Source organism: Tenrec ecaudatus, chromosome 1 (assembly GCF_050624435.1).
Source record: "Tenrec ecaudatus isolate mTenEca1 chromosome 1, mTenEca1.hap1, whole genome shotgun sequence".
Lineage (NCBI taxonomy): Eukaryota > Metazoa > Chordata > Mammalia > Afrosoricida > Tenrecidae > Tenrec > Tenrec ecaudatus.
Window position 1 is genome coordinate 196,753,942 of NC_134530.1, and position 122,716 is coordinate 196,876,657.

The 122,716-nt window shown below is 44.6% G+C and overlaps 2 protein-coding genes and 1 pseudogene across 3 annotated transcripts; all 3 read left to right on the forward strand.

The window, feature by feature from the left end:
• Positions 1-12,641: 12,641 nt before the first annotated feature.
• NPL (N-acetylneuraminate pyruvate lyase) lies at positions 12,642-62,792 on the forward strand. The gene is made up of 12 exons (XM_075528165.1): positions 12,642-12,769; positions 18,930-19,104; positions 37,969-38,042; positions 41,486-41,573; positions 42,944-43,001; positions 45,986-46,061; positions 47,070-47,162; positions 47,853-48,001; positions 48,353-48,399; positions 50,926-51,010; positions 54,429-54,464; positions 58,527-62,792. Exons 2-12 carry the CDS (start codon positions 19,037-19,039, stop codon positions 58,713-58,715), a joined length of 963 nt encoding a protein of 320 aa, XP_075384280.1. The 5' UTR covers positions 12,642-12,769; positions 18,930-19,036; the 3' UTR covers positions 58,716-62,792.
• Positions 62,793-75,557: 12,765 nt separating this feature from the next.
• Positions 75,558-117,213, forward strand: DHX9 (DExH-box helicase 9). 2 transcript variants are annotated; one of them, XM_075528176.1, is made up of 28 exons: positions 75,558-75,695; positions 78,674-78,806; positions 79,194-79,334; positions 84,552-84,666; positions 85,714-85,826; positions 87,205-87,353; positions 89,660-89,706; positions 91,401-91,537; positions 91,906-91,995; positions 92,084-92,245; positions 92,389-92,466; positions 93,549-93,740; positions 97,638-97,779; positions 98,353-98,435; positions 99,444-99,600; positions 101,668-101,765; positions 104,662-104,875; positions 105,021-105,115; positions 105,835-105,908; positions 106,885-107,037; positions 110,075-110,235; positions 111,582-111,693; positions 112,265-112,426; positions 112,523-112,650; positions 114,640-114,869; positions 115,023-115,138; positions 115,689-115,889; positions 116,480-117,213. In XM_075528176.1, exons 2-28 carry the CDS (start codon positions 78,696-78,698, stop codon positions 116,892-116,894), a joined length of 3,876 nt encoding a protein of 1,291 aa, XP_075384291.1. In that variant the 5' UTR covers positions 75,558-75,695; positions 78,674-78,695; the 3' UTR covers positions 116,895-117,213. The 2 variants fall into 2 exon arrangements, with proteins under 2 accessions (XP_075384291.1, XP_075384297.1); XM_075528182.1 differs by lacking the exons at positions 75,558-75,695; positions 78,674-78,806; positions 79,194-79,334; ... (1 more) ...; positions 85,714-85,826; positions 87,205-87,353 and adding an exon at positions 88,720-88,843.
• Positions 83,552-84,050, forward strand: LOC142429464 (eukaryotic translation initiation factor 5A-2 pseudogene; annotated as a pseudogene).
• Positions 117,214-122,716: the final 5,503 nt, after the last annotated feature.

Here is a 122,716-nt window from a genome sequence, read left to right on the forward strand (position 1 = left end):
CCCCTGATATCCAGTGGAAACAAATCCATGCCTCTGTCTGTCACTTTCACCTCCGTTGTCAGCATTCAGGTGAACCAGGCACTGAGTCAGCCACGTGTCTCTGAGTTCAGAATCATACAAATAAAACGTTCCATCCCTAAGTGTCATCTGCTCCCCCCCTCCTTCCTGGTCCATATGTCTGTCATCCTGCACCTGTTCCTGTTTGTGTGCTGTGTTTTCAGCGGGCTGGTCCATGACCACATGTAAGTAGACAAACAGTAGTTCCAATTGTGTTCCCCAAAGGAGGCCACATGGCACCTCTCCAAATGAGGTGCTGCCCCAACCCAGAGTCTCTTCCACCCCCCGAGGAGCCAAGGAGTCTGGGGAGCCTCGAATGGCTTCTCCGTGGGGTTGTTTCCTGTTGCATGTTTTTGCTAAATCTCAGAGTCGCTCGGACATCTTTATCTCGGCCAGCCACGTAACAGTCAAGAGAGTAGGTGCTGGCAATACAAAGATAAAAGCCGCCCAGCGTGGGCCCTGAAGGCACTCAGCCTGGCAGGGAGGAAGCAGAGGTGTCACAGGCGATTACCTCGGGCTGACCACGTCTCGATGGAAGACGTGTGGGCAGGTGACAGTTGAAGCTCCCCACAAAAAGTCAACTTTGTCCCGATGAGTCGAGGGGACTGTTGGCCTCGTTGTAGCAGCTGATGGGGAGGGGACGGTGTGGAGATGATTTGGGGGCAACCTTGGGGGCAGCCTTGGGGAAGGAGGGCACAGGGAGAAGGAAAAGGTGTTGAGTTTGCAGCTCTGACCCCGTGTCTGCGCTCCAGGGATTCGTGTCCACGCCCCGTGGAGCGAGGGAAGCCGTATGACACACACCCAGTCTTTAGGCCCGTGATGGATGGCCCGGGAGCACTGGGAGCCAGGGACCAGGGCTGAGTGGCTGTGAGTGAGATGCTGCCACCCAGTGGCTTCGTGACTGTACAACCAGGGAGAAAGGGAAGAGAGGAAGAACTTTCTGGCACAGGAAGCACCTGCTCCCCTGAAATAATGGGGGCACTTAGTGAGAAGGGTGGCTCTCCAGGAGGCGGGTGAAGGGGAGCCAGTGAAATGGACGTTATGGCCACTCATTTAATATCTACTGTTACCAGTGCCAAAGCGTTGGGAAAGCCCAAGGAACACCGGGTTCTAGGCACACAGAGCTGGTGCTGTTGGGGAAAGGTTGGGCTGCTAACCACAAGGTGGCTGGTTCAAACCCACCGGCCACTCACAGGAGGATAGGGCTGTCTTCCTCCCCCACCCCACCCCAAAGTTTACAGCCTCAGAAAACCTTGATGGGGCAACGAGGTGTCAGAATCGACTTGATGGCTGTGGGCTTGGGCAGTGAGGTTGGAACACCAAAAAAGTACATATTCTCTCATCACGAGCTTCCTTGGGATGAGGGAGCCCTGGCGGCACAGCGATTGTACATTGGGCTGCAGTTGACAAAGATTCCATGGGATGGTGGCTTTTGGTCAGTGAATGTGCCCGACTTGTGGTAGGTGGAAAGAAAAGTAGACTAAGACGAGTCACCAAAAGAGATTCAGACACCAGCTCGGGTGGGTGGACACAGTCCATTGAAAGATGGCCTGGCGAGGGTGGGGGGAGCGGGGGAGGGAGGGGGGAAAAAAAGAGGACCTGATGCAAAGGGCTTAAGTGGAGAGCAAATGCTTTGAGAATGATTGGGGCAGGGAATGTATGGATGTGCTCTATATAATTGATGTATGTATATGTATGGATTGTGATAAGAGTTGTATGAGTCCCTAATAAAATGTAAAAAAAGAAAAGAGGAGGGAAAAAAAGAAAATGATTAGGGCAAAGAATGTACAGATGTGCTTTATACAATTGATGTATGTATATGTATGGACTGTGATAAGAGTTGTATGAGCCCCTAATAAATTGTTTAAAAAAAAAAAAAAGATGGCCTGGCTTTAAACATGTGACCAAACAGAGATTGTATGTTTTCCTTCCCATGTTAACATAATGTGGGCGATAGCTATGCCATCTACCCTGAAATGAAGAGCACAGGAGCAGAATGGGGGCTCTGGGAGGGCTGACGGAAGATTTCCAGGAAGCTCCAGAAGAGGCTGACCAGTAAGAGCCGTTGGAAAGCAGTCCCACTGCTGTCCCGCCCGTGGTTCAATTCTGACGCACGGCGACAGTACAGGGAAACTGCAGGCGCTCCGTGGAGTTTCTGAGGCTGAAAGTCTTTGCAGAAGCATACAGCTTATCCTTCTCCACGGAGCGATGGCTGGCTTGAAACCACTAGCCTTAGGGTTAGCAGCCCAGCTGGCACTTAAGTGCCTGGGCCACCGGTGCTCCGGAGAGCCAGTGTAGAAAGTCGGCATCTGAGCAGGCTTGTCAGGCAAACCGGCTTAGAGGCGTAGACAGAGAGAATCAGAAGAGATGCCACCACTACCACCACCCCCAGAGTCTGACCCCTGGCAGCCCTGTGTAGAGCCGCTCTCCACCGGGTTCCCACCGGCCACTTGTCCCAGGCCCTTCACCTGAGGCCCTGGTTGGACTTGAACCACCTGCTTTTCAGCTAGCAGCTGAGAACATTCGCCATTTGCCCCACGCAAGGATCCCAGGGATGGAGCCACTAGCCCGTCATCAAGTTGATTCCGATTCATAGCGACCCTACAGAAAAGTATCTCAGGGTAGAATGCAAAGGTAAGTAAAAAGTATCGCTACAAAATCATAGACTGGCTCTCTCTCTCTTTGCCATCAAGTCAATTTTTTTTTATTTTAACAATTTATTAGGGGCTCATACAATTCTTATCACAGTTCATACATATACATATATCAATTGTATAAAGCACATCCATACATTCCCTGCCCCAATCATTCTCAAGGCATTTGCTCTCCACTTAAGCCCCTTGCATCAGGTCCTCTTTTTTTTTTCCCCTCCCTCCCCTCAAGTCAATTTTTGACTTATAGAGAGAGGCCCTACAGGACAGAGTAGGGCCCTATGGGCCATTTTTTTCCAGTATTAAGACTGTAGCTCTTTATGAGAGCAGACAGCCTCATCATAGTCACTTGGAGCCCTTAGTAGATTTGAACTAACTTTCCAGTGAGTAGCTGTGGTAGTCACCTAATCTGGTGTCAATTTAAGGATTAAGAGTGTAGGGTGGAGTCTAGGCTGTCAAGCTGGGGATAGCCAATGAGACCTCTGTGGGCATGGCCTTCTCCTGAGAATTCTGAGAAATCTGGTACTTCCTCTTTGAATGCAGATCTCTCTCTCCTCTCCTCTCCTCTCCTCTCCTCTCCTTTCCTCTCCTCTCCTCTCCGCTACTCCCTGAGAGACATTTTACAGAAGGCAAGCCACATGGATGCAACCAGACTTCAGAAGCTGGAGAAGCCACAGAGAGACCTCTGCCAGCGCTGAGATGTTTCCAATGACACTGGATCCAAAGACTTTCTACCCACTGACCTGTGATTTTCTGCATTCAGTGTCATTGCATGTATTTGTGAGTCTGAAGAGGACTTTATAGATTGATATTGGAAATATGGGCTAATATCAGACTTATGGACTGGATCTGAACTGGGCTGGGATGTTTTCTCAATGTTCAATTGCTCTTGTACATAAATTTCTTTCTTATACACATATGTGTGTCCATGGATTTGTTTCTCTAGTCTACCCAGACTAGCACAGTAGCCCAGTGAATAATCCACTGTGCCACCAAGGAGGGACAGGGCCAACTAAATTTCCCCAGGTGCTCCTTGAGAGGCAGTTGGGGCTCTTGGCTGCTCCTACCAGCTGACAGGAGGGGACTAACCTCCCAGAGCCTTAGTAACTATTAGCTGCTTTGGTGCTTAGACTACTAGCCCCTACATTCAGCTGTTACCCACAATCAAACCAGTTTTGGGTGGAGAAAATTAAATTTCACTGAATTTTTTCCAGAGACACTTTCCTGTGTGCAAAAGAGGCACAAAATGAAAGTTCTTCATAAAAGAGCTGAAATCGCTCCTCAGCTCATATGCTAGAGCATAGATTTTTATCCATGAAAGAGATAGCATACTTTAAGCCAGAGTCACACATGGACCAGATTTTTATAGGTTGACTACGAATCAGAAGTCAAGATCGCTGGGCACACTCTTCTTAGTGCCCTTTCCCTCTTCAAAGCAGGGGGTCGGTGCGTGGTGGGGAAAACAGAGATGTCCGTGGCTGGTGTTTGTATTGTTGTGCATCCTTTTTAAAGAAGAAAGAGATAGAAGAAGAACGTGTCTAGCCGAATGTGTCCACTGTGTCGATTCTGAGAAAAGGAAGATGGGGAAAGATGTCCTAACGTTTTATGATAGATGCCCAGAAAGGACTCCAAGAGCCATCTAAGAGCAAGCGAATTCTGCAGATGGACTGCCACCTAGTGGTAGGTTTCTACCTCAGTCAACTGCCATGAAGCAACCCTGTCCAAGAGTGGAACTGCCCCCAGACGGTTTCTCAGACTCTGCTGTTGTTGATGATGATGATGTTTGAGATTCTACTGTTTCTTTATAGACAAAAGAGAAGACATACCAGACACAGAGGTGTCGTACCATATATTGTCATTGGGAATCGGTCCCCTTTACTACCTTCACGTTGGCGCTGGATTACAAACCAGACTGTGAACTACGACGACGTGAATGTGGGAGACTGATCCGAGGCAGGTGGAACGTGCCACAGGCTGGAAGGAGGACTTGGCAAGAGCTGATATTGGACCAGTCTACCCTGAGGCGAGCTAAGACCCGGAGGGACCAGGCCTGCTGCACTGTGATTTCTGAAGGTGGGGGAAACACAAGGAGTGTACCCCCCAGACCAGCACCACCCCCACTTCTGCTGGCACTAATGGAAAAGGAAGTTAGCGCCTGTGGTTGCTGGGTGGTGGGGGTGGGAGAGGCGGGGCGATTGCCAAGCTGCTCAACTTCCCAAGTCCTTATTTTTCTCTTCCTCCTCAGGTTCCAGTTCCAAATTCTTAAAGCAGGGTAGGTGATGAGCATGCTGTACTTCAGGGTGCACTTTGCCCAATGATAACAGCTGATTCCTTGCATTTCCCATGGCTCTCACTCTGGACACACACACATACACCATGCCACCCACCCCACCACCGGCACTGCAGCCTTTTTCCTGAAGAGAAGTTCTTCCCGTGCTTGATTTAGAGGCCGCTGGGTCTGGTCTTTTCTTTCCGCTGCTGGCATTTGTCAAGCGTTGACAGCTGCCTGGGATCAGAGGTGGTGGCACTGGCAGCTGGGGGTTCCCGTTCTATGGTCACAGGCCCTTTGTTCTGAATGTGAACTTGCATGTAAGCGCCAAACTTCCCATCTTTTATGAGCTCTGGCCGGTATCCCTTCTGCAGCTGCTCCGGGAAGAGTCGGGCATGGCCGGGAGCAAGTCTGGTTTGTGTCCCTGCAGAATGACTGGACGGTGGACTGGCTGACACAGCGCACCTCGGACTGTTTGTCCAGAGTCCTCTTCAAACTGTGTTTCTGCTTCCGTCTTCAAATAAGCGTGGGTTTCAAGTCTGTCAGGCCTAGGAAGCACACCAGCCTGAGGGATCACGAGGTGTCGCAAGGACCGGGTAACAAGCACCAGAAGACCCAAAACAAACAAACAAAATATTGTTGAGAACGAGGGGGTTAGGGACAGATACTCAAAGCCCACCTGTCAACAATGGGACATCCCCTTACAGGGGTCACGAGGAAGGGATGAGTCAACCAGGGTGCAGTATAGCACCAATGAAACACACGGTATTAGTCTGGGTCCTTTACAGAAACAAATCCACAGAAATTCATGCATAAGAGTTTTCTAGAAAGGTTAAGTGCACATCAAGAAAACATCCCAACCCAGTGCTGCCCAAGCCCACAAGTCCAACATTAACCATTAACCCATATGTCCAACACCAAACCACAAAATTCTCCATCTTACAATACATACAGTATGATGCCGACTGCAGGAGGAAAGCTGAGTCAGTGAATGTGTAAGCATCTCAGCACTGGCAGGGGTCTCCACACGGCTGCTCCAGCACCCAGGGCTGCATCTGGGTAGGTCCATGTGGCTTCTCCTCGGGGGATGTCTTGCAGGAAGTGAGTCTTTCCAGCTAAAGCAGGGAACTGGCTAAGGCAGCTGCACCCTGGTCCGACCATCACAAAGCAAGAGACCCGAGAACTCGAAAGACGAGGTTCACTGAGCCATTTACCTCTCCGCCCTTCAATTAACCCCACATGTGTCAATCGGCCAGGTTGGCACAATCAACTACCTACCTCACTCATACGGGTTGAGCATCCTTCAGAGGGCAGTTGTGCCTCTCTAGACATTTGAATACCATCAGGGGTTCACATTTGCTCTTCTGTTTACAACCTGTGGCACTCCATCTCCTAGTCCTGCCTTACGGATAGTCACAGTCAACCCACATATTCTAAGCTTTCCCCATCGTTAAACCAAAACGCTCACTGCCATGGAGTTGAGTTCAACGGTTATCAACCCCAGAGCAGAGCAGAATTTCCCCCTGTGGGTTTCCAAAGCTGTACATCTTTATGGGAGTAGAAAGCCACGTCTTTTTCCTGTTCCCATCATTAGGTTAGCCCATTGGCCCCTTCAGTCTAGCGGTACAATTCAGGAATAGGGTCACAAAGTCAGCAACAAGGCAAAATTCCCTGACCTTTAGCCATGCCAATAAGACTGCAGGACTCTGAAGGCGTCTTCCTATCTTCTTGCTCTCAGAGGCAGTGTGTGCTCGCCCCCCAGCTCCTGCACCTCCACAGCATGGCCCTTGACCACTGAGACGCTACAACTGTAACAACGGCATCAACACCATGTTCACTCCTGTTGAGGCCACGACAGGAGTAAGCATTGCGCTCACTAGACACAGGCTCCTCTTCCTCCCTCATGGCAGCTGGTAAGTTTGAGCAAACCATCTTGGAGTTGGTAGCCCAGCACTTAATCTCCAACAAAGAGGCGTTTGAACCTGGATCGGAAGGCTGCACAGAAATCAGCTGACTTGCAGCGTCCTGGGCATATGCAAAAGACCTGAGATTTGGAACACTGTGCTCCTCCAGAAGGTGACATGAGCCAAGAAGTCCCTATTGACCTGCCATAGCGCTGCCATGACTTGAGCTTCTTCCTGGCTTTCCTTTGTCTTTTGTCCTTTTCTTTTCTCCTTCAGCGGGTGAAGTAGTTAGTTTATTGTGCCAACCTGGCCGATAAACATGTGGGGTTAATTAAAGGGCGGAGGAATAAATGGCTCAGTGAGCCTCGTCTTTCCAGTTCTCGGGTCTCTTGTTTGTGATGGTCGCACCAGGTTGCAGCTGCCTTAGCAGTTACGTGCTTCAGTTTGCAAGGCTGACTTCCTGCAAGACATCTCCAAGGAGAAGCCACATGGACCTACCCCGATGCAGCCCTGGGTGCTGGAGCAGCCGTGTGGAGACCGCTGCCAGTGCTGAGATGCTTACATGCTCACCGACTCAGCTTTCCTTTTGCAGTCAGCTTCATTGCATCTGTTTTGTGAGATGGAGGAGGACTTTGTGGATTGGTGTTGGACATATGGGTTAATGGGTTAATGTTGTACTGGTGGGCTTGGGCAGCACAGGGTTGGGATGTTTTCTTGATATGCACTTAACTTTTCTATAAAATTCTCTTTTATACATGAGTTTCTGTGGATTTGTTTCTCTAAAGTACTAACACAGACTAACACAGACTAACACAGACTAACACAGCGGGTGTCAGACTTGAATCATTGGTTCAGGAATGGCTCCAGGCCAAGAAGATACCATCAAGACTGTCCAAGGAGGAAGAAATCAGGAATAAAGCTCCCACTCCCTTGTCTGTACACATTGACCTTGGTAGTTATGTAAATCAGTCCTTCAATAAAAACAAGACTTTTCAAAAAGGAAAATTCCTCCTTTCTGACGTGACAGTGAGTTTCTTCATAATCTCTACCCATAGATGCCCTCAGTGTAATTACTGTGCACTCTACCTGGCAAGGTCTATGTGGACAGTCGTCCTTTATGTTCTGGGAGGAAAAAGGGTCTTTTCAAGGACTAGGCCCAGGTTTGGGCAAAATGTTATCATGGGATCTCCAATGTCCTTTCTATCACCACAGCAATATTTCCCAACGACTAGTTTCCAAACTGTATTCCAATCACCAGTACATATAAATGCACCTTGATAATGTGTTTGACCAAAGATGTGGGATGTTGTCAAGGACATGGTCCATGAAGAAATCAAAAGATCATTAAAAAGTTGGGAAGGGCGGGAGGAGGGAGGGAAAAAAGGAGGAACTGATCCTAAGGGCTCAAAGGAAATTAAATGTCTAGAAAAGAACAATGGAATATATGTACAAATATGCCAGATGCAATTGATGCATGGATTGTAACAAGAGCTATAAGATGCCCCAATAAAATTATTTTTTAATTAGTAAATCCCAATGTCAATTTAAAAAGAGAAATTGCTACAATAAACATAGGTATGCATATACAAAAAAAAAGTTGGGAAAGAAATAACAGACCAAAATGAATGTCGGAAGGGACCCTGAAACTTCAGGAAGAGCACTTAAAGCACAGGGGACCCATACAGAAAAAGCGACAAGGGGCAGCTTGAGAAGACAAGGGAAAGCATTTTCATCAAGTGGGCGGAAGCCTGGATGCAAAGCAAAGAACACGTTCAGCAAATCTCCAGCCGATCACAAGGATCCACACATAACCCCCTCCCTGGGGGACGGACAACAGAAAAGTGGGTGAAGAGAGACATCGGACAGTGTAAGACATGACAAAATAATAATTTATCAATTATCAAGAGTTCATGAGTGTAAAAAAAAAAGAGTTCATGAGTGAAGGGGATTGGGGAGGAAGGGGAACAATGAGGAGCTGATACCAAGGGCTCAAGTAGAAAGAAAATGTTTTGAGAATGATGATGGCAACAAATGTACAAATGTGCTTGACATAATGGATGTAACGAATGTATGCATGGATTGTGATAAGAGTTGAACGAGCCCCCAGTAAAATGACTTTTTTTTAAAAGCATCAACTTAGCCTTTTGTGGAAGTTTGAGGCTCATTCAACATTGGGAAACGTCAGTTAAGGAGTTGTTTCTGTTCGGGAAATAATGCCACAGCACATGATTTTGGAAGCGGGGTTACACATTTGAACAACAACAAAAATATTTTCCTTGGTGTCTTGACCTTTCAGTCTGTTCCTGGTGTCTCTGGGGGCACTGATTCAGAAAATTGCACTGGATAAACAACATCAGCTCTGGTTTCTTTGAAATGGTTGAATTTATAAAATTGCTAGTCTGTTTTTTTAACAGGTTTCCTTTGCAGAATCAGGATATCATAACAAGCTTTCTTATTTGAATGGAAAATTTATGTCTGAAAATACTCATTTTGAGGGGGGTTGTATTATGACCTTTATTTCACAACTATTCGCCTACTTCCTTTTCCCATCATGTGTATTGTCCACACTCAGATCTTGTGCCCGCTCTACCATTTTGTGAACTACTGCAGCTCTCAGAAAATGAGTGATGTCACACAGGTAAAAAAGTGGGGCAGTCCCTACTCAAGTACACCTTCAATAAAAGAACACTTCGTTCTAACAATTTGGCAATCTGAGATGCTCACCTTCCTGGCACGATCGCTGAAGACAACAGGTGCACAAGCAAATGCGGTGAAGAAAGCTGATGACGCCCGGCTATCAAAAAATATCGCATCTGAGGTCTTAAAGGCCTGAAGATAAACAAGCAGCCATCTAGCTGAGAAACAACAAAGCCCTTATGGAAGATGCCCACCAGCCTGTTAGAACACAAGGCACTGAAGGGGTCAGGTATCAGGCATCAAAGACTGAAAAAAATCATAGCATTGTGGATGATGGGGAGTGCGGAGTAGGGATCCAGGGTCCATCTATGGGAAATTGGACATCCCTTGCAGAAGGACCATGGGGAGGAGACCAGCCAGTCAGGGTACAGTGTAGTAATGATGAAACATACAATTTTCCTCTAATTCTTGAAGGCTTCCTCCCCACCACTATCATGATCCTAATTCTACCTTACAAATCTGGCTGGACCAGAGGATGCACACTGGTACAGCTAGGAACTGGAAACACAGGGAATCCAGGACAGATGATCCCTTCAGAGTCAGTGGTGAGAGTGGTGATACTGGGCAGATGGAAGGAACGTGGGGTAGAAAGGGGGAACCAATCACAAGGATCTACATATAACCTCCTCCCTAGGGCACAGACAGCAGAGAAGTGGGTGAAGGGAGATGTCGGATGGTGTAAGATATGACAAAATAATAATAATTTATCAATTAATAAGGGTTCATGGGGGAGGGGGGAGGGAAGGGAAAAAATGAGAAGCTGATACCAAGGGCTCAAGTAGAAAGCAAATGTTTTGAGGGTGATGAGGGAAACAAATGTACAAAAGCACTTGACACAATGAATGTATGTTTGGATTTTGATAAGACTGGTATGAGCCCCAAATAAAATGATTTTTTTAAGTGGGGCAGTGACAGTGATTTCCAAACAGCCTCACATAGTGAGCCTTCCGACTAGAACAAATTGAGTCATCTAATCAGCGATTTAAATCTTCCAAAGGAATCTTCTGAAGTGCTTGTCTCTACACTAGAGGAAAAGAGTGCCCTTATGCCTGAAACAAATGTTCATTTTGAAGAAGGAGAGAGAAGAATTTGCCGCCACCCTTTACCGAAGAGAAGAACTTAGTACTCTCAAATGCCAGTGGAAACCTTCTGAAGAAAAACGTTTTTTGCAGGACATAAGCCAAGTGGGCAGCCTCTTCAAATTGACCGTTCAAAAGGTAATGTGAAATGCGTTCTTGGCAACAAATGTGATTCTATCCCAGGCGGTGACTCCAAGGGTAAAGAGAGGGTACAAGTTCATCTCTCTAGTTTGGGCCCAGGTGAATGAACCCAGACTTGAAGACAGTCGATTTTCATGTTGGTCACCAAAATATCCTTGCTTTGCCTTTGGGGTTGTAGAACAAGGCCAGGTTGACCTCTGAGGGAATCTGTGGTGGCTGGAGGGCAAAGCGTAATCAATGAACCTTGGGTAGCAAGAGATAGACTCATACGGCTGGAAGGAGAATCCTGATAAGGAATTTTAAACTTTGGAAAAGAAACCCAATGCACTGCCTCACCCCAGGTACTGCCTCATTCCTGGACCGCACCCACCCCCCACCCAACCTTCTTTTACTAAGGACCAGTCTGCCCTAGAAAACCCTACCTAGTCCCCACCTGCAACCTTGCTCCTGCAGATAAAGTCTAAAAGCTATGCCCACCTGATATTCAGGGACCCAGATCTTCTGATACGCTAGGTCCTCTGAGTGGCTGACTAATAATGTTTTCCTTCTTCAAGTTCTCCAAGAGTGCTGCCTGGTCATTCCCAAGCAAGTCATGGTTTTGCTGTCACCCTGCCCCTGCTACTTATAAAGCTAGGCCTGGTGAAACCATCTGTAAAAGCTCTGAACAAAGATGGCTTATGCCTTGAACACACGACGTGCAAGTTACTCAGACTTACCATGGAAAACTGAAGGAAGGAAGGACTTGTCAGGGGCCCACAGCTCCGACAACAGAAAGAACCCACATTTCATAGCATCAGCCAATGAAATCGAGTCCCATGCCTGGTCTTGGTTTGTTCTTGCAGTTAAAAAAACAAACTTTTCATAACAAGAAGGCAGTCAGCCACACAGGATCAGAAGATGTGCTCTTTCAGCAGAGTCGGCTGTCATGTGAGTGGTAAAGTCCATGTCTGCACAGCCGCTTCACCGGCTCCCCAGAAAACTTGGTGACTTAAGTGAAACCAGCCAGGTGAAAGATTTCACCAAGACGTACAGTCAGCAGAAGCCAGACCCCGGACAGTGGGCTGCACACGTGACGGCAGCCTGGTGCTGGAATCTTCAGCGGAAGGCTTGCAAAGGGCGCTTCTTGTGTGTCCAAGGACTGCAGGGTTTTTGTGTCAGAAACCTGCGCTTTGGGTATGATAGGAGTAATGTTCATGCACTACGCCTTTCTTTTCATTTTTAATATGGTCCCTTCATGCTTGAAAGATGTTCATTTAAACTCTACATTAAACTATCCTGACTGTTTTAGGGGCGAGCAGAGTGAAAAGTGGTATATGGCATATGTGATGAATGTCAAAAACTAGAGCGGAGGGGGAGAAACCGTGCCGTTTTTTGAATCCTCCGGTCAAGAAAACCCAGAAACAAGTCTAACTTTTGAGGCACCCAAATGCGTGTTGGTCAGAGTTAATATTCCTGCGAGTAGAGGTATTTGGGAAGACTTTTCCCATTGATCTCCAGACTACATCGGGGGCGGCGTGGAGGCGGGGGTGTCCTGTATTAATCTTCTCGTGCGCTCTGATCCCCTTTAGCAACGCACACGTAGGAGGAGGTAAGAAGAGCTCACGCTGAAGAAAACCACACCCCTGATGGGCATCGGTCTTGGCCGCAGCCCCCGAGACCCCCCTGAGTGCATCTGGCTGCAGCCCACGGGCTTGGGTAAAGCCCAAGAGAGCACACTCCATATACCCATCAAGTGGTGGAGCCCTCCCAGCCTGGGACTCCGCCTCCCAGGGCGGCACCCTCGGCGGGCGGGGCCGGAAGGGCGCGAACTACAATCCCCAGAATCCCCCGGGCGTGACGGGCACGTGGTCCTGGGCCGGGCCGCGGCGGCGCTAAAGCGGCTGCTGGGCTGCGGGCGGCGCGGTAGGTCTGAGCGGAGCGCGCGGCGGTGGCGGCTGCCCCGGCAACCGAGGAGGATCCGTCGTGTCTCTGGTGAGTGGGTTCGGGCTGAGGGACGCGGGCGGCGCGTGGGCGAGGCGGTGACGGACGCGGAGGAACCGCGGACGGCGGGTGAAGCCGGGACGTGAACTAGAGGGCGTTGTGGGTGCGACACCCTCCCGGCCTGGGCAGTGCCCGGAGACGGGCACGGGGACCCGCTGCCCGCGTTCTTTCCCGAGCGCACGGCCACGTCTCCCGGTTTCGTCTCCAAATGTTCGGAATCAGCTTTTGGCGCCGAGTAGCGATGGCAATGGGAAAATCAGCAGTGTTTCTGCTTTTTTGTTGTGTATTTGTTTTGTTTTCATTGGTTTCTCGGCCGTCCCCAAGTATGTATTTCTCACTCCGGTATTTCTGCTTTTCTTGAAATGTTGCTCTTTTAAAATTAATTTAACCCCCCGGCGTCTTGAATTATTTGTGCTAAAGAGCTTGTCTAGGAGAGGCGTTACTAGAGCAAGCAATAATACTCTTTCTTGCTGTTTGAGAAAAAATATTGTAAGTTCACAGGGAATCTTAAGGTAGAAAACATTTTAACCATGATACAAACTATGAAAAATTTCAAGATTAACCATCCCAAATTTCAGAATCAAACTTACCTAATATATCTCACTCTCTGTTAAAGTCACTGCCATCTGCTGACCCACCGCTCCCAATTGGAGCGCTACTTCAGAATGTCAGAAAACCTTTCCGATTTTGAAGGAAAGTTAAAGCTACCTGGGTAATAATTCTGATGTTAGGTTTTAAGGCATACTAATTGTCCAGTGTTTGGGGGAGATTGTGAAAGGTTTAAGACATCATTTTCAGCTTGGAGCATCAGGGAATGTTGCCTGGCTCTCAAAGTTGGGGTTTACATGTTGGCTAGAATGAAGAAGCCCTGCCCCAGTGGTACAGGGGTGAAAACACATGGCTAACTGAAAGGTTGGTGCTTCAAACCCCATTAGTGATCCTCGAGAGAAAGACCTAGCCATCAGCTCCCATAAAGACTAGACCACCAAACCCAAATCTGTTGCTGTCCGGTAGATTCCAGCATCCTTATAGGACAGGGTAGAACTTTCCAAAGAGTTTTCAAGAGGCTCTAAATCTTCAGAGAAGCAGATAGCCTCATCTTCTGTGGAGCATCTGGTGGGTTTGAACCACTGACCTTATGGTTAGCAACCAAGCACTGACCCACGAGACCACCAAGACTCTTTCTAAAGATTATATATAGCCCAGGAAACCCTATTGGGAAGTTCTACTCCATCGGTCGCTATGAGCCACAGTCTGCTGGGTGATTTCTCATAACAATATGCAAACCCACTGCCATCCAGTGACTCAGATTCACAAATGGCCTTTTAGAACAGAGCAGAACAGCCCCTTTTGGTTTCTAAGACTAAATCTTGGTGGGAGCAGATGATCTCTCTCCCTCCTATGGATCAACTTTGTGATTAGCGGCCCTACACTTCACCCATTCTATCACCAGGGCTGTGGGCATTTCTAAGCTGCGCAAAGATAAGATTAGAAATGTCTATTTCATTAACCTAGAAGTCTGTGTTGATTGAAGGAGGGGAGAATTTCTTTCCATCAAAAACATGTGACACTGCCAGTCCCACCTTCAGCCCATCCTAAGATAGTGTCTGTGCCCTAACTTGGTATAAATGCAGTCCCAAAGCACAAGAATATGGAGGTCAATTTAGCATTAACGACCTAGTGCTGTTAGAATTAGGAAACTTAATGCCCACTGTAGCTCCTGGGGCTCTTCTGACTTGAACTTTCTTGTGTCACCATGGTCATGTGGGTGTGCCCCTGGCTGTAGATAAGAGGTTACAAAGGGGCAAGTTATCAAAGGGGCCCTAGGGGAGGAAGATAGCAAATTGACTTTGAAATGACTTAGTCCTTTAATAGACAAGAGTATGGAGGGTTGGAGAGGAGGCACCTGCAGAATGAAGATGGCAGGGAAGGTGGAGCAGGTAGTAATACTTGCTATGTGTCTGAGACTGGTTATTTTATAAGAATAAATTTCCTTCGATTCTCTCGGTAACCTTATGAAATACTACGACTGTTCTCCCCGTTGACCTGCTGACCGGAAGGCAGCACAGAGAGACGGAGGAAGGGCGGCGAGGTGCCATGATGCACCAGGGCCGACTTTGGGCAGAAGCAGAGGAAGTAATCACTTCAAGGACAAGAAGGCAGGTTCACTTTGGGGTATCTTGTATTGAGATCCCGGCAGGAGTGCCAGGTGAAAATACGCAGCAGAGACACACCAGCTATGCAGCCATGCCCACGACGTGCCCCTGAGTCAGGCAGGCCTGTGTGAATGACCCCTGAGACTCAAAGACCAAGTGACCTGCCCATAATCACGAGTGGTCAGGTGAAGCTCAAGGGTTAGAGCTGCACCGTGTGACTTCTCCTATGTTTTCCCCAAGGGCCAGGGGATTACATTTATCTTTCCAAACCGCCAGCATGAGTTTTAGTTACATCTTCAAACTAGGAAAAGGCAGAGAACGCTTGTGTCCTATATAGCCACAGCCATTGAATCGATTCTGACACATAGTAGCCCTATAAGAAAGAGTAGAACTGCCCTAATGGGTTTTCAAGGCGGTAAATCTTTTTTTAACAGATTTATTGGCACATAATATACATATCATACAATTCATTAGCTCAACTGTTGCATCGTGTCAAGGAAAAATTGTACAATTTTGTATCAATTTTAGAACCCCCTCCTGCCCATAGTTAAATAGCCTTTATAATGAGCTGTGTAATCACAGTCCTTTCTAGTGCGCTCTCCCGCCATGACTGACCCTTTACGGGAGCAGACAGCCTCCTCCTTCTCCTGCAGAGCCAGTGGCCATGGCGGGTTTGAGCTGCCCAATGCAAACTCCAGGACGCCACGGGGCTCCTTTGCCTGGTAAGGGTCCCTTAATTGCCTGAAGGAAAGAAGTTGGGCTTTAGTTCAGGAACAAGTCATCCTCGGAACTTCACTGAGGGTGAGGGTTGTACCATATTTGGCTTTCTACTAGAGAATCCATTTCTCCAGGGCTCACCTGAGCCAGGACTCTTGAAGGATAATGGGGAAAAAGTAGATGACATGATCTCATTATTTCATAAGTTTATACTCTTACTCAGGGAATGAGATGAACAGCTTTAAAATGAAAACACACAGGAAAAGCAGTTTACTATAATAGAAATAAGTTGTGGGAATTCAATGACATTGGCTTTTAAATGTGCTTTAAGAAGTTCCTTTTAAGTGAACTCCAGCTCGTAGTGAGCCTGTGTATTGCAGAGTAGAACTGTGTCTTGTGGCTTGTCATGGCTGGGACCTTGCAGAAGCATTGGCAGGCCTGCCTTCTAAGGAGCCTTTGCGTGACTTTGAACTACCAACCTTGTTTATTAGTAGTTGAGCAGAGTAAGTCCAAAAAGCACTGCTGCGAGGGCATCCATGTACAGCTTGTGCCAACTGAAGCCTGTGTAAACCTGACTGCTCAGTGGATGGCTGCAGGCAGGTTCTCTCGGTAGCATCTGTTAGTATCGCTAGGGTGACTGCAAAAGAAGGTCCAGTCACACAGTGGCTTCCAAGGACATGGACTGGGCCACTTCAGCTCAGCTCAAACAGTTGTGACTGGTTTGGGGAATTTGAGTTTGAAGAAAGTTGAAAACTGCATTGGTGAGAAAAAGGCTGGAGAAAATGTGTCAAAATACTTTTCTCATCATGAGATAATGGGGGGAAATGGGAATGAAAAGCCTTTCATTCTCTGTGGTTAGCCACACCTGTCCTATGAGAACGTCATTGGGAAACCTTTCCATACCCGATGCTGGCTGATAAGATCTGAGATGCCCCACATGCACTATTTTAGCCGAATACAGAGACCTGGTGTATTTGAGAAATTCTTCTTTCTGCAAGCACTTGACAGAAGAAGAAGCAGGGGTGAAACCTCCCCAAACTGCTTCGGAGATTTGGAGATAAGCAAGTGGAATACCCGCAACTCTATGGCAGAGGGGATGTTTCAGGGGTTGTTGCCATGCACAGAGGGTGTCAGCAGTGGGACAGGAGGCATCATTCACAGGCCTGGGAGGCTTCCTGTCGCACCCCCAAGGTCTCAGGCTCTATTCCTTAGCTAAAAGGCCTCACTGACCCACATGATTTTGTTCACCCAAACTTGCTGATTAGAGCATTCTTAAGCTTAAACAGGAACTCTACTGCAAGCCAGAGGGGGTGAGGCTGTTACATTTGGGTTTCTCTGCAAACCAAGTCTTAACAGACCAGATCTCAAACCATGTCACGTTTCCAACATTGATTACCAGTGGGTAACTCTCGGTTCACAAAATACTGCCAAGATCACAGCCACCATCATACTGCCCTGTTCTTGCCCCTTCAGCGTTCTTTTTGTTCCCTAAACTCAATATTTCAAAGGAACACAAGTTGAGTTCCTAGAGCAGGTGGGGTCTGCCCAGCCCATGGCCTGGTGGGGCCCACAAAACCTTCAATACCAGCTAACACCACAGGCCTCGCCCAAGAGAAGCAGTGTCAGCCACACCTTAGGGGTGAATTATTTCAATGTTTAGCCAGAGGGCCCACAAATGATGTTATAAATATCCAAATGACCCTTGGCAAAAAAAAAAAGGTGCCCCACTGCTGCCTGAAAGGAGGCCATAACCAGTGCATCACGGCGTGGTCTGAAATGAACAGCAGTTCCTCAGGAAGGTGCTAGAGAGACAACCACTGCCGCTAGAAGTACATCGACCTACATGGAGACTATATTGACATTTTTGTTTAGTAAAAAGTTCTATGATTTTGTACTAATACTTTTACTAATACTAATACTCATGCTTCAATCACAAAAGGAGTAAACACTATGATCTCACGCACATGAAATCCGCAGGTAGATGGAAGCAAAGATGATTAGTGGTTGCCAGTGGTGCGAGGGAGGCGGCAAGCAGAGGTTGTGCATAGGGACAGTGAGTTTCTGTTGCAGGCGGTGGAGTGGTTTGGAGAATACTGAGAATGGTGGTACAACTCCATCATGCCATGCAAACCACTGAGTTGGATGCGTACAGATTGCAGAGCGGTAGTGTGTCTTGGGTATGTTTTTATCACAATAAACGCCTAATAAGAGAGCCTCCATAACTAGTCAGTGGAAGAGCTGGAAGTTAAACCAAGCCAGTCTGCCTGCAGAATGTAAGCTGAGAGCCGCGGGGCTGCGCGCCGCGTGTTCTTGGGCTTTTGCACCGAGTGTGGACGTGTAAGGAGCCCAGTGGTGCATCGGGTGAGCACACAGACCCACCAGCCAGTCGACTTTTGTAAAGATTGCGCCACTTAAGACTGCTCCAGGGCAGTTTTACTCTGGTCCTGCAGGGCTTCTGTGAGTCGAAAGCCATCTCACCGCAATGGGTTTGGTTTGGGTAAGGACGAGGTCACTCCCAGCCAGAAGGCGCAGGGCCTCTTCGCCCCAGGTGTATCAGGCTGACCCTTTTCGCCAGAACTCTGGCAGTGGAAGCTGCCATCCAGGCCCAGCCGGAAATCCTCCATCAATCACAGGCATGCTCCTCGAGGTTAACTAAGCACCACAGGTAGGAGGGAGCACTCCGAAGAAGGGACTGGAAAGGTAAAGAGAGGTGACTACATCATTGTAATGCAATTGATATGTTTGAGGGGCCCTGGCCGGCTATGTGTTAGGCAGTGGACTGCTAGCAGCAGGTCAAAGCCACCTGCTGCTCCTCAGGAGAAAGGCTGTCTGCTTATTTAAAGATTCCCCATCTCGGAAACCCTGAGGAGCAGCTCCACTCTGCCCCACAAGGTCACTGTGAGTCCGAATCAACCCAGGGGCAGCCGGCGGGTTACATGTTTTTACTGGAGCTAGAAAACTCATCAGAGTAAGAGTGGACAGGGAGAGCTGTGTAGCTCATACTACAACCTGGAGGTTTTGACCATCTTCCAGTTTAATTAATAGTTGTTTGGCATCTACTTGGTGGCCTTGAGTTATGTCCAGGTTGCGTCTGTGTTTTATTCCCCTGCTTCTTACGGCTGCAGATGGCCTCACAGCCTCTGTGTAGATACAATGGGAGGCCGCTTGGCAGTGTCTTCCCGGACTTTGCCCTCTTCTCATCGCCACCCTCTCCTGCTTCCCCCCTAATGGAACTCAGCTCTAAAGTTGACATCCTTCTCACTATGCATGTTTTACAGTGAAACGCCGAGCAGACTCTGCCCTGCCCGGGAGTTTTATCATTAACTGACATCCCTTGAAGAAGAGAAGGAACTACTTGTGTTTTCCACACGTTTCCCACAGCATAATGGCCTGCCCGAAGAAGAAGCTGCAGGGGCTCGTGGCTGCCACCCTCACGCCAATGACGGAGAATGGGTAACTATCACTTGGGACCATAACAGGATCTGCCTTCCTTCCACCAAAATGGACAGGAGTTCTCTGCAGTAAGGAGTCCCCCAGGGGGCACAAGCAGTTAGTGGGCTTAGCTGAAAGATTAGGGGGTTCAAGTCCACCCAGAAGCATGTCAGAAGAAAGACCTGGCAATTTCCTTCCCCCCAATATCAGCCTTTGAAAATCCCACAGGGCACATTTTACTCTGACACACATGGATCCACCAGGAGTCAGACTCAACTTGAAAGCAGTTGGTGGATTTTTTTTCCCCCTGTAGTAACAGGGGCATGCGCCCTTCCCCTCTCTGGAACTGCTGCCAAACTCCTCTGCTCTGCCTTGGACCCCCAAGTTAGAAAACCAAAATTCACCGCCTTAAAGTCGATTCCAGCTCCGAGCGACCTGGTCACCGTAGATCAATTCCATACAGTTCCTAAGGCTGTGATCGTTACAGAAGCAGATTGCCACGTCTTCCTTCTGCAGAGCCGCTGGTGGGTTTGAACTGCCCATCTTTAGGTTTACCCTCCAAGCACTGAACCACTGTGCCACCAGGGACCCTTCAAGTCGCAGAGGTCTCTGTTGTCCCAAACTGTGCAAGAAGGGAGGAGGTATGGCCCCTTGTCTTCCTCCAGATGTCTGTAGCTCCCCAGGTACATCGTCCTTGGACTTCACCACAGCTCCACTTACCGCCGGCAACAAGTTGAGGAACTGTCGGCAATATTGGCCTGCCCTGTAGGGATCATCTTTCTCAAGAGCTGTAAGATTTCCCCTGATGCGCGGTCCCTGCGCTGGGGGAACTGGAGCAGGTAGCTGTGTGGACTGGATTCCTTAGGCTTGTGTCTCTTCGCATTGCAACACCGATGCAATGTTAGGGTAGGGCTGGGAATGTAACAGATGGTTGCTAAGTAGTCATTCCCCGAGTCAGAGTTTTGACTTCTAAGTGACTAATGATGAGGGTCATGGGGCCACAGGTGCCTCTGCATTATGGAGAGCCCCTCGCCGGACATTGCCCCTAGCAACATTCAGCCACCTGCTGGATAGAACCATCTTCACCTGTCTGGGCAGTCAGACTGCCGAGGCAGGCAGCATTCTGACTTCTGCAAGTCTATCCTTTCTGCCGTGGTAAGAGAGGCTAATAGTAGTCCCATGCACTTATGATTACTATGTGAGACCACACAACAGTGCTTAGCACAGGATCGGTCTGGTGAGCAAGTTTGAAGTGTGATTGTGTCATTAGCCAAAAACCAGCCTCACTACCCTGAGTCCATTCCGAACTCATAGTGACTCTACGGGACAGAGTAGGGCTGCGCCTGTGGGTTTCCAAGACGTTCAATCTTGACTGGAGTAGAAAGCCCAATGCATAACCCACAAGGTCACCAGGGGGCCTCGATTGTGGCATTCGGCAGAATAAATGGAAGGGGAAGGTATTTACGACCGACTTAATAAGATCTTCCTTTTTGATCTTTTGTTGCTAAACTCATCCGCCTTAATGAATTCTACCCTAAGTTCACTTGGACCTTGAACTGCAGGATACACTTAACTGCAGTTTTTTTTTAAATCCGTGAGACACTCAATCTCCATGTGAGCAATTGGTATCTGCAGTAAATTGAGTATCACAGTAAGGAGGTCTGGGGGTTTGGTTCTGTGTATTTTTCATCGTGGTTGGCACACCACCATAAACTTTGGGTAGCGCCAAGGGATCCAGCGGCCATGCCCCTGGTGCTGCGGGAAGCACCCTGATGAAAGAGTTAGGTATGAGTAAAGTTGTGAATCTACTGCCGCTCTGCCAGCCGATATGAAAACTTTGCACTTTTGTGAAGTGCCTCTTGATCTCCTACTGAAAGCACAGCTTTTGTGTGGGTACAGTCTGTACTGCGGTCTGTACTGCGTGTGTTGTTTGGTTCTGGCAAACAGCGATCCTTTGTGCATGCAGCAGAACAGAACACTGCCAGGTCGGCGCTAGCCTCACAATTGCTATGTTTGAGCCCATTGTGGGAGCCACTGTCAATCCATCTCATTGTGGACCTCCCTCTTTTCACTGCCCCCTCCCCTTTACCAAGCATAGTGTCCTTCTCCAGGGACTGCTCTCTCCTGACCACATGTCCAAAGTATATGAGGCACAGTCTCGAGAGCCCTGCTATTGAAGAGCATCCCGGCAGCGGCTCTTCTCAGTCACATGTGTTCCTTCCTTACGCTTCGCGTCCACCATCATTCAAATGCATCGCTGCTGCTTCGGGCTACCTTAATACTTCCCCACCTTCCATAAGCGTGCGATGCGGCTGAAATGCCACGGCTTAGATCAGGTGCGCCTTAGTCCTCGAAGTGACGTCCTTGCTCTTCAATATGTTAGCAAGGCCTCGTGCGGCAGACTTGCCCAGTGCAATACAGTGTTTGATTGCTTGGCTGCTGCTTCTGGGAACTTTGATTGTGGAGCTGATCCAAATGGATTCCGTGACCATTTCCATCGTTTCTGTGTTCCCTAGCCATCTAGCGCTGAGGCTTTGGACTTTGAATACATTGAGTTGGAGCCCCTACTGAATGTTGGCAGTTTGTGATTTTCATTAACAAGTGCTTCAGGGCTTATATAATATGTAATACTACGCAACTGTTTATGTTATCAATAAGGTTTCTTATCAACAGGAAAGCTATTAGTTGGGAGGGTTTTAGCCATTAAGTTTTTAGACAGTCAAAACGTACATGCAGTTTTTTGACTGGGGAGTCGGTTGCTCCAACCCCGAATTTAAGGGTCAGCTGTACATGCAGTTTCTCGGGACACCAGGTGTCCTCCTTCACAGTGAGTCACATTACAGAGTTCCCTTAGACTAGGGCTCAAAACTAACAGCTTCTATCATTCATGACAAAACCACATCCTTATTAGAGCAAAATTCTTGCTGAGGTGGCATTTGAATTCCTTAGCTGCCTAGTAGTGATTTTTCCTTCCTTTTCCTGTTGCTGCTCCCTTTGCGCAAGGTCTACGAAAAACAGAAGTCAGCTGTTGCTCAGTGTTGGGCAGAGGAGGGAGAGCACGTGCCTCGGGAGCAGTCGGGAAGTTCTTCCTGTTCGGAGAGAGAGCCCATTGGTGAACTCCCAACACCGCCTCTGGCGGATGCTACTTGTGCCTTTTTATCCAGAGCCCTCTCCTCCGCCTGGAAGTGGCTCCGCAGAACAGCTGTTCATCTGGGATTCACGGAGGGTGTCAGTGTGTGCTTTCGACCTCCCCAGGAAGCCAGGCCCCACATCTAAGCCATAACCAGAATGACCCTGCTTTTCTTCATCCTTTCCCACTCCCCAAGTACCTCTGGCCCTGCCGTCCCCATGTCACTCATTTCCTTCTTCCTTCCTTCCTCTTTTTCATCAGTTCTTTTTGCATCCATGAACCTCACGTCCCTAAAGCATGAAATCAAAATAAGATTGCATTCTCTGTAGGCGTCTGGTAAGAATTGAATCATGTTTGTCTCTATAAAATCCTGAAGGCCTGCTTCAGAAAGGACATGGGCACGGAGACCTTAGGGAGCACATTTCTACTCTGAAACACACCGGGTCTCCAACGGCAGAAGCCACTTGCCAGCACTTGATCTGGTTTGTTAGGCATGCAAACTAGGTTCGTTTGCCTTCACCCCAGCCCCCCTCACCACCACCACACCATCTGCTCCCAGCTAAACATTTCTGTCGTATTTGGGACATGTTATCAGGAAAGACCAGTCCCTGGACAAGGACATCATGCTTGGTAAAGTCGCAGGTCCGTGAAAAAAGAGGGAGACCGTCCATGAGAAGGATTGCCACAGTGGCTGCAGCAAAGGGCGCATACATTATCAGGGTGAGGATGGCCCCGGGCTGGGCTGTGGTCATTCTATTGCACGGAGGGTCACTGTGAGTCAGAACCAACTGGACCCCACCTAACAGCAACAACAATGGGGACAAAGCAGATTTGGAACACCACCAAGAACAGGTGGGCATTCATCTACTTCAATGGAAACCTACACTTTGTACAAAGTTTGCAAAGACAAGATGAAAGAAGGGGCACAGAATCAAAAACCTAGAGATTCTGCCAGGTGCGGTATGCCAGACAAACAAACCTCACTGCCATCGAGACAGTGCTGACTCATGGCCACCCTATAGGACAGGGTAGAACTGCCCCTATGAGTTCCAAGACTGCAACTCTTCACAGGAGTAGAAGGCCCTGTCTTTTTTTTTTAATCATTTTATTAGGGGCTCATACAACTCCGACCACAATCCATACATTGTCAGGGGAAGCCAGCCCCTAACACATCATTATGGGTCTGGTAGGCACAATTGTACAGCGATAATAAGTTAAGATCATAGTAAAGTTATAGAGAGCATGAGAGATAGAAGTGAAGTATTGAAATAAATGGAGTCAGACACAATTCATGGTAGCATGCTCACCTCTGCCCCGCTTGATGGTCCATGTGGAGGGAGAGAGAGAGATCTTTAATGCTAGCCCAGGCTTTTTATCTTCTCTGGGGACATGCAAGCCCCCTAATTACAGGTGAGGATATACGTCACAGGAAGGGGCTGTACTATAGGTAATACAGTAATGATAGGGGGGACATACACGCAATAGGAAGGGGAGGGATTGGGGTTATACATGTGACAAGATGGGCAGACACTAGATTCAAGATGGCGGCCTAACCTTGGTCATCCTTGGGCGGGTTTGACCTCTGGGGTCTCCTACAAGGAAACAGACAACTACTATCCTTATCAGAAGGGAGTGGGCCCTATTTGTTGTGGGATAAACAGTGGTGACCACTTGCTCTAGATGGTTGATAGCTCTCAGGGAGAATAACCCCTGACCTACTTCTGATGACCTCCAAGTATAGTCATTCCCAAGCAGCTTTCTGGCATATATTTGGGGGACTGCTTGGGAGAAATCCTTCTGTATCCCACACAGAACAAGTCCTTTCACAGCTCAAAATCCCTTTGTGATGGCTTATCTCCTTCAGGGTAAAATCCAAAGCTTTGTGATGGGCTACAAAGTCGGATGTGAACTGTTCTTCTGTCCTGGTCTCCAGCAAATCTCTCCTTTCTCAATCCGTGCCAGCCACACTGATTTCTGAATTCTGAATCTGTCCCAAGGGCTGAAGACCAAACATCTCAAACGTAACATATCTGAAACAGAACCGCTGATCTTTCCCCTAAAACATGCCAAGCGTGCTCTTGGCTCAAGTTCTCCACCTTGATGTTCCTCCTTGATGCATATCTCTTCCCATCATAGCTGCCCAACTCACTGGCTCATCTCTTTCATGTCTCAAATGCCACCGTGATCACTGATAGACCTGCATTGATAACTATTTGAAAAAGCAAACTACCCACACCCTGGCATATTCTATTTTCTTCCTCTGCTCTATTTTGTTCTCTATCCTTTACCAGCACCTCATACAGTCCATTGTTGTGGGAGTCATCGAGGCAGTTCTGAATTATTATTTTATCTTACAATGCCCAGCGTCTCCCTTCACCCACTTTCCTGTTGCCCATGCCCCAGACAGAAGGTTATCTGTAGATCCCCGAGATCGGTTTCCCCTTTCTACCCCCCCTTACCTCCCAGTATCGCCTCTCTCACCGTTGGTCCTGAGGGGTTCATCTGTCCTAGATTCCCTGTGTTTCCAGATCCCAACTGTACCGCTGTGCATCCTCTGGTCTAACCAGGTTTGCAGAGTAGAATTGGGATTATGATAGTTGGGGGGAGGAAGCGTTTAAGAACTAGAGGAAAGTTGTGAGTTTCATTATTGCTACACTGAACCTTGAGTGACTCATCTCCCCACTAGCCCTCTGCAAGGGATGTCCAGTTGTCTACAGATGAGGATTGGGTCCCCATCACGCACTCCCGTCATTCACGATGATACGATTTTCTCCCCCGCCTTTGTTGCTTGAAAGCTGGTCCCATCGGCCATTCATGATCACTCTGACTAGTCTTAAAGACTAATGACTATCCATTATTAATACAGAAGAAGCTGCTAATCCATATGAGATGATGTGGGGGAAAGGCCAGCCCCTCACAACTAATCGCAGGGTTCAATAGGTGCTGTTGTACGGTTGAGCTATATAAATATTATAATAGTCATAGAAAGCATGAGAGATAGAAATAATGGAGTCAGACACATTTCATGGTAGCATGCTCACCTCAGCCTCACTGGTGGTACACGTGGAAATGGGAGACCGGAGAGCAGGAGAAGGGGGAGGGGAAAGAAGACAAGGGGATAGGGGAAGGGAGAGGGAGCCAGAGAGAGTCTTTATTGCTAACCAAGGCTTATACATCTTTGGGGGACATACAAGCTCCCTAATTATAGGTAAAGACATATGTCACAGGAAGGGGTTGCACTATAGGTTATACAGCAATGAGTGGGGGCAATCTAGGGATATACATGCAATAGGAAGGGGAGGGATTGGGGGCACACATGTGACCAGATGGGCGGATCCTAGATTCAGGATGGCAGCCTAACTGTGGATGTCACTGAGCCAGTTTGACCTGTTCTCTGGCTCTCCATAGAAACCATTATCAGTAGGGTGTAAACCCCACCTACAGTAGACCAGATGCCTTCAGGGAGAGTACCTGTAAGCATCTGACCTCCCACCATATGCGGGCAAATAGCCTCTAATGTTTGGCATATTTTGGGGGAGACAAAGCTGGGGAAAATCTATAATCCCACAAAATGCCAATATTAAAATGCAAAATGTTACCACCAGTAGATAAATATTGATGAGAAGCTAGACTCTGGGTAATTGCATAGTTGATGCTTTTCTACAATTGTATCAGAATGAGAAGTATAGAGAAAATGGATGGCTGCTAGACAAAATAGTGAAAGAAAGAGGTGAGCGTCAGCGACACAGCTCAAGTGTACAGAAAAGACCTCAAAGTTGCTTCTAGTTCCCTCAGAGGAAGCCTTATTCCCTGGAATGGAAGAACTGATATTACAAAACACCAAACCCAAAGTCTTATTTTAAGAGTGGATAAATTACATCACTAAATTACGGTAATTCCCAAACTCAAATGGTGTCTGAAGTTAAAATGAGGCCACTAATTGGCAAAAAATGGGCTCCTGAAAAATGGGGGTGGGGACGTGCAGGCAGATAATTAGGAAGCTAAGAACAATGAGCCCCTAAATCCCGTTGAATCACTCCTGACCATAGAAGCCGTCCTCTTCTGTGCATGTGATGCGATTAATCCAGATGTACTGATGAGTCTGTGTGAGACTGCACCTTGATGGTGCCTGGGGACTTGTCTGAAGTATCGCCTGAGGCAGATGCCTGAGAAGAGGCTGACTGCTGAATAGTCCCAGGAAACACTCCTCCTACCCATTGTTGCTATAGCCAGCCTTAAATTCCATCAAGCCCCTAAAGGTGAAGTACAAAGTGTAACCTAGGAAGAGTTATGTTACACTCCAAAAGAACGGCTTGATTTTTCTCATGTGTACATACAGAAACCTGGAGAGAGTGTGGGGGATGGCTATTATGAGTGTGGGATAAGGGAGCACAGGACATAAAGTTGCATCAGCCTGAGTTTATTGACATGGATCTACTAAGGACAAATCCTTCCTTCCGTGAGATGTTAGGAAAGAATCTAATCATTGATTTGGTTGGTTCACTGAAGCATGAATTATGAGGTGGCACACACTAAATCAATCCCAGGGACCAGATCTGCCTGCCTTGGTATCCTGCAGAAGAAGGAATCCAAAGGCTTAGGGAAATTGGCACTTTAGAACAGTACAACCAGGTTAGAGCAACAGACCCACACAGAAAGTACCCAGAGCACACACCTGCTACCACACAGTGAGGCACAAGGGTGTCAAGGGCGCTCCAGTAGCCTTCAAGACTGCAAACACGTCAAATGTGACAGTGGGAGCTCCACTTAACAGAAGTAAGACACCTACCTAACTACAATGAGGTGGATTGGACCCCAAGGCGGCAGGGGCCAAGTGGCGGCACTTAATTGCCAAAGAAAAGATAAAGCGAGGCTACAGAGTCAGAGTAGTACTCAGAATAGACCCATGTGGACTTAACAGTGTTGGCCATTTAGGCATGGTGGCCCTAAGAATAAATGAGATGGGCAATAACTCAACATTTACCTGATCTGTATAACCAGGGAAAAAAATCGAGATCAAGTGAATGTCAGTCTAACTTAAATGGCCAACATAGAGGTCATGGCTCCCCAGTCAGACTTGAGTCAGCTTACAGACCCATAGCCCCTTGATTGAGCCAGCTCCCCTTGAGGAAGGCCCTCATTACACTGCCAAAAATGTATACTGTTAATTTTTCTCCCAGCCTGTCCGAAAGGGATCTACTACCTTTTATGAAAGTAACTTCATTAGGGAAAAGAACATAATCGCTTTTCAGATATTACTAGCAACTGGCTCTGAATTGACACACATTCCAAGATAGTAGAAAATGTCACTGTGGTCCACCAGACAGAGTAGGGGTTCATGGCACCCCGTAATTAATGGAATGGTAGCCCAAGTCCATCTCACAGCGGGTCTGGTGGATCCCCAAACCCATTGTAGTGCTTTCCCCAGTTCCAGAGACCAGGAGAGATGGCCAACAAACAGCTCGTTTAACTGATGCCATCTTGCCATTTGACTTGTTTTTGTAAATGAGGAGAATGTGATGAAATCTCATCAGTTCAGTTTTGAGAGCCTCCAAAGGAGTCCTGGTGACATCGAGGGCTGCATGTTGGGCTGCTCAGCATTAGGTCAGCAGTTCAAGCCCACCAGCTGCTCCACGGGAGAAAGATGAGGCTGACTGCTCGCATGAAGATTTTTAGCCCCTGAAACCACTGAGACAGCTCTGCTCTGTCCTATCGGGTCCCTGTGAGTCAGAACTGATTTGATGGGAGTTTGGTGGTGTGATGTGTATTTTTGCTTGTGTGAGGATGTTCAGGGAACCCTGGGGGCGCTATTGGGTAAACATTGAACTGCTAACCTACAAGATTGGCAGCTCAAACTCGCAAGCGGCTCCACAGGAGAAAGACGGGGCTGTCTGATTCTGTAGATTATAGCCTCAGAAACCCTATATAGGACCACTGTGAGTCAGAATCAACTCATTAGCAGTTTGAGTTTTTTAGAATGCATAATTGGAAGAGGTATATTCCGTAAATGTTAGAACCCCAACATGGGGAATAAGGGCTATCATAATGGGAAAAGCCAAGTGGACCCCATTTGAACGGCCTCTGCCTAGGAAAAGAGAAAACCAAAAGTGACACTGCCTGCCTGAAGGGATTGCAGAGATGAATGCCACCCTCAAGGGTGCACTTGGACTTGAAGGGTGCAGGGGTGGTGATTCCCTCCACCTCCCCAATTAACCGCATGCATTTGGCCTGTGCAAAGAGCAGATGGATCTGAAGAGTGACAGTGAATTACCATAAACTGAATGAGTGCCAACTTCGATTGCAGCTGCTCGTCCAGATGTGATTTCATTGCTTTACCAAACAAACTAATATGGCTGATATGTAACTATGTAACTATGGATCTCTACAAAGCCTTTTTCTCAATTCTCATTTCAAAGGACCACACATAGCAATTTGCCTTCAGCTATAACAGCCAGCAATATACCTTCATTGTGCTACTTTGGGAGTAGATCAATACGCCAGCATTGCGTCATAATTTAGTCCACTGGGACTTTAATCACCTTTCCCTTTAACAGGATTTCACACTGGTTCCTTACATTGATGGCATTTTACAGATTGAATTCAGTAAGGAAGAAATACTAATCATATTGGACCTATTGATAAAACATTTACATCCTAGAAGGTGGTGAGTTAACCCTACAAAATGTTAGGCACTTTGCACCTCAGTGAAATTTACAGGAGTCCAGTGATGTGTGGCATGTCAAGACATTCCTTGTGAAGGATAAATTATTGTATCTAGCCCCTCCCGTAACATAAAGGTGACATCAATACCTAATGGGCCTCTGTGAATTCTGGAGGCAGCATATCCCTCATTCGTGTATGCTATCCTAGACCATTTACCAAGGGACTCAGAAAGTTGAGGGGGGCCCAGAACCAGAGAACACACTGCAAAGATTAAGGCAAGATGCTCTGCTATTGGAGCCACGTGATCAGACTGATCCAATGGTGTTTGAGGTCTCAGTGGCAGTAGAGATGCGGGGTGGCGTCTTTCGCAGGCCCCTATTGGTGACTCAGCACAGAGCTTTAGTAGCATGTCCGCCATCTTCTGCGGATATAGCTTTGGGTATTTGCTATTAGAAAAATGTCAAACTGATATGAGTGATCGTCTCTAGGGAGACCCTAAATGTAACTGGCAATTTTACTGTGTGGTTTCTGAAATACAGTATTTAGGTTTCATAATGTGAAAAAAAGTTTTTATTTGGGGGGGGGGGGGAGGAACATGGACCCGGACCAAAGAAGCTGAACCTGCAGACAATGAACAGGAGACATAGGGCTGGGCTTAGTCCTGGGAATGACTGCCGCAAGCTGGTGTCCAGGGGGGAGAATTGCTAAAGGGCTCCTGAAGGAAGAAGTGGTGGTGGAAAGCCAGGCTGGCATCATTTCTTGGGTGACCCCAGAGCCCCAGCCACCATCAGGTAGGAAGGATTACCCACATCTCGGCTCTCTAGTGATGCCCTGATCAGTGATGCATGCCTCCCACATGAAGTTAAACCTCCCTCCCTCCCTGGGGAGGCGGAGAAACGGGGGAAACGGGAAGGGAATGAGAGGGTTCCACAGAGGACTGCAGGCGTGCTTCGCAATATCTTGGCGTTAGCTCCCGCCCGACCACCGCAACAAAACAACCATTGCCGCAAAGCAAATCGCACACGTGTTTTTTGTTTCATATGTTTTGCATATGAAAGTTATGCTTACGCTATACTGTGATCTCTTCGGTGTGCAGTAGCATAAAAAACGATTAAAATACAGTGAGAATTCCCAAACTATTACACCAAGTGGGCACGTGCTGTTGGGACATGGTTGCCAGTGGTCTCGTTTGATGCAGGCTTCTCGCAAGCCTTCGATTGGTTTGGGTTTGGGTTTTTAAAAGGAGGGTGGGAAAAATTAATTTTTTAAAAAGGAGAGTGGGCGGTATCCGGGAAGCACAGTGCAGCAACACACACGAAAGCAAGCTGTGCCTGCCTGTGTTGTCCCAGGCCTCCCGAAGCCTGCTGCGGCAGGCACCCGTGGCTGAGGCCGCTGGGACCAGTGACTGTCTCTGCCCAGACTTTTGTACTCTTACTGCAGCGTCAGGAAGCCACACACACGTATGCATTCATTTAGGGCCCCATAGAAAAGGCTCTAAGTCTCAGGACATTTTCTGGGTGAGGTGACAGAGACCACGCTCAGTTTTACTATTAGGTAGGTTATTGGGGGGGGGGGCGCATTTTACTGGGAGGAGCAGACTTTTCCCAAAGGGGACAGGATGCATCAACCACTCTCAAGGTCCGCCTAGATGTGTTTGTCAGACTGCAGCCTGTCATCCAACAAGGCCTGAGGGTGTTGACAGGAGGCTGGGAAGGGTGAGCCGGGTGAAAAGCCACAGCCCAGCTCTGTCCTCTGAGGCCAGGAAGAATCTTCCTGTGCCCACTCCCCAGGAAGAGGAAGTCACTGGAACCTGGCCAGACAAACCGAGGTTCACCGGGGCTTTTATAGAGAAAGCGGGTGAAGAGATCACCCTCTTCAGCCCAGGCCCAGCTCTGATGCCACCTTTTCCCTGACGCCGTCTCTGCCTCACGAGCTACTATTTATCAGTCCTTCCTGTGAGTTATTTTCTCACACACGGACTCGATTGTATCGTCCTTTCTGCTTTATTCATACGCCCCTTCTCCTTCACTGGATTAATGTCATAGTGAGATGGAAAACCATCATGCAGGTGTGGAGATGAGGTGCTGCTAAAGGCAGCGAGTAGGGTGTTTCCAGCGCCCTCCTCATAAATGCCTACTCACCTCCTTTGCCCAGCATGTGTCTAGCACCTGCTAGGGAAGCCTAGGGAATGCCCTCTATCTCCAGGAGGCGCTTGCCTCAGCCTGGGAGGTGGGCATAAACTGTAAAGTGATGTTCATAGTAATAGAAATGTGAACTGTGTTGGTGAAGTATTTCTTGTCTCTGTTACTGCAGAATAATTGCAGCAATAACTCTTGCATTTCCTACAAGCCATACATCTCACTGCCATTGAGTCCATTCTGACTCTGAGCGACCCTGTAGGACAGGGCAGAGCTGCTCATGTGGGTTTCCAGGACGGTAACTCTGTGGGAGAAGAAAGTCTCGTCTTTCTCCTGAGGAGTGGCTAGTGGTTTCAAACTGCTGACCTTGAGGTTAGCTTGCTGGGCACTTGTGCTCGAGCTGGAAGTGAGCGTTCTCTGCCGAGTTCAGCTCTACGTTAGGGATGCACACCTACACCCTCCCAGACTGGGTAAGTCCGTTTCTCTCCTGAAGAGTATCCGAAACTGGAAACAAGCACTCCCACTTGCTTTTCCAAATGAAAAGGGGTTTGTGTGATTAAACCAAAAGAACGCACATCCAAGTGAAAGCAGTGCAAATCCCATGCAGGGCTCCCCAGGTTCCTCCCTTGTGAGAAACCCCACTACGGCCTATTTGGGAAGAGAGCAGGCTTGTTTATGTGAAAGTAAAGGAGCGACCTTGTTTGATGTTTGGTGCTGGGACCACCAGACCCGCTGCTGCCTAAGACTAGTTATATGTTCTGTTTCGGATCTGTCGTTCCCAAATCCCAGGAGTCTGCTGCAGCTGCTTGCTGGTTGTCCCTGCTAACTGTAGCTGCACAGCACACCTGCGCCTTGTTGCTTCCACCTCCTTTGCTACTTGTGCTAAGTGGGCCTTGCTTTGGGTGACCCCAAGTCTGCTTTGACCAATCACACCCATCTGCACAGGACCTGCAAACTGGCGGCTCCGGGTGAGCGTCCTAAGATAGATCATTTGGGCCACTGAATGCCCCCTATGTTCTCCTCAGGGAAGAACAGCCGGAATTCATGTTTGCCCAACATGCAAAGAGCTGCCTTGCTCCGCACGACGGAGAGGCCAGGATTGGGCAGCAGAGGGGAAAGAGGAGTGCCCTGTTATGCTGGGTTACAGGCTCTGTGGAAGAACTCCCTCCAGTTTGTAAGGGCAGGTAACCATTAAAAGGATTTAAGTTCCCCTGGTGATAAAAGGGTACAGGGCTCCCCTCCTATCAACTCATTCTCTCTTTAAATAATAATATGCCCCTTCAAGGGTCTGCAGACCCTAATTGTGTGTGGTCGTGGTGAGAGTACACGTAGCAGGACGCCAGTTCAACCGTTTCCACACGCACAGCTCCATGACTGATTGCGCCCGTTGAGCTAGGCAGGCAACCTTGCCCTCCCTCTCCTTTTCCAAATTGCTCCCACTCCCCATTGCAAGAGTTTCCTGTGTCTGGTTTCTCGGGTTGCTCTTGTCAGTTTGATCCCATCTAAAAAGAGCTTGAAAGAGGACAGTGCTCATGACAGACATTCTCGAGCTAAGCTAAACTGTTGTTGTTTTAAAAAGACCGTGGATGAATCCTTTTAGTTTAAAGCTTAGAGATTGATTGGGGGGGGGCGGGGCGGGGGTCAGGCAATATTTTCCGGGATTCATCCAGACTTGATGGTTACAGAAAGGCTGTAGCCTTTAAAAATGTGAAGTTTGGCTCTGCATTTTCCTGGCAGCCACCTCTTTGAAATGTAAGTTCAAGTGATCCTCCCCTACCTCTCATTTGCTTTCCAAAAGTCCTGCCACAATCCTCCCTCCTTAAGTATTCAGGAGCCAAAAGATGGCTCCTGGCAGGACTCTGAGGAGCAGCACATGCAGATGCCTGTGCTCAGCCACCATCTTTGAGTGGAGCACATCTATTGGTTTCCAGCTGGGGTCAAAACATGGTGGACAACAGTCTGCCCCACGTACAGAGGGGTGAACCACGGAGGAAGGGCAATAAGGTGAGCAAAGTAACAAAGTCCCTGAGGAATCCTGAAAATAGACTTCTGACTCAAGAAAGGGTCAGCAGACAGACCTGGTACTATGTATCAGCTTTTGTTTTGTTTTTTTCTCCTCTCTATGTCTATCTGTATAAGATAGGTAGGACAAACAATCCCGAGGAGAAAGCAACAGAACCAGCAGTCCCTGGGGAACATGGGAGAGGAGGGGTGGCAGGGGTAATAGGGGAGCCAACAAACTCAGGGACAAGTCATGGCATGAGAGATAGAAGAGAGACTGAAATAATGGAGTCAGACACATTTCATGGTAGCATGCTCACCTCAGCCTCACTCGGTGTCCACGTGGAGAGGGGAGGGGAAGGAGGACAAGGGGAGAGGGAACAGGAGAGCGAGGACCAGGCAGAGTGAATGGGGGAGCGGACGAGAGAGCCAAGGGGTATCTTTATTGCTAACCAAGGCTTATATATCTTTGGGGCGCATGCGAGCCCACTAATTACAGGTAAAGACATAAGTCACAGGAAGGGCTTGCACTATAGGCTATACAGCAATGAGAGGGGGACAATCTAGGGATATACACACAATAGGAAGGGGAGGGGCTGGGGGCACATGTGAAAAGATGGGTGATCCTAGATTCAGAATGGCAGCCTAACTTTGGACGTCCCTGAGCAGGTTTCACCTGTTCTCTGGCTCACTATAGAAACCATTATCTGTAGGGTGTAAACCCCATCTACAGGGACCAGTCTGATGGTCCCAAGCCTTTAGGGAGAAGTAGCCCATTGTCTTTGACAGCAGGGAGTGGACCCTACTTGTGGTGGGACCAGATGGTAGTCTGGCAACTGACTGCCTTCAGGGAGGTAGCTTGAGAATCATTTACCAGTAGCTGCAAGCAGTGTCCTAAGTCTAACATATTTGGGGGAAGGCGACTTGGGAGAAATCTTTCTGTTTCCCACACAGTTGGGACCAACTTAAGGGCAGCTAATAACCACAAATGGGATGGATATCGTTCTAAGAGTGAAGTTTAGAGAAAATATGAGAATCAAAGATGCTTTCTCACAGCAACCTCTCCTCCTTTCTCTGTGCCTGCCCCTCTCTCCCGTTTCTATCCTGCCTTGACTCACGCTAATTTGGGAAGAGAGGAAGTTGATGATCTCTTAGGTAAGCGGTTGCCCTCATGAATAGTTCCTCCGGCAAAGATGAGGGCACAGATCCTTTAGCCAGGAATGAAGAGCAGGTGCTGTCCAAGGACATGATCTCTGTTCCCCTGTGGTTAGCCCAGAGTCCGCTCCAGGTTCTCAGCAAGGCTCCACCTCCATCAGTCCCTTCTACCTTCGCTAGGAAAGCAGAAATGAGGACTGCTGGAATAACAGCGCCAGGAGAGCCTAGGAGAAAAAACAAAACAACCTCAGCAACAAAAACTTGCAAATGGATCAAAAGGGACAGATTGAGGGAACAAGCCTCGGGTGTAGCCTGGTAAGGCAAGTATGCCCCTCAGTTTTCCTGGGGAAATGTAACCATGCCTTTGCTAACTGTCATTCCCTCGGCAGTCGCTCCTTTGCATCCAGCAGAAGATCAGTACAGTTGTTGGTATTTCCCCTGGGAAGGGACTTGCTGTGCAAACTGCAGGTCGCCGTGTTCTGTAGTCTGTGGAGTGTCTGTCTGTGGAGCGTCTAGAAAATAAAGCGTTTGATTTGGTGACTCTCCGCCTCCCCTTGAACTTTCTCTCTACAAACTAGTCAGTCCATCTGGTCGCAGGTGTTTCTCAGAGGCTGTCCACCTACCCTGCTAAGTCCTCACTTTCAGATAGACTGCCTTTGACTCCCAATTGTCTCTCAACCAATTGTGATTTTGTAGCTTTCAGTCCCTGCCCGAACTATGCAAAATGGATTTCCTCATTGTCCACCAGAGCAGCCATTTTCACTCTGTGAAGATGGACATCTTCCTGGACCGGGCAGGCTCTATGCCTGGGTAAACCGCTGTGACTTTTGCTTGCAGAAGACTCTGTGAAGGAGCCCTGCGGTAGGTATGAGCTGGGCTGCTCCCTGCAAAGCTGGCAGCTTGCAGCCACCAGCTGCCCCTGGAGAGACGAGGCCTCTCTGCAGTGACCGTCCAGGAAATCCACAGGGTCGTTCCACCCTGACTCACAGCGTCACTAGGAGTCAGTATTGACTTGATGGCAGTGAGTTTGGTTTGGTTTTGCTTGGTGATCTTGCTTTATGACATGATCAAGCCATTTCTGACTCAAAGCAACCTCTGTATCAGAGTAAAGCTGTGCGCCACAGGTTTTTTTAATGGCTGATATTTCAGAAATAGTGACTCATAACTGCAGTGAAGTATATTTTCCCACATACCTGGCCATGATTCTGTGTGTTTCTCTCTGCACATCGTGGACAACAATTCCCTATGATTCCTTTATTTTAAGCATCTAACCCCCTGCCAGGAGTCAGTTTTCAATCCATCGTTGAATAGCCCCAATTTTTAGACCCTTTCCCTTTGGTGTCAGTTCCTGGATGCAATAAATGCTTTGCTTTTCTTTCTAAAGGAATACCATAGGAAAGTGAAAGGTATGTTCATAAGACAAAAAATACAGCCTGGTAGGGCATGATCAAGGGTAATGTAACCAAGAGGAATTGCTGAAACCCAGGTGGGGACTGAGCATGATAGTGGTTGGTACAGGAGGAAAGTCAAGGTAAATAGAGGAAAGAGCTGGGAGGCAAAGGGCATTTATAGAGGTCTAGATAAAGACATGTACATGTCTTTATATATGAAGATGGGGAAATAGATCTATGTGCCTATATTTATAGGTTTAGTATTAAGGTAGCAGAAGGACATTGGGCCTCCACTCAAGTACTCCCTCAATGCAAGAATACTTTGTTCTATTAAACTGGCATTCTATGATGCTCACCTTCCCGACACAACTGCTGAAGACAAAGCGGGTGAATAAGCAAATGTAGTGAAGAAAGCTGATGGTGCCCGGCTATCAAAAGATATAACGTCTGGGAATCTTAAAACCTTGAGGATAAACAAGCGGCCATCTAGCTCAGAAGCAACAAAGCCCAAGTTGAAGAACACACCAGCCTGTGTGAGCACAGGGTGCCAAAGGGATCAGTTATCAGGTATCAAAGAATAAAAAAAAATCATATCATTGTGTGCTCACCTCCATGATACGATCGCTGAAGACAAATGGGTACATAAGCGAATGTGGCGAAGAAAGCTGATGGTGCCCAGCTATCAAAAGATACAGCGTCTGGGGTCTTAGAGGCTTGAAGGTAAACAAGCAGCCATCTAGTTCAGAAGCAACAAAGCCCACATGGAAGAAGCATACCAGCATGTGCGATCACGAAATGTTGAAGGGATCAGTTATAAGGCATCATCAGAACAAAAAAAACTTACCATAGTGAATGAGGGTGGGGGGGTGCAGAGTGGAGACCCAAAGCCCATTTCTCGGCTACTGGAGATCCCCTTGCAGAGGGATGGAGATGAGCCAGTCAGGGTGCAATGTAGCACCGATGAAAAATACAGCTTTCCTCTAGTTCCTAAATGTTTCTCCCAGCCCCCACTATCATGATCCGAATTCTACCTTGCAAGTCTACCAGAGGATATACACTAGTACAGATAGGAACTGGAGGCACAGGGAATCCAGGGCAGATGATGCATTCAGGGCCAGCGGTGTGAGTGGTGATACTGGGAGGGTAAAGGGAGAGTGGGTTGGAAAGAGGGAACTGATTACAAGGATCTACATGTTACCTCCTCCCTGGGGGATGGACAACAGAAAAGGGGGTGAAGGGAGACATCGGACAGGGCAAGATATGACAAAATAATAATTTATAAATTATCAAGGGTTTATGAGGGAGAGGGAAAGCAGGGAGGGAGGGGAAAAAATGAGGACCTGATGCTTAAGTGGAGAGCAAATGTTTTGAGACTGGTGAGGGCAGTGAATGTACAGATGTGCCTTACACGCTTGATGTTTGTATGGATTGTGATAAGCGTTGTATGAGCCCCTAATAAAACAATTTTTTTTTAAAAAAAGGAAAAACACAGACATGCAAGAGGCAGCTCTGGTACTGCTTATTCTTGGTACTACTTAACCTAGACTTACTGTACAGTTTTCCTTTGTGGTTTCATTCTCCACCTGTGCCTTTAACTTCAGAACAGAGCCCTGGATCCTATTTGCATGCATGTTGGTTTCTAGGTTTTAAAGTCAGTGCCATCTTAATCGGAAGGGTCCTTATCGCCTGAAGCCTAAAATCCTTACAAGGTCGCAGCTTTTCTAATTACAAAGCACATGCAATTGACAGGGGGATCTGGTTAGAATGCATATTCTGGCCTGGTAGGTCTGTGTGGGCCCGAAAACACTGCATTCTAAGATTGAAAATAAAACTCACCCATATTAACATTGAGTACAAACTCATCAACTGTCTTTTGCTGTTCATAAACTGGAGACTGGGTGGTCTGGAAGGCAGACAAGCATTTGTGGGCACAGACACAGTGCAGGGAAGCTCTGTTGGCAGAGCTGCTGGAGAGCCTGTTCTTTTTGGGACTAAGAGGCACTTTTAAACTGGGTTAGACTGAGCAGGCAAGACCTGATTAGCTAGGTTCGGTTTCTGTTTTCAGGTAAGTTGTTGATTGACTTGGATTTCCACACCTGCGAAGGCTAAAAAGTTACAGGAAATCGAAACTTAGGTCTGGGTGTGTAGACTGGGGACTCAGGACAGGTGACTCTGGCGGTGCTGTCAAGTGAGCCCTTGCACTGCTTATCGCAAGGTCAGCCATTCAAACCCACCAGCTGCTTCCAGGGAGGAAGATGAGGCTGTCTGCTCCTGTAAAGACTGGCAAAGTCTCAGAAACCCTAAGAGAATCCACCCAATGCAGTGGGTTTGGTTAACAAACAATCTGGGCCTTCATCAACTAAGACACTTAAGTCTCTATGATTGCCATCTTCCCATTGTCTTTTAGAGAAATCAACTTTTCTGTCATCGGTCGGTATGTGGACTACCTTGTGGAGGAACAGGGAGTGAAGAGCATATTTGGTAAGTCTTTAGGGATTTCTCTTCCACGTTTCTGGCTCACCCCTTTGGAAAGCAGCTCGCTCCCACCTGGTTGCAAGTCAGGAAGTCACAGCAACAGCCGTGGTCTTGAGGACTAATCGAACTGCTGTTTGAGTTTATAGAGAATTTTGTTTGTTAGTTTACTTGAGATGAACTTGTTACTAAAGACTCCAAGTTCATTTCGACTTTACTTTTCTTCCCTTCTCTTTTTTTAAGACACTCAAACCCCTATTTAGGTTTGAAGGCTAAGGCATCTAGAGGGACTACTTTGGGATCTACAGACACCTCAGGAAGTTCTCGAATGTGGCAGCTGGGGCACCATGTGAATCCTCACTTTGAGATGAAAACCAATGGCTCAGATAGATTATTTAGGTCACCCAGGACTGCTCAGCTAATGGGGCAGAGCAGCAGCGAAACCTAGGGTTCCCACCTCTTAAGAATGGCCTGACCTTTCCAATGGTGAATGTCAGAAAGATCCTGAATGCTGCACCCAGCCCAGTGGTGGTGCCCCCACACCCCACCGATGCGTGCGGGCAAGGTTTCCGCCTCACGGCTGCGCTTACCTGGACCAAAGCCCATGCACTGGGCTCTGGCTCTTGGCCCCATGGATTGGTTGCCATTCTGAAAACACTGCACCTTGGCCTGGTGCTCAAGCAGCAGGAGCCCCTTTAGTTGGAGGTTCCCATGGTCACTTCTGGGATAAGGTGTTCCAGACCACGTCTCAAAGGTGGAACTTGATACAGAACCTTTACGTGTTCCCCACACACAGCAAGCTCTGAGCTTTGGGAAGAAACCTGATTCTTCCTCCTCAGAAAGCCCCAGGTCTCTCCGGGTATACAGAAGGTCTCCACTGGAGTCCTCGGGAAGTGCATCAGGACCAAGAGTGATACAAGCACGCTTCCCACATCCCCTGGCTCTCTGTCCATCCTGTGTTTGCTCAGTGACTTAGACAAAGTGCCACTTTATGTATTAAATAAACAAAAGCAAACCTATTGTTGAGTTGATTCTGGTGCCTAGGTACCACCAGATATTCTAGAGGAGAACTGATCCACGGGCCTCCCTGGCAGTTCTCTCTACAGAAGCAGACCACCAGGTCTTTCCTCCACTCTGCCACCGAGTGGGTTTGAACCAGTCTTTTTGTTAGTTGTCCAACACAAGCCTCGTGTGCCATTCTTCCATATGAACTCAGCCCACTTCAATGCAGATTAAGCATTGGGCTGCCAACCACAAGTCCAGTGGTTCAAACCCACCAGCCAGGTGAAGGGGAAAAGATGAAGCTGTCTGCTCCCATAAAGATTTACAGTCTCAGAGAGACCCTACAGTGGGTCGCTATGAGTGGAAACCACACAGTGGCAGTGGTTGCAGTGCATTCCAAAAAACAAACTAACTGTCTCAAGTCAAGTGACCCGACAGGACAGGGTAGAACTGCCCGTCGGTTTCTGAGACGACAGCTCTTTTCAGGAGGAGAAAAGCCCCATCTCTCCCACAGAGTGGCTGGTGGTTTCAAACTGCTGACCTTGCAGTCAGCAGCCCAGCGTGTAGCCACTGTGCCCGTAGGGCTCCTCCTTGTGTATTAGGTCCCAGTAATATGCATCCTTTGGTTCATTATGAGGAGACTGGAGTGAAAGGAAAGATGACGCGTTTTGGGAATCGTGCAGAGCTGGATCCAGACTTAGACGAGGTAGTGCTTCAGAATCTCACACTTCCACTGGGAGAGGCAATAATGACTCTCACTTTGGCATGGTGGTTGCCAGGAAAAAGAAATACAAGAGTGTGCTTGACACAGGACAGATTAATTAATCTTCTTTGTGCTTCATTATGAATTGCCTTTAAAAAAAAAGCATCATACTAGAGCACTGCTAGCGAGTGAGCTCAGGAGAATGACCTAAAGTGTGGGTGGTTGTCTCTGCCTCCATTTAAAATACTTGCTGTCTGTCCTTGATAGCAAAGGGCGCCCTGGTGGCATAGGGGGTTACATGTTACGTTACAAGGGCCGCAGTTTGAAACCATCTGCTGCTCTGTCAGAGAATGAAACTGTCTACTCTGTAAAGCAGGGGTGTCAAACTAGTGGCCCCTGAGGTAATTTTTTGTGGCCCATGATGCTCTGAAATAAAATGTAACGAGGGAATTGTGTGTACGGTATGGCCTCAATCTCCCCTAAGCGCTATTTTCTTCATAACAATTTTTCTATTTTCATTTTATTTCAGAGCATTGTGAGCCACAAAAAATTGCCTTGGGGGCCACATGCGGCCCACGGGTCGCCAGTTTGACACCCCAGCTGTAAAGAATTGCGGTGTCAGAAACCCACAGGGGCAGTTCTACTCTGTCCTGTAGGGCCACAGAGAGTCAGAGGGACTTGATGGCAGTGAGTTTGCTCCTTGGTAGCAAGAACAGATTTCCAGTTACAAGTCATAATTGGCCTTCTGCTTTGGGGAGGCGGAAGGTCAAAGAAAGACAGGGTCAGAAGTGGAAATGGAAACATGAGGTCACCTCCACCCCTGATGGTAACTTTAAAATAAGCAACACTCCTGGGCTTCGATAGAGAAACACCTAATTGAGAAACACAAGGGCTAGAGGAACGGTTCTAGTACTGGATGCGGTGCAATAGGGAGAACACTCAGGCCATAATCTCTGCAAGCAACTCAGAAAACCAGTGGGAAATGTGTCTGTTCCCTTTGCAGAGATGGGCAGAAAGCAGGCTGGAAGAGGCCCAGTGAGGGGCATCACCAGTGGGTAACTCAGAATGGTTTCAGCTGTGGTCAGCCTGTTCTGGGGTAGAAGGGGTGGTGGCCTTGGGATGCTTACAGAAGGGAGTCTGTTGGCCCAAGCTGAAGGTGGACCAAAGATTGGGAAGGTGAGGTGCTTTATCAAAGTTGGATAAAGAAGCATTTTGTTTCTGAGTAATCAGTGGGATGAGCAATGCGATTATTTATGTGGAAGGAGTTGAAACCTGGCGTTTTGGTGTCTGGCCTTGACGAGGTAAAGCCTTTGTCCTCAAGTCTGATCTGAGTCTTGTGGAAAGGGTAGTGCTGTAGTAAGCTCTTTGCTTGAGGTGGAACCTTGGTGGTGTAGTGGGTTTTGCATTTGGGCTGCTAACCACAAGGCCAACAGTTCAAAACCAGCAGCCAGTCTGCGGGGTGGGGGCGGGAATTCGCAAGACTAATGGTGCTGGGAATCCACAGAGGCAGTTCTACTCTGCCCTAGTGTTGCTATGGGGGGGAGTCGACTTGATCTCAATGGCAGTGAGTCTGGCTTTGTTTTACCTTTTCCTGAACAAGACAGGTGGGCTCTTTTTCAGCGTCATAGAATGCCGGTAAAAGGTACCTAGCCTCTGGTGTGCCCTGGGCCCCTTCTGTGCTTGCAGAGCTGTCCTGGAGGGCAGAAGGTTTCCCTTGGGCCCGCTGACCACCTCTTTGTTTGGGCAGTGAACGGCACCACGGGAGAAGGCCTGTCCCTGAGCATCGCAGAGCGCCGCCGGGTTGCGGAGGAGTGGGTGACGAGAGGGAGGAACAAGTGAGTACGCTCAACCAGGACCAGAGCCATGCTCCAGGAGCTTGTCCCCAGCAACACGCCTTCTGGCTCTGGTCAGGGGCCAGCTCCAGGACAGCTGTGGGAAGAAGAGCAGAACCCATTGTGGGTTGGGCGGGAGTGTAGGCGGGTTGTGGATTTGTGGAGTGGCTGGAGGGGAAGTTGGAGAGCAGGGCAGTTCCTAGCACTTCTTCTTCTTTTTTTTTAATCATTTTATTGGGGGCTCATACAGCTCTTATCACAATCTATACTTACATCCATTGTGTCAAGCACATTTGTATATTTGTTGCCATCTTCATTCTCAAAACATTTTCTTTCTACCTGAGCCCTTGGTTTCAGCTCCTCGTTTTTCCCCTTCCCTCCCTCCTTCACGAACCCTTGATAATCTGTAAACAGCATAGTAAACATCATGTAAATACGTGCAGTACGTTGATTCACAAAAGTAATCCCTAATGCCTGACACCTAAATTGTTGATTCTAAGCATTATAAAATCAGAGCGCTTATGCCAGTAAGAAAGGAATTTTAAACTTTACAGCTGGTATCAGGGCCGAGATCTCTGTTCATGCAAGCGAGGGAACTTCAAGAAGTTGGCGAAGGGCGCTAAAGATAATGAAATTTCTCCTTGAATTTCTTGAAGCCTCCTCGTGTCCTAATCTCTGGACCTCAGCTCCCTCCCATGTAAGATAGGAGACTTGGGCCAGATTGTCTCTGGGTTCTCCGCTTCTAATTTTCAGAGAGACTAATTTCATTCCTGTGCAAGTTCAGCAGCTTTCAGAATATATCTCTACTGCTGCTAATATGAAGGCTCCGTAATCCTGCATAGCCATACTGTTTTCACAGCAGCTCCAAATCAAGGCCCATGCAAGAATGATCTCATCCGGCAGACAGTGTAATTTGAACTTGGCCTTGGAAGAGTTTCTACAGAGGTCCCTCTTCCATACTGTGAAAGCAAATTCGGCTTCTGTATTTTCAGATTGCAGTCACCCAGCCCCTCAGTAACATGATGAGACTTTGATGTTGGCCATTTGTATTAACAAGAGCACCTTACACCCTTTAACTCCTTTCCTGTTGAATGTAATCATCTTGATAGTCAGGCATTGTCAAACGGGCAGTTTGGCCAAATGAGAGGAGAACACGGCCTGTCCGTGCACTACACCCAGGAGCAGTTGTCGGTCGGACCATTGAACCATTGCCATCTGCAGGGTTTTCATGGGCTGATTTTCAGACATAGCTCACCAGGCCTTTCCTCCTTAGAAAACCAGCACAAGCCAGAGTGGTGCTATGTCGTCTGCCCTTGGTCCCTTCTGTATTACTAGCCAACCGCAAGTGGTGCAACGGTTTTCCTCTTTTGCAGGCTGGATCAGGTGGTGATTCACGTGGGAGCATTAAGCTTGAAGGAGTCGCAAGAACTGGTATGTGCATTCAGGTCCGCAAAGGACCCCCACTTTTATGCAGAAGCTAAAGTCAACATTGTTTTTGCTATGTGTTGAATGCTGTCCTGGAGAAGATCTGGATGGGGTCTCCAGGGATCTCGTGTCTAGACTCTAGAGGCAGGCACAGAGCCAGCCGTAAAGAAAAGGCGACTGTAGCCAAGCTGTGGACAGAGGCAAAGTCACCTCTTCCTCCAAGGGAAGCAAGGATGGCTGCAGAAATAGGGAAGGGCAGAACTTGAGCCATCTTAAGTATTTTTTGTTTTGTATTTTCTTTCCCTGGGACATAGAAGGCAAAGCCATCTTGTGGGCATAAGGGAATAGAAAATGGATAAAGGGGATCCGAGTTGCCTGCTGCACTCCAAAGAGTTCACAGTGGTTTCCGGGCTGCTCCTCTTGCTTCAGTAGAGCGCACACGTGGCCACTCGAGCCCCTCCACACGCCCGCCACCCACTCCCATCATTGTCCTCTGCTCTTGTACTAGAGTCGTAGTCAGTTTGGGTCAGAAAGGGGGTGGGGCGGGGCAGTGTCAGGACTTGGGGTGTCTGTGCTGTGTCAAACAGAACATAAGTAACGACCTTGAAGTCCTAACTTACACTATTCTAGAAAGTACAGTGGTGATTTGTGTGCAAAGATTTGAAATTTTAATGGAAAAGTACCAAGTTTCTGAAAGTCAATAAAATATTTTTTATTATTTTTTTAAAAAGAAAAGAAAATGGATAAAGGTCTGAAGAGTAGTAAAAATTGAGAATTGCTGAAACACAAAAATATTGCCCAGTGATGTTGAAGACCAACTCAAACTGGTAGTCATCAGATGGACAGGAGCTCCCCCAGCCACTTAGGTGGGACTTCCCCCCAGGGGAAGGTGGGCAAGATTTTCCCAGCCCTGTATTAAGCTGCAGAGAGCAGGTGGTCAGGATTTCTTCAGCTGTGTGCTACACTGCAGAGGGTGGAGCTCCCCCAGCTGGGTGGAGGGCAGGCATAAACGCCCTAGGCTAAGGGAGGTGGCCTGGAGGTCAGCAGAAGCAAGTGAGAGAAAAAGAAAGGAAAGAAAAACAATTGATCCCTCTGAGACTGAGCGGAAAAAGAGAAGAGAGAAAAACAAAAGTAACAATAGCCCAGATGGTGGACTGTGGGGCTCGAGGGGTTTAAACCCTGCCCAAGGAAGCAGCATGCTGTGGCTTTGTTGAAATAAATCCCTTGGGCTTGCTGAAGGAACCTGGCTCTGGGCAAGACTCTGGCAGGGCTAAGGTTAAGCCTTAGCTGGCTCCACGGTGGTAAGCCAAAAGCCTACCACTCCTTAACCTCCCTGGCAGTCTTATTAATTTTGTTGCTTTTTAAAAAATCGTTTTATTAGGGTTTCATACAACTCTTATCACAATCCATATATACATCAATTGTGTGAAGCACATTTGTACATTCATTGCCCTCATTCTCAAAACATTTGCTCTCTACTTAAGCTCCTGGCATCAGCTCCTCATTTTTTCCCGTCCTTCCCCACTCCCTCCTCCCTCATGAACCCTTGATAATTTATAAATTATTATTTTGTCATATCTTGCCCTGTCCGACGTCTCCCTTAACCCACTTTTCTGTTGTCCACCCCCCATGGAGGAAGTCACATGTAGATCCTTGTAATCGGTTCCGCCTTCTGGTGGTCTAATTATGTCAGTAATTTTGTACCCAAAGTGGTACATTGTTTTTGCATAAAATATTCATTTTAATCTCTCTAGTAGAAATTCCAGGTATGATAAACTTTAACCTCCCTGGTGGTTTAACTATGTCAGTAATTTTGTTAAGGGACTTCTCTGCAGTGTAATCCCAAGTGTGGCTCAGGGTTACCGCTTCTGACAGTTAACATTCACCCCCAGCCACACTCGGGATTACGGCCAGGAAGGTTAAAACCTAGTGGATCTGTGCCTACTTAGCTTTATGATGCCTCTCCTGCGACCCGGCAGTGTGGAATTTCCCTCTTAGTGAATCTCCTACGCTAATTTCTGCGGAGTCCCTCTGGTGCCTGTTACTCAGCCGCCATCTTGCCGGAAGTACCTTCAAGGCTCTCTTGCTTCTCTTCTCAATTACATACACTGTTTTCCAGTCTGTAATTGTAAAGATGGAATTCATGTCATAAGATGAAAGGCAGTGTCAATGGACTGAACATTAGAAGAGTAGATAGAAAACCTAGAAATTTGGGATAATCCCTGGTATAGGATAATCTTGCCATAGAAAACACCGCTGTAGAGTCTGTGCGGACTCATAACGACCCTTTAGGACAGGACAGAACAGTTCTTAGGCTTTCCGAGACTAAATCTTTACAGAAACAGCCTCATCTTTCTACCTCCGAACGCTTGGTGAGTTTGAACCTCCAGCCTTAAGATGCAAAAGAATTAGGTGCTCTGCTTGAGAGAAGTATGACAGTCCTTGAGGGCCAGCAGGAGAAAGTTAATGTCTGTTCATAGGCAAATTGAGAAAACATCAGAGGGATAGTGCAGTGAATCTTTGTGATGTGTATAATCATTTTCTTCTCAACCCTCCTCAGTTGCAGTCCCTTCTCACCTGTTGTACAAACTTTTAAATATGACCATGTCATTTGGACAGGAAAGAAAATTTCACCCAGTGGGATGAACAACAGTAGAAAAATTGTATCTGCAAGTTTTTCCATTAATAGCGAACTTAATCAAAATGAGCTGCTCATTGATCACCTCGGTCTAGAAGCTAAGCCACCTGTAACCTAAGTATTAATTTTAGATTGACAAAGTCCGAAGAAGAGTAAGATCAGGTCACAGCTCACCTCCACCCAAGTTCTCTGAAGCAATGACATTGTCATTCAGCTAGGATACTGGTTCCACTTGTCAGAGGTGCATTAGCTGACAAGGTTGAGTGTTACTGCTGAGCCCTTACTTAATGTGGAAACAATGGGCGACTGATCTAGCACTTACTTCAGTGTGATCTCCTCTGTTGTTTTAAAGGCCAGACACGCAGCAGAAATAGGAGCGGATGGCATTGCTGTCATCGCACCTTTCTTTCTCAAGCCGTGGAACAAAGGTAAGCAGATCCGGAAGGAGGGAGCAAAATGCCACCAGTGGGCGCCTTTGTTTTGCTTTCTCACATCCCTGGAGGCCAGAAGTACATCGTTAATTAAATCCTTAACCAAGTCGATAGTAGGTCAGTGTCATCATGAAATGTCAGCCATCGGTTGGTAGGGAAGAATAGTTTATTATTATAGGTATGTAATTCAAATACTGCTCATTTTGGAATTTGGGCCTTTTTTTTCACTCATGGTTTTCCAAAAGGTGAAAACACAAAAATAGTGACCAAGGCACAATTCACACATGTAGATCTAATACACCATCCCAGGATGTAGATGACAACCAGAAAACTGCCTCTCACGCTCCACTGACGTTCCTACGTGTAAGCAGCTCTGCTGGATTTATTTGTTATCTGTGGTAAAATGACATTTTGAAACTCATCCTGGATGACACGGAGGAAACCCCAAATCCTCAGTAAACTTTCGTAGACAGTCATCTGAGGCTTCTGGATTTCTCCCAACAGGAGAAAGCACTTGGCTCGGGCTGAATTCCTGAGAGGTGTGTCACGAGCATTAGACCGTCCTTCTGGAACCCTTGTCTGTCTTTGTTAGAGAACCTTTCCCCGTGTAATCCTGGTGCCCTGTTTCTAAGGCACGTCTCCATTGCTCCCTGACAACACCTGGTCCTTCTGGAGTATGAGAGGAAGGTTACCTCCTCATTGATAAACTTAGGGTTTTTATAAAGAATCCCTCATGATCTTCGCACTACGAGGGAGTGTTGGTACCAAATTTCCAGTAGTTCGGCAGGAGAGTGGTCGTCTTATTTCTGCCTTTCTACTGAAAGGAAAATGATATCTTTGGATAAAGTGAATTACAGGTCAGGACAGTGGCAATGTCGTCTGTTAAGCGTGGTCAAGATGATGGGCTCCCGGGGATGCTGGCTGCCTTTCAGCAGGTGAGCCGTTCCTGCCAGGTAGAGCCTGTGCTTTACTTGCTCTCACCCTGGCTTTCCTCCTGTCTTTCAGATGTCCTGACTGATTTTCTCAAGGAGGTGGCTGCTGCGGCCCCCGCACTGCCGTTTTATTACTATCACATCCCCGCCCTGACGGGGGTGAAGAGTAAGTGCTGCATCTGTTGATGCTTCAGTCCCTCGCCTCAGTTTACCCTGTCGCACTCAGGACTCCCATGCCACCCCCTCTCCCCATAGCACAAAAGGCATGACACCTTGGACCGGACAGTCCCAGTTGCTCTAAAATACAGCACTGTAACCCCCCAGGCCTTGTCAACCATTTAGACCACCTGATAACGAAAGTTCTCAAGCATGAAGTAAGAGTGACTCTTAGCCACGTGTAGCAGGCACCGTTGCCCCTTCAGTCTTGGTCTCTGTCACAGCCCCAGCCCTACTTCTTACCTGGAAAGGGCCGAAATTATGTCTACCTTGACTGTATCCTCAGTAGCTGGCATATTCTAAGGTACTCTTCTGATTTCCCCCCCTTTTTAATCGTTGCTGTACTTCTCCAGCTAGAAGATTGTTACAACTAGGTAGCATTTCTTAGGAGATTTTCTTTATCACATTTATTTTTAACAATGTTAAAGAAAAAAATAGAGATGTGCTTGTTTAAGCACTCCCCCACTGCCTTCAAAGGAAAGGAAAGCTGGGGATTCTACTTTGGCAAGCACGTAAGCACCACAAGCCAGGGGCAAGTCACGATCCCCATCCCACGTCCACGGCCAAGCAACTCACGGGAGTTGGGGGGCTGGTGCTTCCTGGGGTGTGCAGCCTGATGAGACCCCGGTGCTTTGCCCAGTCCGTGCTGAGGAGTTGCTGGATGGGATTCAGGAGAAGATCCCCACCTTCCAGGGGCTGAAGTTCAGCGACACGGACCTCTTAGACTTCGGGCAGTGTGTTGACCAGCATCGCCAGCGGCAGTTTGCTTTCCTCTTCGGGGTGGATGAGGTAAGTCACCCCCAAGCACAGCTCAGCAGCTTCGCTTCCTTCCCGACGCGACGTATTTCAGTAGACGGTTACCTGGCGGCCGTTTATGCCTTTCCTTTTCCCTCTAAGTCAGTGGTTCTCGATTCCTAACGCCGCGACCCTTCATCTTGTTGCGGTGACCCCCAACCATAAAATTATTTTCATTGCTACTTCATAGCTGTAAGTTTGCTACTGCTAGGAATCATAACGTAAATAACCTGATATGAAAGATGTATTAGGCAACCCTTGTGAAAGGGTTGTTTGACCCCCAAAGGGGTCACGACCACAGGTTGAGAACCGCTGTTGTAAATGAATCTTTCTGTTTCTCACTAGCAACTGTTGAGTGCGCTGGTGATGGGAGCGACTGGAGCAGTGGGCAGGCAAGTATGACGCTGTTTTCCCGACGGCTCTAACTGTAAGAAAGTCGGTGTCGCAGTCCCAACCCCACCCCAGGACAGTCGTCTCGTCACCGAGGCGTCTGCGCATTGCTGCTCTTAGCCTCCCCTGTGTGCAAGGCACCAGAACACGGCCAGGTCCTTGTGCTCCTCGGTATGCTTGAGACCGGCGTGGGTATGCTTGGCGTGGGTTTGTCCTGGTGGCCCTTCCGTGTGTCAGAGGGAAACCATGCTTGCCCCCGAGGGTTTCCAATGGTGAATGTTTTAGAACTGGGTCAGCAGGCCTCGCTTCTGAGTGGACTCAAGCTTTCACTGTTGCATTAGCAGCTCAGGGATGTGACTGTTGGCACCACTCAAAGACCCTCCAGAGCAATACTGGAGAATATTCTGTGTGATCCATCTGACTTTTGGTGATTCGTTTTCCATAGTCGGTTGCTAGGCCTTTCTTCCGAGTCTGTCTGAGTCTAGAAACGTCAGTGACACCTGTTTACTGGCCGGGGGGGTGGGTCCTGGCAGTATATGACGTGCTGGTGTATCGTCTGCAGCATCATAGCAACATGTAAGCCCCCACAGGTACACGGAGTGCCGGCGGATGGCGGTTCGTGTCTGTACAGCCTTGCTCGTAGAAATGACCTTTCTTCCCCACGTTCCCTGGGCAGTCTCTGAGGCCTAGCCATTTGTTAGGATATCGGTTCACTGAGAGGTGGGATTGGGGAGGAGCTAAGAGCATGAATAGGGGTTGACACTCAGTGGGACCCAGCCTGTAGCTCCAGAGGCCCCAGTATTCAGGGCCTCAAGTATGAACTCATACTCTTTGTCAGAAATTATTTGGTTACAAGTAACAGGAACCCATTCAAGCTAGCTTGTGGAAAAGAGGACAAGTTAGTATAAAAATACTATGAAATTATGCAAAACTCAGGAAAAGGAAGTGCAGGTGGTCCTCCGAGGAGTGAGAACCAGCAACTGGGAAGCTCCCAACAGCCAAGGCTAGTCATCCTCCACGGTGAGCCTTGAGGACTCTGTCGGTCTGCCCAGCTGGCCGTCTCCCTCCTCTTGTGCACCAGGTAGGCTTTTTCTGCCTCAGCACGTACAGGGCCAATCACAGCTGCCGGAGCATGGCACCTCAGGGTGCCACTCTGCAGAACTCTGACACGTATCCACCCAAGGTCCTGGCGTCTATGGCCAGGGAAGCAGAATGAGATAGCCAGTGTCTACTCCGCAGGAGGCTTAGGAAGAACAAGCACCAGCTAACCTCATTTATTAGAAGTATGGCTGTAAGCTGCTTGGTGGAACTATTTCCATTAATTGCAAGTGTCCTTCCTATCGCACAAGTACAGAGGAATCGAAGTAATGCCCATACTTTAGCTCTGTTGTGAGCCTGACTAATGCAGAGGGGCCGACAGATCATCTTAATGGTGTGTTCCCAAGTGTACCCAGCATCACTCCAGGGATGAATCAACCAAGAAACGTAACCGTAGCCCATTCTTGTCTAAGTGGGGGTACTCATAAGACCACTGGGAAGCAAGTTTTAGTTTTCTGAAACTTCCAACCTCTCTGTACATGCTGTGCCTTAGGGGGGTTTCCCCTGTTCAGATGACTGATATCCATTGTGCTCTTTTTTTCTTGAATGTATGTTCTGGGAATCTCTTGCTATCGACTCCAGGATCTAGCTGCACATAGAGGGACCGACCACATTCTGTTCTTGGTGCATTGAGCAATGTACGCTTTTTGACACTGACTTGGGTATTTTAGGGAAGCCAGCCAACCTCTCTATGCTCCTGTTTCTCCTTTAAAGAAATTAGAGAAACGCCCTCTTTATGCCTTCCGGCAGTCTTATCTTGCAAGTTCCTCTAAGGATTCAGTAATTAATCTGAAACATTTCTCTTTGCTGGTATATTTAGAAATATTTTTTCTAAGTTTCCCAAAATGTATCGGCTCCAGTCGCTGTGTTCCCGTCCGTGTTTCTGGTATCCTCATAGGAGTCGGCCTGAGTCCTGGACAGCCTCTGGGGTTGTGCCGCAGCCCTTCTCTGAACCATCCGTCCTTCTCCGTGAAACAAACCCCGTCTGGCAGGGTGTTTGAGAGGTTTAGGCATGATTTATACACCCAGCACCTGCAATCAAAGAGATACTTAGTCATTTATCCTTTGGTTATTATCATTATTAATAGTCTTATTTTAAATTCTAAGTTATAGACAAGTTGGCTGAGAATTCAGTAATGTGTTAAGATCTGTTCTTTTATGGTGGTGCATCAGTCACATAATTTCTCAACATATGGCATTTAGGATTCACCTCTTACCAGACGTTGCCCACAGTTCTGAGCTAGCTTCGAGCCTCGATGTGTTCCCTGGGGCAGGTGTTGGCCTCAGTTGCTCTTTAGTAAATACACTGAAAATTCATCACTTAGTAGATTGAGGCCTAAAAAATAGACTTCCAGAAGGCCTGGGATTGCAGATGAGAGCCTTTGCTCTCGAGCTGGTGGGCCTGTGGTAATATGTTCTTTTCTTTCCAGTACCTACAACTACCTGGGGAAGAAGACAAACCAAATGCTAGAGGCTTTTGACAAAAAGGACTTCTCTTCAGCCCTGAATTATCAGGTAAAGTGTTTCTTCCCATCACAGAAATTATAGCCCTTCTTCCTCCCTGGGAATTTTTTAGGATCCCTGATGCTGTCGTGGGCTAAGTATTGTGCTGCTAACCACAAAGCCAGTGGTTCAAGCTCACCAGTTGCTCCTTGGGAGAAATATGAGGTTTTCTTGGCTCCTTGAAAGATGGACACCTTCGGAATCCTATGTCGGGCCTCAATAACTCAAAATCATCTCGAAGGCAACAGGCTTCATTAAAATCGCCTGGCTCTTTAGCTTTCTGCTGTTTTCTTCCTTAAAATCAAGCCTGTCTCCATTGCCCATATTCCCTACATGGCTAGTCAGGATAGGCCTTCCCCTCTGATCTTATTTCTACGGTTAGTTTTTAGGTAATTTTATAAATGTAAAATTACCAGAAAATTCACCAGACACGGTCCCCTTGAGAACATCGCACGTGCGTGGTCAGGGACTAGGAGGATGCTATGGGCATTGGAGTAAACATGGAAGGCTTAATCCAAAGTCCAGCCGCTCAGTCCTCTACCTGAGAACGGGGAGCATTGACCAGGCAGGAAAGGAGAGCGGAGTGGGAGTGGGGAAAGGAGCCCCTGCCTTTGGAACAGACGAGGAGAGTGGCAGGAGCCTGGGTGGTTCCATGGAGGCCGGCTCGGCTGGCTGTGGGAAGAAGAGCCTGCCTGAGGGGCAGCCACAGCCTCGCAGCTGGGGGCTCTGTGCGCTGAGGCAACTGCAGTGCGCCAGCCAGTAATAGGGACCCAGGAGCACTGGGAAACCAGGGAGCATACGCAAGACCAACGGAAGTAGTCAGCCCAATACAGGCCCCCAGGGCAGTTGTGAACAGGACAGGGTGCCATCAGGACAATCAGAAGGATTACATAACAGTGGCCAACGCATCCTGCTGACTAGAGGAGTGCCCTGGGGCTCCAAGCAGGGAGAAAATAAGGAAGCATGAGCCAAGAATGATTCTGCAGGTCTGTCAGAAAGGTGAGCCAGCTTAAACGGACTTCCTTCTGGAAGTTTGAGTAGCTTAATCTAATCATCACTTGGTTCAAGTCCAGACCAGCTGAAACCAAGAGCAGGAAAAGGGTGGGGACTGAGGGTAGCTATGCCAACACACCAACCATTGGCTGGCTGCCTTCGGTGTGGTCAGAATTCTGCCTTCTGTGGCCCCGGCCCTCTCGGTGTGCATCAAAGTGGTTACTCTTTTTGCCTCAGAGTCCTAGAAAAGTTGTTTTTGAAAATTCCAAACCCTTCCTTTGCTGAAAGACTGGGAAATCACAGACTGCAGTAAACTGCTCGACAGCCGGGACTCTCCCACTCCGTGATTTCTCTTCCCCCACTGGCCAACCCACCTACCCCTCTCTGCCCTTCCTCCTTTTCCTGTTTTCCTGTTTGTTCGGCTCACATAGATTTCGCCAAACATGCGGTGGGTCGGAAGTTGTGTTTACTGTATCCGGTGCTGCTTAGAGCAGCCAAGCGTGAGGGTGGCTTATCAGTACATTCTTATGCCAGGGGTGAGATTCAAAGTTAAAAGGGTCAAGATTCTGTTATTAATTCTCACGGACTTAAACATCACCTGGCCCATTTCCAGAGGTGAAATAGCACATGTACAAAGACACTTCTTACAGCACTGTTTACAACAGCAGACGCTGGAGACAGCCCACATGTCAGCACATAGGGAGATGGGCAGACATGCTGGTTGAGGAGTACAGTAGGTTTCTGTACAGCCCTCGAAAGAATGAGGTCGATTTAAGTGGGCTGATATGGAAAGATCTCCTTGATATACTACGGGGGGTGGGGGAGCAGGGGAGACAGCAAAGGGTGGGGAGTAGGACATACACATCGTTTGTGCAGCTATGTGTAGAAATTTTATTCTGCATTGAGGTTTTTGATATGTAGGGCAGAGTAGAACATCCCCCACAGGGTTTCTGAGACTGTAAATCTTTACCGAAGCGGGTTTCCTCATCTTTCCCCCAAGGAGCAGCTGGTGGTTCAAACCACCAACCATTCAGTTAGCAGTCCATTGTTTACCCATTGTGCTACAAGGCTCCTACCAGCTGGTTAAAACAATGTAGTGTGATGCATATTTTGATAAGACTTGTTAATATAAAGGTAAAATGTAACTGAAAATGCATCTCTTAATCAGATGGGTGGATTGTCTTTTTTTGTAATACCAAATAGTTCGTGAATACATGGATGAATATTTCTTAATGCTGAGATGAGTTAAGACTCAGCATCAATATAGTTCTGTTTGTTTGCTTATTTTCTGTTTTCAGGAGAGCCCAGTGTCAAGGAACCCTGTTCATATAAATTAACAGATAAGAATGGAAGAAGTTTTGCTCTTGCAATGTCACTCAATTCTTTGAGCATTTTCTGAGTCACATGTCAAAAGTCATAGAGTGCTCGATAATTTAATGATTTTCAGCTGACAGCCTCAGCAGCAATGTTGAGATGAATTTTGGAAGAATCGAAGGCCTTCTGATTTCCCAGGGAATGTGTTGGCCATTCATGAGAGGAGTTCCTTTTCCACTCTTGTTAGCAAGGTCAATGTCATTTAGATTTGCTCCTGTGCTTGAGGCCCCAAAGGGGACCCACAGGCTATGATGTGGGAGATTTGTCTTTTTGTTTTCAGAAGCAGGTGAGGGAAGACTGTTAAGGAGAAGTGTGGAAGAAAAAAAACCACCTACACTTTTGTACAAGTGAATTCTTAGACTGATGAATCTTTGGAAAGGGTAGTTACAGGCGTTAAGGGTCTAGAAATGGATCCCCATACATCTTAGCCTTAGCCAAGGTATACAGATGCATATTATTAATGAAGGGGTAATGAAGGAAGGGTCATCGTTCATCATTGAGCGTCTGTTCATGGTGATGGTTACACAGCATTGAGTAACATAGCTGGTGGCATTAAACTACACGTGAAAAACACGGAAGCTTTGAATTGGCAAGTGTTGTGTTGATATATATTTCTACCACACTGAAACAAAAGGAGATTTTATTAAGGGAATGGAAAAAACAGACTGTGTAACCACCCAAAAAATAAATAAAGATGAGCCTTGCCCAGTGCTCCGTGGGTATCGGGGAAAGTACCCCAGAGCTATGTTTGCCTGGGTTTGCAAATCCCGACAGTAGTCGACAGGTTCAGCTGCCATGGGTAAGCCAGGCGACGGCATGGCACCGTTGTGTTGCTGCAGCTCCTTTTCTGCACAGACTCATTTGATCAAGCCTGAATCTAGGAAATGATACTGCCTTGACTGGAATGAGTCTCGGCCTAGCTGGGTGCCCCCCCACACCCCGACTCTGGAAATTTAAGTCGTGCAGATTTTTAGTGAGGGGTTTCTGTCATTTGACCTCTGGATTTTTCAAATTGTGATCACAGTTGAGTAATATTGACTCTAAACCTGTTTTGCTTTTCTAGTTTTGTATCCAGAGGTTTATCAATTTTGTGGTGAAGCTAGGTAAGTGCTCCCTGCTGTGCCTGCTGCGGGGCGATGAAGGAGCGGGGTCCGTCGCTCTTTCTTCAGAGGGTCCCAGGGACTCTGCTCTCTCTGCTCTGGCCAGAGCTCTCTTTCTCACTTACACGTTCAGGAGCAGCCCTGAGATCTCTGTTTCTTCCCTTCTCTCCTCCACCTTCTGCACTCCCTCTGGTTAGTTAAGTGGTTTGCAACCTTCCTGATGCTGAGACCCTTTAATACAGTTCCTCATGTGGTGGTGACCCCCCAGCCATATAATTATTTTCATGGCTACTTCATAACTATAATTTTGCTACTGTGATGAATCGGCCGACCCCTGTGAAAGGGTTGCTTGACCCGCCCCCAAAGGGGTAGAGCCGCTGTGTTAGTTGCCTCTGCTCATTAAAATTCTAGCCTCCCCCCCCCCCCCCCCCCCCCCCCCGCTGTGCCTGGTTTCAGCCTAATTAAGCGCCTTACTAAATTGTGATTGACAGGTCTCCCAAGTGTATGAGTCATTTTAAAACAGTTTATTAAACACAAGTAAGTAAGCTCACACAGATAGGGGTTTGGGTAATATGACAAAGTAAAAATGGGAGGGAAATAGAGGATTTGAGCTAGAAAGGCTTCTCCAGAGCCTTAAATCACATCCCATTGCAGGCGACATTGCCACCATCCACTCCCCTTCTGCACGAGACTGACCCTTCCGGAAGATCCAGGAAGAGTTTGAAGCGTATTTGTGAGCGCCCTCACACCGCCTTTCAGAGCCTTCAGCTCTCCTGGCAATTCATCATGGCCCCAACCACCTACTCTGTTCTGCTAGTCCTATTTCACTTCCAAAGACAGTCCTTCCCATTTGCATGGCCCTTTCACAGGGCTTGCCATGTGTGTGCCACCAGTGCTATCACTTACTTAAAGTTCATCCCTCTCCTAAGCCATGTCTTTCACCAAACTATAGGTGTGGTGCAGTAGCTATAATCCTAGTGTGCATTGAAATAGATACTGATATTTATGCATCTACGTGACTTTATACACACACTTCCTCACTTAGCGACTCTCTTGTTACCTACTATTTTGCATTTATGACAACAGTAAGAATATCTATTTTGCACATTCTCAATGTCAACCTATTTTGTACATCAATGGTGTACATCTGGCAGTAGTGAAGGCCAAGGTGCAACGTGAGAGCAACGTTGACTGTGATGGTTAAGGTTATGTGTCAACTGGACGGGGCCAGGATACTCATCGGTGTGACAGGTGTGTAATGAAGTGGTCACCCTCCGTCTGGTGATCTGATCCGATCCTCCTCCATGTTCACATTACGACCTGGTCCGAAGCCTGCCCGTGAGGATGACTGTACTCAGATATGAGCTACACTCACTGCCATCGATCCATCCATCTTAGCGGCCTGGCGGGACAGGGTAGAACTGCCCCTGTGGCTTTCCTGAGACTGGAACTGTTTAAGGCTCTCCCACTCTTTTTTCCGTGACGCAGCTGGTTGTTTCGAACTGACGAACTTGCGGTTAGCAGCCCAAGGCATAACCACTATATCGCCAGGGCTCATCATATGCAGATATGAAATGAAGCATGTAACAGGCACAGTTTTGGATACTTCTGAGCCATACCCAAACGCCTTGTAGGACTCGATTGCTGGGTTTGCAGGGGGGCACTGTAACCTGCCCTGGGTGCAAAAGCAGGTTCTTGAACTCTATCCTGGATTAGGGGGCTTTAGTACCAAACCTGTTGTCAGGGGGTGCTGTTTAATTACTTTTTCTGAAAGGGCGCAGTAGGCCAGATAAGTTAGAGAACCGATGATCTACTGGAAACCCACAGGGGCCGCTGTGAGTCAGCATTGACTCCGTGACAGTGAGCTGTCCCGGGGTTGGGGCTGCCTGGCTTAGTCAGGGAGGCCTGAATAACTTGCACTTTGACCAGGCATGCAACTGCCTGTTTCATCTATTCATATGAAGCCTAAACGGACCAATTATGCACAGAGGATATTAATTTTAATGGCGCTAGTATTTTCTTCCCAATGCTCTGTTGTCACTGTAAGTTAGCACCATAAGAAAAGTATGTTTTATGCCCTGAAGCCAAAAGTAATGGACTGGGAAAGCAAATCACGATCAATTTTAAAGACGGGAGCAGAGATTGTGAAGGCTAAGTTTCACTGCTGCCCCCAGTTTAGGGGCACACACTGCTCCCAATGATTACCCTCACTGCAGTCACTAGCAGCAGCTTCAGGGTTCCCCGAGCCCACTTCATATCTAACCAGCCATCTTCAGATTTAGGGTTCCCATTATGCCCAGAGGTGCAATCTTTACTGAAACAGCTCACAGAACTCACAAAAAGCACCATCAACAAACAAAAGCAAAACCAAGCTTACTGCCACGGAGTCTTTTCTGACTCATAGGGACACCATTGGGCAGGGTAGGATTCCCCTGTGGGTTTCTGAAACCGTAACTCTCTATGGAAATAGAAAGCCCCGTCTCTCTCCTGTGGTATGGCTGGTGGTTTTGAACTGTTAGCCCAATGCATAATCACTATGCCACCAGCATGCCATAAAAAAGCACTATACTTATCATTTATTTTAGCAAAAAGATCTAAGTCAGAACCTAAGGCAGAGAGTCGGAGGATTTCCAAACATGAACTTCCAAGCTGCCAGGCATGCATCCCTCTCCCAGTCCATAACGTACACGGAATACAGTCAGTCAGGGAAGTCCCTGTAGCCGCATGTCCATGGTCACACTCACTCCAGCCTCCCCTCCCCATGCTTTCCAGATCAGGCTGAAGGCCCTGGGCTAAAACATTGCCAACCTCCCATCACTTGATGGGTGTTTCTGGAGCAGGGCCCTCACTCCTGCATTCTGAGCCACTTGTGAGCCTAACGTATTGAGGAGACCCACACTGTGAGGCACTTCATCAGTGTCAGGTGTATTCCCGGAACATACCAGGAATAACAGAGTCCAATTGCTTGGTAATTCCAAGGGTTTCCAAGTCCTGAGGCCCTTAGGTAAGGAGCTCTGGTACACAGTGGTTAAGCACTTGACTGCGAACTAGAACACCTGGAGGCCCAAACCCGCCAGCCTTCTTCAAGAGGAAGATGTGGCTGCCCTGTGTTGTCCTACAGAGCACATGAGTCAGAAGCCACTCAATGGCTTGGGTTTGCTTTGGATTTCAGCCTTTCATGAGCCAAGGCCAAACCAAACTCCTGTTACACTGCTTTGAGGGGACTCTTTCAGGAACCAGGCACAAAGGCCAGCCAAATCCTTTATGACATACATTTTCTTTTGACTGCATTCTAGTTGTTTCCTTAGATGTACTTAGTATGTACTTAAATGGGGTTTTCCCCCATTAGCTGTGTTTTTCACTATTTAGTTTTGTTAACTAGACACTTTTCATTTCTGGTGTTTTGGTTCTTTTTCGAAACTACCTGTTCTTGATTCGCATGCCCTCCGTGCAGTCGCTGGCTTTTATTCCTCATCCACCATATTTCATCAGGTTTTGCCACTTCTTCATTTGGTGGTGCTCAGACTGCTGCTCTCTTCGGGCGCGTGGCCATGCTTGGCTCTGCACCAGTCTTCAGTGGCTGCTGGCCTCTGGGGAGTCCACGAAGCCCTCAGTGATAGTGTGCCCTCTCAGGCCGCTTACATACAGTTCCGACCCAGTTTTCAGGTTGATTCCCTAATCTGATTCCTGTACCAAATGCATAGCATCCCCATGTTGCCACGGGCTTGAGCGTGCTTTCAGCAGATCTTATTCAACCCACAGCCCTGGCAGAAGTGAAGTGTCATTGCATTTCCATCCTGAAACCAGTGGGCTCAGGCCTGATGTTCTGGCTTTGCGTAGATGGCTAGCTGCAGATTTCCCCGAGAAGCTGAATTATTCCAGCTCCCACCTCGCCTGGAGCTGAGGCTTCACGGTGCGTCCCTGCACCAGTTTCATAACAGCAGCACCAAGTCATAAGGCCACCTCAAGTAGTCATTTCCCAGGGGCTTTGCAAGTTTGCCTCATTCAGCCAGCAGCAGTTTGTGCCTGACTTCAGACATCGCCACATTTCTTTTCCACACCTAGGGTTTGGAGTGTCGCAGAACAAAGCCATCATGACCCTCGTCTCCGGGATTCCGATGGGCCCACCACGGCTTCCTCTGCAGAAAGCCTCCCGGGAGTTTACGGATAATGCTGAAGCAAAGCTGAAGAGCCTGGACGTCCTTCCTTTGACCAGTCTGAAGGGCGGAAACGTGGAAGCCTATAGCTAGTCCCTGTCTATCACAGCATGGTGTGGATGTTGAGACACAACCCACTTTGAATAGCATATGCGTTTCTCAGGGATTTTTTTTTTTTAAGATCAACTACATTCTCTCCCACCACACTGAACCTCACGTCATTCTATCAACAAGTACTAATCAAATACTTACTAGGAATCCACCATGAGTTTTGTGAAAGGGACAAAAACCATAAAAGCACTTAGGGGTCCTAACCCTTTCACCAGTTCACATGCTTTCTATGGAGAAATGTCTGCTTAGCTGGACGAAACGGATTTCAGAGGAAAATTCTAATGGATTCTTGTTACCTGCCGTTTGGAGTTTCTGCTATCATGATTTCTGCTGCTTTGTCCTTTTATAAAATGTTCTGACTTTAAAACATCGTACTGTATTTTCATTTGTTAAGCCATGCCCTCAGAATCCAGTGGGACTCTTGCATTGAGGCAGGCACATTAACTCTAGTGCCAAAGAATGTGACTGAACTGCCCAGCTCCGTGTACACCAGAACATCTGTCTGCTCGCTCTGTGTCCTGATTGCCTGCCTTCAGATGAACTGCGATGTCACAGGTTTCCCACAAAACACTGGGTCTGGTGAGAACACGTTTCAGGCTCAGTGTGACTAAAGGGCCCTTTACGCTGGTGGTGTTCTTACAAAAGGGAACGCCTACTCCAAAGACAGACTCAGGTATACCTTTTGTATACAGATAACTGCTCACAGTTCAAGGTTTCAAAGACCAAAATTCTTGTCAGGGCCCTTGCCCTGGGCATTCCAAGCTTCCACCCCTGCACACCCCAGGCTAGATCACAGATCCTTCTTTCCCTCGTGAGCCAGGGGCAGCTGCTAGTCCCTGTCATACTCTGAGCAGTTCCTTCTCAGTGATCCCTAAAACACACCTTCACTCTTCCGCTGCAATATATCACTGGTTGATCGTCACCTTTTTTTTTCAATCATTTTATTAGGGGCACATACAACTGTTATCACAATCCATACATACATCAATTGTGTAAAGCACATTTGTACATTCATTGCCCTCATCATTCTCAAAACATTTGCTCTCCACCTAAGCCCCTGGCATCAGGTCCTCGTTTTTTCCCCTCCCTCCCAGCCTCCCACCTCCCTCATGAACCCTTGATAACTTATAAAGTATTATTTTGTCATATCTTGCCCTGTCCGATGTCTCCCTTCACCCATTTCTCTGTTGTCCGTTTCTCAGGGAGGAGGTCACATGTAGATCCTTATAATCAGCTCCCCCTTTCTAACTCACCCTCCCAGTATCACCACTCACACCACTGGTCCTGAAGGTATCATCCGCCCTGGATTCCCTGTGTTTCTAGTTCCTATCTGTACCAGTGTACATCCTCTGGTCTAGCCAGATTTGTAAGGTAGAATTGGGATCATGATAGTGGAGGAGGAATGAAGCATTTAGGAACTTTGAGGAAAGTTGTATGTTTCATCATTGCTCTGTTGTACCCTGAATGGCTCTTCTCCTCCCGAGACCCTTATGCAAGGGATGTCCAGTGGCCTACAGATGGGCTTTGGGTCTCCACTCCGCACTCCCCCACTCATTTATGAAGATATGATTTTTTGTTCTGATGATGCCTAATACCTGATCCCATCGACACATCATGATTGCACCAGCTGGTGTGCTTCTTCCATGGGGGCTTTGTTGCTTCTCAGCTAGATGGCCGCTTTTTTACCGTCAAGCCTTTAAGACCCCAGACAGACGCTATATCTTTTGATAGCCAGACCCCATCAGTTTTCTTCACCGCTAATCTCCTTTCTAACTAGCTCTGGTAAGTAACAAAGTGTCCTCACTGCAAATAGTGGTTTTTACCTGACTGTCCTGGTGGCTCAAAATCACCTAGCCTGCCTCCAGAGAATAAGGCTGACTACCCAAGAAGATGTACAGCCTTGGAAAGTGACCCCAGAAAGGGTCACCATCAATCAAATGGCTTGATGGCAGTCAGCATCATGGATTGCTGTTTAGGCTGCTAACCACAAAGTCAGCTCAAACCTAGGAGAAAGGTGAGGCCGTCTGCTCCCTTGAAGATTGACAAACTTTGAAACCCAGAATGGCAGTTCTCTGTGCTACAGGGTCACTATGCATCAGAAATCGGCTTGATGGCAGTGAGTTTGAACTGTGATTTGATCTATGGTAAGGTGAACAGTATACTGCTGACTGAAAGGTGGTCGGTTTGCAGCCTTGGAAACCGTGTGGAAGCAGGTCAACTCAAGAGCTGCCAGAAGGTTAATAGCTTGCCTCTCAGCAGCTCCCCAAGAGAAGATGCTGCCGGCCTCCATGAAGATTTCGCAGCCTTGGAAACTAAGGCAGTTCTTCCTGATCCCCCAGGGTCACTGGGGGCCAAGTCCACTCCACAGCACACAACATCCAGTCTGTTGGCTTCCTCAGCTTTGCGGTTTTGCTCCTTGGAGTAATTGCCCATCTCATTGGGTTAAGAAAAGTATTTGAAATTCCCATCTGTCATCCTTTCACTTTCCTCTTTAAAATGAACACTTTTTTGAACTGGTTAGTGAACATCAGTTATGGCTGCTAACCCTCGTAACTTGGTCAGCTAGTTGATTTTGTCCAGGGGTGACGTGTGCTGCCGCTGTGGGTTTTCAGCCTCTGGAGTAAGGTGTCTGAACTCCGAACTGAACCACGGTGGTTTACGTGAATGTATTTGCACATCTGATCTTAGCCAAAAGGCCGAGAAGCGATGTGAATGTATATTCAGTTTCATTAAAATGATTATTTTGTCATAGCTGTTCATCTTCTAGAAGAGTGCTTAGATAAGTTTTTGCTCGTCTGTGGTTCTGATGTGACATATACCCCGGCTTAATCACATTAAAGCCAAATTAATCTTTTGCAGTGGAAATGAGCTCCATTTTCTATTTTTCTTGGAAAGTCAATACTTAGAGGACTTACAAGATGGCTAATGAGATCCTGGGAACACAAAGACTGTGTGTGTGTGTGTGTGTGTGTGTGTGTGTGTGTTTAAATAACCAGCATTTACGTAGTCTAGCTCTTATGTTTTTCTGTAACATCAAACACTTCAGAATTGAATTATCATAATAGACTATCAACATCGTCAGTACAATTTTGGAATATTATGAACTTACTATTTTCTTAAATTTCTAAATTGGTTTTAATGTGAAAACCATGCTAATATAATGATATGTGAAATATTTGCTTCAAGAAAATGCTAAAAACTGGTTTGAAACTACTACTTTTTAACTACCGTATATACTCGTGTATAAGCCAAGATTTTTAAATGCAGTTTTTTTAAAATTAGGTGACTCGGCTGATATTCGGGTCAGCTTATACTCGAGTATATGCAGTACTTGTCTCAGAACAATATTCTGATACCAGTCTATTGAGGATATTCAGAGCGGGTGAAAAACAAAACAAACTCACTGCCATGGAGTAATGCTGACTCAGCAAATCTACAGGACAGGGCAGAACTGCCCCTTGAGTTACCAAGACTGTCCCTCTTCCCCCAGAGTAGATGGTGGTTTCCAGCTGCTGAGCTGAGGATCGCAGCGCACCCTGTGACTACTGAGGCACCAGCATGCTTCCTTAGAAAGGTCTATGCCGTATCTTGAGGGAGATGCCTCTTTGTGGTTGCCCAAAGGGCACAGAAAAGGCCCTGCTCCCAAGAGACCAGCCATGGGAAGGGCAGAACAAGCCCTTGGTGCTGGAGCTGGGTTGAAGAGCGAGGCCTAGGTTTTTCACAGGGGGTTATGAAACGGAACCTACAAGCCCAGAACAAACATATGTTAGGTTTCTGGAGTGGGTTATACCTGTGCTATAGTTTATTGTGCCAGCCTGGCCGATAAACACAAGTAGGATTAACTGAAGGGCAGAGGGATAAATGGCTCGGTGAGCCTCGCCTTTCTTGTTCTGTGCCTCAGTTTAAAGGGGTTCACTACCTGTGGGATGCCTAGCCTGTGGACTGTGTCACTAAGTTGAGGTCCCTTTAAGCCCATACGATTGGAATATTCATCTCTGGAGCTGGGGACCGACAGTTGATGACAGTTGGGGACCTGCCTTGCTGTTTTCTGCCTGGGTATATATATAGTCCACCTCTCTACAGAAGGGGACTGGCACCTGGCAGCTCTTAAAACTTGAAGGACTGCTAGTGTCTCACTTAACTGTTAATTTATTGTATTATCTATCTGTATATTATTTAATGGTTTATTTCTTGAATTATATATCTTCATAAATATATATATATATATATATATATATATATATATATATATATAATTACTAGCAATCTGGTTTGTCTCTCTAGAGAACCCTGTTCAATATCACCTGGTTCTTTGCTTCCAACACTAAAAGAACTCACGCCCAAGCAGTTTTGTAATTCAAGCGAGTTTTTATGAAGGAAAAGTTACAGGTTTTACCATCTCAAAGGGTACATGCTATTTCTGGAAAGCGTGCCACACCACGTCGAAGCTTTGCTGGGGTTCACAACAGCACGAGACCACATGGAAAGGCACACCTACACGTGGGGCACAGGGCACCCCCGAGTCCCAAGAAGCCAAAAGCCCGAGCGCATGTGGGCCCAGAGGGAGTGTTCTGGCACGCGCACGCTCGAGGCCCGCCTTACAGCATGCCCCTGAGCGAGGGCAGAGCAAATGAGTGCGTGCAGGGCTGTGCTTCCAGCCTTTATCCCATGGGACTTAAGGCATTGGCTGACCGCATTGGCTGAGTTTAGGCCCACCTGGGTGGTGGGAGGGGCCCACATGGCTTCAGGTTTAAGTTGCATCTGTGCTAGGAGGCTTAGTTTGCTCATGCCCAGTTCTGGGTCTTCCCAGAGGTGTCGAATAGAGTGCTTGATTTCTCTCCAACTCCATCATGTGGTCCTTTGCAGGCATGGTGGGAACAACCCACTCCTTTGCCCCTAAGCCAGTTGCCCAACATATCAGGCCCATGTAACTATTCCTCTTTTTCACATATTTACTTAAGCCCCTGCCCCACTTCCTTCAGCGAAATTAAGGGAACTTAAGCCCAAAATTATTCAAACAGCCAAGCTAAGCCCCAGGTAAAGGTGAGCTATCTTGTGGGTTCATGGAATTGCGAAATGGCTACCTGGGTGGAGGTAAAGAGGAATCTGGCTTTGTTTTCTGTTTCACTGCTGATGGCTTCCAAGTTCACCCCTCCCTCTTCCCGTTATGCCCCACATCTGGACAGGCTGATAAGAAAGCCTAAGTGCTCCTACATTTGGTGCGAGGGGAAGATTCAAACCACACAACCTGCTTTCCTTGTGTAGACCCTCTCCCTGCCCTGATCCCTTGGCCACGATAACCTAGCCAGTGCCCTTTCCTCACTGGCTCTTCAAGCCAGTTTTGACCTGTTTGGCAGACCTCACTTGCATTCCCAACATACTCAATTAAATAAAAGCAGACCTTTTCCTGTATGGATCTGGTAAAAAAAAAAAAAAAAAACATGGTGGGGGGAAATACTGATAGGATTCACCTGTGAGTCACAGAACAGGAGTCCCTGGAGACCATCCTGCTGGGTATAAAACAAGCCCTCTGAGAAGCTGAAGATGGGATCTCAACACCAACAAGAGCCATCAGAACTCTGTGCAGTGAACCTCCAGAAGACGGCTATACCATCAGAGCATGGACAGAGGGGTGGAAGCAAGTAAAAATAATTGCTTTTGTAGAGGAGGCTGGCTTTGTGGAGTGGGGTGCTGCTCGGTACTTCATTGGGGAAGCTGGGCTTGCTGTCTCTGCAGAAGTGGAGCAGATTGCCTTCGGGTTGAGCTTTCCAGTGGGATGGCATACCCCTTTGGGGAATCTACTAGAGACCTGAAAGACCTTTGTGCCATAAGTCTACCCCGAGCATTTCTCACTGGCATTCCAACTTGTTAGCTTCCTGCATAAACCCTTTAATAATGAATTTTTTCAGAGTTCTATGTAGCCATTGCAGTCGATATTAGAACCTGGAGATCAAGTAGGGAATACTAGTGAAAACAATACACAAATCGCTAACAATGAAATGGTTTCCACAAATTATATATAGAACTTGTATCTAGCAGGAATTATTTCCTATATTTATACATCAGCTATAGCTAATGTTGAATGTTAAGTTCTATGCCAAAGACTAAGAAGACTGGCCACCAACTGCCTACCACCTTTGTATTTTTCACACATGACCAGGATGCCTTTCATGGTTTCAGGGGCCCCTAGGTTTGAGGCAGGTGTGAGAGGATGCACAGAAGTGTTTGCAAATGCTAACCTTTGGTTTGAAGGATTGGACTACTCTCATTCGTTAAGCAGGCACAGAGCAAAATTGTCACAGGTCCTGGAAGTGGATGCCCACAGTGGGCAAGCACACCAGTCTCTTGGGGTAGTGTACAAAGATATGTTAAAGATATTGCTAGAAAATCATAAACTGGCTCACTCTGCTATCAAATCCATTCTGACTCATAGTGGCCCTATAGGACAGAATAGAACTGCCATTTTAGCTTTCTGACACTGTAAACCTCTGGGAGCAAAAAGGTCCATCTTTCTCCCTTGGTGCAGCAGGTGGATTCAAACTGCTGACCTTATGGATCCCAGCCCCAGGTGGAATATAAAAATGTGAAGCTATTGTTTCTTGGAAAGTCCTCCATATGAGTCTATGCATTTCTAAAGGTAGTTTTTCCATCTCTCCAATGCTTTTCCTAAAGAATCCCATGTTCTGTGCTTTACCACACATCACAACAGCACTTTTGGCATCTTCATGAGACTCTAATTTGTGTTCCTCTTAGAGGTTCTTTGAGTTTTAGGAACAAAACAAAGTCTGAAGGGGGAAGATTAGGGCTGTAGGATAGATGGATGGGGTCCGGGTTCCCAGTGAAATTCTCCTGGGACAGCCCTTTCTGTCTGCGAAGAATTAATAGGTGCGTTGTTGGGATTGGGAAAAAATTGCTTGGCCTTTTTTCCAATGTAATTTTCCATTTTCTTAAATGTTAGCCCCACTTAAGTGGAGAGCAAATGTTTTGAGAATGATGAGGGCAATGAATGTACAAATGTGCTTTACACAATTGATGTATGTATGGATTATGATAAGAATTCTATGAGGCCCTAATAAAATTATTTTTTTTAAAGTTAACCCCAATAAGTCCCTGTGATTATCATGTGCCCCTTGAGGAAATCTATCACTATTATCCCTTGGGGAATACCAAAAAAGAATTTGTTGTGAATTAAGTGAAGTTTACAGAACAAAACATCAGTTCCACACTCAGCAGCTCATACACCGTCTGTTTCAACTCACCCACTGCATTCCCCCCAGTGGATCCCCTAGGCCGCTTTCTTCCTAGGTTTCCTGTTTCAGTTCCTCGCTTTCCTAACCCTTCAGATCCTGTCCTTGGGCAAACACTGCACCTCTGTTTCCAAATGGTTGGTTATGGCTGATGATTCCATCACGGGTGGGCTCACTGATGGGTGACTGAAGGCCAAAATTGAGACCATCATAACCTGCTGATCTGATGCCTCTGGGTTGAATTGAATTGGCTCAGCATGTTCCTGAAGAAGCCACTACTTTGATTAGGCCTTTATTTTGCAGCCATCCACTGAACGAGAGACATGCTTAGGCACATTTCGTTTGGAATAAACCAGTGCAGGTATGAATCAGAAGCCTAATAACAATACTTAGGGGCTTACTTTTGAGTAGCTCGAGTCCAGTATGAAAGGCTTTGTGAATCATAGGAGTGGCTTGGATTTTATTGAAAGCCTGGCAGGAAGTCATTAAGAAACCCTGGTGGTGTAGTGGGTTAATTATTGGACTGCTAACTTCAAGGTCAGTGGTTCAAACCCTGGAAGAAGGTGGAGTCTGCCCCTGTGAAGGCTTACAGTCTCAGAAACTCTAAGGGACTGTTGCACCCCATCCTATAGAGTTGTCATGAATCTGAATCCACTTGGTGGCAGTGAGTTTGGTTTTCCAGTTTTAGGAAGCCATTAAGGAGCCCCGGTTGCCCAGTAGTTACTTGCTTGGCTGCTAACCAAATTCACCAGCCACTCCACAGAACGACGAGGCAGTCGCCTTCCATAAAGATTACAGCCTTGAGAACCCTGTACGGCAATTCTACTTGTCCTTTGCCTCAATGGCAAAAGGTTTGGAGTTTATTTTGGCAGGAAGCCTTTCAAGAGTTTTAAGCTAGGACACATGATGTATGTTCTTAAAAGTTTTCTTTGGCTGATACATTGTTACTATGGTGGAACAGAACCAGAATGGAAGCAGGGAGATAGGAAGGAAGCTGTTGTCCCTATCCAGGGACTTCGGGATAATTTACTGGACAAATAAATTCAGGAGACCATAAAGTGGCAGGGAGCGGGGGCGGGGGTAGGGGACAATACAGGAGGCAATCGCATCAGAACTTAACAGTGAGTTGTATTGGGGGCTGTAAATCAAAAAAGATGTGCATTTGGGGCAGTAGAGGGTTTACTGAAGTGATGAAGTGTCAGGAGCAGGATTGCAGAGAAAAAGCAAGGTTCTCTTTGAAACATGTTAAATGAGACATTCAAATGGAATTATGAAAGAGACAATGGGAGAAATAATTCCAGAGTTCAAAGGAGAAATTGAGATAGGGGTGGAAATGTCAGTCCTTAAAAACACAGGCAAGCCCGAGTCCCAGGTCTGTGGGCCCCCTCCCCAGAAGAATGCACTACAGAGGACAACACTGAAGTTACAGCTCAGAGAGAGGGGCGCGTCTGCTCAAAGCATTCAGGAGCAAACGAAGAGGGAAGGAGAGAGAAAGAGAAAATGGAACACATCCTGCCCACCAAGTCCTGAGGATGATATTCCTGCTCAGAGCAGCCAGTGCACGGAGAGGACCGTAGAGTCACCCCACCATGTCATGAGACATGACATCCCTCACTGACCCATAGCGCTATGGGGAACAACACTGGAGACACAGTGGGAGAACTGTGCCTGATCTGACCCCCCACACACAAGAAGGGCATGCAACAGAGCAGCAAGGGGGCAAAGCAATGAAGCCCCCAAGGAATCCCCAAATAGACTTCCGGGACAGAGCATGGCACCTCATCAGACTCTACTGGAAAACTCTCACAAAGATCGACAGACAGATCTGCAACTATTTATATGCTTTTCTTTTTTGTTGTGTTTGTTTTGGTGTTTAATATTCTTTATACATGTCTATCCAGATAAGATAGCAGGATAAACAAGACCAAAGAGAAAATGGGTCCCATGGTTCCTGGGGGACATGGGAGAGGGGAGGCAAGGAAAAGAAGGGGGGAGCCAGCAAACCCAGGGACATGGGAACAAATGATCTAAAATTGATGGCGACAAGGATATAGGATACCTGGTGGGGCTTGATCAAGTGCAATGTAGCCAAGAGGAATTAATGAAAGCTGAATGAAGGTCGATCATAATTGTTGGATAGGAGGAAAATAAAAGGAAAGAGACGAAAGAACTAGGAGGCAAAGGACATGTATACAGGTCTAAATAAAGTCATGTTCACATGTAAATATATATATATATATATATATGGATTGGAAAATAGATCTATGAACATATATTTATATGTTAAGTATTAAGTTAGCAAACGGACATTCAGCTTCCACTCAAGTACTCCTTCCAAGCAAGAACATTTTGTTCTAATTAACTACTATTCCATGATGCTCATCTTCCCGACAAGATCGCTGAAGACAAAATGGATGCATAAGCAAATGTGGTGAAGAAAGCTGACAGTACCCGGCTACCAAAAGATATAGCATCTGGAGTCTTAAAGGCTTGAAGATAAACAAGCGGCCATCTAGCTGAGAAGCATCAAAGCCCACATGGAAGAAGCACACCAGCTTGGCTGAACGCAAGGTGTAGAAGAGACCAGTTGTCAGACATCAAAGAGCTAAAAACCATATCAGTGGGTGCTCACCTTCCTGACACAACCACTGAAAACAAATGTGTACATAAGCAAATGTGGTAAAGAAAGCTAATGGTGCCCCGCTATCAAAAGATATAGCGTCTAGGGTCTTAAAAGTTTGAAGATAAACAAGTGGTCATCTAGCTGAGAAGCATCAAAGCCCACATGGAAGAAGCAAACCAGCCTGTCTGACCACAAGGTGCAGCAGGGACCAGTTATCAGACATCAAAGAGCTAAAAACCATATCGGTGGGTGCCCACCTCCCTGATACGATCTATGAAGCCAAACGTGTGAACAAGCAAAGGTGGTGAAGAAAGCTGATGGTGCTCAGCTATCAAAAGATATAGCGTCTGGGGTCTTAAAGGCTCGAAGATAAACAAGTGGCCATATTGCTCAGAAGCAACAAAGCCCACATGGAAAAAACACACCAGCCTGTGTGACCACGAGCTGTCGAAGGGATCAGGTATTAAGCATCAAGGAACATAAAATCATATCATTGAAAATGTGGGTGAGTGCAGAGTGGAGACTCAAAGCCCAATGGTAGCCAACTGGACACCCTTGCTGAGAGGTCGTGGGGAAGAGATGAGCCAGTCAGGGTGCAGGGTAGCAATGATGAAACATATAACTTTCCTCTAGTTCTTAAATACTCCTCCCCCCCTACTATCATGATCCCAATACTACCTTGCAAATCTGGCTAGACCAGAGGATGTACACTGGTACAGATAGCAACTGGAAACACAGGGAATCCAGGACAGATGATTCCTCCAGAACCAGTGATGAGAGTGGCAATGCCTGGAGGGTGGAGAGAATGTGGGGTAGAAAGCGGGAACTGATTACAGGAATCTACACACGGGAATCACTGGTGACACACTGGAAGACCAGTTGGGCAGCTGGCTGCATGGTCAGCAGTTTGAAACCAGCAACAGCTCTAAAGGAAAAGACAAAGTTTTCTGCTCCCATAAACAGTTACCATCTCAGAAACCCATAGAGGCAGTTTGACCCTGTCTTTTAGGGTCTCTGAGTTGGAATTAACTCAACGGCAGTGAGTTTGGACCTTCATGGAGATCACCCTGCTGGGGGTGGCATAGTCATCAGGGAGGCCATAACTGTATTTGTCAGAAGGTCCTGGACCAATCTTGTAAGCTGTTTTGTGTAACAATGTGTGTCTCCCAATTATGGCCCCAATCTTACCACTGTAGTCCCAACTGTCACTATGATGCATTTATCTGTGGCTAATCATGCATCTGTGACAGTTTTTCTTGTCCAATGCCCTATTTTTTAAAAAGTTTTATTGGCACATAATGTATATATCGTACAATTAAATAGTACAATTGTTCAATCATTTCAAGAATCCAATGCCCTATTTAAGTAGCTGCCTGAGTAAATTATTGGATGTGGGAAACAGAAGGATTTCTCCCAACTTGTTTCCCCCAAATAGATGCCAAACTTAGTTGCTTGTGAATGACTATGCACTTGGAGGTCATCAGAAGTAGGTCAGGGTTATTCTCCCTAAGAGCTATCAGCCATCTAGAGCAAGCAGACACCACTGTTTAACCCACAACAAATAGGGCCCACTCCCTTCTGCTAAGGATAGTAGTTGTCGGTTTTCTTGTAGGAGACCCCAGAGAGGGTCAAACCTGCCCAAGGATGACCAAGGCTAGGTTGCCATCATGAATTTAGGGTCTGTCCATTTTGTCACATGTATACCCCTAGACTGTCCCATTCCTATGAGCACACCCCTAGCTCATCCCCTTCCTGTCACGCTTATGCCTATCATACATCCCCTTCCTATGATGTGTATGCTTATTGTACTACCCCTTCCTATGATGTGTATGCCTATCATACATCCCCTTCCTGTGATGTGTATGCCTATTGTACATCCCCTTCCTATGATGTGTGATTACCAGTAATCATGCCCCCAAGGAGATATAACTCTTGGTTAGCAATAAAGTTCAGGCTCTCCTGCTCTCGCTCCGGGGGCTCTCTCCTGCTCTCGCTCCGGGGGCTCTCTCCTGCTCTCGCTCCGGGGGCTCTCTCCTGCTCTCGCTCCGGGGGCTCTCTCCTGCTCTCGTGGTTGGGCTCCCCTCTTGAGGACCATCAAGCGGGGCTGAGGTGAGCATGCTACCATGAATGTATCTGACTCCATTTATTCCAATATTTCTCTCCTATCTCTCATGCTATGACTTTACTATAATCCTTACTTATCATCGCTGTACAATTGCTCCTACCGGACCTGTGATGATTTGTGGGGAACTGTTAGGTAGGCTAGCGCAGGGTTAGGGAATGTCCATTAACGCATGCCCGGAGAGCCAAACCACGGGGACAAAGGAGTGGTGCTGCACATGCTCAGAGGTTCAGGTTCCCACCGGTAGGCATGGGTGGGCACGGAACCTGGATCGGCCCACCTAGGCCAGGTGAATTCAATTCAGCCAATGGGGTCGATCAGGGGTTGTCTACCACACCTCCAAGGTGGAATCTTTGAAAAGGCAGGAGCCCAGAGTCAAGACATACTTTTCTGCATGACACTGAGCAGCTTCCGCCAGGCTGCATGGTCAGGAGGAGACCTATGGGTGCCGTGTAAACCTGAAACTTCTTCTAACTCTCATAAAACTCACTTGGATCATGAACCAGGCTTTGGCGTGAATTCTTTCTCATGCAGGGCCAAGGACTGAGGTACAACTCTAGCTCCAGAGAGATCTAACCGAGCCCTCCTCACCCCACACTTGGACACCATTATGACCTTGTGGTGATGGTCTCCCTCATTCAGATAATGTGTCTTTGTCTTGTCTTTGTCTGCTTTAGGACTTAATGAATGTTCTCTTAAATTAATTTGAGATTTGGGGTCTCTTATTTATTCATTAAAATCATTTTATTGGGGGCTCTTATAATATGTGGGCTACACATATATATACACATACATATATACATACAATGGAGTACTATGCATCACTAAAAAGCAGTGATGAACGTATGAGGCACATAGCGGCATGGGAAGAACTGGAGGAAATCATGCTAAGCGAAGTAAGTCAGGCACAAAAGGACAAGTACAACATGAGCCCGCTGAGGTAATTATAAAAAAAATGCAAAAGGGTCATAGGGAAAAAGCTACTGTATACAAACATTTCTGGGGTGAAGACTGTGTAGTATGGCAGAGACCAGATCAAAACCAGGGATGCACATGGTAGACAACAGTGGAGGAGGTGGGGAAAGGAAAACAAAAGGATGAATATAAGGAAGAAAAGGGGAGCAGGGGCATGGGACACTAACCCACCCAAGGGGAGGGTATTGTTTATATCTGCACAGGGAAAGTGGGACCAGACTTCAACCCAGTGCCGCAAGGTGTGAATGAAACATTCTGGTGTGGAGTAGGGAACCAGTGGAGAGGTCTGGGAGGCTGGCCCCAGTACCAAACATTAAGTGGATGCCTGCCCCTCCCCGCAGAAGAATTTGTTTCAAAGGATGACATTGATTCTGTAGCTCCGGGAGAGGGACATATCTGATCAGAGCACACGGGAGCAGATGAAGGGGCAGGAGAGAGTGGAGCACATCCTGGCCCACCAGGCCGTGAGGATGATGTTCCTTATTAGAGCAGCCAGTCCACAGAGAGAACAACATGGCTGGCCCCACTATGAGACATGACGTCCCTCACTGACCCATGGCCCTGCAGGGGTCAGCACCCAAGACACAGTGTGGGAATTGCACCTGAACTGATCCCACTACACCGAGGCAAAGCACTGGGGGAGTGCAGCGGAACAGCAAGGGAATGGAGTGGCAAGGTCCCCAGGGAATGATGAAAGTGGACTTTGGGGTCACAACAGACTTGACTGGAAAACACTCCTAAAGGCCAACAAATGATCCTTAAACTTTCTTGATGTGTTTTGTTCTTTGTCAGTGGTTTGTTGTTGTTGTTTCGTTGTATACTGTTGCTGTTTTCCTCTGTCTTGTTTTTGTGCATGTTATTATCTCTACAGGTCTGTCTAAATAAGATAGGCTGGATGAACTATCTGGAGGAAAAACAACGGGACTGACAGTTCCAGGGGGACCTGGGATAGGGGAGGTTGGGGGTAAGGAAGTGGTGTTAACAAACCCAGGGACAAGGGAACAACAAGGGATCCAATTTGGTGGTGAGGTGGGAGTGGCAGGCCTGGTTGGGAATGATCAAGGGTAAGGTAACTAAGAGGTATAACTGAAACCCAGGTGGAGACGGAGCATGATAGTGGGACAGGAGGGAAGTCAAGGGAAACAGAGGAAAGAGCTAGGAGGCAAAGGGCATTTATAGAGGTCTAGACAAAGACATGTACATGCAAATATATATATGTGGATAGGGAAATAGATCTATGTGCCTATATTTATAGGTTTAGTGTTAAGGTGGCAGAAGGACCTTGGGCCTCTACTCAAGCACTCCACCAATGCATGAATACTTTCTTCTATTAAATTGACATTCTATGATGCTCACCCTCCTGACACAACCGCTGAAGCCAAAGCAGGTGAACAAGCAAACGTAGTGAAGAACGCTGATGGTGCCTGGCTATCAAAAGAGATAGAGTCTGGGGTCTTAAAAGCTTGAAGATAAACAAGTGGCCATCTAGCTCAGAAGCAACAGAGCCCACATGGAAGAACACACCAGCCTGTGCGATCACGAGGTGTCAAAGGGATCAGGTATAAGGCATCATCAGAAAAAAAAAAATCTTACCATAGTGAATGAAGGGGGAAGTGCAGAGTGGAGACCCAAAGCCCATTTGTCGGCCCCTGGAGATCCCCTCACAGAGGGGTCTAGGGGAGGAGATGAGTCAGTCAGGGTGCGATGTAGTACCGATGAAGAATACAACTTTCCTCTAGTTTCTAAATGCTTACTCCCCGCCTCCTCCCCCCCCCCTCCCAACTATCATGATCTGAATTCTACCTTGCAAGTGTGGATAGAGCAGAGGATGTACACTGGTGCATATGGGAGCTGGAGGACAGAGAATCCAGGGCGGATGATACCTTCAGGACCAGGGGTGTGAGGGGCGATACTGGGAGGGTGGAGGGTGAGTGGGTTGGAAAGAGGGAACCCATTACAAGGATCCATATGTGACCTCCTCCCTGGGGGATGGACAACAGAAAAGGGGGTGAAGGGAGATGCCGGACAGGGCAAGATATGGCAAAATAATGATTTATAAATTATCAAGGGCTCATGAGGGAGGGGGGAGCGGGGAGGGAGGGGAAAATAGAGGACTTGATGCAAAGGGCTTAAGTGGAGAGAAAATGCTTTGAAAATTATGAGGGCAAAGAATGTACAGATGTGTTTTATACAATTGATGTATGTATGGATCACAATAAGAGTTGTATGAGTCCCTAATAGAATGTTTAAAAAAATAAATAATAAGCAATAAAAAGAAGAGAGAGATGCATAAAAATAGTAGGAGGAGGAAATATTAAAGAACTACAGGATAGTTATGTGTTTCTCAGTGTTATAGAACACCCTTGATTTATCATTCCTTCCATGTGACCCTTCTGTGAGGGCCTACCCTTATCTTACAGGTGGGTTTTGGGTCTACACCTTGTCCACACTCATCAATTTGTATGCTTGTTTTTGAATTTCTGATACCTATTCCTGTTGACAACTCATGATCGCACAGGCGGATGTGCATCTTCCATATGGGCTTTGTTGCTTCCCTGCTAGATGGCCACTTGTTTAACTCCAAGTCTTTAAGACCCCAGATGCTGTATCTTTTGATACATAGGCACCATCAGCTTTCTTCACTACATTTGCTTATGTGCCCGTTTTGCGTTCAAGCAATCGTGTTGGGAAGGTATCACACAGTGCCACATTATTAGGACAAATCGTTTTTGTACTGAGGTAAGGTTTAAGCAGAGTCCCATAGCTAATGACACTTTTACTGTGCTCATAATCTACAAGACCCTTGAAATTCATCTACACTTGTTGCACCTCCATTACCAAGATCATCCAGAACCATCAATAAGCACTGTAGCGGGGGCAAACAGTTAAATGAACATTAAGGTCTTTTCTTCATGTTGCTCACATTATAAATGCAAAATAGTTTTGAAGAAGGGGCTGGTCACTATAAGCTAGAATGGCTAAGGATAAAAATTAACTAGTAACTAATGAAAGAGGTGAGAAATAAGCATGGCTGAGTGTGATTCCCTCGCAGATTTTTGTCTTTGAAACATTGTCACCATGAAAATACTTCATACTGTTTCCTTTTGGAGAAGCAAGAGAGTCTACCATTTTAACTATACAGTTCAAAGGAGTCCCGGCACGGTGGGTTAGGCACTGGGTGCTAATGAAGGTATGCCAGCCCACAGGCAGAGAGGAGACTGGCTCTGGTAAAGATTACAGTGTCTGGAGCTCTCTTACAGGGGCGCTGTGATTCACAATCGGCTGATCACAGTGGGTTACATAATTAGGGAGAGAAAATACCCCTGACTGAAGACAAAAAGGACATTCACTTTTCGCAGGAAAGACCTTGCTGGTTTTATTCAGCCATTCTCTGAGCCAGTCGGGTCCTGCTCTCCCTGAGTTTATTTGCTTCTGAAGAGTTCAGAGTCTATCAATTATTAACAGTAACTTTCATTTCCAAGAAGTGAGCACAGATTATGTGTCAGGGTCTATGTCGTCGTCGTATTTAGTCATCACAACAAACCTATGAATTAAGCGACATTTTCACTCGTGCACAAAGGGCGGCCCTCTCAGCAAAGGTCCCTAGGACACAAATCAGACATAACCTTGCTCTGTCAAAATGCCCAGGCTCCCTCACCACGCTAAAATAGTCCAAAGTGGCCAGTGCATTAAGGGCATAAGCCATGCAGGCAGGTATCCCGCGGGCCCCGCGCAGCCCACCTCCCCGGCCACCAGGCGCCAAAGCCTGGGCTGCAGCAGCCCCGCCCCTGCCCTCGAACGTCGCCGGTCCCGCGCCACGCTCGCCGTCTGCGCATGCGCACGTGGAGTGACCACGCCCCCCGCGCGGCTCTGGAGCCATTTCGCCGCCGCCTCCATGCTGGTTGCGTGCGGTTCTTTCGAGTTGTCGGTGGAAGGCCGGAGCCACAGGCAGCCTTGAGAGAGTTGTCCCCTCGGGCCTCAGAAGCCGAAGAACGGTGAGGTGTTTCTGCCGCCGTCCCCTCCTGTGGCCGGGTGACGGAGGCCTGCGGCACGGCAGCCTGGCTTTGTTGCGCAGCGCGAGGTGGCGCCTGCGGGTGGGGGAAGGGACGAACGGCCGGCTCGGCGAGTGCCCGGATTGCGGAGGGCTGGGGTTCGCAGCGCCCGAGTGCGCTTGCGCCGCCTCAGTCGCTCTGTGGCCCCCTAGTTTTCCGCCCTGCACCCTCCAGTCGGTCGGCCAAGCGCACACTCGGCTCCCCCCTCCGGCCTTCCCGCTTCGCGGGTGGCGCTGTGGGCGGCGGAGTGGAGGCCGTGGCATTGTCTGCTTCCTGGGCGCTGGAGCCGCCGCTCAACGCCCAAGGGCCATTCATTCCGCCCGGGGATGATCGTTGCTTGCTCCGGGCGCGGGGTGTGCCGCCGGGAGCAGGTCGGCCACGCGCCCGGCCGCGCCGGGGAGGTTGCGGGCGCGGGAGGGGAGCTGGCAAGACAAGAATACTTGCAGGCTTTTGGGAAAACCTGGAGCCCGGGCTGTTTTCGATAGTGGGGGAAAGGAAGGCGTCTCGGGGGGGGGGGGGGCTGGCTTTTGAGCCGCTCTCGGAAGGCCGAAGTGCGTCAGCGGTGCGGGAGCCCGAGCGTGGTTAGGGGGCCGGGGCCGGGGTTGGATAGGGGCGTGGGGCGGGTTGGTGGGAAGAATGGGAGGACAGATATTAGATAGCAACAATGGGATGGATCCGTGTAGGACGCGTCGCCGTGTCGTAGTGTGCAGTGATGATGGCAAGGAGCGAAGCGAACGGATTGGAGACATTCGGGGGTCCGATTTGCAGCGTTGGTGGGTCAGATCTGGAGTCAGATGACGAGCTGGCGTTGAGATTCTTGCTCCTCCAACGTCAAGTTCTGTTTTCTGTGGCGAGTGGTTTCTTTTTCTTAGTATCCTTCCCTACAAAAGGTAAGCGGACCTGTCAAGTTGTTTTCAGAATTAAGTTCATGACGACGTTGCACCAAGGATACCGGTTGGCTACAGGGAGCAAATGGCTTCTTGTGGTTATAGGTGGGGGAAACCAAGACCAGTTTGGGATGGAAATTAGTCATCTTCTTTTTAACTTTGTATTGTCAAGTGGGCACACAAATGACAATTGGGTAAATTAATGATTTGGGAGTGCAAAGAGAAAACTTATTTGGACATTAGATTCTAGTTGGAATTCAATGTTGGGGTTAGATGACTCTTTAGGAAGATAAGATTTTGAGAGTGTATTCCATATTTGATGTTACTGAACCTCCAGGAAGAGCTGGTTTTACTATTCAGGTGGAATGTGCAGTTACACACTGGTGGAGTCGATTCTGACTCACGGTGACTTTATATAGGGTTTCTCCGAGGCTGTAAATCCTGACAAGAGCAGAAAGCCTGGTCTTTGTCCCCCAGAGAGGCGAGTGAGTGGTTTTGCACAGCTCACCTGGTGCTTACCACACAACACCAGGCTTCCTTCCCATATAGTCTAGCTCTGAGGACCAACTTTAAACCAAGGGAGCCAGGTTCAACCTGGACTATAGGGAGTTGGCACTCCCAGTGGCTTGGATGTCCTTCAAACGGTTAACCAGTAACCAATTTTTACCAACCTGGTTGTTAACAAAATGCATAAAGCATGAACAGAAGACAAAAGTTTAATGCTGATGGTGGAGATTTCTCACAGAACGCAAATGTCAGAATTCTATCTTGCTTGTAATTTAGACATGTGAACCTAACTCACGGCTATTGAGTCGATTTTCACCCATAGCAACCCTGTAAGAGACAGGGATAGCTGCCCCTGGAGTTTCCAACACGAATTCTCCAGGAAATGAAAGCCGCCACGGCTTTCTCCCATAATTAAGACTGGCTTCCTCTATATGTTTGGATTTCCAATAACTTGGGGTGGGGTAAGTGGTAATTTAAGTGTGGCACTTCTCCAAGTACCTTGATAATCCACACACTTAAAACATGTTCCTCAAATTTTAATGGATAAGCATGGTTGAAGAAAAGATATATTAACTTACCTTTGGCAACAGATTTTTTTAACTCAAAATATTTATAAAATTATTAATGATTGCATACATACAAGTCATCTAATGGAAAATTAAGAGGCTGAGTGCTCCCTAAGAGTGTTCCATCATTACATTACTATTATTGGTAACAGTAGGAAAAAGATATCTTTAGGAAAAACAATCCCATCAATTAGCTCCTCTTCTGCATTTTAAAAAAACTTAATATGTGGTGCAGACATTTTTAAGAACTGAAAGGTGAGTTATAGGAGAGCACTTTTGAGTGTTGGCCTTAAGGAGGATTGATGTGACCATTTTAGAGCTAACTGGACATTTGAGAACATTTTAGAAACTTGCAAACATTGTACATTGAGGCCTGTGTATGTATACTTGGGGTTTTGTTTGTATTCTGCACCATTGAAGATAATCCAGCAGTCATCAAAATGAAAGATCATTTGTCTTACTAAAGTTGCTTGGGTTTGAATTTGGGATTCCACAGTGAGTGACTGGGAAAAATAGGTTGGCTTTTCTAATCCTGGATTTTTTTCTCTGTGTAAAAGCAAGTACCATAGGATGGTGCCTAAAAGGACGTTTGTTAGGATTGATGGAGTTAAACAAGGTGCTGGTTGTAGAAAGTAGGATATTAAAGTATTTTTTTTCCATAAAAGTATTTTCAAAGGTGCACATCATTCTTAGTCACTCGTAATCACTTTGTAAAGTGTTTTAGTCTTGATTTATGAAAACATCCTTTTGTGTATTTAAAATTGTATGGTTGTCTTTTTCTTGCAACATCATAAACTTTTTAGTTATGTCAAGAATTTCATTATAAGCAGTTTAATATTTACGATACGGTAGTTTGCTTAGCCTAAAATTTGTCACTTTTTGTCATTTTCAGTTACTACTTTTTTTTCCAGTTACTACTTTAAATAATCTGCTTCTAAATGATTTTTTTTTTTTTTTTTAGGTCTGAAGAAGACTTTTCAATCATGGGTGACATTAAAAATTTTCTGTATGCCTGGTGTGGCAAAAGGAAGATAGCTCCAGCCTATGAAATTAGAGCCGTGGGAAACAAAAACAGGCAGAAGTTCATGTGTGAGGTAGGGTACTAGAGAATACACTATGTTTTCTATGTAGAAATATCTTGCAGATTGTGGAAGAGTGGTTCTTTTATTATGACCTGTCCCTTATTCTATAATTCAATCTGATAAATAAGTTATTATAATTACAGCCCATTGCTCAATTTTCTTAGTACCAAGCTGCACAAATTAATGTTTTTTGGGGGCTTATTTGTTGGGCCTTTTAATTCAAACCTTTTATAAGGTAGTCCATGGTTCTCTTAGGTGTGTATTTATAGAATCTATTTCCAGGATGGTAGTTAGCTATTTGGTATACTCTTAACAGACACTTGAATTAAGAAATTGTAAACTCTTAATATTATCTAGTTCAAACACTTAATACTCTTTTTTTTTTTTTGGCTGTTAAAGGTTCGGGTAGAAGGATTTAATTACACTGGCATGGGCAATTCCACCAATAAAAAAGATGCACAGAGCAATGCTGCCAGAGACTTTGTTAACTATTTGGTTCGAGTAAATGAAGTAAAGGCTGAAGAAGTCCCAGCTGTTGGAGTAAGTACTTAAAGCAAAGCATCAGATGTATGTGTTCTAAGGTTATGCTAACCCAATACAGACCCATGATACCTTGGTTTTGCTGGATTAAGTTCCTAAAGATGTGTGATTCATTCTCATTATGCACCTAATTTATGGGTTGGAGCACTACGTTTAATCTGATGGTTTTATTTCATTCAGTCATAGAGTGTTCCATGGACTCTTAAAGATAATGTATTAAACATTTTTATTAAATATAAAAACCAATAGTATTTTGGATGCAGTTTCTGTTCTCTGGCACTTCCTGATGTAGCAGAGGGGCAAAATTAGTACTTTGTTCAATAGAGTAAATCTATAGTGTTTTTGATACCATGATTGCTATAATTGTATTTCATGGATATCTTAACAAAGATCCTATCATTTTGGTCGTAAGAAATAAGCCCTTTTTTAATTAGGAAAATGAAATTTTTGAATTTGCACAAAATGGATTATTGACCAAAACATCATAGTGTAATTTAAATCCTGTAGGGAACAGAATGAATGTCATTATTTTATAAAGTTATAGAGTAGTAATGATACCAATTTAACAAAAGCATACTAGTCACTGAATTGCTGTTTTCTGACTTGTATAAAGTTAATTCATGTTTTATGTTCTTGCATTGTTTTGATCCTAGAAGTCAGGAGACTTTCTACCAATGCTTTTGTAATTACATCACCTTAAAGTCTTTAATTCCTTTGTTTTATTTATCTGCAAAATGAAAGGATTAGATGAGCATTAAATGTTTTTATTTTTGTGGACTATGAAAAGAATCAATTCTTTCAAATATTTGAAGTCAATAGACTCTGCTTTATTAAGTTTTCTGCCTTTTGGCCTCTGTATTGGTACAGATCTGCTGGTGGCAATTCTGCTCAAATTTCTCTTTACTTAAAAATGGTTTTTATTTCACCTTCATTTTTAAGAATACTTGCACTGCATATAGAATTCTGTGCTTTCAGGGTGTGTTTTCTTTCTTTCAGTACTTTAAAGGTCTTGTTCTGTCGCTTTCATTTATTTCAGGTGGAAAGTCAGATGTGCTTGAATCATTTCCCTCTGTATGTAATATGTGTTTTCTCTGTCCTTGGTTTTCAGCTATTGCACTATTAATATGACTGGGCAAGGTCTTTTAGCCTACTTGGGGTTGGCTAAGAGTCATGAAACCATAATTTGTCTCATTGATTTGGGGAAAGTTTTTTATTATCTCTTCAAATAGTCTATATTATCCTTTCCCCTTCTGAAACTCATGATATATGTTAAGTTTTTTGCTATTATTCCACAGGCCCCTGAGGCCATCTTCATTCTTGTCCATTTGAAAACTTTTAAAGAACCCTGATGGTGCATCAGGATCCCTGGTGGTACAGTGGTTACCCATTGGGCTGTGAACTACATGGTCTGCAGTTCGGACCTCCAGCTGCAAACAGCGCAAACACCATTTTAGATCTCTAGTCCTGGTAGGTGGTTTTAGAAACTGTCCTTGAACCACATACATACTTGAATAGACAGAGATTTGGGCAGTTTCTGACTTTCTTTCTGAGTTTGCCCTCTCACATCTGGCAGCTTTGGCTTCCCCAAACTCCTCTGGTTCTTTATACCAGAAAGAGTTCCCCTGGCACTCAGCCTGCCCTCTGGCTAACAGGTATAATAATCAACACCAGTTACATCCTGTTTCCTTATTTCTCCGTCCCTTTTATTCACTCTGATTTCATATAATTGTGCTTGACTGACACGCACACACACACCCTCTTTCCCTTTCTCTAGAGAGTATAGTGTATGTAGGAGAATCTTACTTGGCCATGTAGAAGCAATATCTTGTTTTCACCTTAACATTTTAGTGGACTTACATCTTTTCAATAATAGACTTTGATCATGCCTTACTTAATTTCTCAGTGCTTTGGTTCCATCTCTATTCTTAAAGTTCTCAAATAAGCCAGCAACTTTCTGTCTCAAAAACTTGTACCTTTTGTAGTTACAAGCAAGTAAAATGTGTGTGCTTGTATATGTAAGCTTCCAACCCCTGCTATTGAGACAGAGCCTCTGGTTGTCTTTGAGAGTAAATCTTCACAGGAGAAGCTTCCTCATTTCTTCTGAGGAGCTGCTGGTGGTTTCAAACTGTTGATTGTATAGTTAGCAGTTCAATTCGTAACCCACAGCACATGTCTCATGTCATTAAGAAGCCTTCATGGTGGTGAGGCTTCTGCATTGGACCGCATTTAAAATTTTGAATTTCATTTTTCCATGGATTTTTTGAATCCCTCTTGTATTTTTCTGGATTTCCACCAGCTTTATAGCAGGGTGTTTTGCCTTTGGGGGTATTTGAGGATATCTGGAAATGTTTTTCACATTCATGTCGAAAGGGGGGGTGCACTATGTACTTAACCTACTATTTAGTCAATTAGAGGCTAGGAATGCTGTTTAGTATGCTCCGTGTTCGGGGAACTCCTTCATAACAAAACATTTCAAATTGCCAAGAGAACCAAAGTTTTTAGCAAGTCCCTGATCCAATCACTATACTGAGTGTATACACAATAGAACATGCATATATCAGTTCTTCAAATTGGTCAGACATTGTCTCTCTTAAATTGGGGGTGGACAATATATTCTCTCTGCGCCATACGTTGCTTTTTTTAATCTATTCATTCTCATCAGTAGAGGGCAGTTCTTTAACTGAGCACAAGGCTGAAGGCAGACATTTTTTACTACTATACTATTGTTTGACTTAAAAGAAGACTTCAGGCCATAGTTTCATTTCTAGGCTTAACATTATCTCAGGGCAATGGTTTCAGGAGTTCATTTGGCTTCAGAAGGTCTATATTCCCTAAAATTGTTGAAATTCTCAACAATAGCAACGGTTCTCGAACGACCCTTTTCACGCGGTTGCCAGATTCATAACAGTAGCAAAATTACAGTTATGAAGTAGCAATGAAAATAAGTTTATGGTGGGGGGGTCACCACATAAACTGTATGAAAGGAAGGTTGAAAGTGGTTATGCAAAAAAGCCTTCTGACCTATAGATATGTGTCAGTTTGACGTAGCTATAAAACGAATGAGTCTCAGTGAATTGGTTTCATTCATGAGAGATTAATAAATATAAATATAGTCCAAAAGTTCTTAGAAAGCAAATAGCAGATGTAAAGAAAAACAGTGCCGCAGAGATTGTCATACTCACTAACCTAAGCTACTTTTATAACGTTAAGTCCAACATCTCAATGTTGTGTAATGTTATATGCTATAAATTTTATACAAATACATAGTATCACAGTTTCATTTATAAGTTACTAGTGCATAATTACGCAGTTTTAAATCAAATAAGTTTTTTTAATGAAAAAGTGAGGTTTTGTTCATGTGTCATTTTGACGTGACACATGTCCATAGAGATGGAGATGTAAGAAATGTCTGGACACCTAGTGTATAGACCACGTGTAAGTAAAATTTTGCTGAAAATCATCCAACAATGGTTGTAGATTTACACTGCTGGGAGCTTCCAGAGCTTGAGTCTGGATGAAGAGGATGTGGAATAGGATTATCATTCTGATAGATCTTGACTGAAACAGAATGCCAGAAAGATAGGTACTTGTGTTTATTGACTATATCAAGACAATTGTGTGGGTCATAAGCTGCAGTTAACCTAAAGTGCGGCCTCAGGATTGGTTGAAAGCTTATTAATAACTCAGGGTATGCAGATGATATAACCTATTTGCTGAAAGTGAGAACTTGAAACACTTCCTGGTTAAGATCAAAGCTGGCAGCCTTCAGTGTGATTACAATTTACAGTGAAGACACAGATTCTCACAACTGGGCCAGTGGGTAACATGATAAATCAAGAAAAGATTTGTTGTCAAGGATTTCATTTTACTAGGGTACAAAATCAATATTCATGGGTAAAATGTTGAAAATTAAGGGAGTTACTTTGAGCACTAAGGTGCTGGACCTGAGCCAGTATAGTTTGACTTGCCTCCTGTGCATGTACAAGTTGGACTTTGAATCTTGAAGAATCAATGCATTTGAATTATGGTGTAGGTGAAGAATGTTCAAGGTACCATCAGCTGCCAAAAGAACCAACAAATCTATCTGGAAAGAAAACACCCAGGGCCTTCTCTACCGACGCCGCAGCTGTGGGGGACCGGCACGGGTGTGCAGGCAAAAGGCGCTGTTTCCCTGCTGAAAGTTCCCTCAGAACAAGCCACACTCTCCCTAGCCCACCATGGCAGATGAAACTAATTTCACGTCCAGCACTTAACCCTATGCGGTGCTCGGCCCTGCGCAAAAATGGCTTCGTGTTGCTCAAAGGATGAGCATGCAAAATTGTGGAGACGTCAACTTCCCAAACTGGAAAGCATGGTCATGCCAAGGTTCACCTTGTTGGAATTGATATTTTCACGGGCATAAAGTATGAAGATATTTGCCCTTCTACTCACAACATGGATGTTCCAAATATTAAAAGAAATCAGTATCAACTGATATGCATTCAGAATGGTTACGCTTCCTTGCTGACAGACACTGGTGAGGTTCATGAGGATCTTAAGTTGCCAGAAGGTGAACTAGGCAAAGAAATAGGAAAATACAATGTAGGTGAAGATGTCCAGGTGTCTATCCTGTGTGCAATGAGTGAAGGACATGCTGTAGCCATACAGCCCGACATATCAGTGGAGCTGATCATCAGCATGAGCAAGCTGTTAGGTCTGGATCCACTGCAGATCTAAAGTTGGTTTGAGTGGTCACCAAAGCTATGGACTTCATCAGCAACCTTGTTTCCTTCTCATTGTTTCGAAATTGTGCTGGGTTAGTTTTGCAAAGGAATTGGTAATTTAACAAAAGAATCAAGATGTAAAAAGAAAACAGCCAGAATGCTCCTTAGAGATGTGGATGGCAAGAATTTGTCTCATACTATAGACATGTCGAGACCAATGCAGAAGGACATCATAACTGGTAGAGGGGCAGCAAAAAAAGAGGAAAGCCCTCGAAGATCTCTTGGTACAGTGGCTGCTCAAACACAGAACGTTTGCGAGGCTGGGGAAGGATGGCACAGTGGTCCCTGTGTTTTACACAGGGCTGCTCTGAGTTGGAATCAACTGGATGGCACCCAACAGCAATATAACCACAAGGAAAAGTAAAAGATGTTAATGTTGCGGGGCGGGTAATGTCAAGTGAGCTCCTTAATAGTAAAAAGGCAGAAGCACCGATGCTCTGACTTCATTTTCCAGGTGGCACCGCCTATACCTTCAGTCACTGATAATCCTGATGGTACAGCAAGTGCTGATGGAAGTGCACCCACAACCCTGGGAGGACCCCTTCCTCCACATCTGGCCCTCAAGGCAGGTGAGAGATGAATGTGTGCACTTTTGACTACCGGAAGAAAATAGATCTGTGTTTGGCTTATTCCCTCCATGTCTTTCTCACTAGTTACAAAGAAACAATGACTGAAAAACTCTCGATGTTAAGAGACACAACTCAAGACTTTCATCATGTCGTTTCTTTGATATCGTTAGCGTTACCACATTTCTCTCTTGATTTAACATGGCACAGGCGAGAGCATCTGACTACGAGGGTTTGGGATTGCCCTTTCTCATTTCTAACTTTCCCCCACTAAAATGTAGACTTGTTTGCCTTAAGAATCAAAGTCATGCTTTGATTTTAGTTTGTGAAGTTTACTCTTGGATAGTGCCAAGACATTTACTGGGATTACAGTGGCAGGGTAGATTTAGCTAGGATGCTGGTCACATGAAGTCTCAATCTGGTGTTTGTAAAATGGGAATAATAATAGGGGTAAAGGAGAAAATATGTGTCTAGTTAGGATTGATGGGTAGTCAACGGGGCATTTATTTGCTTTCTCATCAAAAGTCAGCTTTCTTAATTACCGAGTTTCTTTCTGTTTTCATGGCCACCACTCGTAGGAAGTTTCCTTTTGTGGGTCGCACTGAGCAAACACTTTTCTGAGTCACTTGTCTTAGGTTGAGCAAGTTGACCACAAAGCTATGTGGATGTGTTTGCTGGATGTTAGTCACTTAAAATGTTAAGGTAGTGAAGTAGATTTCCCTATATATCAGCCCTGGGATATGCAATTGAGGTATATATACTACCCTCTTTAAAAAATACTACATGGGCATTTCAGGTCCTTTTCCAAATGAAGCCTTGAATTGACAAGTGCCAAAGCCAAACTATCACCTTTCTTTAAAGTATTTATTTTCTTTAAAATATTGTCTTGAGGGTTAGGGGTAGGGTAAAAAATTTTTTTTCTTATTTATATTTTCATTCATTAAGCAAATGAAACCTTGAATTTTCAAGTGCCAAAACTAAACTATTACCTTTAAATTGCTTATTTTCTTATTTATATTTTAATTCATTAAGCAAACTTTCTCCCCATAGAAAATAATTCTGGAGTTGGAGCCTCTGGCTATGGTGCTCCTGGGCAGACCTGGGATCGAAGTGCCTCCTTAAAGGATTATTATTCAAAGAAGGAGGAGCAAGAAGCACAAGCGGTAAGATGCTGCTGCTGTTAATCCTGTATTACATCTAGCGGGTGTGATTTGGGACTTTTACTGTGCAGCCAGACTTAAGATGTTCGCAGGTTGACAATTTGAAGATTTTAAAAGAGGTTTTTAAGATAACTTGTCCTCACCCTGGTGATTTGGTGTGCTGTGTATCAACCTGCTAATCACAAGTTCAGCCATTGGAATGCACCGGCTGCTCTTAGGGAGAAAAATGAGGCTGTCTGTTCTGTCGTACAAGGTTATTCAAAGTCAGAATTGGCTTGATGGGAGTAAGTCTGTGTTACTGCCACTGAGTTGCGTTACAGTGACCCTTTAGCACAAAGTGGGACTGCTCCTAAGGTTTCCTAGACTAAATCTGTATTGGAGCACGTGGCACATCTTTCTCCCATTGAGAGAAGTGGCTGATGAGCTGGAACCAGCGAGCTTTAGGTCAGCAGTCTAAAACTCTTAACCCAGTGCACCACTAGTTTTTTTTATTCCACACTCATTAAATCTATGTGATCGAGTTGGCCTGAGAAAACAGTATTGCTCCTCATAGTAATAAAAGATCACAGCATTTTATGAGATTAAATGTCTTAGTAAAAACATTTTAGTAAATAAAAAAAAAACATTTTAGTAGTCTAGCTACTTTTTCCACTTCATTTAAAGTATCTGTCATGAAACGCACAATATTCCTCTAGTTCTTTGGTGCTTCCTCCTCTCCACTGTCATGACCCCAGTTTTATCTTAGAAATTTGGCTAGACCAGAGCATGTACACTGATACAGATAGGACTTCTCAACGCACAGAATCCAGGACAGATAACCCCTCAAGGACCAAAAATGAGATGAGCGATACTATTGGGTGGGGAGGAGGATATCACAATGATCGACGACTTGTAAACCAACACCCAGGGGTACGAACAAAAGCATGTGACATGTGAAGGGATACAGCGGATGGTATAAAATATGAAAATAACAATACTTTATAAAACATCAGGGTTCATGAAGGTGGGAAGGAGGGCGGGGAGAAGCTGATACCAGGTGCTCAAGTAGAAAGAGAATGTTTACGAAATGATGGCAACATAGGTTCAAATATGCTTAATACAATTGATGTATGGAATTGTGAGAGGTGTAAGAGCACCCAATAAAATGATTTATTAAAAATTAAAAATATTTGTCGGGGTTCTTAGAAACAATTTAAGTCTAGCACAATAAGTATTGCTTATTGTATTATACTACTGTATACCTCAGATGGTGTAAAAACTAATTTTTAGTCAGAACAGATTTTTCACTGTAAAATGTGGTACAAAGACAGTATTGTAAAAAATTCCCGGACCTTGAATATGCAAATTAGTGCAGCAAAATTAATTTTCATTGATTCACTAGACTCTAGAATCAGAAGAAGTGGATTTAAATGCTGGGCTTCATGGAAACTGGACCTTGGAAAATGCTAAGGCTCGCCTGAACCAGTATTTCCAAAAAGAAAAGATCCAAGGAGAATATAAGTACACCCAAGTGGGTCCTGATCACAACAGGTTTGCTTGTTTCGCTCTTTTCCTTCTGTAGTAAGTTGGGCTTGTTTGGATTTTTGTTAAGTGTGTTCTGTTACTGTATTCTTAGTTGGTTTGGTGTGTGAACCACAGAGGCTTGTGGAAGAGAAGTTAGTGTTTTGCACAAGAATTGTCATTTGGTTGCAATGTGAAATTTACTGTGGTTTTCACTTCAGTGTAATTTAGCTGTGTCAGACGTTTGTCCTTCTCCAAATAGCTGTTTCGTGTTGCTAGATTTTTAAGGTTCTCATTTAATGAGTGGTGGTTTGTCACTAACTGACCTACAAACCAGCCAGAGGTGGTAGGTTTGTCCACTGTGGTTGCGTTAAAGGCAGCTAAACGATTTCTTTAGTGGGTTTGGAGTCTCAGAGATAAATTGGATTGCTTATAAATAGATGTGCATCCAAACCTCACTTCGGCCATATCTCCTGAGTTGTTGAAGTTGTTGGGCTTATTATAAAGCTGAAAAAGGATAGCCTTGCCTTTTCACGTGGATTAAATTAGCATGTATTTTTTGTTATGCTTATAAAGCTGCTGTAAAGGGAGGTGGTTGGAACAGTGACAGTATGTTTCTCAGCCTGCTTGCTGTTCTTCCTGAGAGCATTCCAGGGTGTAGTGATTATTACTCCCAGGAAGGCTCGTCTAGATTAGACTTCTGCTGGGCACTATATTTTTATTGGACTAGAGGGAGGTTGTAATGAAAATCTCCTGGATGACTCAATTTGATGTCTTTAATTATATGAAATTACTCAAAATATATTAAAAATTGTTTCTTGAAAACTAAAGTTCTCCCTCGCATACATCTAGCAATCCTAAAATAATGATCATGGAATCAAAACTTTGACCCTACGGTCAAAGAAGATGTTCAAAAGCGTGGTTCCCCTTCTTCTCACTGTTTGTTCAATCCTGAATTCTCCAATACTTTATTTCAGGTATCAGATATTGTGTTTTTATTTTTTTTTAATTCCACATTTGTTGCTAATTTGATTTTTTTAAAATATTTCATTCTGAACTGATTTGGCTTATTTGAAGACTTTGTGAACAGTAAGATACCTAAGTGTCCCTGAAGTTTACTATTGTACACAGTTTTTGATGTTGGTGTCTTAACGGTTTCTGATACAAAAAAAAAATTGGAGAATCCAGGCTATGGCAATGTGACAGGGGTTCCACTGGCAATCTGAGACAGCATTGCTTCTTGTATGCCTTTACTGAAAGGCATAACAGACAGCAACACCAGAGGTCTGTGTTCATACACACATGTGCTGCTGCTTAGGCTGAACTAAGCAATCACATGGGAAACTATTGTAAACTGATTTCTGGTGTCGCTGTTCCCCCTAGGTGGAGGAGAATGAGATTGAGTGCTGACTTTAAGCCTGGCTGAGAAACATACTGGCATCGGTGTCATTAATGAAAGGGTGGATGTTGTTCCCCTGAAAGCCAGTGGCCTTTGACCCCTGAAGCCGCTGTGCCTGAAGGTCAGTTCACAAGAGGTATAGGAAGGAGCCTAACATTTTTTCAAAGCCTCATCTAACCATTTATTCACAGCACAAAGTCAAAATTAGAGAATGTACCTGAGCAGTGGAAGGACCAGAATGCATGGTTTTCAGAGGACAGTTTTTCCCTTGCTAAAACCTGAATTTATTCCCTAGAATCTTATAGCACTTTTAGCTATAATGTAAAACAAAAAAAAATGCATTTTGTTCCCCAGGACCTGATTTTAAATAAATGTGGTACTGATAGGCTGAAATTTTTGTTACCCTGGGCTGCTTCCAACTGCAGGCAGATCCAGAACCTGCCTCAGAAACCACTGATTATTCATAAAGTGCTTGTATGTATGTGTGGATGTATGCATGAATCCATGTATTTAACTCAACAAATTTATACTATTATTGGTTAGTCTGTCAAAGGAATCATAAAGCATAATTTCCCGTGTGGGGTTGGCATTACTTCTTGCCCCAAGCTTCGTAGAATATGCTTCCTCATTGAGTGTTCTGACTTTTCAGATTCCAATTCTTAAAATAAAAACAACTTCACCTAGGCCTAAACCCTTAACATTTTATTTTCATGAGCAAATGGCCTTTCAACTTTAACCATGGCAACTTCAAGCTGTGCTGCTTATTTGATGTTTATGTACTTTATTTGTTCTAGGACTGAACAGGAAAAAAATGCTTGCAGTAATAGTTTTCCTGTGATTTGCCTAAGCAGTTGGAAAGCCTACTTGATTGGGAAACCCTGGATTAACAAATTCTTTTGAGTAAAATTGTTAACTTTGTTTGTATATGTTGTTACAGGAGCTTTATTGCAGAAATGACCATTTATATCAAGCCTCTGGGCAGAAGTAAGTGTTCGTACGGGCATTCTTTGCTGTACTGAGTTTTCACATTGAAGTCTTGGGCTTACTGCTATGTTCTCTAGATATACAACAGTGTTTTAAGTAAAGCTAGCGAATGAAATTTAGGAAAGATATGATGGGTGTCCTCAGGAGAAATGGAGGTATTCATAAATTAGGTAAGACACCTAAGGGACAACAGTGTGTTACACTTGTAAGGAACTAGTGCACCTGATGGATTTGTCTCTTACGAGTTTTGCAACTTTGAAAACATCACAACTTACATCACTAGTTCTCAGTTTACTTACCTTCCAGTTGATAGAAATTGTATAAGATGCGTTTGAACATGAGAATCTGGTAATTAATGTGAACAGTTTTAGGTTAAATATATGAAAGAGTCAAACCGTTGAATGGTTCACTAAAAGATACTGTTGAGTTTTGTATTCTAGACACTGAAAATTAGTTGCTTTGAATTGGGCAGGGTGTTTAAATATAGATGATAAAGAGTTAACATCTGGCAGCCCATTGATCTTATCAGTAGAATTATGACTGGGTTGGCTAAGACGAAGGTATTTTTGTACTATCTAATCATCTCTCCAGGGAGTCCAGGTATCAAACTGGGTTGGTTACTCATTAGCCTGCTAACCATAGCAGCTAGTACCCACGAGCCCCTCTGAAGGAGAAAGATGAGGTTTTCTGCTTCCATCTGTAAAGAGTCCTGTCTCAGAAAGCCATAAGGGCAGGGTCTTTATGAGTGGCAATCAGAACTACCATGGTAGAAGAGCCATGAGGCAGGCATTTCCATTACAGATGAGTCATTGGAGTGAAGGAATGGTAGCAGACATCAAGGAAGTGTAAAACGCAGTAGAATAAAAAAAATTACATTAGTTCTCAAGTCTTGAACACAGTCTGGGCAGTGCCACTGTCTTTCACTCAGGGTGTGGGCCCTTTAGCCATGCGGTTTCAATTTGCCTTCAAAGCCCGTTGGAGCAATAGTGATGCTCCCATAGCAGCCATCTTCTCTTAGCCAAACTGAGTGGGAAACTCAGCTTTTAATTGTTAGTATTTTTCAGTTTGTCTACGTCTATATCTTCTTGCATTTTACTATAACAAGCGAGAAGCTGCCATGCAACCCTTTTAAGAATTTGCTTAGAAATTTCCCCACCCAGGTATCTAAGGCCATCACCTAAAAGGTTACCTTCCACCAAACATTTGAGCAAAATTCAGACGAGTCTTTTGTCACTTCATAAACATTACACATCCTTTGTCTTAATTGCATGCTTATTTGTTAAGGCCTCATTAGAAACTGCCGGCACCGTATGTTACAGTCTAGCAGACTATATAGTTGGCTGCACTTGGCTTTCAGAGCATTTATCAGAATGCCTTTTTGGTAATCATAATTCAACAAGGTCTTTATGACAATCTAGGCTTTTACTGTTAGGATCTTTAAAACTTCCTAGCCTCAAACAATTCCAAAGTTGCTTTCTTTTAGGTTATTTTTACAATAGCAGTCCCACGTTCCTGTATAAGTTCTTGTTACCTATCCGTAGCTGCCTAGTGCTGCTATCACTGAAATTCCAAAAGTTCAATCCATAACAGCAAATAATTCAAAGGGGATTTAACTAGAACCTCCTGTTTGTGAGATACTTTTTTTATTCCAAATTTATCCTTCAGTCTTTGGTAATTCTCATCTTATATCGTAGGGATTTTTGCACGTGAACATGGATCCAATAAGAAACTCGCAGCCCAATCTTGTGCCCTGTCGCTTGTGAGGCAGCTCTACCACCTGGAAGTGATTGAAGCGTACTCTGGACTTACAAAGAAGAAAGAAGGAGAGACAGTAAGTCTAAAATACGACTCTGCTCATCAAGAGCAATAAGCACATCATCATTATTCATGTTCTAGATCAGTAGTTCTCAACCTTCCGAATGCCTCATATTGTGACTACCCCCAACCAAAAAAATTATTTTCGTTGTTACCTCATAACTATAATTTTGTTACTGTTATGAATCGGGGGACCCATGTGAAAAGATTGTTCGACCCCCAAAGGGATCGCAACCCACAGGTTGAGACTGCTGCATTAGATGGAACTGACTCCTTGGTGGCTCTAGGAATATTCTAGACCCCATGTTGACTGTATTCTCTCAACATGAGTAGATTTGAGTAATGTTCATATGTCTGTAGCATGATTTGTATCATCATTCTTAGGTGGAACCCTACAAAGTTACTATCTCTCAAGATTTGGAGCATCAGCTGCAAAATGTTGTTCAAGAGCTCAATCTTGAGATTGCACCACCAGTAAGTATATAACTATTTGGTTTGCCTCTGGATTTAATTTCTTTGTCCAGACAAGCAGCTCTTCATAGTTTTTGTTTGTTTACAACAGCCTGAGGATCCCTCTGTTCCAGCTGTGCTTAACATGGGTAAATTGTCGACATTTGAGCCGGCTCAGCGACAAAATCAAGTGGGTGTGGTTCCTTGGTCACCTCCACAGTCTAATTGGAATCCGTGGACCAGCAGCAACATTGATGAGGGCCCCTTGGCTTATGTGAGTTTGTCATTGTTCTTGAAACCAACTCTTGTGTATTAAACTCAAACTTATTTTATTTGCATGTTTAAGTTTAATTAAGAAAGTCCAATTTGAAGCTGAATTAATGTTCTTTTGTTCAACTTGTCTTCCCGATTTCCTAGGCAACTCCAGAACAAATAAGCACAGACCTCAAGAATGAATTAATGTACCAGCTGGAACAGGATCGTAATTTGCAGGGAGTAAGTCTGTGAAATAGTCACACAGCCTCCAGCTTCAGAACTTCATATGCATGGGCAAAAGGACCACGTATTAATGTATTTTGATGTTTTAGTTCTGGGAGGATAAAAATGGGTCAAACTGCTTAATCTAGCTAACTTCTCAGCTAGTTGTAAATTTAAGGGCCTGGGAAGATTTTTTCTATGTTAACTATTTTGGAGGGGCAGGGATTGTTAAAATGTGAGGAGAGACTATGTGAGAGTTTTGGGAGAATAGTGAAAAATAGGGTGTGGACAAAGCCGTAAGAGTGCTTAGAGCTCTTTGAGGAAGACACGGCCGTCGTCCCGCCGTGCTCCGTCCCACGCTCCCATTCCTGACTCACCGCTGTTCGCTCTCGCTGAGGAACAAGTCGGTCAGGAAGCGCCCCGCCGCCATGGCATTTAAGGACACCGGAAAGACACCTGTGGAACCAGAGGTGGCCATTCACCGAATTAGAATTACTCTGACCAGCCGCAACGTGGAATCCTTGGAGAAAGTGTGTGCTGACTTGATCAGAGGGGCTAAGGAGAAAAACCTGAACGTGAAGGGAGCAGTTAGGATGCCTACCAAGACTCTGAGAATTACGGCCAGGAAAACTCCCTGTGGGGAAGGCTCTAAGACCTGGGGTCGATTCCAGATGAGGATCCACAAGCGTCTCATTGACTTGCACAGTCCGTCTGAGATAGTGAAGCAGATCACTTCCATCAGTATTGAGCCTGGAGTAGAGGTTGAAGTCACCATTGCAGATGCTTAAATCAACTGTTTTAATAAATTGATTAATCTGTTGGTTAAAAAAAAAAGAGTGCTTAGAAATTGAACTTCTGGAAAGGATGATTTAGAAACTTAGTGTAAAGGAACAGTTCAATTAGAGATAAAAATATACATGTAATTAAGAAAATTTTTATGTATGTATTGGAGTACTCAGCTAATGGGAGAGGACTAAGTTCTTTCAGAGATCTTGCTCTCCCATCCCCCCACTCCATCCCACACACAGGATGAAAGGATTAAAACAGTTGCTTCTAAATGTATGTTGGAGACACTTGTCTGAGAAACTTTTCTCGTACAGATCTTGCAGGAAAGAGAATTACTCCCTGTGAAGAAATTTGAAAGCGAAATCCTGGATGCTATTAGTCAGAATTCAGTTGTGATTATCCGAGGGGCCACTGGCTGTGGTAAAACCACCCAGGTTCCTCAGTTCATCCTAGATGACTTCATCCACAACGACCGAGCAGCCGAGTGCAACATCGTAGTCACTCAGGTAAGCAGCAAGCTGACTGTCAGTCAGGCGCACCTCCTGTGGCTTGTTTGAGAGGTGTGGAAATGCCAGCGGCTGGACTAGTCCTTATGTAACTTTGGTCAACTCTTTGTAGTCACTTGGTTTATAGCCAAACAGTAGAGGATTTGCCTCTTTAAAGTTAAAAGGAGCAGGGCAAGCAAAAGCAAGTGAAGTTTTATTCTTACCTAGTACCCTCTGATAGGCAAACTGAACCGTGAAGTGCAAGATGGTTTTTGCCCGGACTTCAGGAAGGTTTAGGCTTAGAATTAGAAACGATTGAGTGTTCTTGGAGTTCCTACCAAATCTTAATCTTATCTTACTACCTTAATAACGAGTAAGAACCAGTCTTAGCGGCGTTGAAAAGGAAGATTCTGTTGGAATGGGATAATATCAAATCATCCCTTGCTGTTTTCACCAATACTTTATAATTAGTTTCATGAAAATCTGTTACCGTGTGTGGGCCAGCAGAGTGATTCCTAGGATTTTTAAGGGCAGCTTTTTCTGAAATGGGTTAACAGGTCTTTTGAAAGTGTTTCAGGGTGGACTCCAGCTGTTAGATCACTAGGGACTCCTGTGTTACTTTTAGCATATTCAAATTCAACATAAAGTTAAAGGTAGACTAATTAGGAAAATGATTGGGTTGGGAGTTCATTTGTTATTTGGTTTAAGGCAAATGTCTTCAGGGAAAATGATTTCTCTGAGCTTACATTTTTATCACTCAGAATGGAAAAATACTTGTCACCAGTGCCCTGGAGCACAAGTGAAATAGTATCTATAGCTCATAGCGACCCAGTAGGGTGTAATAGAACTTCCCCCTGTGGGTTTACAAAGCTAACTTTTCCAGAAGTAAAAAAGCCTCATCTTTCTCCTTAGGAACAGCTGGTAGTTTCAAACAGCTGACCTTGTGGTTAGCAGCAACCCATAGGGTCGCTGTGAGTCATAATGGAGTGGTTAACAGTGATTTGGGGCTATTTGGCTGGTCGGTTTTTAATGCAGCTATAGATTTTAATGTTAAACTGAACTCTAATCAGAAATCAGACTTCATGCCATGGAATTGATTCCAACTCATTGGAACACTTGAGGACAGGGTAGAACTGACCCCGTGGGTTTTCAAAACTTAGCTTGTTAAAGAAGTGGGAAGCCTTGTCTTTCCCCCTAAGAGTAGCTGGTGTTCAAACTGCCAACCTTATAGTTAGTCAGCCCAGTGCATAAATACCACATCTCCAGGGCTCCTTAACCAAAATCATAGCGTAATCAAATTACATGAATCACCCCAATTTACCCTTTCACAAACTGACACCTTTATACATCTTATTAAACTATACATAATTGCCAAGTAAAGCAACTTTATGATAATTCTTTGACCTAATGGTGTACAATCCAAAACATAACAACCTTTTGTGTATTATTATTTATTAATAACCTTAATTATTTATAATAAATAAGAAGACCTGGTGGTGTAACAGATGAATGTACATGTTGATTTAAACCCACTCAGTGGTCCTAGATAACACAGTGGAATGAGAGATCCTGGGTGGTACAAACAGCCAGAGCATGGCTTTTCAAAACCCACAGAGGTTTCAGAGTCAGACCCTGACACATGGAGTTGACTTAAGATGGGATCAGTTTGGTGGCAGATGTTAGTGGAGAGAAATAGTTAAGTCATACATGAAAAGGTAGCTCTGCAGCTAATACAAAATACACGAGCCTTGCCTTTTAATGTACTGAAGAAGATGAAGAAGAAAAACAAGCAATTATTGAAGAGATAAGTAGAAAGAACAGCTCCATAGGCAATGACATGGAATGTATTTTAAACCTTTCTCCATAGGCCTATATTACCATCTCCTCTTAAGCAGGATCCTATCCAAAAGTTAGCATTCCTTTTGTGTGGTGTACAATGTTCAGCAAGTAATATTGTGTCTGTAGTGACTAATAAGAGTATGGCTAGATAATTACTTGCTTTAACCAAACCTGTGGGCCGTGACCCCCTTGGAGTTCAAGTGACCCCACAGGGGTCCCATGATTCCGAACAGTAACAAAATGACAGTTATGAAGTAGCAATGAAAATAATTTTATGGTTGGGGTCACCACATATGAGGAACCTGTATTAAAGTGTCGTGGCATTAGGAAGGTTGAGAACCACTGACCTAAGGAATCTGTTAAATTCCCGATGTAAAACAAGTTTTGAATAATATTGAAAATATAGCTTTTCTGAAATAAAGGGAAGGACTTTTTAAGATTCCAGTAGCATCTCTTTTTCTTGTAGTCATCTGTCATATCCCGGAATATCACGTAAGTTCTAAAAATATATGAAATTCAGAAAAATTATTTCAAGCAAAGGACTAATACAAGTTGACAACAGGAACTTTTTACCAAAATCAGATTCAGGGAAACATCAAGCATTCTGTTTTTATAAATGTCATATGTACTCCATCATACCCATGGTGTCCACCAAAGCTTTAGGGAAAAAATGAAGGTCTGTGGCTTATGAACGCTTTAAACATTTTAACTATGTGGAGCAGCAGTTCTCAGCCTGTGGGTTGCAACCTCTTTGGGGGTCGAACGGCCCACCCGATTCATAACAGCAAAATTACAGTTGCGAAGTAGGGATGAAAATAATTTTATGGTTGTGGGTCACCACCACCACAAGAGGAACTGTATGAAAGGTTTGCAGCATTAGGAAGGTTGAGAACCACTGATCTAGAGTAATCTCGCAATTTAGAAAAACGAATGTTTCCCGTGTGCCATAGGTTTTTGGTGGGAACAAGTTCTATATTCTGTTATCTATTCTCCGTAAGCTCATCAAAAGCAGAGTAGCCTTACTTAGCTAGCTTCTCCAGGGTTTTCTGTGACACCCAAGAGGAACAGTGCAACAAGTATTTGATTTATGAAGCAGTTGATCGATAAGTAGTAGTTGAACATAGCAGAGACAGTGCTATAGTTTCTTGTGCCATCCTGGCCGATAAACACAAGTAGGATTAACTGAAGGGCAGAGGGATAAATGGCTCGGTGAGCCTCACCTTGCTTGTTCTGTACCTCAGTTTAAAGGGGTACACTACCTGTGGGATGCCTAGCCTGTGGACTGTCACTGTAAGTTGAGGTCCCTTCAAGCCCACACGATTGGAAAGTTCATCTCTGGAGCTGGGGACTGACAGTTGATGACAGTTGGGGACCTGCCTTGCTGTTTGCTGCCTGGATATATATAGCCCAGTTCTCTCTACAGAAGGGGACTGGCAACTGGTGGCTCTCAAGCCTTGTAGGACTGCCAGTGTCTCACTGCTTTATAATTTAACTTAATTTCTTGTATTATCTATCTGTATATAATTTAACGGTTCATTTCTTGAATTAAATATCTATCCTTATAAATATATATAATTACTAGCAATCTGGTTTGTCTCTCTAGAGAACCCTGTCCAATATAGACAGCAAAGAAGGAAATTGTTCACCTTCCTGATTTCATAAATCTGTTTTCTTAAGGTATCTTTTGAGTGTAGCAGATACTAGTAACGAGCTTCCCAGCGGTGCCTTTTCCCTTCTGTACTACTTTGGAAAATCAGTGTAGAATGTCTTTCAAAGTTTGGGTCATTGGCAAAACTCTATAGACTTTTTTTTATCGGTTTGAAAAAAAAACCAATCACCATGTAAATAAAATTTAGTGGTGTTTTTTTTTAATTTGGTGATTTTTTTTTAACTGCCATACAATTTGCTAGTAAATTTTGTTCCAGGGCTTTTAAAATTTGGCTCTTTAAAGCTTTGATGACTACTGCTCCTTCTTTTGTTCATTACTGACCTGGCAAAGAAATAGGTAAATGATACTGGCAATAACTACTAGTGTGACGGTGACTTTGTGAATTTCTAATGACTTTTTTCTTATCACAGCCCAGGAGAATCAGTGCTGTGTCTGTGGCAGAACGAGTTGCATATGAGAGAGGAGAAGAGCCTGGAAAAAGCTGTGGCTACAGTGTTCGATTTGAGTCCATCCTTCCCCGCCCTCATGCCAGTATAATGTTTTGTACTGTAGGTCAGTGGTGTGTTGTGTTTTGGGCTACCATTTGGGATTTCTGTTGTGTCTTGTTCATGTGGAAGATTTGGTATTGCTCAAAAGAGCCAGTTTGATCATTCTTGTTTGTAAGAGCTTTTGACAGTTGACTTTGTTGGTGGAATGTATATCTTCTGAAAATCACTCTGAGGTTTAGAGATAGTTTTTTGATAGCCCTGGTGGTGCAGTAGTGAAGCACTTCCTAGCCCACACTGTCAGCAGTACAAGCCCACTGCTGATCTGTGGGTGAAAAGACTTAGCAGTCTTCTGCAAAAAGGTCAGCTTCTAAGAAACATGGGTCACTGTGAGTCAACAGCACGCAACAACCCAATGTCTTTAATATTATTTTCAGTAAAGAAATGTGTTGCGTAGCATACTTACCACCATTTTACTAATTTAATTCTACAAAGGACCCCTTTCCTAAAACTATGCTGGGATTGATTGTGTTGATGCAGATTTTATGATGCAGAAACTTGCTGCTTTGCACTTTTCTATATCTCACTTTAATAAGCATAGAAACTCCTCTACATTTGTTGCTGTTTTTTCCCCCTCAAGGTGTACTCCTGAGAAAACTAGAAGCGGGCATTCGAGGAATCAGTCATGTAATTGTAGATGAAATACATGAGAGAGATATAAATGTAAGTAAACTGTGAGTTATGGTAAAGTGCCGGTTGTATCAGAATAGAAAGAAAGTACAATAGAATATCATTGCGGGGTTGTTTTTCTTCATGCTCCATTGTTTTGTACAACTTGTCTTCTATTAAAATCATGAACTTCATCATTAAGCTACTGAACAAGACTACCAAACCTTACTCTCTTTGGTTTAGAAGAACTAAAACACAGAATTCTAAAGGGGAAGATTGGTTATAACTCAGTGTAATGATCACTAAGAGCTGGTCTAACTAATCATCTGAATTAAGGCTTTCTGAGTGAATCGCTTAATAGAATTTTAATTTGTTTAGAATTGAAGGCTTAAGTATTTTAATATAGTTAACAGTGTCAATTTAGATGTTAGTAGGCCTCTTCATATGGTCCTTGTTAATAACAGAATTAAGAAGAAACTAGAATTATTATGCGTTGGTACCTTTTTTGGTTCTTGGTAAAGGCTGAATAGAATTGACTTCTTAAATCATTGTGATAATAGATCAAAAAGCTAAACACTCCGTTGTTGACTGAAAGCTTGGCCTGGTGACAGACAGCCCTTAAGAAAGTCCATGACTGCAGAACTCCACGCGACAACTGTGCTGTGCTTGTGGGTTCACCGCGAGACAGAAAGGACTCAGTGACAGCTAATGAAAATTAACAGAAGCCGTGCACTTTCTTTTTTATTTCTTTTTTCTTTGGTTTTTTTTTTTTTTGCAGTGCATTTTCTTACTGTACCCCAGTTTGCAAATGTAAGCCAAGTATAGTCTCATTTGAAAGTGTTGGTGAATCTATATGCATTTAATTCAAAAGGTTGTCTTTATTCAAAGCCTATGTTGCAGCTAATTACCTTCAGTCATTGCTGCTGTTACTTACCTTTACATATAGCAAAGTTTTCGTCTTTATAACTGAGGCAAAGCAAGTAGCAATAGCATAGACATCTTTTAAATGTATTGATGATAATGATTCATGCTAACACCCCCTTCCCATTTGTCTCTTAATAGACAGACTTCATTTTGGTAGTGCTTCGTGATGTGGTTAAGGCTTATCCTGAAGTTCGCATTATTCTCATGTCTGCTACAATCGATACCAGCATGTTCTGTGAATATTTCTTCAATTGCCCCATCATTGAGGTTTACGGACGAACCTTCCCCGTACAAGGTACATATAGGAGAGGACATTTAGCACCGTGTGTCAATGCATTTGGAATTTGATTATGTTAACATTAAAGTTTGGTTAAATAATTTAAAATACTGGCAAATTTAGGGTTTCAGATGCATTATACATAGCATTCTTAAAAGTTTCTCACTAGTAGTTTTTCAGGATAATCTCAGAAATGGATCAGGCTCATTCACTACTTGAGGAATTATATCAGTGAATGTCCTGATTTTTATGCATAGGCAAAGTAACTTTAAAATCCTAATGTGTAATCCAGTGTAAATCATTGTCACCTGTAGATGTTCATGGAGAAGACTGTTAAAAATTTACGCAATCAGAGATAGCAGATGATTAAATGAGCATTCCGTAGTCAAAGTTTTATTTTAAAATGAATTATGCCTTAGTCTAATCAAAGGCATGGGAGTAAGCATGAAAGATGAGCACTGTAGGTTGAAATGTGTGATGAGTGGGGCATGTCGTTTTGAAGGGTAGCTATAAAATAAAAGCCCGTGGAGGAGCCACAGGTTAACCGTCCCCAAATGGCTGCATATGTGTACTGCGACTGAAAACTAAGTAAGTTGATTAGGTAGGTGGTGAGAGCGGTTTGTTGCTCTTGGAGTGATGCCCTGGGGACACTTAGGATGGGATATGGGTTCTGAATTAAATCTGAGACACCAGCATAAACACCTAGTTAGTAACTGTGGATACACATTGGCTGCAATCCACATGTTGGCGGTTCAAAGCCAGCAGCTTCACTGGAGAAAGATTGAGCTTTCTGCTCCCCTAAACAGTTAAGCCTTGGAAACATGTAGGGTCGCTATGAGCCAGCATTGACATGATGCTAATTGCGGATAGGTACAGAGACATAGCAATACGTACAATGTTTATACTGCTTACATACGTTTAATGGGGGCTTAAAAAAACATTGTGGAAACACTCCCAAACTTGTTGAATGTCCTAGTTCCTGGCTCTTTTTGCTCAGAGTGCCCAAAGCAGTGACACCCCAGGTGAAGGATCATTCCTAGCCTTCCGGATCTTTGTTTTTTATTAAAAGAACCAGAACATATTGGAGAGAAAAAACTAATTCTGGGACCTGGACAATGGAATATTTCCATTACCTCGTTGAGGCTTTCTTGTATTTGTGAGTCTGTAAGAATATAAGTAAGTTGAATATAGAGACATGTCTCCCATTTAGAAACATCGCAGATGTACGTGCATGTGATCTGCAGCTCAAAATGTGCCTTGAGAGAATGGCTAGTGAACTGCTTCCAACGCATACGGGAGGAGGAGGGCCAGACAAGCAGCATGAACTGACATTTAAAGGAGAGACCTGCACACACTGTCTTGGTCACTGATGGTCATCATTAGTGAGGATTCCTGTTGACAGTGCAGGGGCTTCAAAAAGGCCCAGGAAAAGTTACACTGTCTTTTAATAATACATTTCCAGGAGCTTATTGATACCCCCCTTCTGTGTGAGTTGCTATCTGTGACGTGCTGAGATGGCGTTTGGGGGCTTTTGAGTCTAGGGGGGAAAGGGTTCAGGTCCTACAGATCCTGAGGGTCCCTCAGAATCTCAGTCAGAATTAGCATATCTTCCCATCTTTGTACTGAGGTCCCTCCTTAAGAACTGAAAGGAACCTATTTTATGTGCGCATGCTGGTAACGGAATGAATTATCTTAACAGTACAACTAAGCTTCAAACCGTTTGTGGGAAAAACGCACCCCTTTCCTGTGAAGCATTTGAAGCCCCTTGTGTCATATTGAGGTCATTTCATTCCACATTTCTATTTACATTCAAATGTGCGACAGAACATTCCATAAATGTTTGGTTGGGTATTATGCACAAAGGGTACCTTGATTGGTTTGTGGGAATACATAAAAGGTACCTCTGCCTTCTTTGTAGTTTGAAAGGTGAGCACCAGTTAGTGGGGAAAGTATTGCCAGTTGAAGTCCTGGACAATTGTAAAGAATCAGAATGTAGTGTTCATGGCAAATTAAGAATTAGCTGAGTTTATAATTGCCTCATTCTGGAAATTGATGTACTTAAATGCAACTGCATTATTTTGGCAGAATATTTTCTGGAAGACTGTATTCAGATGACCCACTTTATTCCTCCACCGAAGGACAAGAAGAAAAAGGATAAGGATGATGACGGTGAGGAGGAGGACGTAAGTAATTTAAGGACTTCAGTTAGAATTAACTCTGGCAACTGGGCTTTATTTTTCATTATGAATAGATTGTTTTTACTGTGACAAGAATGTCTTTAAGAAAAGTGAATTAGCATTACAGAAAACTTAAAAAGTAATTTCTGTCTTTGGATTAAATTATGATAGCTGAATTTCAAATTCGGTAATTAAATTGCCTGAGGCTTAAAGGTCAAGAGAAAAAGGGAAAGGGTGTTTAGATGATACTGTTTTGCTGTTCAAAGTGTTTTCCTGTGGCTGCGAGCATCTGGGGAACTCTCAGAATGTGGGGCAGGAGTTCTCAACCTGTGGGTCGCAATCTCTTTGGGGGTCAAACAACCCTTTCACAAGGGTTGCCCAATCTGTCCTGCATATCCGATAATGACATTATGATTCATAACAGTAGCAAACTTACAGTTATGAAGTAGCAATGAAAATGATTTTATGGTTGGGAGGTCACCACAACATGAGGAAACGTATTTTTTTTAATCAGCAAGAGAATAATTCAGTGTTTCTTTACGTGAGTTGGGACAATGAGGGGAAGAATGAAAATAAATAAAAGACGAATTAGTTACTTGGGCCACTTTGAATGATGCGCCCCTAGTGTCATGACCCGTCCCCAGTCAGGAAAAGCATAAGCATTTCCATGCCCACAAAAGCAGGCCAGGAAGAAACAAATTACCGCCTCGTTTGTGTTTTGTGTCTTAGCTATTTAATGTGTAGACCTTGATCCAGTGATTGTTGATGAAAGAAGATAGCCTAGTGTCTCAAACCTAACCTGAACTTTTACCAAGAGTGGGCCTCACGTCCACAGTTCATTGTTAGCTCTAAGTTAAAATGTGTTGAGAATCAAACGGCAGGGCTTAGGCCAGCTGTAGGCATTCTCAACTCAGGGCAAGGTGAAATTCCTTTCCTGCCCTCCAGTTTTTAAACTATGCTTAGAAACGTGGTTCCCTTTCCTTAGTTGTAGAAATTGGGCATTTATTTTTGAACAGAGTTAGTAAGCACCTATTGTGTGCCAGGAAACAAATCACTGGGATACAATGGCGAGAGCACTCAGATAAAAACTCCACATAAGTCACAAATCCCATTAGGTTTCCCTGAATCCTATGGCTAGAAAAGAGGAAGATGGGTGGGATGGGGAGGGGAAAATGAGCTGATAGCAAGGACTCAAGTAGAAAGCAAATGTTTTGAGAAAGATGATGGCAACAAATGTGCTTGACACAGTGGATGCATGTATGGATTGTGACAAGAGCCTTATGAGCCCCCAATAAAGTGATTTAAAAAAGAAAAAAAAGTAAGATTTGATAGAGATTGGGTAGCCACGTAGGACGAAGTGAGTAGTTGTGGCCTCCCTGGGGATGGCATTTAAACTGAGATTAGAATATTAAGATGTTGGGGTGGAGAGACCATTCCAGGCAGAAGTTGTTTTCCTGTGCTTTAGGCAAAGTCTGTTCATCCGTGCTTCCAGGAGCATTCTGGTTGTTCTTCTTGTCAGTGTTTGGTATATTAAAAATTTTTTTTTGCCAACATAATTGAAGTTTATCAGTTCTTTAATCTACTTTATATATTGTCCAGCTTGCCACCTGCATTTGAGGTAAATGAAAATACCATGGCTTGGGTATTTTCCTGGTTTTTAACATTTTAAAGCGGTCTTTTGCAGTAGATTTGCCTAATAGAATACTCTGTTTGGTTTCTTGATTATTACTTACATGGGCATTGATTGTGGATCCAAAGTAAATGAAGTCCTTGAAAACTTGACTCTTTTCTCCACTACCATGTTGTTTTTTGGACCAATTGTGAGGGTTTGTAGTCTGGGATCTTCATGAGTAAGTATTTCAAGTCCTTTCCCCCTCCAGCAAGCAGGGTTATTGTCATCTCCAGGACGGCCATGATGGCAGCAGCCAGGTCCGCGCAGAGAGTGAGGGAGGGACTGTGTTAAAGGGTCGCGGCATTAGGAAGGTTGAGAACCGCTGGTGTAGAGTCTGTGGTGACCTAGTGACTCAATCTGCAGTTACGCAAGGTCTTGTAGTTCTAGATGAAAGAATAGTTGGCAATGACATGTTCAAGTGGAGAAGAGAGCATTTAGAGAATAACCAAAAAAAAATTGAGAACAGAAAAGTGACATCTTTATCTTGCATAATTGAAGGACAGATAATATTTTTTAAATGAATCTTGGAACTCTGCAACTTCCAATGGGCTGATTGTCATGTTGGAATGCACCCTTGTGCTCACTTCCTTCTTCCTGTGTTTCTTTGTGCCACCTGCCTGGGTCCTGTCACACCTGGAGAGCTACAAGAAACTGGGGTGGGGGGCCAGCCCTCGCCCCAGCCTGTCTGGTCATATTTCCTGCATTCCTGGAAAATGACCTTCCGTTGTAGTGATCATGTCAGCAATCGTGACCTCCCTGGGACCACATGCATCAGCTTGCAAGGCCCCACTCGGGTTCCCACCTTGTAACAAAAGTGATATGAACAGAACAAATAGTATAAATTATATTTTAAGACTGTGAGCAGTGTGGGATTTGACAGAAAATGTCAATTCATTCCAGTTTAACCCCTTGCCAACAATTTCCTTCCACCCCACATAGACTGAATCCAAAGATAGACTCTAGGATAGGATTACAACGTATTAAAGTATGTAAATGAAGAGAAAAATGATGGGGGTGGGTGGGTGCAATTATAAAATTTTCTGATTACTAGAATCTTAAGTTTACATTATTTTTTGTTTGTACGATTTTTAAGGTAGCTTGGAAAATACATTTTTGGAAATAAACATTTTCTACATGCCAGTGTATGATTAATTAGCTATGATTAGTCAGGACATGAGGAATCTAAACTGAAAGACTAGTACCGTGATTTACCTGCCTGTTCTTTTGTAGACAAACTGCAATCTGATCTGTGGTGATGAATATGGACCAGAAACAAGGATGAGCATGGCTCAGATGAATGAAAAGGAGACTCCTTTTGAACTGATCGAGGCTCTGCTTAAATATATTGAGACCCTCAATGTTCCTGGAGCTGTGTTGGTTTTCCTGCCTGGCTGGAATTTGATTTATACAATGCAAAAACATTTGGAAATGAATGCCCATTTTGGTATGCATCTTTTCAGTTGTCTTATGAGAGAGGAAATATTTTTCCTTGTTGTATAGCCAGTGAGTGATAACCTGGGAAATTCAGTGCTGCCAAAGAATGGTTTTAAACCATTGTGCTAATTTTAGTTAACGTTTCTGTATTCCAGGGAGCCATCGGTATCAAATTCTCCCTCTGCATTCTCAGATTCCTCGGGAAGAACAGCGCAAAGTGTTTGACCCTGTCCCAGTTGGCGTGACTAAGGTAAATGTTTTTAAATGGTGTTGGGTGTGCTGTAGGTAATCAACAAGTGATAGAACCAGACTTTCAAAGCAGTATACATCAGTTCATTCATGGTTGACACAGTGAAATCAGAATGAAACAAATTTATAAAATGTGAGTTCAATCGAGCAAAGTAACTAGAATGAGAAAAATGACAGGTTACATCCTGGAATGAGATTTAGAAGAGGCATCTGATGCACGAAGTGGATTTTTTCCAGGGCTGTTAAAAGTGATGTGCATTCAGTGATGTGCTGATAAAAGTGATGGGTATGGGGAGCTGCCATGTTAGCCTGACATAACTTCATCCAATTGGGGCTGTCATACACGGTGCTCTTATTCTCAAAGACAAAGATACTGTTTCTTTAAGGTGGTGACTCAAATATTCCCATGTACTTAATACTTGTTCCACTTAGCATTTTATAATTTCTGGTCCGTTTCTGTGTCAGTTGAATAAGCCCAGTCAAAGTTCTGGTTACAGCTCATCAGAGAGCTACCAAAATGCTAGAGGAGAAAACTCACCTAATTAGAAGGGGAAAAAGTTATCTTGAGCTTAATGGTTTTTTTTTTATTACCCAGCTTCTAGGTAGTTTAGTCTTAAGACTACTGTAAATATCTTGATTTGTGTTACATAAGCAAAGCAGTCCTTTTAAGTACATAAAGGTATGTTTTCTTAATTGCTATTTTTTGTCCTTTTTCCACAGGTTATTTTGTCCACAAATATTGCTGAGACAAGCATTACCATAAATGATGTTGTCTATGTCATTGATTCCTGCAAGTAAGTTCCCAGGGAACCTGTTTGCCAAGGAAAAAACATTTCTTTGAATGCTTTTGTCTTAACTAGAAACCACCTTGTGCAAGTTGATACAATTAAGCACCTTATTTTTAGCTTTCAATTATTAGAACCCTGAGTTAATGAGTAATTTGATTAATCCTATTAGGTTTAATCATCACAGATCTATTATAGAAAATAGCTAATTTATGACTACTCCCACTTCTGTTTGCTAGCGTTCTCATTCCCCATCAGTGTTTCTGTTGACCACGCCAATAGACGAGCATGAAGCTTGATTTTCTCTCTCTCTCTCTCTCTCTCTCTCTCTCTCAGACACACACACACCATGTACCGTTCTACAGGGGACACTTAAGCATTAAAGGACTTTATTTTTGGTTTAAGATGAGTCTGGGGAATATAAAAGGCATTGCGTTCCAAATAAGACAGTAAATTTGGTTGTGTGTGGTCAATTTGTGCTCCATGTCTATTCTCTATTCATTTAGTCTATCTGGGGAACTAAATAAAAATGTACTACTATCTACTTTAAGAGAATGGTGAGTCAGATTCAACTCTTTACCAATTCCAATCAATTAGTAGCTATCAACTCCATGTAAAAATTGTAAGATTCTAATATTGCTTCGTGATAAAACAGACTATGCAGGCACGTCATGGTGTAAGATGTGATGTTAGATTGCCACACATCATTTTGGTCCATAAGAATAATTAGGGCATAGTTGCATATATGCCCCTCCCTGTTGCCAGTGCTTTATATTTGTTCACCCTATGAAGGAAGTAGAAACCATTTTCAGATATAGTGGTACATGCCATTTGTACGTTGCTTGTAATAGAATGACAACTAGTGAAGTATAGGATCTTGTTCACAGACATAGGTAGGCATGCCACCTGTTACTTGTGGAAAATGCAATTGATATTACTGCTAGTTTATATGAGTCTTAGAGTTAAACATCTCTTTCCTATTTAGACAGAAGGTGAAACTGTTTACTGCTCACAACAACATGACCAACTATGCTACAGTGTGGGCATCGAAAACAAACCTTGAACAGCGGAAAGGGCGAGCAGGTCGTGTACGGCCTGGATTCTGCTTTCACCTCTGCAGCCGAGCTCGATTTGAGAAGTAAGAATTTTGATTTTTTTTCCTTTAAGCTGACTTTTGGTTGCTAAGAATATTTATAGCACAAGATAGAAACCAATTTAACCGTTTGTCCATGTGCAGTTCCGTGACGTTGATTTCAATCTCAAAGCAAATGCATTTGTTTTAACGCCTTTCTGACTTGTTCTTCCTCCCTAAGAACCCTAACTGTCCCCAAAGTTTCCCATCAAATCCCTTGTCTTAACCATTTTACCGTAGTACTCGAGTGTAAAATGAGTTTTTCAGCACATTTTATGCCGTTTTTGTGGTAGAATTAAGTGTTTCGGCTGATATTTGAGTATGTATGGTAAGTTGATGTAGCTAGTTCTTTTTTTTTTTTTTAATTTATTTTTTTTAATGTAGCAAGTTCTTAAAAGATAGTAGGTCTCAGGTTTATTCATCCTCTATGCCCCCCCCCCCCAAAAGTCTAGTCTGAGAATTTAAAATTCTATATTTCCATTTGATCCGAATTTTTCTGTAAGCGCTGTGATCACAATTCTGAGTGATGGCACCCAAACACCCACTCCTAATTGCACGGCAGGGAAGGCGTTTTACTCACGGGGGGATGAGCCAGGTAATAGCACACAAGTGAAACTATCCCTCAGTCTTTGTCTATTCCACTTGTGAAAGGTGTCTTGCTGACAGCTATTGTAGAAAGTGGCAGTGAAACGCTGCCCTAGTCATGTGATTTTTCCCCTCACCATTGACTTTCCCCCTCACGTGAACCACTGACAAAAATTGAAGCTTTTTTTTTAACCTACTTACATATTCCTATCTCGTGGTGAACTTAGGAACCCTGGGCATAAATGCCCCACTTGAGTATTTTGGAAGATGTTTAGTTTGGATTAAAATTTCTGATGAGACTGTAAAGAAATCAGAAACTGGTGGCGGTGGCTTGTTGGATTCCTTTGTAAATGGGGAGTATACATGGATAGTATAGTATTTTGATTCTGAAGTTTTTCCTTTGTATTAAAATAATGGCTTACTGCTACTGAGCACTTTCTCATCTGATCTCTACACACTTCCTGAAGCATTGTTTATAAAGAAATTTAGTTTTCAAAGTTCAGCTGATTCAGCCATGGCTGTAAGAAGAGATCTAAGGCTGAAATGTAAGTTTCTTAATTCCCCATCCAATTTCCTTGATACTTTAGGGCCTCTTTGGGAATGCATGTGGGTGTGTCTAAAGTCTCTCTCTGAGTTACACGTTTATTTAAAATAGATATTTTATTGGATACTTGTGGAAATGTGTTTATAGCAATGTGGTGGAACAGACCATTTAAGTGGTAAGATAAACTGAAATACCCTGAAGAATTCAATGTCAAAGAAGTTTTGATTTTCTTACTCACTGGCATATACAACTCCCTTTTAATTATGTCAGTGTAGGTACATGTGCACATTGGAAGTGTCGTTCAAGAGTGGCTGTGACATTTGGAAGAGCTTGGGTTTTTTTAACTTTAGGTTATTTCTCAAATTGTCGAACTGTATCATGGTTGACATCACCTATAAATAGTTCATAAGCTACTTTACCATGGATGGTTTGTAGGGAATAAACCTGAATTAGAAATGTAACAATAAGGTGAATAAGCGGCCATCTAGCTCAGAAGCAAATAAGCCCACATGGAAGAAGCACACCGGCCAGTGCGATCACGAGGTGCAATGGGACCAGGTAAAAGGCATTATGCAAAAAAAAAAAAAAGATATAAGTGTGTGTACGTATGGTATATATGTATATGTATATATGTATATATATCATATTAAATGAAGGGGGAAGTGCAGAGTGGAGACCCAAGGCCCAAGTGTCGGCCAATGGAGATCCCCTCATAGAGGGGTTTAGGAGAGGAGATGGGTTAATTAGGGTGTGAGGTAGTACCGATGAAGAACACAGCTTTCCCCCAGATCCTGGATGCTTCCTCCCCCCAACTACCATGATCCGAATTCTACCTTGCAGGGCTGGATAGGACAAAGGCTTTTACACTGGTACATATGAGGGCTGGAGGTACAGGGAATCCAGGGTGGATGATACCTTCAGGACCAACGGTGTGAGGGACGATGCTGGGAGAGTGGAGGGTGAGTGGGTTGGAAAGGGGGAACTGATTACAAGGATCCACATGTGACCTCCTCCCTGGGAGAGGGACAGCAGAGAAGGGGGGAAGGGAGACTCCAGATAGGGCAAGATATGACAGAATAACGAGGTATAAATTACCAAGGGCACATGAGGGAGGGGGGAATGGGGAGGGAGGGGAAAAAAAAGAGGACCTGATGCAAGGGGCTTAAGTGGAGAGCAAATGCCTTGAGAATGATTGGGGCAGGGACTGTATGGATGTGCTTTATACAATTGATGTATGTATATGTATGGATGGTGATAAGAGTTGTATGAGTCCCTAATAAAATGTAAAAAAAGAAAAGAGGAGAAAAAAATGATTAGGGCAAAGACTGTACAGAAGTGCTTTATACAATTGATGTATGTATATGTATGAACTGTGATAAGAATTGTATGAGCCCCAATAAACTGTTAAAATAAATAAATAAATAAATAAATTACACAATAATAAAATAAAGAAATGTAACAATAAAGATTTCAATACTGTTGTACCCAGTGTATTTTATAACTACACTTTTGCAGTTTCTGGGCCTTCTACAATTTTTTTTAAATGTTAAGATCTTAAATATATAGAGTTTGAGAAGTAAGTGAGTTAAAATTATAAAATACTTAATCTAGTAGTGTAAGACACATAGGCTTTTAGTAAATGTTAACCTAACATTCAACTGTTTACATTTTAATCCACATTTCTGAACAGGTGAGCTCTAAAGAGGTACATAGCATTAGGATGTTAGATAATATCCTCATCAAACTGTAAGCAGAAGGTCAGAAGTCTAGTATGGATGGTCTTGTGAAGAGTCATTGAGTAGTAATGACAAAAAAGACAGGGATACTAGATCCTGGATAATCTCCCCCCAACGATTCTGTTAACCTAACATTTGTCTGTACAAAAATAAAAATGATAATTGTGTTCTCTCTCAGACTTGAAACCCACATGACCCCAGAAATGTTCCGAACACCTTTACATGAGATTGCTTTGAGCATCAAACTTCTTCGTCTGGGAGGAATTGGTCAGTTCCTGGCCAAGGCGATTGAGCCTCCACCTTTGGATGCTGTGATTGAAGCAGAGCACACTCTCAGAGGTACTTTTATGTACAACCCTACTTAGCACACATACTAGTTAATACCATCTGCTTGTCCTGACAAGCAGCGCACACAGCAAATTTAAGGCAAACTAATTGAAAGGGTTGTGATACCAAGGCTTCCGATGGTGCCTATGTACTTAGTATGTCTTGTTTGCGGTGGGGGTTGGGAGAGGAGTCGCACCATCTAATACATGGAGATGGAATATAAGGTGTTCATGATATTCACAGTGTTTTAAGTGCATACATAGCCCTAGAATACATGTGAGGGAGCTCTAAAACGTTTGTAGGGAAAATCCACTTGGTTTGATTTATTCTCCTCCCCCCCACCCCCACCAAACTCTAAAGCACACACCATTTAAAATGTTTCCTTATCAGTCTTATTACAGAAGCAGCATGGTAGCATAGTAAGAAAAAAAACCTTTGGAGCTAGATGTGTTTGGATTTGAATTTTGAATATAACATTTACCTGTAATTTGAACCTCAGACTTCTCCAATTTTTTTTCCACAGAAGATGGTTGTAAGCTTTACACGTAACACGCCCCCATTCTATTATTAAATTTATAGACTGTATTCCACTTCATATCTTACAACAGGGGTCCTCAAACTCAGACCCGTTGGAGGACCAGACTAGTTTTAAAAAAAACTATGAACAAATTCTATACACACTGTACACATCTTATTTTGAAGTAAAAAAAATAGAATGGGGCAAAAACACTCGGCAGGTCGGATAAATGTCCTCGGTGGGCCTCATGTGGCCCGCAGGCCGTAGTTTGGGGACGCCTATCTTACACGAATATGCTGTAGTTGTGGCAGGTGCAGTGATTAGAACAGATCTATGTCTCTAAAGTGTAGGTCTGCCATAGGAGAAATTTGTGGGTTGAAGCCCTGAAATTGGGGTCACAGGAAGAGGCCATACCTAGTGAGTCCATTCTAGAATTTGGTGCCAGGAGTATCTTAAAATGTTGAGAAGTCCTGGTGGTGTAGTATAAAGTATAAGCTGAGTGACGAACCACAAGGTCTGCAGTCAACCGTTCACTTCTAAAACCTCTTCTGCTACCAAAGACCAGCTGTCCTGGGAATACACGGGGGCAGCTTTATTCTGTGAGTCAGAATTAACTTGATGACTGCGGATTGGGATTCCTGGTGGCTGTCGGTGAGGCCCTGAGCTGTGTCACAGTCTATTACAATTTCAGAAACATTGTGTAGGTTTGCTATGGTTTGATAGCAGTGAATTTGTATTTAGTACTTTATCATAACTATTAATGTACCAAGAAATACTTCATATTTGCCTAGGTTAAATGCATATTAACTGTTTATACTCACAAAGAAATATCTCTTTACAGAACTCGATGCATTAGATGCTAATGATGAGTTGACTCCTTTGGGACGAATTTTGGCTAAACTCCCCATTGAGCCTCGTTTTGGCAAAATGATGATAATGGGGTGTATTTTCTAGTAAGTACATTTGTTTTATTGGTGATAACATAACTACTTTGTAGAAAACTTCAGTGTCTTTTTCCCTTTTTCCCATTTAAAAATGTAAGATGGCCTCAAAGTAGAGTAGCAGTGACATCTAGATACTGAGAAAAGAAACCCAACATGAGAGAAACGAGCCATTGCCCTAGATGGCCTTCAGAGTCAGCTGTATTTGGGGGAAAGAGTACCTATTTCTCAAAATAAAGGTCCATTTAGTCCCAGTTGGTCAATTTAATTATCCTATGAAAGAGAATAATAGGGTTGGAGAAAGTGCTCCTTTTTATATGAAAGTGTTTAAGAGCCTGTTATGAAGAGGAAAGAACATGAAAGGGAAATATAAATCATACTTTGTTATGATTTATGACAAACAGTCATTACTGTTAGAGTTCATTTCTTTTGTTCCTAGAATGAGCCTCTGTAGAGGTCTTTGGCCATTATCAGCGGTATCAGAAGTAGTATCATGACCGATAAGACACCTGTTCACCAGTGCCAGCACTGTCCCAGTTGCTAACAAAATTACTTAGCCTCGATTTACCTCTTTGTGTTTCAGTGTGGGAGATGCTGTCTGTACCATCTCTGCTGCCACCTGCTTTCCTGAGCCTTTTATCAGTGAAGGCAAGAGACTGGGCTATATCCATCGGAATTTTGCTGGCAACCGATTTTCTGATCATGTGGCCCTTTTATCAGTATTCCAAGCATGGGATGATGCTAGGTATGAACTTGATAAGATAGGGGTGTGCCAGCTCTAGTTTCTAATCTGCCCACCTACTTGGCCTTTGAGAATGACTGTGCCATTGAATCATTTCAGAATGGGTGGAGAAGAGGCAGAGATACGTTTTTGTGAGCACAAAAGGCTCAATATGGCTACTCTTCGAATGACTTGGGAAGCGAAAGTTCAGCTCAAAGAGATTCTCATTAATTCTGGATTTCCAGAAGGTAAGACTTTACATTCTTAAGTTGTATCTGAATTAATGTTTACATGGTATATCTAAATTGACTGCGATATATTTTAGCTTCAGACTTTATATAGCTGATGCTCCCTCTATATTAGCTATTTCTTAGTTCTTGAACTCTTGAGATTTCGGTTTTTCACATTAATCTGATTTTGTAATAGAGTGAGAGGTTTACTGCTGAAGACAGTAAAAGTAGTTTAAGTAATATAGCACACAGGGTAAGGCACTTTAAGGATTGTTTTGGTCACCCTGTTATTTACTCCTCCATCTTGTGAAAGGACACTGGTCTTGCCTTTTCAGAACAGGGGAAATGAGCAGTGTGATATTCAAACAGTCTCATAGTGTTTTGAGAAGTGTTTTCTTAACCTCTTTAGCCCCATGAGTTTGGTCTTAAATGGCTTTCACGTAAACTTGTGGAGGCACAGCCTAAAAGACAGGACTTTCTGATATTAATTGCAACAGCAATGAATGATCCAGTTCTTCATTTCTCCATGTAAAGTTGAGCTTTTCTACTCAAATTAGGGTATAAGTTTTCTAAACATTAAGAATTATAGGACAGAACCCAAAACAGTCCTAGTTGAGTTGAGGAAACAAAGATTGATGCGGAATTAAAGGTAATTCGTTTTAAAAGTCAAATTCGCCAAATGAAAGTTATCCTTCTAAACACCTGTCTGTAAACAGCATTTAAAATGTACTGGAAAAAGAAAAAAAAAGAAAATGATTAGGGCAGAGAATGTACAGAGGTGCTTTATACAATTGATGTATGAATATGTATGGATTGTGATAAGAGTTGTATGAGCCTCTAATAAAATGTTCTTTAAAAAATGTAGCTGAAAACTCAGCTTATACTCGAGTATTTAAGGTACATTTTACTTATAATGCGGTATCTTACACCATCTATTGTATCCGTCCAGCATTGCTCAGTCTCCTCCACCCCCCGCTTCCCATACTCTCTGGAAAACATAACTCCCAATACCATTTCTGAAGGGTTTTATCTCTTAGATTTCATGCATCGAACCATCTTAATTTTACAAATGATCATACACAGGACTAACAAGATTAATGAGGTAAAACCAAGACCCTAATAGTAAGAGGAGGAAATATTAAAGAACCAACCAGAGGATAATTAAGTGTTTCATCATGCTATACTTAACACTGGATATATCATCCTTTCCATGTGGCCCATCTGTGTGAGACTGTCCAATTTTCTTACAAGTAAGATTTGAGTCTCCACTTTGTGCTACTTCACGTCAATTTGATAGCTTGATTTTAATTTTCTAATAATTATTCCCATTGACACCTTGTAAACAGAGGTGTTAGAATCTTCACAAAGGGCCTGGTGATGCAGTAGTTCAGTATTCTACTATCCAAAGGGCCAGCAGCTTGGATTCTTTAGCAGCTCAGCAGGAGAAAAGTGTAGCGGCCTTTTTCTGTAAAGATTTACTTACAGCCTTGAAAATTCTGTAAGCAGTTCTACTCTATCCTGTATTTACTACGGTTTTGAATTGGCCTTAGTGACAAAATGGTGAATTTTTAGAAAAAGAATCTTCACCCCCATTTTATCAACCAAGAAATGGAAAAATTTTAAATTATTTGTCTAAACTCACTGTTAGGTAGTTACACAATTAGAACTCAGGTTTGTTTTGAATGCAGTGTACCCATGCTTTCTAACTAATAATTAATAACTCCTAGTGTATTAGATGCTGATGACAGTATTGCTCTCATGCCAGTAGATGTACCCTCTTGGATTGTTATTCCAGTATCTAGAAATAACTACTGAAGAATTTCCAAGCAAGTATTTTGACTGTAGTTCACTTAGTCGAGCTCTTATTCTGAGAGTAGGTAATTAAGATTATGTAGGCAACTTGTCTGTGTTATAGTTGAGCCTGTAAGAGAATTTCGCCTTTTATGTACTGTATTTTGGATGTGTGATGAGCCACTTACCCTGATTATCTCCCATATTTCTTCACAGAATGCTTATTGACACAAGTGTTTACCAACACTGGGCCAGACAATAATTTGGATGTTGTTATCTCTCTCCTGGCCTTTGGTGTCTATCCCAATGTGTGCTATCATAAGGAAAAGAGGAAGATTCTCACCACTGAAGGACGTAACGCCCTAATCCACAAGTCATCTGTGAACTGTCCCTTTGGCAGCCAGGACATGAAGTATCCATGTCCCTTCTTTGTGTTTGGTGAAAAGGTAAGAAATAGGAAGTATAGTGGCTTACAGTAACCCCGAACCGCCATATTAGTCAGTGGAGGGTTTCGTTCTCAACGCATACTTTATTGTCCTTGCGCAGCAGTTTACTAGTAGTTGGATTGTGAACTTTCCTGTTTCTATTGCCATCTGCAGATTCGGACTCGAGCCATTTCTGCTAAAGGGATGACGTTAGTGACCCCCTTGCAGCTGCTGCTCTTTGCCTCCAAGAAAGTTCAATCTGATGGACAGATTGTGCTTATTGATGACTGGTACGGATTTCCAGATGCTAAGCAATTGAATTTTTAGTGCTTTCTGACTTCTGAGAGACTAGTGAATTTTCATTGCTCTGACTTATCTTAAATTGACTGTACATGGGGGCTTTATAACACTTTCACAATCTTTTCACTATTTTTTCCCACCAACTTTCTGAAATTCCCAAGTGCCCATAGAAACAGATAAATTAGGAGTTTGAGCATCAACATTACCATTATGAAATGATAATTAGAGGCTAGGTGTAAGCATGCAAACATGGATAAAGTTTATTGACTAGTCAGGGTCACCCATATTCTGGAAAACTCCAGCACACCCGTTCTCTTTCCTTTGTTTGTTGGAGGAGGCTGGCTGATGTATATTACTATCAGTACTGTGCTGAGTGACTTTTTGAAAGCTGCTCATAACCGTGAATTATAAGAGAATAGTACCAATTGTTATTATGCTTCATACCATGTTTGTGTAAGTCTGAGGTCATTAGAGTAGTTAAAGGTATTTGATACCTGGTACAGAGTTTAATAAACTTTTCCAATAATTTTTATTCATGAGGATCAAACTGCAAATCTCCCATGAAGCTGCTGCCTGCATCACTGCTCTCCGGGCGGCAATGGAATCTCTGGTCGTGGAGGTCACTAAGCAGCCCGATATTATCGGCCAGTTGGACCCTGTGAATGAGCGAATGCTGAACACAATCCGTCAGATCTCCAGGCCCTCGGCTGCTGGCATTACCCTTATGATTGGCGGTGTACGGTGAGGGGTCCATTAACAAACCCTAGCATTGCCAGTGCGTTGATGAGGCCGGGTTGCTGAAGTTAAAATTCTAGACAAAAACAGAACATTGAATTTAGGTCAGGTAGTTTTCAAATTCGGATGGGGATTGGTTGTGGGTTGTATTATCATCAGTAGGTTAATAATCTGTTGATTTGTATTAGTGCATGTTAGAGCTAGGTAGGAACCCTAAAAGCACAAAATAGCCCAGAGGAAGTGGCGTGACTATGGTAAAAAAAAAAAACCAGCCATTCTTCTTTCTACTTGTATAGTCTCACCAACTGTAATAAACTGCTGATAAATGATTGCTTTTTCCTCAAATGAAAACCATCAGGATTTGTCTTAGCAAAAGAGAAAAATATTAATACCTGGTTAACAAACCAGAAAGACCCTTACGTGGTTGGTTACAGTGATACCACCTTTGTCTCACTTAGGAGCAGTGGCAGCTTTATTTTGTTTCTGCTCTCTGTTTGATTTAATTCCTCACATAGGACTAAATGTACATTTGATGAGGCATTGAGAAGTATTCAGAATAGTTGGCTTAAGGGACCTTTTTTGTGTGCTTTTTCTAGGTATGGAGATGGTCCACGCCCTCCCAAAATGGCCCGCTATGACAATGGAAGCGGATATCGAAGAGGGGGTTCCAGTTACGGTGGCGGCTATGGGGGTGGTTATGGCAGTGGAGGCTATGGTGGCGGTGGAGGCTACGGCGGCGGTGGAGGCTATGGAGGTGGTAGTGGCTATGGCAGCGGTGGAGGCTATGGTGGTGGCTCCAACTCCTATCGGGGAGGCTATGGTGGTGGTGGCGGCGGCGGGGGCAGCGGCGGTTTTAGAGGAGGTGGCTTTAGAGGAGGCTCTGGAGGGGATTACAGAGGGTCAGGGGGAGGAGGGTACCGAGGCTCTGGAGGATTTCAGCGAGGGGGTCCCAGGGGGGGTTATGGAGGTGGCTACTTTGGCCAAGGAAGAGGAGGAGGTGGTGGCTTTTAAAGCTTGGTTATGTTGGCACATACTTGTAGACTGTTTTAAAAGAAATGCATGCTATGTATTTGACCAAGATACATGCTTACCCAACAGTAAGTAACCTTTTCTTCTCCCTTTTTTTGTGGTTCATTGTAGTTTGTGGAAAGCAAACACATAGATACGTTAGTGATTTTGTTTATATTATGTAAAAAATAATGATCTATTATAAAAAGTACCACCGTTTGTATTTTTTCTTTAAGGAGTAAAGATTTGCCTTTAAAATTCAAACTTGATATTTTCTTGGCTTTAGTTTAATACAATAGATAATAAAGTATTACTCTGCGTACTAGTGTTGTATTTGTCCATCTTGAGAATGATTTTATAATGCCAGTTACATTGTTTTCAACGTCAGAAAAGATTGTGTTTCCTGTATTTCAGAAGCTTACCGAGTGATAATATTATTGGTAACAGACAAAATAATCTTGAAATTGAGTTATAACTCTTGGATGATAGCATCCCAGTTCAAAAACTCCGAGATCTCCACACCTGAATGTCTCAATTTTTGACACCTGAGTTGAATGCTTTGGTTTCTTCCCAAGCTTTGTCTTTGAAAAGTCTATTGAAAGACCAAGACATACCTTTTATTTCTAATTACGAAAAATAAGGATTATCAGTCTACTAAATTCATAAGTAAAGATTGTATTTAGGCAAGGGAAAAAAAGGAAAAGTGCCACCAAATGTAAAATTTAGAAGTTGACAAATTTGTAAGTGTGATTTGTTCATACTGATTTTATTTATAAAATCTATTTTTCCAAGGTTTGGTTCTATAGATCACCTTTTATTAGGAACTGCATATCTTTAGCTGGTTTGGAATTGAGTCCACGGTGGCATGGGGAAACAGTGGTGTGTGTTGGGCATGAGTGTGAAGTCTGCCGTTGGGGGCATGACAGGAGAGGCTTTCTTTGTTCCTACAAGAAGGGAGCTAGTGGCAGAACTGATGTAAACTAGAGGGGGGATAGTGAGAGAATTGTAGCTTCAGGTTTTGTAAGCATTCTGGGATTCTTATGTGAGGGGAAAGACAGATGTAGTACATTTTACATGTCTACAATTCAGGTGAACATTTTCCCTTCACTTTTACCTGAGGGAAAAGCTTTCTGAGATAATGGGGCATTGTGGTAAGCAGTTGTTACTGGCAGACCAGTCCTGCGGTGTGCCAGAGGTGTTTTTTGTTTTTTTTTTTTGTCTTCTGCACCACATTCTGTCCCTCATTCATCTCTGCGTGAATCACCAGTTTTTCAATCCCTTTTTTCTGGAAAGCTAATGAGCATCTGTTCATCAGTTGGGCTCCAGTTGAAAGACATGGAATTGGTCCAACCATCAGTCTTCGTGAAGCCAGAAGAAGTAGATGGTGGCCAGCTGCCACTGCCAGCTGCTCTGAGCAAGGAGAATAAGTCACATGAGACGGTCTTGGCTAAAGTGGCAATAAAATGTGGAACAAAAATCCCAAACCCATTGTCATTGAGTCACTGCTGACTTAGAGTGGCTCCCTTGAGTTTCCAAGACACTGTTCTTGGAGGAGTTAGATTACAGCCTGAATTCTGCAAAAATGAGCACAGCTTACAGGGACAGTCGTGTGTGCCAGTGATTTTCTCATGTCTAAAAAGGGAGATGCTCGATGACAAACCTTGTTCTGGATGTCTGTCAGTTTGTTAATCAAGCTCTCTATTTACAAATTCTAAAAAGATTGCATATCTATGACAAAGGCTTGATTTGTGCCGATGGACTGGTTTTGTCACTGCAACAACACCTCACGCTGCCATGTCTGCCAGTTTGGGCCATAAAAACAGCATGCACCTGATTTACCTGACCTCGTTCTGTGTGACTTTTGTTTCCTCCAATGAAGAGGGACATGAAAGGTCAGCGATTTGATGACGGAGAAGAAATAGAAGGAGGTGCAGTCAGCCATCCAAACTGATGAGTTTGAAAAACGTTTCCAAGAGGAATCACATGTGTATTAAGTGTAATGGAGAGATCTTTGAAGGTGATAGGGTTGTTTTATAATTTTAAACACAGCTTTTGGGGGTGGTGCGGAGGTTTATATTTGGGTGCCCCCACGTATATCTGACTCAAGTTGTTTTCTGATCCTGTGAATTGTGGAGACTGAAATCTCTTCAGGTCTAGTGCTGTCCTCAAATTTGCACGCCACAAGTAAGATCTCCACACGGTAAGAAAACAGTAACTGCTGTCAGTAGCAGTTTTTCCATCTCAGTCGCACATGGTCCCCCACCCTCTGCCTCTGTGGCCCAGAACTCAGAACTGGTCTTGTATCAATTACTAGTCTTGCCTCGGCGTCCTGTGTTGACCAGGCCCCTTTGCTCTGTCCTGTGGTCTCTGCCACAGCCTCTGGAGCCTGTTTTCTCTGCCCCTTGAGACCAATCTAAAATGGCTTCCACTGCTGGGCCTGTGACCCCTCTCTCAGATGGCTCATACACCGAGAAATGGCTTGGATGGAGGTGTGGCTTTTGTCTTATCAGAAAGTAGACCATACCCCCAAGGAAACCGGGTGGTGACGGCTCACCTCTATTCCCTCAATGACATCTCCTCAATTCTAACTTGGTGGGTTTCTAAGACTAGCATTATTTCACCTAATCTTGCCCATTGGCAAAGCAACAAATCTCCCTCCAAACATATTCACAGGCAGAGAGCAGAAATCTAATACATGCCAGGATTGTGGCCCAAGGGCCATACTAATGGACTATTTCGTAACTTCTCTTGCTTATTGGTGCTGTTTGGGAATACCTTTCAGGATCCCGGGTGATGGTAAAGGTACAAATTGGTAGCTAACCACAAAGTCAGTTGAAGACCACTAGAACTCGGGAGAAAGGAAGCTTTCTGCTGCAGTCGGGGTTAGTCAGAATCAACCTGATATTAGTAGTGAGCTTGGGGTTTTATTTTCGGCACCTTGGTTTGTATCACAACTTGGGAAACCACTGCTTCTCCTTCAAAAACTGAGAAGACTAACCTAGTTTGCTCTTTAGTTGAGGTGCTACCTTAGCTGCTAGAGGCTGAAGGAACTCCAGTCCCGCCACCAGCCCCTTATGAAAAGACCAGGCTTTCTCATTCATCCTTTTTCAATTCATTCCAAGGCTGTTCAACTTCGGTACCTTCAAATTGTCCTCCACCTCTGGGATCATAACACTTCCATCCCAGCACTTAGTATTGAACATTCTTCTGCTTTAGCCCGGACTGAAATGTTCCTACCATGGGTGGCCCTGTTAGTGTTAGAGAAGAACCTTACTGCCATCAAGTCAAATCCGATTCCGGTGGGTGCGCTCAAGCTGGCTCCACATCAGCAGCCATGCGTGCAACGGGACAGCCCTGTTTGGTCCTGCACCGCACTCCATTGTTTGGACCCATCACGCAGCTGCTGTGCCAGTGTATGTGATGGAGAGAGAGGTGCCCTCTTTTTCGTTGCTCCTCTACCACGTGGTTTGTCGTCGTGTCCGTCCCCCCCCCCCCCCCCCCCGACTGTCTAGCTTCTAAGATTCTGGCTGCACCTTCTCCAAGACACAGCTGTTCTTGGGCTGTCCTTTGTACTTTTCTATATTCTTGACACCATAGTTTACATGTCAATTCCTTGGTCTTACTCAAGGTGCAACTTGCATGTATGTATGTGCCAATTGAAAGACCTCAAAGTGAGTCCTTGCTCTTCACTCTTAAGGGGCCTTGTGCAGTAGGTAAACCCCAATGCAGTGTGTCTTTTCATCTCTTGACTGCTGCATCCATGAGCATTGATGGCACATCCAAGCAAGATGGAATCACTGACAACTTCAAGCATTTCTCTTTCATGCTATTGTCTACTGGCCCAGTTGTGAGGATTTGGGTTTTCTTTGCATTGAGTTGTAATCCATGGTTCACCAGCAAGTGTTTCTTCAAGACCTCATTTTGAACAATGAAGGTTGTATCGTCTGCATAACGCAGGTGGTTAAGCCGTCCTCCATTCCTGAGGCTTTAGTTGTTGGCTAGCATACAGACTGAAGAAGCAGGCAGAAAAGCCCTTATTCTTCCTGACTTTAGACCATGCACTAGTCCCTCTGGAGCCCTGTGCTGGGTCCATATGAGCACAGTGACGTTGCTGGAGTTCCTGTTCAGAGCCATCCATAGTTAGGATTCCAACTTTCAGTAACCTCTAGATCTTTCCTGTAACACAGCTGGTAGGTTAAGAGCACTCCTTTCACCAGGCCCTGGTACTGGAAATACTGGTGCCATCTGCCAGCGGTGTATCTATCGCATGCAAGGCCCCATAGTGCAACTAATCCGTGATGTCGAAATCTGATTGGAAACAAAGCAAGAAGCCCAATGCTGTCAATTTTGATTCAAGACTTCTGAGAATTTTGATCTCTCCCTCAACCGCCTCCCTACCTGTTGTAACAAAAATCTACATTTATTTTATATGGATTCATGGGTTAAAGCACTCAACTAGTAACGGAAAGGTTGAAAGTTTAAACCCTCTCTCCAGACTGTGAAAAAAAGCCTTTTTGTAAACATCTGTTCTAGTCTTTTTTTTTTTTTTAGCATCAGTGTTTTTTATTGAACTGCCCTTTAAAAAAATTAGTAAAATCTATTACATAGGTTTTGGTCACATAGAGCTTGTTAGCTGAATGAAATAAGATACTCCCCCCCCCCCCCCAGGCCGTAACAGGAAGTCTCTACAATGAATGTGAATGACCAGCAGGTGTGAGGAAGGGGCCTTGGTGTGTGTGGTGGCGGGTTACCCGCAGCTGGCAGCTAGTCTCGAGATCAGTCGTTTGAGCCAGTGGGCATCAATCCTCAGGAGGCAGATGAGGCTTTTCTAAGGCTCAGAACCCCACAATAGGGGATCCCACTCTGAGTGGGAATCGACTGTAGAAATTAGTTTTGGAGAAGTTAAGATGTCATGTCCCCTTCAACCTGCTTCCTTAGCCTCTCATTTCGGGCTTTGGAAGAGATGATGGTAATGGTGGGCTCTTTGAGGCAAACAGGAGCAATTCTTTTCTGCTCCCATCATTGACTTCCAGTCAAATTCCATTTCTACGTCACTTTGGAACACGGAAAAAGCATCCCTACTCACTTATAAAGGCCAGATAAATTCAGATGTATGAAAAGGGCTGTTCATTCTAATAACTAGTTTTGCATTCTTAGAAAATGAATGCCTATGTTACAGGACACACTCCAGTTTAATTCACAACTTATTTTCAAGATTATGTCTCCTAGTTTATTTGCAGCTAGTTGTGGCCAAGTAATTAGCTTCTAACTTAAGGCATAAAAATTGAAACAATCCATGCTACCTTGGAGAAAGGTGTGATCACTTCTGCTTGCAATTTGGGTAAAATGGGCTTGAGCAACAACAGCTCTCTGACAATATGGTATACCCGTCTTCTGAATACTTTTGGAATGCATGTGTATGGAGGAGAAATACATTTTTATATCGTCTACTAGTCTTGTTTTGGATTTTCTTATTTATTGCAATTGAACCCAATCCTATATTACATTATTCTGCTTACTGGTACTCATATCTGGGAATGAACAAGAATGATCATATAAGTAAAATAAATTTGATGTACTTGCTACACAGAACACCAGGTTTTTATTGGACATGCATATACAGTAAGTTGCTGTTGCAGCGATATTCTAACTGAAGACAACTCCCTGGGTGTTAAACCAGTAACTGCTCCCCAGAGTTTTCAATGACTTTTGGTAGATCACCAGGACTTTCTTCTGAGGCACCTCTGAGTGGACAAGAACCTCTAACTTTTGGATTATATCTGAGTGCGTTAAATCATTTTCTTCACTCCAGGACCCCTTTTATG

Coding starts and splice junctions, on each gene's coding strand:
- DHX9 (XM_075528176.1), top strand. CDS start 78,696: ATGGGTGACATTAAAAATTTTCTGTATGCCTGGTGTGGCAAAAGGAAG. Junction 101,766..104,661: donor ATGACGGTGAGGAGGAGGAC/GTAAGTAATTTA, acceptor GTTCTTTTGTAG/ACAAACTGCAATCTGATCTG. Junction 114,870..115,022: donor TCTTTGTGTTTGGTGAAAAG/GTAAGAAATAGG, acceptor TGCCATCTGCAG/ATTCGGACTCGAGCCATTTC.
- NPL (XM_075528165.1), top strand. CDS start 19,037: ATGGCCTGCCCGAAGAAGAAGCTGCAGGGGCTCGTGGCTGCCACCCTC. Junction 19,105..37,968: donor ACGCCAATGACGGAGAATGG/GTAACTATCACT, acceptor ATTGTCTTTTAG/AGAAATCAACTTTTCTGTCA. Junction 38,043..41,485: donor GGGAGTGAAGAGCATATTTG/GTAAGTCTTTAG, acceptor TTGTTTGGGCAG/TGAACGGCACCACGGGAGAA.